General features: G+C 41.3%; 1 protein-coding gene and 1 long non-coding RNA gene across 5 annotated transcripts; one reads left to right on the plus strand and one right to left on the minus strand.

The window, feature by feature from the left end:
* The first annotated feature begins 5,102 nt into the window (after positions 1 to 5,102).
* On the plus strand, positions 5,103 to 112,002 carry LOC125460607 (uncharacterized). Of its 4 annotated transcripts, XR_009446977.1 has the most exons (9): positions 5,103 to 5,559; positions 6,405 to 6,539; positions 22,133 to 22,253; positions 32,188 to 32,412; positions 66,207 to 66,287; positions 67,061 to 67,158; positions 71,767 to 71,870; positions 77,688 to 77,803; positions 107,333 to 112,002. It is a non-coding gene; the product is annotated as an uncharacterized LOC125460607 (long non-coding RNA). The 4 variants fall into 4 exon arrangements; XR_009446976.1 differs by lacking the exon at positions 5,103 to 5,559 and having other exon boundaries at positions 6,076 to 6,530; XR_009446973.1 differs by lacking the exon at positions 5,103 to 5,559 and having other exon boundaries at positions 6,077 to 6,539; positions 107,333 to 112,001.
* On the minus strand, positions 6,717 to 10,418 carry LOC125460598 (transcription factor SOX-4-like). The gene has a single exon (XM_048548237.2). It carries the CDS (start codon positions 10,093 to 10,095, stop codon positions 8,962 to 8,964), a length of 1,134 nt encoding a protein of 377 aa, XP_048404194.1. The 5' UTR covers positions 10,096 to 10,418; the 3' UTR covers positions 6,717 to 8,961.
* Positions 112,003 to 144,179: the final 32,177 nt, after the last annotated feature.

Genomic DNA, 144,179 nt, shown 5'->3' on the forward strand with positions numbered 1-144,179 from the left:
GGAATGGGCAGATGGCAGATGAAATGTAATGTAGTGATGTGAGAAATTGAACATTTTGCTAGGAAGAATGTTGAAAGCAATGTAAAACAAAGGGTGCAGTTCCAAAGTATTTACAGGAGCAGATGGATCTAAGGGTATATGTATTGAAGGGGGCAGGGCAAGTTAGGAAAGTGGTTAACAAAATACACAGGGTCGTGAGCTTAATAAATGGAGGCATGGAATACAAAGGCATGAAGCTTATGATAAACTGTTATAGAATATTGGTTCAACCTCAACTGAAGTATTGTGTCCAGACTGGACATGACACTTTTGGAAGGATATGAAGGCATTGAAGAGGTTGCAGGAAAATTTCATGGTTCCCTGTGATGACAGACCTCAAGAATGTGGATAGATTGATGAAGCTCAAGATTTTTCCATTTCTATTACCTCCACTTTATCAATTTTTAACTGCTTCTGTATTTCCTCTTTCACTATGACTTTGACAGCATTTTGTTTTCCTTTGTAAAGAGAGATGTGAAGTAATAATTTAATACTTCAGCCGTGCTCTCTGCCTCTGTGTATATAACCGGTTTGGTGTCTAATCTGTTTTCTCCTCCTTTGCCACTAAAACTCACTTCACCTATCAAACTTGTACTCATTGACACATATTTGCTCCCGTTTCTTTTTTTAAACACCCTTCCATGGCCTCATCCTCTTCCCCATCTTTCAATGGGATTTTCAAAAGGAAATTAATATATATCTGAAGAGACAAGATTTGCAGATATAAACAAAAACAGGGGAACTAACTCAGCAGCTCTTATAAACAGCCAGCATAGAAATGGCAAATTGAATGGCCTCATGAGTTACAATCATCCTATCATGCTAAAGTACAAACTAAGATACAGGTAGCAGTGATTGTATGAACATATACTTGCTGGGGATGCCAGGTGGGAGGTCAACTCAAAAAGTATTGAAATAGTCAATATGATTGTAACAAAAACATTGATGAGGCTTCACAGCACATGATAATGGATAGGACCTGAAATGGGTAATGTTATAGAGATGTTATAGCTAGTCTTGATGATGGACAAGATATTGTTTTCACATTCAGCTCAGCGTTAAATAAGAAAGTGGGCAGAGGTTTAAGATGAGAAGGGAAAGATATAAAAGGAACGTCAGGGGCAACTTTTCCATGCCGAGGGTAGTGCATGTATGGAATGAGCTGCCAGAGAAAGCGATGGGACCCGATAAATTAAACTTTTAAAATGTATCTGGACGGGTACATGAACAGGAAAAGGTTGGAGGGATATGTGTCAAATGCTGGAAAATGGGACTAGCTTAATTTAGGATATCTGGTCAGCATGGATGAGTTGGACCGAAGGGCCTGTTTCTATGCAGTGCAATTCTATGACTCTATAATTATCCTTGTGGTCAGCGGCAATAACAGAACCAGTGGCTACAGAACAGAATTATATGGAGCAAAGCCAGTTGTTTCATTTTCCCCATATTTAGTTGGAAAAAATATGTCTGTTTACCCAAGACCTAAGGTCAGAAGAGCAGTGCCGTAAAACAAAAGTGTTGATGGGATGCGTGAGTTGGCTTAGCGTGTTTTTGGATGGTACTGCAGAATGGCAGAATGAATAAGAAATTTGAGGAGCAAGGAAAGGTTTTTGGGGAAACCAAATGCTATACATCAAACAACTGCAATTGTAAGTGATTTTCTGGCAACTTTAAAGGAGATAGCAATGAAATCAGGCAAAGGCAATACCATAAATCCAGACAAAGGAGGAGACCAGTTGGAGGATAATGACATGGTCAGTAATGTCAAAATGTACAGGTAGGTCAAGAAGGGTGAAAAATGACCATTTATTACATCACACTTACACAAACATACATACATACAAACAAATGAATTGGGAGCAATGCATCACTTGGTCACTCAAGCCTGCTTTGCCATTCAATTAGATAATGGTTGAGCTTACCTGCATATCTGGATAACTCTTTACTCTCTTGTTTATCAAGAATCTATCCACCTCTGCCTTAAATGCATTTTAAAACTCCGCATCCATTGCCTTTTGAGAATCCACTGAGAACAAAACAATTCCTCATCTCTGTCCTAAATGGGTAAGCCCTTACTTTTAAATTGCAACCCTTCATTTTAGAGTATCCCTCAAGAAGAGATTTTGTTTTCCTGCATCCATCATCTCAGGTTCCATCAGGATCTTATGCATTTCAATCAACTCATCTTTTACTCTTCTAAACTCTCAAGGATAAAGTCAAACATTTCTATATAAAACCCAACCATTCCAATTATATGTTTAGTTCACCTTCCATGAACTGCTTCCAATTTATATTCTTCCTTAAACAAGGTGACCAATACTGTATGCAGTACTCAAGAGGTAGTTTCACTAGTGCCCTGTATAATAGAAACTCATAGAAATGCCACTTCAATACCAAGACATCAAATAATTAAAACTAATTGAAATAAAATAACCAGAGGATACATGATGAAAATCTTTTTAGCCGCAGCTTGAGGAGGAGGCGCATTCAATGTTGGCCTACAAAGGAACCTTAAGAGAAAAAAAAAGTTCTGCAGGAGCAAAGCAGAGAGTGACTAAATGAGTTGCTCTTGCACAGAGCTATTATCACCTCAATGGGACAAATGACCTCTTTCTGTGCTGTAACGATTCTGATTTTAGGAGTACTATGTCCTGCACGAATGATGCGATTGAAGGCGATTAATTTTTCAAAAAAATGTCTTTAATTGTCTGAGCAATAAATTCATCAAGTTTTCCTGCTTGTCGACATATAAGTACTTTAAAAACTGTCCATCAATATTCCTAAAGAGGAGTCTCTTTTTTGTGCATGAATGAATGGATAGTTTTCCATCTTAAATACACCATTCGGATTCAGAATCTTCTCACTTCTACCGTAAATAGCCCGTTTCCGTCGCCACGCGCGGCGGAGACATGGCTGGGAAAGAACGAAGTGTTTAAGGGTTGCTCAGGAGTGGGGTTGGGAAGACAGATTACATTGTTATCCGCCATGGTCTAGGAGACGAACAAAGCAGTTGAAATAAGACAAATTTACCCATTTGCTATCCCTATGCGAAAATTGTGCATGAAAAAACATTCCTTTAAAAGTCTACTTCAATTGATTCATTCCCTGGTACAATTAGAGACAAACCGAAACATAATTGATTTCTAAAAGCAGTATCCAAGACACTCAGAGGTTATGATATTATGAACACATAGAAGCTGCGACAAGAAGCATTCGGTTTTAAATGGAATACTAAAGTCACATGCGTGTTGGAGACACGTTTCAGAATGGTTCAAATGTGCTTATCTGCTTCCTTCAGTTCTGTGCTGGATGTTTGTCGACTGCAATAACAATAGAGACAGTGTTACAAAACTTCACACGGCATCAATTACTGCAGCATTTGAAAGTACTGTTGCTTTTATGTAAGGATTGATAACTTTTAACTTATTATGCTTTCACAAATGGGATACTACCTACAAAGTCGAACTGTCTTATCATGAAACTCGAATCGATAGTCAGTATTTTACTGCAATTGCACACTGCAAACAATATTCATTAATTCAAGAACTCCCACTTGCATGATAAGACATCATTTCAATCTGCTTTTTTTGTCAGCCTAGCTTGAGACAGCGATTTTACATCCGTCAACCTTAACTTGGAAAAAAGATTGCAACTTCTTTGTATCCTAAAACTAAATAAGAATTACTCCGAGAACTAAAACCCGCAGCTTTCTTTACCTCTAACAGGAACCTAACCATAGCCCTAAACAACAGTGGATTTCTAACAAGAAACAAAATGTAACACTAAACCTCGAGACTTCGGCCTCTCCTAAGCCTAAACCTAAATAAGAACTAATCATAAATCTGAACAAGACCTAATCATAAACATAACCAACCCTAACCCCAAACTTTAGGATGGCAACGTCTCCAAACCGAAATCTAAACATAACCTAAAGGTAAACGTTCATTGTTGTAAACCAAAACAACCCTTAACCATAAACCGAAACCCACACCTCCTCCCAACACAAGGCCTAAAGAATAAATAAGAAAAAACTATGCAAGAACTTAAACAAAATTGTGTCTAATTCCATACCTAAACAAATTTGAGTTCTAAATGTAGAGATGACAGTTTGATCTAATCGTAAATTTCAACAAACCTGTAGATATCTCAACCCTAACTTTACACCAACCCCAAACAAGCCACAACTTCAACTAACATGAACGAGTAATAACCTGGACCTAGACAAGCCGGAATCATCAACTAACCTGAAGGAGCTATGACCATCATCTAAACAAACCACAACTTCACCTAATCCGAACAAGAAATATTCCTAACTTAAATAAGCCACAACTTCAACTAACCTGAACAAGGAATAACCCTAACCTAAACAAGCCGGTAGCTTCAACTGTCCTGAACAACGAATAACCTGGAACTATTATTTTAAAAAAACCTGGACCTAAACAAGATCACAGCTTCCTCTAGCACTCGACATGTGCTAATTCTAATAGTCAACAGCGTGTTCTTCGACAATCTATGGAAAAAGATGCAAAAACCAAATTAGCTACTGCCAGTTCCAAAATAATTCGAGTTTACCCTAACGCTTGCTTTAAATAATGCTGCAGGAAAGCCTCGCTATTTTGCTTGCGGTGCTAACTTTACTTAATTCTATATTTTTTTTAAACACGAGACTATTTTTTAGCTGCAGGTTTTGTACTGCTGAAACCTGTATTATTTTGCTAGGTCGTGGTCATAAAAATGTATTAATGCAGACATTGTGCCTCTCAAGATTCCAGATGAAACATGCGAAGGGCGATTTTGGTGCCTGAAATTTAGAATTATTTTTTGTTAGAAGACATTGGCCTCAGACTACGCACTTCGAAATTTGCCAACGTTATTAGGCTCGCTACTCCACTGCAACAAAGTCGGCCTACTCTTTCTGTTACCTTTAACAGTCCTCACATAAGGTTAACGTTTTTGCATCTCTTACCCCTAAATAAGCAGTTTTGGCCATTTTTTTAAAGTGGGAAGGGCAACTGCAAATCAGCAGTCGTAACAATATCTCCACATATACCATTAAAATGTAATTGTTTTGCTCAATCTCTGGCGTGGACGGCATCACTGATTTTCAGGCCTTTTTTGAGACATGAAGTCACGCACTCCTTAAAATTCGATTCCTTTATTCCACAGAATTCACTCGAGTGCAACCAAGGACACAGCCCGAGCGTTGGATAGTGGTCGCCATCTTTTACTTGTGGACTGTTAGAATGACTGAAAAGCTATTCACATGTGCTTCTCCTGTTATTTTGGTGAAAACGTTTCTCCAAAAATTTCTTCCGTCCCTTTGGAATCTCGCAAGTCCCGTAAAAAAAATGAGCAGGGATCCCGTCTACTCAAAAAGCCTATTTCACATATTCAGACAAGAGTTTACGCCACCCTTTTCCCACTGATCCGTGTGTAAAGTCTGCCTCACAGCCTGGCCGATGCCACTCAAGTTCTGACCTGTAACTTTGACCCTCAGGTCAAAGAAATCTTTCTCAAGAGGTACCGCAATGCTCATTTGACAACATATCTTTCCAGGATAGTTGTAGTTTATGTCTTGTTAAAACTTTTATTGCAATCATCTTGGACTGGGAGGCGTGTTTCCTAATTATATTTTAAATATTCTGTTGTTGGAAAATGGATCCCGCTCGTCTTTTGCGTGCCGAAAGCGGGAATGCCGTGTCCGCTTTGCCGTGATGTTACCCACTCCCCTCCCCTCCTCCCCTGCCCGACTCTCCCCAGAGCATTCACTGTTTGCTAGGGTTAGGACCGTTTCGCTCAAAGGGTTTTAATGTTCGTGTGAAAGACCCTCGCCCCCACCCCCACACTGGGTTGCGAGGGGAACGTACTGAATCTTTTGTTGTGGTTTGTGTTGGGGGTTGGGAGCTTTCGGCGAGGAGAGGAGTTTGGTTATGCCTGTTAGAGGTGGGGGTTGGGCTCATAATACTGATTGAAACAAATGCATCCTTATAAATCGAAGACAGCAACTACTGGTACGAGTGTAGTGTCTTAAAAATACGAAGGATGTTTCTTTCCCTTGGCTGGCCTGCAAAAGACGACTGTAAAAATGAGCTGCTGTTTCAATTCCTAAAGCAGTTGCGTCGCATTCACTTGCTACAGTCCACTGAAATCCTTGCGGCCTCCGTAGCGTTAACTTTATTGTGAAGCTTTGTGAATAGCCCCATATCCAGTTGCAGTGCACAGACCACACGTTGTTGAGACGGCATTACCTCTCTCTGGTCCAGACTATACAACCTCCCCGCCCCCACCTCCTCCGCCCGTCTAATCACGGACTTCCTGGGAAAATCAGGCAGCCGTTCATACTGAAGTGAGTGTTTAAATTACAGGATTTGAAGAGCTCCGGATGGGAAAGTAACCCCCGAATGCCTCTAACTAAACTCACGTCTCGGATCTTAACCTCGCGGCCTCACATCTGTTTCGAGGGAAAAAGGGCGTTCGGACTCAAACGGAAGGTAGATTATGTGAGTGAGACATGGCGGGCATTTCTTTTCTGGGGGCGAAAAGCTTTTCCTGAAATATTGTTTGTAAGCTCACATTTTGTATCTTCTGGTTAAGAATCCCAGCTCTGATTTTGAAAATGTTCCTATTTCAAACAATTGTCTATGCCACAAGAGTTAAAGACCACCACTCAGACAATATAGAGAGATGCGTGGCATGTTTATTTCGAAATTGACAAGAATAAAGTGAAAATTAACATTTTTACTGACTTTTTTGCCCCCCACTTCACATACATAAACACATAGACAGTGCTTTCTTGTTGGGATTTTGGAACTCTTTTTTGCTAGCTCGTAATTCTCAGTGTTTGGAATAATGTTTTGGATGTTTTAGTCACGTTTGGTGCGTGGACACGTCTAGTGTACGTAAACTAGTTTTTAGTAGATTGGCGCTTTTTCTCCTTCCCTCGTTCTCCTTTGCAGTAAAACAGGGACTCGGTGATTAGGGTTCAGTTCCAGCTGATTTTATTTCCTTCTCTCTCAGCAAAAAAAAGACTATTTACAAGAGTATATCAACAATCTGACAGGCAGTGACTTGACACGATTAGCTGGCATGACCTTTTAAAAAAATTGTTGAGGCATGATCATCTGACAGACTATACACAGTATATTGCACAGGATGGATGAAAAATTAAAAATAATTAAAATAAAAGATTTTTTAAGAACCCCTAACAATCGGGCAGCTACCAAGATTTTTGTTTTCGCGGTTGCTACCTTAGTGCCTGTCACGGTAGTTTGGACACATAGAAGAAACACACAGTCCTTGTGTTTTATATAATACAGATTTAAATGTACAAAGGTGTTCTCACTTCTCTTGCAAACCCCTCCCCCATCAAAAAGACACAACAGCTAAACCTGATTTCGGAATTATATATGCTAGCTTCATGCCAAAACAATATATTCAGCCGACAAGTTAATAATAATCATCATTATTACAGCATGAGAAACGCAGCATAGTGTCGCGGACTCAAATCAATATCTTGTATCCAGTAGTTGAGCGCAATTTAAGGAGCGCCACATAATTGGTGTGAAGTTGCAGCATCCTTTTTGTTTGTGTTGGTGCTGAATTTCAGAAGCATCGTAACAATTACAAAATCACGGTTCACCTACTCCCCTTAACATTTTACTAATATTTATATATACGTGGAAGATGACTGCAGCCATTAGAAATTTTAAAAGGAATGGTCATCAGTTTCTGGGTAAAAGTGTTCAAATGGGTTTCCATTTTTAAATACTATCAAGTTGGCATTTTTTTTAAAAAGGCTACAGTGGGCGGGAAGGGACAGTGTAGGTTTTAACATCAAATACAGTCCCAACATGAAGGTAACCGCAGCCTACAAAACCTGCACATTGAAGTGTAAACATGTGGAATTAAAAAAAAGAGGCTTCGCTGTGGCATCGACCTCTTTGTTCATAATCAGGAAATCCAAACAGCAATAAACACCGATTAACACCCCCTTTATATTTTTTACAAAAATACACTGAGAAAATAATCAAACGTCTCATCTTTCTCTGTCTTTTGTTTTAAAAGTGTCAAAGTCTACATTTAAATATAAAATTAAAAGTTTAACTCTAGCCCTTCAGTGAAGGAGATAAAACGGTGCAGGTAATTAACAGGCCTACGAAAAAAAGTCAAAATGTTTGGCCAGTATAAATACATCCATATAAAATGGTTTTCTGGTTGCATTTACAAGGGAAACAAAACAATACGAGGATGAAACATCGGTGACAAGAAGTTCATGTTTGTTGTAAATTGTTGTGGAACATGGAACTTTTAAGGAATTTTGGTCCAGAAAATACAGTCCAGCGCAGACTGGAGTAGGGTTAAGTGATAAGGGGTAAAAGAGCTGGTGACTTGGTTGGAATCATACAGAGCGCCATCTATCTGATTTGATTCGCCCTAACGCTAGTAAGTGTTCAAGTCTGTACAGAATCTGAACGATACAGCACGACATGGTATGAACCCAGCGAAATGCAGTAATCCAACGCCACCATTCTTCTCATGAAACACTCTCTTCGCATGTAGATCTCCCGACTTTGCGTGTTTGACAGTACCAATATAATTTGATTTTGGCGATTTCATTTCACCGCCACAGCTTTAAACCTGCTGCCTTAATGCGAAGCCTGCGTTCCCTCCCGTACGTGCAAATCAATTTCAGGTTTTCCTTTTCAGTCCAGAGTCGAGACTGGGCATTTTATTTTCAATGGAATCTCAATCGCTCCTAAAACACGTCGGCACATTTTCTTACATTTTGCTGAAGACATGCGATCAAACGTTAGAATCACGCAGTTTTACAGCACTTGGATCACAATTATTTTATTTCACGATCCCTTTTTCTCCCCCTCCAAGATAAAACAGCAACAGTCCGCTTCTTTCACTTGTCGCTTTCTAATACGTGAACACTAGGTTTGAAATACTCGACTCCAGCCAGTCGCCTGAAATCATTTCGCTCACCTCTGGCGTGCAGTAGTCTGGGAACTCAAAGTGAGACGCGGACTCCTGCTCAAAATTAAACTCCAAATCTCGATCCAGGGACGAACTCAAGTTGCCCAGCGTCATGCTCTCGAAAGTGGGGCTGGAACTAAGGTCCATGAGATCGTCCTCAAATTCTTCGTCGGAAGACGAGGCCATAGACGACGAAGAGCTGGAGTGGGAGGTGGAGGGGGTCGGCGAGATGGATCGCAAATTGCCAGGGTGCTTGCGTTGGTCTTTGGGTGAATCTGGGACCCGCACCCTGCTCCCATTTACCAGATCTTCATAGAAACTGACCGGGTCGCTGGGCTCGGCTGAAGAACTGAGGGTCGGGCTGGCTGGCACGGCGGCTGGAGAGGTAGTGCCCTGGCCCCTGAACGACCGCCTCTCTTTCAGTTTCTTATCTACAAGGTGCTTGGAAGCGGGGCTCGTCCGCGCTTTGTAAACCGAATGTTGGTTGGTAGTGTTTATGCTAGTAGTGCCTGACTGCGGATGCTGGTGAATGATCGGAGACTTGCTGAGCGCACCCAGGATGATCTTGTGCGTTTTGCTGGGTTTGCTAATGCTACTATTGCTGCAACTGCTCTTTTTAGCTGAGGGTTTAGTGTTGATCTTTTCGCCTTTCTCTCCGGGTTTGCTGCTGGCACTTTTTGCCTTCTTTCTCGGTCTGTATTTATAATCTGGATAGTCCGCCATGTGCTTGAGTCGCAATCTTTCGGCTTCACGGATGAAAGGGATCTTATCACTGTCTTTCAGTAACTTCCAACGCTTCCCCAAGCGCTTCGAGATCTCAGCGTTGTGCATGTCCGGCGACTGCTCCATGATTTTTCTCCTCTCGATCTGCGACCAGACCATAAACGCGTTCATGGGTCTTTTGATGTGCCCACTGGCGGTCTTACACCAGCTCGGCTCGTCCGTCTTCTCCCCATCCGATGCCACCGACTCCGCCGCGGGTGAACAAGCAATGCCCAGATCTGAAGAACCGGAGTCGGTCGACTCTCCGGCAAGCACTGCTTCCGTGTTCTCTGCGTTGTTCGTTTGCTGCACCATGCTTTCTCTCTTTTTTGTTTATATATATTGAGGGCACTGAGGGGTAAAGAAAAAGGCTTTTTATACTGTAGCAGTTTGGTTGGCTTGTACTTTTTTTCCCCCTGTTATCACAGAGGCTGCTGTGCTTTGAAAAGAAGCTGCTCCTCGCGTTCGCAGAGAAGAACCTAGTTTCTTGTATAAAATGTATATATACTTTGGCACAACCTTCCTCCCCCTCTGACCATGCGGGAAGACTGTGTTATATAAAAAACTTGTGTCTGCTGCTTAAACCAGACTCGAACTCGCTTCCCCTTCTTATCCAGTCCTAGGCATTGTGACGTCTAGTTAAAGGTGTCCCGGTCCCAGCCAATCAGAGGCCGTCACTCACTCGGATCGCGTCTGTTTCCAACGCTTCCAGCGGCCTACCCCGCCCCCGCGCCCCCTCATTGGCTGCTGCCTCCTCGGCGCGTGCAATGAGAAGCGCCGTGGCTGACCTCATTCGAGTTTACACTAACAACTTAAAGGGGGCATGGCTGCAAAATGCTCTACACCCCCACACCCCCCCACTCCTCCTTCAGTCTTCCCTCCCTCTCTCCTTCCCCGCTGGCATTACATTAAAGCTGCATTATGCCTTTTTCCTCTCCCCTAGACTGGCATTTGTCCGTCCCACCGACTCAGGCACGAATCAACCACAAACTGGATTCCTTTCTTTGTGAGTGTTATATTTTAACACGCACGCACAGAGTTTTCTATCTGGATGTCTCTCTCTCTCTCTCTTTCTCGCACACTTAATACACACCCTAGTCGGCTGATGTTAAGTTTCAGGCAATTGAGACGGGACCGTGTGTCTGAATCGCTACGCTGCAATTTCGCGTGAGCAAATGCCAGACACTGAAACCGATTTACAGAACACTGGGGAGACTTGCCATGATCTCTCTATTGCCTGCGTGTATTTCTCCCACTTTGATTATGAACGACTGTGAGCCCGTTCATTCACTCTTTTACAAGACTCATTTCTGCAATCCAGTGTTATGTGGTGTGAAACATCCTGAATGCGTTGGCTCAGACATCGGTGGATTGATCCATCTCCGCCGTTCCGGAGAAGTGGAGTAACGCTGGCAGTAACATAAGAAGCACATCATGTGGGTTGGGCATGGTAGAAGGGGCTGGTCAAATAGATTTGGTGTCGACCACCTTTTACCGTATTGACAGTTTTAAGACTAACACGAAGGTACTCACGGCCTAAATACATATTCGGTTGAAACGAAAGATGGAAAGACACGAGACTGACACTTCTTTTTATCGCAAATAATAAACATGCCAATGTTTTTCTTTTAAAAATATGTTTCTGTCACCCGATAAACGAAACAATTTATATGCAGATTCTGATCCACACAGAAGTCTTTGTGGTATCCACAGACGTAACTTACTATAGAAGTTGCATTATGCCTAGCTGAATTAACTTAAGATTTCAACTTGTTTGTATATAAGCACAGACACGTAAAAATAGAACCGAGAATGTGATATATTGAGATTCAACATGTCTTTTAACACTTAAGTTGCGTTGACTCCAATATGCAACGCTGGGTGGCGGCACTGTGCCTATATAGTCGTCTGGCGGCCGTGGTGATTTCGATCCTGTTTCGGTTGGGGGAGGGAAAACAAGATGAGCGAACGATCCTTTTTGTGTTGTCTTGTGAAACCTAAAAGACGAAAAGATTCTGGATTTTCTCAATTTACTTTTGCTTGCCAGCGACTCCTCCTATCATAGTCACTACGGCTTATAATTTATGTGGCATTCTGTGTTAACCAGGTTTGATTTGAGCTGCGTTGTTGACTCTATAGCCTTGTTTTAAAAAAGATGTGATGGGCACGTGCACGTGTAACGCAATGGGTTTTCTAAAATTATTTCGACACTCGCGATTGATTATACTTAACAGAAGAAGGCTACGTTATCTAAACATCGCCCCTCAAACAAGAGCCTGGTTCCTGCTATGTCAGTCTTGACTGTAAAACAAGTTCCAGACTGGCCAAAGCTACAAGGGAGAGATGTAGGAACTTGCCGATGAATCCCTTTCTCCTCCCCATTTCTGAAGAAGGGTTAGGACCCGAAATGTCAGCTTTCCTGCTCCTCTGATGCTGCTTGTCCTGCTGTGTTCATCCAGCTCTACACCTTGTTACCTCATTAGCAAAGTTATAAGGCTATATTGCTAATATTATCATCAAAATGATCTAATGCAGCCAAATACAGCACTTTTGAAAGATAACAGGTGCACTTGGTTTGGGGTTCAATCTGAACGGGTAGGGGTGTGTGAAAAATCCATGCTCTGATTTGAACGGACTCATCTTCAAACACTTTGTATTAGTTACACCGTAAACATGTTTCACAGCTATTTGGTTAGTGACTATTAGAAAGTGTTGAATGATGTCTTCAGTGGATCGGCACTCAGCAGTTAAAACAGCATGGGAAGGGTTAACATCTCGTCCGAGACCCACAGGTTGAAAAAAACGAGCAGAACCTCTTCAACGCTTTTTGTTGAATGGGATCTAATCGCAGCAAATGTAGTCGAAAATATTAATCAGAGACGTGTAGATCAAACAGGGAGGTGAAGATTGTGACCGGTAAAGGAAGCAGATGTTGACTCCGAAAATATCGGCACGGTTGTCGGAGATTGGAAGGGATATTTGTTAAAATAGAAGTGCATTCCGCTTGTGATCAGGCGTGTTCGTTTCAACGCTAACACTTTAATAATTAACCTTAAAGGTTATGGCAGAGAATATCGGAGGGGAGGAGTAGTAGAATGTGATTACTCTGCCATCACAACTGAGATTAAAAAGAGCTGGGTAGGAAAGACTGACATTTGTAGAAGACTGTTATGGAAATGTCCCAAAGCCTTTTTTGAGTGGTACACACTGTTTCAACATTGGAAACGTGATAGCCAATTTGCGCACAGTAAGACTCCACTAATCCACAATGTGACGACGGCTTGACAACTGTGTTTGTTTTTAAAACCGCCTTAGATTTACGCAGTACAGTTCACAATCTGGGGATATCCGAAAGAGTTTTACCACCAAAGAAGCAATTTTTGAAGTGTTGTGGGATGGACGGTCAGGTCACACCAACATCAGACGATAATGACCAGGTAATCTGAAGAATGAAGATGGCCCAGGCCATTATATGAGAAACTCCTGTCTTTTCTTCAAATATATCCTCAGCACCTTTGATGTAGACAGCTTGAATTAAGATTCATCTAAAACACTGCTCCTCTGACAGTACAGCACTCTTTTGGTATTCGAGAGAGAGAGATAACAAAGTGTGCAGCTGGATGCACACAGCAGGCCAAGCAGCATTCTAGGAGCACAAAAGCTGATATTTCAGACCTAGACCCTTCCTAAGATGCTGCTTGGCCTGCTGTGTTCATCCAGCTCCACACTTTGTTATCTCCTTTAGTATTACACTGGAGAATCAGCCTAGGTGGATTCTGCAATGGGATTTTTCTTATTCTTTCATGGAACATGGCCATCATAGGCAAGGTCAACATTCGCATCCTGCTCCTACTTGCCTTTAAGCTGAATGGCTTGCTAGGCCATAGCAGAGAACAGCTAAGAGTAAACCACATTACTGTGGGTCTGCAGTCACATGTAAGTCGGGCTAAGTAAAGATGACAGATTTCAGCTCAGAAAGAGCATTGGTGAATCAGATTGGGTTAAGGGTCTGTGTCCGTACCTTATGACTCTATAATCGTTGTCACTGGTATCCAGTACAGAAATGGCTTTATATTCCAAAATTATTAATTGTATTTAAATTCCAATGGTTACTGAGTCAGATTTGAATCAATGGCCCCAAACTATTGGATTACTAGTTCATATTAGCATTGTGTCACCATCCCCCCGGTATGATAGTGATCTTGAGAGGTATTGCTCTAAAAACCCATCGGGGTCACTAATGTCCTGTAAGGAAGAAGTTTGCTGTCCTTGCCTGCTTTGGCCTCCATGTGATTCCACACCCATACATATAGATTTTAGTAAGACTTTTGACAAGGTCCCTCATGATAGGCTCATCCAGAAGATTAAGATGCGTGGGATCTACGGTGACTTGGCCACATGGATTCAGAATTGACGTGGCCATGGAAAGCAGAGTGTAGTGGTAGAGGGGTGTTTTTCAGGCTGGAGGTTCGTAACTATTGGTTTTCCACAGGGATCTGTACTAGGACCTCTGCTGTTTGTGAGAGATATAATTGACTTGAATGAAAATGTAGTTTTGTATGTTAGTAAGTTTGCAGATGACGTAAAGATTGGTGAAGTTGTGTATACGGTAGAAGGTTATCAAAGGATACAGCGGGACACAGATCCGTTGCAGATATGGGTAGAGAAATGGCAGATGGAGTTTAATCCAGGTAATTGTGAGGTGCTGCACTTTGGGAGATCAAATGTTAATGAAAATTATACAAATAATGGCAAGACCAAACAACATCAATGTACAGAGGGATCTTGGGTTTCAAGTCCCTAGCTCCCTGAAAGTGGCCACACAAGTTAATAGGGTGGAGGAAAAAAAGGTATATGGCATGCTTGCCTTTATTCGTCAAGTTGAGTATGACAGAACATCATATTGCAACTTTGTTTTGTAAGACTTTGGTTAGGCCACACTTAGAATATATGTTCAATTCTGGTTGGCACATTGTGGGAAGGATGTGGAGGCTTTGGAGAGAGTGCAGGAGGCTTACCAGAATGCTGCCTGGATTAGAGGTTATGAGCTATAGGGAGAGGCAAGAAAAACTCAGGTTGTTTTCTATGGAGCGGCAGAGGTTGAGGGGAAACTTGATAGAAATCAGTAAAATTATGAGATACATAGATAGAGTTGACAATCAGAATCTTTTTCCCAGAGTTGAAATATCTAAAACTAGGGGTCATTCATTTAAGGTGAGAGGGTGAACATTCAAAGAAGATGTGAGAGGCAAGTTTTTTTTACATAGAGTTGTAGGAGTCTGGAACATGCTGCCAGGAATGGTGGTGAAGGCAGATACAATAGGGGCATTTAAGAGACTTTTAGATCAGCATATGATTACTTAATGAATGGAGGGCTATGGACCAAGAGCAGGCAGAAGGGATTAGTTTAATTTGGTGTCATGTTTGACACAACATGTTGAGCCAAAAGGCCCATTGCTATGCCGCATTGTTCTATGCTGTAAATGAGATTGACATTTAAATGCCCTCTGAAAAGTCCTAGTGAGCCATTCAGATTAAGGTGAATTATACACCCACAGTAAATGCTGGCATTACTGGTAATGTCCATATCCCATGAAAGAATAAAAAAGGTACAGCATGTCACCAGGATCACAATCAATAGCATGTTTGAAAACTATTAAAAGCCTCTATCCAAATGTGAATGACTGTCCTGGTGATTAGAAACTTGCAGCATAAGTTATATTGAGTTGTATAGAAATGAATGAGGCACTTTAAATAGGATCAACATAGAGAGAGTTATTGTAAGTTAAATTTAAATATTTTGAGGGAGGATGAAAGAGCACAATCACACTGAGATGCACGCTGACAGTATTGGCACAGTTATGAAAGCTCATCCAGAACATATATGTAATACTTGTCTTTGTCAATTGGGACATTGAATACAAAAGCAAAGATATCATGCTAAAACTTTCCAAATCACGGGTTAGGCCCACATCAGCGGTTTCTGAGGAATTCTGGGCACTACAATTTACGATGAATGTCCAAACCTAACAGAAGATACAGAGGAGGTTTGCTCAGATGGTACCGCGAGAGATGTTGGTTATCTGAAGAGATTGAACAAGTTGGGATCATCCTCCTCAGAACAAGAGGCCCCCTAACAGAAATTTTCTAAATCGTGAGAGGTTCTTGAGAGCAAAGCATGAATAAGGATATATTGTTTTCACTCGTAAATGGGTTTGCGACCAAAGATACACATTTAATGGAAATGGTACAAAAACTAGAAATAAATTTAAGAGGATGTTTTCAATACAAGAATTGTTAAAATCTAGAATGTACTATCTGAAACAGTTGTGGAAGTAGATTCCTTGGGAATGTTCAACTAACAATTGGAAACAACTTTGAAGAGAACCAAATTCGTAAAGTTATGGGCCCAAAGCTGTGGTGTAGGAACCAGGCACAGCTCTCTCAAAGAGCCAGAGCAAGCATGATGGGTCAAATGACCTCCTTCTGTACTGCAAGATTCTGTGAATCTATTCCACAGACTCCGTCATTTTGGTCAGCTGAAAATTGACTCAAACCTATTTCCTGCACACTCTATTCATTTAAACAATGTGCCACTGACAACAAATTATGGCAAAAATCCACATCATAGGCTGTCAGTGAAGACTTTTAAACATTCCTTTCAATCAAAGAATGGTTGTTATTCTATATGACTGAAACCTTGAGTTACAAAATGAATCTTGCATTATCCACTCAACTTGCCGATTCATCCTTGTCACTGAATCCATTCTCACTAGCTGTAGCTAACCAAATTCAAGCAGATGGTAACTGTAAAATCCAGAGGAACAACATTACAATGGACCACATACATTTGTAACCGTATAGCCAGTTTTTCCTCAGAAAAAAAGATCAGAAACTTTTTAAGGGATTTCTGACTGCAAGCAAACAACAATGACGGAATCATACCAATTGTACATGGAACCGTGTTGCTATTAAGACTCAATACTTCATGAAAGTATAAGAGTGCATTGCTGCTTCTGCAAATTAAACCCCAGAAATGCCAGCAGAATTTGCCTCAGGCAGCACATGATATCCACAAAGGATGGACAGACTCCTGGTAAATGCGATAAAGAAAGCAATTTGTGAGCTCCAAATGAGCGCACAACCTCAGAATTGGCTCATTCTGAAGCCTTTTCTTGAAATCTCAATCAGCGCCGCCTTCCTCTCCAGAGAATGCTGATCAGCAACAGTGACTTACCCACTGACAGACAGAGCAATGACCTCCATCCGAAATGACAATTAGAAGGCAAGGAATACACTCCCCACCCAACCATCCACCGACCCCAGCCGAACCCCAGAGACCACGAACAAATTGATTCAACCCTTAAATTCACATCGTGCCCTGCAAAGGGACAGTCATGCCATGAAGCCTAATGTTACTCCGGCAAGCGAGGGTAATGAAACTAGCGTGGACTCAGATTGCATGCATAAATGTAAATTCCGGAAAATTGAACTTAAAAAAAGACAAAACAAAAATGGCAGATGCAGAAAAATGAATTACAGCTCGGGGCTAACTTTCAAAGGGAATGGTTTACAAACACCTGCTTTTTCCATTATTATATGGCAGGATATTAAACAAATGTCGAACAGTCATAAGCTCCAGTTATTGCCGCTAACGTGGATCAGAAGGGTTTGCACTGAAACAGTTTAGAGTGGAAGACAGAGAGCTGGAGGCAGTTAGCAGATTTATACTGGCAAGGTGGGAGGGTGAATTAGAATCCGCTTCGCGAGATGTATCCTTCAGTAATTTGTAGGTAACAGTTTTTTTTTGTTGATTTCTGGTTGTGAAGGATGCTTCTGGCGAAGCCAGTAAGTTGGATTACCTCGAAATAAAAATGTCACACTGCATCTGCGAGAATTGATGTTTTGTCCATGGTGCATTAGGAGGGGCAAATCCTAAGCGATGCCAAAAGAGTGGTTTAATAAATCAACGTTGAATTCCTATTCAAGGAAACAAGTAACTCCTGGGTTTAAGATGCACGCAGAAGTTTTTGTTTTAAGTGTTCTTTGAATTCAACCCCTCAATCAACTTAGTGACTCTTACAAATTGCAGCGCGACAAAAGGATGGTGGGGAAGCGAGCGCTTGGCAGACAATGGCAACCTTTGCTCGCGGTTGCCGAGCGCCCTTGTCTTCAGCTGTTGCTGTGTGTGTGTGTGTGTGAGTGAGAGAGAGGAGCAACAAGAGGCTGGGCGGCAGCTGACACGCGAGGTCTGTCAATCAAAGGGGCACGTGCGGTGCGAGCAGCGACAGGTGCGGAGCGCGTGGGGCGGAGCGCGGCCAGCAGGTGAGGCGCTGCACGTGCCAGCGCGCGCCGCTCGCCACACCTGGGGACCCGCCAGCTCAGGTAAGGTGGTGACCATCTGCTCGGAGCTTGTTTACTCCAGTCAGAGGCGCTCAATTGTTTTTGGTATTTACTCGCCTGTGTTTTTTTCTCTCGAAACTGCAGCGATACCGAACAATTGTTCTGTCTCCAGGGGATGAAGAAGTCCTTCTTCAAGGTCCCGCCAGACTGAATGCGGCACATAAACTAAAATAAACGCAAATAGGCGGTTGTCACGGAGCATGCATTAAGTCATTTTTCTCGGCTTCAGGTCGTAAAAGTACTTCCATCATGAGAAAGTAAAATGTACTTCTGTCACCACCCCACTCCATCGCAGCTGGTACAGTAATATTTAAATACCCTAATCTCCCTGAAGCTGAGATTTAGAGTTACAGGCTCACAAAGTAACATTTTGGTCATTTAATCATAATTTACCCTTCTGGTGGATTCCCTATCCCGGACAGAAACAATGTTATAGCATTTCCTTTTTAGTGCTTTTCACTCTGTCATGTACTGATGTCTGCAAGTTGCAGGTATAACGACGTTTTTCCAACCTCTGTAGTGTTGGCCATCTTTGTCTCCTCCCCTGCCTGAATCCGACTGTTGCAGACACCCATGCTTCTGTGACTTCTGGACTTTCTAATACTCTCCTCTGCTGTATTTATGGCATCCGTTCTCCCAGCCTTCACTGGTCTTTAGCTTTGTGACCTCTTTCTAAAGCCCTCAACCCCGAGGGCTATAAACCTCCAGGATCTCCGCACTCTGACAAGTTTAGTTTTTATGCTCCTCCCCAATGGATTTGTGTACCTTCCAAGGATTGTGATCTTGAACTGGTGGAGAGGCTTGTGCACTCAAGCGGCCCCTTGAGCGATGCTATCAGGAACTCTTCGATTCCAGTAGGGCTGCAATGGAGGCAAAGTGGGGTGAGCAAATAGATAAAGAGTGGTCCAAAAGATCCTCAATAACCAAACAGATAAAGGAAGACTCTGCATTTCAGACACTGTAGCTTGAAATGGTACCAAAGTCCGATCACCAACCAGTGAAGATAGTGTTAACAATGATCAAGATCTAAACATTAAACAAAGTTTAAACAAACATGCAAGCATCTACCAAGGCCCATTTGCCAAGTTCTTTGCTAGTAGAGAATTGATGAAAGGGATGTGAACCTGGGAGTTTCTTGTCAAGAACGTGCATATAGACAACAGATGCTTGAAAGTCATTGAACCTGTGTTGGCACAAAAGGTGTTTTGAGCAGCAACATCCATAATTAAATTCTCTTCGCGATACCCTCTGCACTATACTCTAGGTCACTAGACTTCTTGAGACATCATGACCCATGATCTGGAAATGAAAAAGTATCACATTCAGTTAAGTGCCTCTTCCCATGGCAGAAATTTGCAACTCCAAGGAACATTATTCTCGAAATCAAGCAACAGCCCATAATGATATTTGCCTGGACTGTAGGATCAGAATTCCATGCCCAAATTTCTCAGCTTCTCTCCATCTTTAAAGAAACTCATTTAAAAAACAGACTTCAACAAGCTTTTGATCAATTGTTCTCCTATCTGTTGATGTTACTTCTGTTCTTCTGAACAGTGTGCTTTTTTAAAAGATCTTATTTTTAAAATATTCAACTGTTCCTCCTGTTTCAGTTACCAATCATAATCTGCCATCTTGATTACATGGCAGATTTCCTGTTAGTTTGTGGCCTTTTAAGTGATAAGTACTAACAATATAGGATAGAGGACAAAAAAAAAACATGGTTCACAATGTACAACCCTACTACTGAGATCTGAAATAGGTAATTAAAGTGGAAGATTTACATTACTTCCAGTGAGTCATTTCAGGGCATTGTCAATATCACAATATTAGAAGACCATAAGATGTAGAAACAGAAGTCAGCTGAGAGAGTTCAACCATTCAATAATACAATGGCTGATCTGATAATCCTCCATTCCACTTTCCTGCCTTCCCCATTATCTTTGATTCATTTGTTGATTAAAAATCTGTCTTTCTGCATCTTAGACCTAGCCTCTACAGCCCAACAGTGATTTAAAAAATTCACAGGCTGCCTGCCATCCGAGATACGAAATTTGTCCTCTCCTCTATCATAACTTGGTGACCCTTTTTCTGAGATCCTGTTCGCATTCTAAATCTAATTGAGTACAGGCCAAAATTATTCAATCTCTCCTCATAAGACAATAACCCACACCCACGATCAACCTAATGAACCTTCTTTGGACTGCATCCAATGCCAGTATATCTTTCCTTAGATAAGGCGATCAAAACTATTCACAGCATTCCACTGTAGTCAAACTAGTGTCTTGTATAGTTTTAGCAAGCCCTCCACAGTTATACTCCATTCAATTTGAAATAAAGGCCAATGATTTGGATGAATTGGGTGACTTGGCAAGATTGATTTGCATATTGTTTGTCATAATTAGATATGTCCCATGTTAGGTGATTACATTTTAAAAGTGTTGTAGCTAGGAGCACATAATTTATTTTCTATTTGATGATTGATAGAAATCACATTCCATGCCTGTGGGTTATAGCATACACCGCCACGTTACATACACACACATAGCCTAGTGTGTCAATAATCTCAAATTGTTTTGGACAATCCCCTGTATTTTAGTCTCTGGGAAATTTAATAAGGTACATGTAATCCCATTCATACTGCAGAATAGTTTTTGATTCTGCATCTGCACTACTAAACACAATACAAATGCGTTACAGTGAGTCCTCATGTAAAGTTATAGTTGTATTCCAGAAAAGTGCAATATTAAGTGAAATTGTTTTGAACAAATCACATAACCTGCCTGAAACTGATGAAAAAGCTATAGTTAGGTCCTCCATGACCTTCCTGATTAGAACACAAAGACATTAAAACGATATACACTGAATGTCAAAACGCTTTTGATCACTAAATTACATATTGGAAAATCAAATACTCCTGTAATTTGTAAAATAAAATAAATTTTTAAAAATTAAGACAAACACTCTGGTAGCTTGCTACTTACCACAAATCTACTTTTGATTTTGATTCCAGAATCTCTCGCTCACCACATATCCTGCTTTTGATGCCCTGTCAATGTAGAACATTCCTCTCACTTACTCATGGTTCTCAACTTCTCTCAATCCATAATCCACTCTCTTAATGCTGGGCCTCCACAACACTCACTGCTCTCCTGCAATGTAACCCATCAAACCACCTACCTGCTGCTAACCCTCCAACCAATGGCCTCTGCCAGCCCGACTCACTCTCTTCCTGATTCTTTCTGTCATTGAACCTCCTGATGCCAGAATCGTATGCTCACAGTTTTGTTCTCTTAAACCATTGCTGTAAATGAAGGCTCTGGGGATGAGTGGTGAGAAGCAGGAGGGGCATCTTTGAAGCTCACAATGAGAGTTTGGGAAACTGAAGCATCAAATGTGAAAGTCGGGGAGCAGGAGGTTCAATGAGAGCAAAGATCAGCAAGATGTGAATTAGGGAGCAGCAAAGGCTACAAGTCAACGGCTCAACAGCAAGAAGGTGGGTTGGGGAGTGGAAGAGATGACAAGCTGGAGGTTTAGCAGCAAGAGAAAGGATCTTTACCAGGGAAGACCACAAATCATAGTCTTGGCAGCAAGAAAGTGGACAAATAAGTGGGAGAGGCCACTAGTTGGCAGATCAGAAGGAGGAGAAAGATAATTGACCAGGAATGGCCACAAGTCAATGTTGGCAGCAAGAGGATGGGTTAATGATTGGGGGAAGGCCATAAAATGGAAGGTCAGCAACAAGAGGAAGAGTTAAAAAGCAACCAAAATTGTGAAACTTCCAATATTAAATGGGAATATAGGCCCCATTAAGTGATAGATGCTAAAGCAAAACAGTGTGAAGCAGGACAACCAAATCTACCTATATCAATGGAAACAAATTTCAAACAAATGTTAATTTGTTCTGCATTTAGCCATCACTATTAATTGTGTTAATGTTTTTCTTTGCTAGAAACTTCTGGTGTGCATCAAAAGATTGACCAGCAAAGCCTGAAGATGTTTCCATGTTCAATGGCATCAAAGTGACAGCAGCCTTGATCACATCCTGCACCTGATGCCAAGAACATATGAATGTAGGCATTCTGAAATTAAGACAGAAACTGTGAATGTTGAAAAAAACACTGGAGTCAGTTAAATCTGAAAGTTTGGGTATAATCTTTCATTAATCTTGTAAAATAAACTTGGATATTTCATTTATCACCACACTGTTAATGACTTGATTAATAAATACCATCAGCAGTTTCAGGTACCTTGCATTATATCTGCTGATAGAAGTGGTGACATCTAATACAGTGCGGGTAGTAGGTTAGAACATAGAACATTACAGCACAGTACAGGCCCTTCGGCCCTCGATGTTTTGCCGACCTGTCTTACCGATCTCAAGCCCATCTAACCTACACTATTCCATGTACGTCCATATGCTTGTCCAATGACGACTTAAATGTACCTAAAGTTGGTGAATCTACTACCGTTGCAGGCAAAGCGTTCCATTCCCTTACTACTCTCTGAGTAAAGAAACTACCTCTGACATCTGTCCTATATCTTTCATCCCTCAATTTAAAGCTATGTCCCCTCGTGGTCGCCGTCACCATCCTAGGAAAAAGGCTCTCCCTATCCAACCCTCTGATTATTTTATATGTCTCAATTAAGTCACCTCTCAACCTTCTTCTCTCTAATGAAAACAGCCTCAAGTCCCTCAGCCTTTCCTCGTAAGACCTTCCCTCCATACCAGGCACCATCCTAGTAAATCTCCTCTGCACCCTTTCCAAAGCTTCCACATCCTTCTTACAATGCGGTGACCAGAACTGTACACAATACTCCAAGTGCGGCCGCACCAGAGTTTTGTACAGCTTCACCATAACCTCTTGGTTCCGGAACTCGATCCCTGTATTAATAAAAGCTAAAACACTGTATGCCTTCTTAACAGCCCTGTCAACCTGGGTGGCAACTTTCAAGGATCTGTGCACATGGACACCGAGATCTCTCTGCTCATCTACACTGCTAAGAATCTTACCATTAGCCCTGTACTTTGCCTTCTGGTTACTCCTACCAAAGTGCATCACCTCACACTTGTCTGCATTAAACTCCATTTGCCACCTCTCAGCCCAGCTCTGCAGCTTATTTATGTCTCTCTGCAACCTACAGCATCCTTCGTCACTCTCCACAACTCCACCGACCTTAGTATTGTCTGCAAATTTACTAACCCATCCTTCTACGCCCTCATCTAGGTCATTTATAAAAATGACAAACAGCTGTGGACCCAACACCGACCCTTGCGGTACACCACTAGTAACTGGTCTCCAGGATGAACATTTCCCATCAACCACCACCCTCTGTCTCCTTTCAGCAAGCCAATTTCCGATCCAAACTGCTACATCTCCCACAATTCCATTCCTCCACATTTTGTACAATAGCCTATTATGGGGAACCTTATCGAACACCTTGCTGAAATCCATATACACCACATCAACCGGTTTACTCTCATCTACCTGTTTGGTCACCTTCTCAAAGAACTCAATAAGGTTTGTGAGGCACGACCTTCCCTTCACAAAACCGTGCTGACTATCCCTAATCAATTTATTCTTTTATAGATGATTATAAATCCTATCCCTTATAACCTTTTCCAACACTTTACCAACAACTGAGGTAAGGCTTACTGGTCTATAATTACCAGGGTTGTCTCTACTCCCCTTCTTGAACAGGGGAACCACATTTGCTATCCTCCAGTCATCTGGCACTATTCCTGTAGACAATGACGAGTTAAAGATCAATGCCAGAGGTTCGGCAATCTCCTCCCTGGCTTCCCAGAGGATCCGAGGATAAATCCCATCCGGCCCAGGGGACTTATCTATCTTCACCTTCTGAAGGATTTCTAATACCTCTTCCATGTGAACCTCAATCCCATCTAGTCTAGTAGCCATGTATCTTAGTATTCTCCTCGACAACATTGTCGTTTTCTAGAGTGAATACTGTTGAAAAATATTCATTTAGCACTTCCCCTATCTCATCTGACTCCACACACAACTTCCCGCTACTATCCTTGATTGGCCCTAATCTTACTCTCGTCATTCTTTTATTCCTTAAATACCTATAGAAAGCCGAAGGGTTTGCCCTGATCCTATCCGCCAACAACTTCTCATGTCTCCTCCTGGCTCTTCTGAGCTCTCTCTTTAGGTCTTTTCGGGCTACCTCGTAGCCCTCAAGTGCCCGAACTGAGCCTTCACATCTCATCCTAACATAAGCCGCCTTCTTCCTGTTGACCAGAGATTCCACTTCCTTTGTAAACCACGGTTCCCACACTCTACAGCTTCCTCCCTGCCTGACAGGTACATATTTATCTAGGACACACAGGAGCTTTTCCTTGAATAAGCTCCACATTTCTAATGTGCCCATCCCTCCAGTTTCCGTCCCCATTCTACGCTCCCTAAATCTTGCCTAATCTCATCATAATTACCTTTCCCCCAGCTATAACTCTTGCCCAGTGGTACACACCTATCCCTTTCCATCACTAAAGTAAACATAACAGAATTGTGATTGCTATCACCAAAGTGCTCACCTACTTCCAAATCTAACACTTGGCCGGGCTCGTTACCCATTACCAAATCTAATGTGGCTTTGCCCCTCGTTGGCCTATCCACATACTGTGTCAGGAAGCCCTCCTGCACACTCTGGACAAAAACTGACCCATCTATAGTACTCGAGCTATCGTGTTCCCAGTCAATATCTGGAAAGTGGAAGTCCCCCACGACAACTACCCTGTCCCTCTCACTCCTATTGAGAATCATTTTTGCTATCCTTTCCTCTACATCTCTGGAACTATGCGGAGGCCTATAGAAAACTCCGAACAGGGTGACCTCTCCTTTCCTGTTTCTAACCTCAGCCCATACTACCTCATTTGACGAGTCCCCTAACATCCTTTCTGCAACTGTAATACTGTCCTTGACCAACAATGCCACACCTCCACTCCTTTTACCATCTTCTCTGTTCTTACTGAAACATCTAAATCCCAGAACCTGCAACAACCATTCCTGTCCCTGCTCTATCCATGTCTCCGAAATGGCGACAACATCGAAGTCCCAGGTACTAACCCATGCTGCAAGTTCACCCACCTTATTCCAGACGCTCCTGGCATTGAGGTAGACACACTTCAATCCAACTTCTTGCTTGCTGGTGCCATCTTGCTTCCCTGAAACTTTATTTCAGACCACCCTACTCTCAACCTTTTCTATAGTCGAACTACAGTTTTGGTGCCCATCAGGTTCTGTCAGTGTTGAAGATAAACAAATTTCATCATTATGAATATAGACATACAATTGGCAAAATGGTTCTGCACACTTGTTGGAGAGCTGAGGGAATCCTGTGTAGCTTCTTTCTGGGAGTTGCGGTGCAGTTATACTTGATCAGTCTTGCCACTATGCCTGGCAGATCTCCAGTGCTGCCAGCATCACGAGGAGTAGTGCTACTGCCTGTATTGAACTCACTGGATCATCGCTGGATCCCGAGATAGACATGGGTATGGGTAGGATAAGGGGTAGCAGTGTCTCCAGCAAGGAGGGGGGACAAGAAACCAGAAGCCAGAGCAAGAATTAGCTTTCAGAGTGTCACTTCCCTCACATGTAATGGATCTCTCAATTAACACAGTGCCTGTGAATGAAGCCACCAACTTCCTTCTCCTAAAATCCCAGGCAAAAGGGTTTACTAGCTTGGCTTTCCATTGAAGGAAGTTCCCTGCTTGCTGCTAATTGAATACTGAATGGGAGGAATGCCCTCTGCCCTTCCTGCCTGAGCTTCAGTGTACAGAGGTGGGAAGATGGCAAAGTCCCCATTCCCCACATCCTCCCACCCAATCATACACACACCTTGGCTCTAAACCTGGCCATAATTGCAAATTTAATTTGAGATATTTTTAGCCAAATTCTGTACTTTGTTCAGATAAGACTCACTCCTAATGAGGTTTCTTATTCTCAAGTTTTCAGATTCCGCCTCCTTCCATGTTTCAGTAATGTTAGAGGATCATTGTATTTGTGGTGGATGACAAACCGGAAGAAGATGCCATTAGATTTCTAGAGAAAGTTTATACCCCAAATTTTCAGATGTAAATTTGCTTACCATCTGTATGTCTATTTTTATTTCAGATTTCTGGGCCTCACAGTTTTCTTCTTATTTGAAGCCATTTACTGGTCAGTTCAGGGTTGAGAAAAGGCAAAAATAAATTATTATCCATGTAGCAAAATTGTATTTTTATACAACTGGGCTATCAACAATTAAATGTTAAGAGTGCCTGCAGTTATTCAGCTTACTCACGGATCACTAACTCAGGCATTCAAAATAAGTTGACAAGCCAAATCTAAAAGTGCATAGAAGTTCTGTCCATTTCACTGCAGTAGCTCCTTAACAGTGGAATAAAAACATTTGACAGTGAGCATAATTACAATGAGCTAATATGTTAATTATTTTTCATCTGGGAGACAGAAAGGGTGTTTATGTTTAAATTTCTGTTTTGCAGAGGGTGAAGGCGGGCTTGATGCAACTGAATAGGAACAAAACGTCTTATTGTGTTAGGGAAGTCAGGCTGGAATCATACTGAAAAGAACTCATTGTCACGAAAAGTACTCCATCTGCAATCAGATGAATAGGCTGCATGCGTGTGTGTCTCAGCCTCAGGTCTAATAGACTGGCAATCTGATTTTAACTTGTAATTTGTGTTTTCTTCTGTTGCCAGAACTGGCAGATGCAAGAGGGTGTCCGTTAATGTTCAAGTTCATTACTCTCTTCCAAAAGAGGCCTGAGCTGATCATAATTGCTGAAGGAGTTTGATCTTGAACTCTTTATATGTACATTACAGCTTGCCTTCATATCTTGGTCCAATTGTATCCTTCTTTTTCTGCTTTTTTAGAACAAAAACTGCTGCTTCAAAACAAAATGTTGACCATCACTTGCTACATCCGGAATATGACAGTAATGCCATATATTGTTATAAATCATGTTTGTAAATTGTTTTTTGGGTGACTTTATCTGAGCTTTTAATTGCATAAAAGCATATTTTGAAATCAACTGCCTAAAATGAGTAATTTAGGCATGCAGGTGTTTGAAGAATTGGTTTCCTATTTAAATACCATTGATAACTAGCCCCTGCACTTAATTGTTACTAGAATCATTATAATCAAGATCAATTGAACCTGAGTAGTAGAAAGTCAAATGCACCAAGATGTAGAAGCAATATTTTTATAATTGTGGAGGTAAAGGAAACATCAAGTGCTAGAAATCTGAAATAAAAATTGAATATCAAATAAGGCAAAGATAATCCCATCAACATTAAAGTTACACATTCAGTTAGCTTTTCTTTCAGATTGAACTCCTGTGCATTTGTTTCATATTTATTTTTATTCAAGGCCGCTTTTTAAATGCTCAATTGTCTTGTTTTCCAGTATGCTGCAATTTTCTACTATTAAATTTTAGTACCTTGGCTTTTATTATAACAAAAATGTTATATAATATTTTTCATTTCGTAGAAATAGTCAAGATGCTTCACAAAAGAAACACTTTTGAGTTGCAGTCATCATTTTGGTAAATCTGGCAGAAAATCTGCATGCAGCCAGATCAGACAGCTAGCACAAAGGAAACAAAAAAGTTGTTTTGATGTTACTGACCAAGGTACAGAAGAATTCTCTTCTTTGACTAATGCCATAGCGTCTTTAACATTCATCTAAACAGGTAGACAGGGCCTCAATTTTTAATGTTTCATCCAAGTGTCAGAAGCTGTAACAATTCAGTATTTCCTCTGTATACCTCGAAATGAAAATCTTGTAAAACCGCAGAAGTTGATAATTGCAAAGTGATACTGAGAACCTGGTAATTTATACTCATGTATTTACAAAGAAATAACAGGCAACAGTGACAGGGCTAGATTTGGCTAATGTTGTAGAAAAAGTACCAAGCTGGGAGTGGAAAGATGCCAATTTACTAAGCCTGAAGACTGTCAGGAGCTGCATTGACCCAGATGCAAAGATGATGAGAGTCGGGGTTAGGTCATATAACAGAGATTCCATGAAATGTAATAGAAATGGTCTTCCAAATGCATTTTGACTGATCTCAAAATGATCAGAGGCAGGGCTGGGAAAGGGGAGGAGGGGTAGGGCCTTGACCCCCTCCCATCCCCACCATTTCCACTTGCTCAACAACTGACAGTTTTATATTCTTTTGAGGACTTAGTAGGTGGTGGTAAGCCAGTTCCTGGGACTGTTGAAGTTTATGTGGTGTACAAGTAAAAAAGCTTATAACATTTCAATGATATGACAACTGTTTCGTTCCTTTAATCAGATGGTATTATTATTTTCATGTACATTCTGATCAAGGTACACAACAAACAGAAGAGCAGTCTGGTGTAAAAATACTGATTTTGAGAGTGGCTAATTTCAATGAAGTAAGACCATACCTCTGCCAGGTCAATCAGATTCAAAGATTAACAAGCAAAATTGTAAAAGAACAATGGGCCGTCTTTTAAAAAGGCTAAAAATTCAGATTCAGTTAAGTGACAGATTAGACAACCAAACCCAGAATTCTCTACATAACAAGAAAGGTAGAGAGTAAGATGAAGTAGGAAGAGAATGCATATGACAGATGTCAATTTGGTAATGAAAGTGAGAACCAGTGTGATTACAAGAATCGGAAGGGAAGTGCAAAAGTGAAATAGGAGAGGCAGATATGAGAAGAAAATTGGCAGCAGCATAAAGAATCAAATATTTTCTATAGACATTTAAATAGTTAAAAAAAGAAGACAGTAAGAAGAGAGATGGTAGTGATTGGTAACTCTAAAGGTGATCTACACATTGTAGCAGTGAGTGTGGCTAAGGTACTAAGTGAATACATTGTCTTTACCATGGAAAAACTACCCTTAACTTTGTTTTTAAAACTAAAAGTAGTGCACAGAGACCTCCCAACTCAAATAACATCCAAATACCAAAGAAAAACAAGTTAATGTTACAATTGGAGTGAAAACACAAGCACAACATGAAATCTTATTGTCCTGCAAATACTACTGAATCAAAATGAACTGTGAATATAAACTCTTAAGTATAATAATTATTGAGAATTGTCTTCTTTGTAGTGCTTTTCAAGACAATGGTGACTAATTATACAAATCAAAGAATGTTTGTATTTATTGTATTTTAAATGCTAAAATTATACCTTCAGATAAAATACACATATGAGCTTGAATTCTGTTTAATTTTGGTGACCTGACTGTTTGTTTGATATATTGATTAAAGTGGAAACCAAGTTTCAGAGTTTGCAGGATTAAAAACCCACAGCCAAGAACCTATAACTAATTTGATCTAACTGTACACATACTCTATAAGGTCATTTGCTGGCAGCAACTTTGCAAATACCTGTGATTTGCTTGAGTATTTTAGATGTCAGAACTTAAGTGTTAATACAAAACTTATTTTTGATTGGATATTTTAAAATTAATAAATTCAGTGGTTTCTTTGAACAATTAGAGATCAGATTTATTGTGAACTATTTAATGTCACTTATATTACATTCCAAATTTACCCCAACATTATCAGTTCCTGGAATAGATTGCATCAGTTTATTTTTACCCACAGCACCTTACTATTCTGTCATATGTTTTATCCACCACATAAAAAACATGATCACACTCAAAGTAAGTTGCACAAATGCATGTACTTATATAGCACCCTAGACTGCAGCATGAAGGAAGGGTTGGGCCTTTGAATTTTAGAACAATGAGGTGATCTTATTAAAACATAAGATTCTGAGGGAACACCTCAGGTCAAAATGATGAAAGGATGTTTCCCCTTGTAGGAGAGAACCAGGGAACTCAGTTTTAAAATAGATTGGTTTCTCATTATAGATGGAGAGGTGAAGATTTTTTTTCTCTGTGTCATTAGTGTCTGGATTTCAATTCCGCAAAGACCAGTGGAAGCAGATTCATTGAATGCCTTTAAGGCTGAGTTGTTTAGGTTCTTGGTTGAAAAAGGAGTCAAGAGGTACAAACAAGCAGAGGCCTCAATCAGACCAACCATAATCCAACTGAATGGCAGAGGAAGCATGGATATGCCAAATGTCCTCCTCTTGCTCTCAGTTTGTATGTTTTAATGTGCACAAAAACACAACATTGACAGAAATAGTCCAGAATGGGTTATATAGATATAGATGATCTGCAGGCATGGATTCCAGTACTATATACCCACCTTATCATACCATATTTCAGCATAAAATAGGATTATAAAAATGTCAACTGCAGCCAAGCCTGAAAGACAATACAGCCATTGTATGAAAACATTGAACTGCTATCAATATGTGACAATGTTATGTCTAAATCAACCCCAATAAAAGCAATCAAAACTATACAGGCCAAGTCCTTGTATGTAATAACCTCTTTATGTATCACTTGTTCTAAATACCTATTTTTCAAGGAACAAATAATTAATAAAATTTGAGTCACATTCAGCAGCATTTACTATGTCAACTTAACAAATGTATTATGATGACTACTTTCATATTGATTTGGCCTGAAAACTTACTTGAATTTGTAAAACTGTCTTACAACAAAGTTGTGCTCTCAAATTACCCTTCCCTTCCCCTCTTTTCTTCAGCTCAGATACTAGCAGTTGGTCTTGAATGAATAAATATAACAATTTGCAAAGAAGTGACATATTATAATCCAACCATCACTATGGGTTATAGCAAATTTCTAGTAAACAGGAGATCCCAAGTTCAAATCACAGTGGTGCCTCTCTCACTCTTCTTTGAAAAAAGGCTTAAAAAGGGCATCTTATGATGCAGTGATAACATTACTAATTCAAGTATTACCTGTCCCAGAGATATGTCTAAATAGATTAACTTTAAAAATATTTTTAATAATATACCTGTCAGGATTGGTATAGCAGGAATCTTCTGGTCAAGTATACAGGTTACACAAACTAGATGCACATGGTGGAATTTAAGGCCCTCCACTGTGGTGAATTTAGTGTTGAAGGTTTTAATTAGGTGGGAGGATGACCAGTATGGCTCCCATCACCTTTGTGCCTCCAACAAGAAAAATGTGGATGGCAATTAATGACACTTAAGGGCAATAACCTGTAGCTGGTGATATTAACACAGCAGAGGGCTAGGGGGCTGATCATGTGGACAGCATGACAAGAAAACCAATGCAGTGTTGTATGTGGGCTACTGGGTGGAGAGAGGGGTGTGGCTTTAATCAAAGGCACTCAATGCATTAACAAGGGATACTGCATGAGGAGGTGGGTGCACTTAGCGAGAATCTCCCCAACTCCCTGTAAGCATTCTTCTGTCATCACTCATTTGGCCTGGGATCCAGAAACAGTGTTTGGCCTTAGGTCACTGTCATATTGGCAACAGCCACTGCTTCCCCAGTAGCAATGCTGAGTAATGAAGCTGGCTGCTTCTGATTTGCTTGTTGCAGGAGACACCACATATTCATAAATTATAATTGCTCAGTCGGGTCAAATCTATGTAGAAAAGTTATGACTCTGAAATTCTATGTCCTCTAATCACACCAGCATAAAATCTACAGAAATGGAAAATAAGTTTTCCATTTAAATGTATCAGTGATAATGGGAACTGCAGATGCTAGAGAATCCAAGATTATAAAGTGTGAAGCTGGATGAACACAGCAGGCCAAGCAGCATCTCAGGAGCACAAAACCTGATGTTTCGGGCCTAGACCCTTCATCAGAGGGGTCTAGGCCCGAAACGTCAGCTTTTGTGCTCCTGAGATGCTGCTTGGCCTGCTGTGTTCATCCAGCTTCACACTTTATTGTCTTCCATTTAAACAGTACCTTCCAGGCCCTGAGGATCTGCTGAAATTCTTTACAGCTAATTAGCTATGATTTTTGAAGTATAATAATTGTTGTAATATAGGACATACGACAGACCGTTTCCAGATCATCTGTTTTACGAATGTTGCTATTTCCAGATCATCTGTTTTATTAATGTTGCTTGAAATATATATATTGTCTAGGAAAATGGAAGAACTACTCCGCACTTCTTCAAAATAGTGCCATTACATCTTTTATGTCTACCTGGGAGGACCGACAGGACCTTGATGTGGCAGATATGGTGCTCAAGTGGATGTTAATCACAGAACCAGTTGCCTCAGCAGCAGGAGGGCCGCCAACGTGTAACATCGCCTTCTCATTGCTATTGTACCGAGGTCTTCTGATCTTGCTGGAGTGATGACAGACTGGTAAGCTATGAATTTACCTTGATACAACAAATAACTTTGGGGAACTTGTGTTCGTTCAAATGATGATAAACTAAATAAAGTACATTTTTGAATTTCACCATTAGGGCAGCAATCTGATGGAGTCCACCTAATTTTCAATCAATGATTTTGATGGCATATTATGTTGGTTCTATAAAAGGACACATAAGTCACTTCAATATATTTCCACTCTGGGAGTGAAGACATAGATTTACTGACAACTAATTCTGAGCCCATATGGACAAACAGAGACTGAGCCACATAGAAAGTGAACTGACTGTGATGAGGGAGAGTTACCCAACTACAAATCACTGGGAAATGATGGCAAAGGGCAATTAATCTCTAGGTCAATGGACATAGAGTTGATGCTCTATGTGTCTTGTTGGGGACAGAGTGACAAGCCTTGTTTTTAGAATTGCATCTTATTCTTTTTTTCATGACATCTCCGTTATATCTTGACAAACTATTGACAAATAATCAGTTACATTATTGCATCTGAAACTAATAGGACACGGTTCCACACAATGAATTTCAGGTAAGTATTTATTGATCAACTTGCCTTATCAGTGCTAGTTACACACGGTAATTCATTTTCAGTTTAAGTGGGACCTATAGAGTTATTAAATATACCAAACGCAGTTATTGTGAAGCTGCTTAAAATTCTCTTCCAAGGAAAATTACTTTAAAGTATTAGAGATTTAATAAAATTTCAATATTTAATATGACAACGTATTCTGGTGTCAAGTTAAGAAATTTTGTTCTCCATTAAACTAATGGAAGTCTGCATGTGAGGAATAAATTAAAACATTCAATTTTCTCCCAAAATATAGTTCTGCTGAAATGTTTTGTGATTGGCCATTAGAAAGACCACTGCAGCCCCGTAAAAAGTAAATCTTCACTTTACTTTTCTTCATTTTTCACATTTGTTTTTTCGTTTTATTTTATACACAAACAAATATACCACTCAAAATATTCTGCTCCTATTTAGTTCTCTATTCAAAGGCAGGTCTGACCCAGAGACCTGCGACTTCCACTATAGATAGGGCAAGAAGGGAATATCTCAAATTCACTCCAGCCGGAACAAAGATTGAACAATGCAATGTTGGCAAAAATCTGAAGCATATCGACCAAAGTACTCAACTAGACTAAGAATCACTCTTTCCCCAGAAATGAGCTTGAGTTGTTGTGGTAACATATGCTTTATTATGCATCCTGCAGCTAAAAATGGTGATGACAGAGGCTCCAATTTTGTTGCCATTACATGACTAACAAGGATTCTCTCCCATACTTATTGCCTGCCATTTTTAGGTGTTTTTAGGTTTTTAGGTGATACTACACCTTTTTGGCTGCATTATGAACACACCTTCCTTGGCCATCAAGATATGGAAAGGGACCTGAACTGACAACTTCTTGATGAGAGGCAATGGGCACCACTAATGCGCCACAAGGCCTCCATCACTCATATTTTCACATGATATATTCATTTCTTGCCATGATGTTTAGGAAATTCCTTAATCAGGAATTAATATTTCTTCAGAAGGCCAGGCCAGGCAGCATCACAGGAGAACTGGGATGATTAGGCAATTTTACTTCTCACTGACAAGATGTAACTACTTTTGTATTCCCATCATGTTCAGTTTGGCACATAATCACCTCATGGATCCAATAAGGCTCCTAGAGGGAATCAAGTAATAACATATTGTTTAAGCAGAGTCCTTTTTATGGTCAACAAAAAAATCATGACCACAACCTAAGGAAAATTTACTGTGATATGTACTTTATTTGATTTCTATGGCCATTCCATAAAGTAGAAAATGGAGTAATATCCAAACAATTTGGAAAGACAAAATACTTGGAGAAGGATTATCCATAGTAGTATACACAAAGTAATGATTAATCTAAATAATCAACCATGAATTAAATATTTGTTAATATCCTTTGAGGTCAAAGGATGAGCATGGCCACATTTTAAGCGATGAATGCATGCATCAATTGTCACTGTGCATTTTATAATTCAAAACGAGAATACTAGCTAACAATCAAATTAAACATAACATTAAAAAATTATCTGTGTTGGGGTTGCAGTGTAACCTTGGAATTCAGAATGGCATGTTAGAAATTGTGTGGGCTTCACCTGTACACTTGTATTAAATAGCACCCATCCAAGTCAGTCTGTACATTTATGGTCAGAAATAAGGGTAAGGACGACAATTAGTGTATTCTGATCGTACTTTTGAATGAGTAGAAATATTTATTGAAGCTAATTTGCATTGTCCTTTCACCTCTAAAATACTTCATAACTTAACAAATAAATTAGTTTGCGTTGTAGTAGGACTAATATGATAACTTCCATTTACGTACGACATTTGACCTAATAATTAAGCCACTTCACAGGATAGTGATCAAATAAAAATTAATAAGACATGAAAGGAGAAATTAGAACATGGAAACAAAAGTTTGATCAAAGATGTACATATAAAGGAGCATCCTAAAGGAGGAGAGGCAGAGAAGTTTAGGGAAAGAATCATAGATTAGACGTCCTAGGGAGCTGCAGTCACAGCTGCTGGTATTGGACTGAAGAAAGGTTGGGGTCTGAAGTGGAGAAGCGTAGAGATTTTGGAGGATTATAGGGCTAAAGGAGCTTTGATTGATTGATTTATTGTCACATGTACCAAAATACAGTGAAAAGCTTTGTTTATGAACAGTACAGGCACATTATAGTAAGCAAAGGATGTACATATTGAAAAGACTTAGACAGAGGATGCAGGCTAAATTTGAAAAGGGTATGCACCAGGCAAGATCAATGTTAGCAAGATCAGTGTTATTTGAAGCTAGTGAGTCCATTCATCAGTCTGATGACGACTGGGAAGAAGCTGTTCCTGAGTCTGCTTATGCAAGTGTTGAGGTTTCTGTATCTTCTGCCTGACAGATGAGGTTTTAGAGGTCAGTACCAGGGTGCAATGGGTCTTTGATGATGTTAACAGCCTTTCTCCAGCAGCGAGCTATATGAACAGAGTCTATGAATGGAAGGTTGGGTTCTGTGATGGTGTAAGCTGTGCATATCATCTTCAGTCGTTTCTTACTGTCCTGGGCAAAGCAGTTGCTATTCCAGTCCGTTATGCACCCGGACAGTATGCTTTCAAATGGTGTACCTGTAGAAGTTGGTAAGGGGTCTTATGGACATGCCAAATTTCCTGAGCCACCTGAGGAAGATGAGGCATAGTTATGCCTTCTTGACTGTTGCATTTACATGGGAGGCCTGTAATTGTCACTCAGAGGAACTTGATGCTTTTCACACTATCAACCTCGGTTCCATTGATATAGATGGGACATGTTCTCCTCCTTTCTTTCTGAAGTCAATGATCAGTTCTTTAGTTTTGCTGACGTTGGGAGACAGATTGTTTTCATTGCACTACATTACCAAGACCTCTATCTCTCTTCTGAAGTTTAACTCGTCATTGTTAGATATCCAGCCCACTACAGTAGTGTCATCAGTGAACTTGTAGATGGTATTCATTCAGAATTTGGAAATATAGTTGTAGGTTAAAGGGAGTACAGTAGGCAGCTGAGTTCGCATCCTTGGGGTCTCCAGTGTTGAATGTTATTATGGAGGAGATGCAGTTACTTATCTTCACTGCCTGTGGGTGAGAAAGCTGAGGATCCAACTGCCGAAGGCCAAGCCAAGACCAAAGTCATGGAGTTTTGAGATCAGTCTGGAAATAGAGAATGGTAAAATCATGGGGGGATTTTCAAACAAGGATAAAAAGCTTAAAGTCAAGGCAGTGCCAGATCTGAAACTAAAGTAGGTCAGTGAACATGGGAGGGTGTTGGTGGAGGTTGGGGGGCTGCTGGTGATGAGTTGCAAATTGGACTACAGGCAGCAGAGTTTTCAATGAGCTCACATTTAACAGAGGATGCAAGGCGGCAGGCTGACCAACTTCACTCATTTCAGCATTAATTGATGGGATGGGAGTGATGAAAGGTTAATCTTTATTATGTTTGCCTCAGCGGAAGCTCTCTTGTTTCTCATTTGGAAATGTTTGCCTTCAGTCCACATTCCACAATTTAAGCACATGATCTTTAATTAATATTTCAGTGCAACAGTTGAGGGAGTGTTGCATTGTTGAACATGCAGTCTTTAATGTGAGACTCCTTTCTCTTCTTTGGATTAATCCAAAAAAGATATATATGGCACCTACTAAATATATATGGCACATACCAATAAAAAAAGCAAGTTGTCCAGTATTCACCTCTCAACCATGACAACCAAAGAGGTTATCTGATTATTTATCCCAATTGCTATTTGTGGAATATTATTGAGCCTTTTCAAATAAAGTAAGTTACTATACTTCAATAATAATTAAAGGGTTGTGAGGTGCTTCAAGATGTCATGACGAGTGAAAAGGCATAAAATAAAATTTTGTGTAACTTATTTATAAATGATTGGAAGTTATTTTCTGATCCAGTATTGTAAGCATTATACAGACTTGCTCCATCATGAATTGGTGGGATAACCTTTAAAGTCAAAGAACTGTGGAACTTATACAAAAATAGGAAAAGCTAACCAAATAACCAGAATTTTATTGCAGTGCCATGAAATCCTCATTCAATTGAAATGTTTCAGGGTTATAAAAATAAGTCACTTAACAGAAAAGAAGGAGACACTTACATTTAGGTTGTGCATTATCACATTGCTCAGAAACAAAAATCTCTCAAAGCACTTTATGTGATCTGACTTATGTATACAAATAATGCACTCAATTTCTGTACAGCAAGATCCCACAAATAGCAATTAAATGAATGACCAGTAAGTTTGATGTTGGTAATAATAGTTGAGAAAGGGAGACTAGCCAAGATTAGCCATAAAATCATTTACTGCACAGGAAGAGATCATTTGGGGATCAAGTCCATGTCAGCTTCTCAAACAGCAATACAGATCAGTCCCACTCCTCTGCTCGATCCCCATAGCCTTTCAAATCAATTTCCTGTAAGTGCCCATTTAATTTTTTTTGTGGGTATAGGTTTCCAGGTAAGTACGGCTCACTGTATAAAACGCTTCTTCTTCACATTCTCCTTGGATTTTGTGTCAAAATCTTAAATCTGTGCTCCCCATCCTTATACCTTCAGCTCATGAAAGAATTTTTCCTGCACCGTCCATGAAATATTTCCTCAATTTCCTCGAATTCAAGGGGAACAATGTCAGTTTTTCAGCACAATATTGTAAGAGAAGTATGACCCATTGGATCCTTTCTAATAAATTTCCTCTGCATCCTGTCAAAGGCTTACACATCTTTGCTAAAGTGTGGTGACGAGAACTGGGTGCAATACTCTAGTTGGGGCCTAAACAGACCTTTATAAAGGTTCAACACCACTTCACTGTTATTATGCTGAAATATCAGCAATTTCACATTTGAATTTAAAGCATAGCAGCTAATGAGTTTCATGGTATCATTTCCACCATGGCATGGAGGGACTATCCTGTGCTCATTCTCAGCTTATTATTTACGCCGTTGAGATATTCAGCATGTTACTTGCTGAACTGCATGTCAAAGGACATAGAAATGATCACTACAGTCGGGATCTTTCAGCTTCTAAACCTCAGGTGCTATATTTAAAGCTTAGTTGGATTATCTTCCAGTCCTTTTGAGCACAAATCCTCATCCAGCAAATAGCATAGCTCTGAGGTGATGAATCAAGACAGTGTTAAACTTCTATGGCATTGCCACTTAGAATTTAAAAATAACTGCAACAAAGCCCATGAACATGTATTCTAATAATTAATCTGGACCTCTCTGATGAATCTTCATCTTCTACTTTTCCCTTTGGGGCAGTGTGGCAGCTGCTGGAGATTGTTGCCCATGTTGGGCTTGCTGAAGCTATTTTAGCCATTTTCTCCTCCTGTTTTTTTTTTCGTTAAAGGCAAGGCCACAAGAAAAACAGGCATAGAATTGGACATTTCAGCTCCATGAGCAGATAACCTGCAAGGAAAGTCAGAGGGATGAAACAGTGTTTTTGAAGAGATGTCTAAGCCTTCTCATCCTAAAGAATTAAACTGAATGTTATAGTCTCACATAGTGTGACATAGAAGCTTTCCAAGGAGGTCACTGTCATGATTCAACAAGGAGCTCTGAAGTATGTGAGCTTTCCAAATGCACAGTAAAGAACCAAAGTGTCTATACTCCATTGCAAGTAGACATTTGCCAGTAAGTGACCGTGAAACCCCCACCTCACCTTTCAACCTTCCCCTACACATCACAGTTCATGTCCTTGCAGATTTACTTTTCTTTGTAAGGATATGGCAGCTGTGATGCATTGTGTGCTAGTATTTGCCATTGTTTGTCATTGCCAGATATCAACAAATGATTCAGCTTTGAAACTCCTTATTACAATAAAGTATGTTGAGCTTACATAACAAGGACTGTAAAGAGTAGACGCAATGTTATGTTCATGATTACTTGAGACTATAATTGTTCTCTGCATTCTACAACAATTACTGATGTCCAGATGAAGTAAGAATTGGGCAGATGAGTAACATTGCTTAATCAGTGAAGGCATGATTGCTCCTTGCAGGCCCTCAAAATGAATGCTGCAAACTCTGCACCCATTGGAAGAAAAATCAGTAACTTACTCATCCCACTTTGTATGTGGTCCAAGCCATTTTGTGAATTTATTGTACAGTTGGCTTTCAAGCCACTTTCTTTACATTCCCTTGAGTGTTGCTGTTTCTGTGGTCCCAATAACCCTTCAACCTCCCCATGCTTCTGGTGAGATCCTTCACGTTGCTATTAATTTTCCCACTTGACCACCAGATCCCCATGGCTGTAGAAGTTCCTATGTCCTTGCTGGCCCTACATTGTCCTGCTCTGGACACTAAAATAACCATGACCTAATTGAACTCAATCTCCCACCGTCTTTCAGAACTCACCGTCTTCTCCCATTAACTGAGGCCCTACCCCACTATTTGCAATTATCCCTTTCCATAGACACCATTCCCTCAGCAACCCATTACAATGAATCCAATCCTGAGACTTGATCTTCCCACTTTCCCCAGGATGCTATGAACTGTCCCCAGTAAGTCCCCGGTCTATTATAGACCAAACATTCAATACAGACCACGGTCCATTCCCATGGCCCATCTCCCGGACTAATTTCTCATCAATAATCCGACTGACCTACATATAATCCCTGGACTGATAGTACTTGGTTTGAAAACTACTATGACCAACCCCCAGTTTGCAAGGAGAAGGATTCCTGGACTGATGTAGGACCAGGCACCTGACTGGCCATGGCCAATCCCCTGGACTGGAATTGAACTAGCTCCTTGACTGACTATGGCAGTACCTCCTGACTGATTCATGTCCACTCTCACTCCACTACACACCCTTCCACTTTGACTTTCAACCTTCACCATTTTCTTCAAACAGTGCATTGTTTCCTGTAAGCTGTTGACACATGCTGCAGCTCTGACATTGACATTGCTCAGTTCAGTAGTGATAAGTCATCCCCTACTCTTGTGCTCACGGTGATCACAAGCTGCCTGCCTTTTCTTCTGCACTAAAAAGCAGAAGCTGCCTGTCTCTAAAGTATTCTAAAGATCTTGTGCACCAAAAAACTAGCTAAGACCCAGAATACGCCTTCCTTCTATGCAAGTGCTAAAGGCTTAATGCACTAAAAGACAGGTTGAGACACAGAAGATGCCTGGCTCCATGTCAACCCTAAATGCCTGGCTGTGCCTCAGAACAAAATGATTTGCCAGATCGATGCAAGGCCTGACTGTTCCTTACTTACAAAGTATATCATTAAAGTCTGGAATGATGGCTGATTTGGGCTGAGACCAAGCATGATGTTGTTGTAAGTCTAGTGCTTTGCCAATGCTGAGTTGCATGGATGAAGAATACAAGAAGAGTGTGCCAAATGATCATTGTACAGAAGATATGGTTCTATATAAAGGGAAGCTCGATGACCTGCAAAGCCATTGCATGAGCTGCAATGGATTCTGACGAGACAAATTGTTAGGTACCCACACTGATTTACCAATAGAAATTTGGTGCTGTCAAGTGTCTCGCTTATGGAGACAAAAATTACCAGTGTAATGTTAATACAGCGAGTTGGATTAATAATGACAAGCAAATACATGGAAGTAAGCTTTTTGCCACCAGCCATTTAGGCGAGTTTTTCTCAGCATTGAGAATTTGATTTTTGGATTCTTACCTGATGAAGTCATCTTGCTCACAGTTACTTTAACCACCTCAGCACCTACTGTGTCAGTTTTGTATGTTTCAATGACATCATCACCAATTCTTCCATCATCTAAGAACATAAAACCATGGCTAATTTTGCAGTGCAGTACTGATGGAGCACTGTGCTGTCAGAGATATTGTATTTTCAATGAGATATTAAATTGAGTTGGCACCTACCTACACAAGTGGATGTAAAATCATTTTGCAGGCTCTAATGGAAATAGTGCTGGAGTCACAGAGCATATTCCTTGAGACTGTGCCTCTCTGAACCATAGCAAGAGAAATATTCATGCCTGCAGGAATAAAGACAATTCACAGCCAATCTCAGGGCACTGAGTCTCCACTGCACAATCAGCACTGTTGCTTTGGAAGAGGAGAAATTCACAATGTGAATTATGAGCAATAGATTTGGGAACCACAGGCTGAGGGAGTCAATTCACCCTTACCATATAGTTTAAAGAAGCAGCCCAGGTGGACATAATAAGATAGCCCGTGGGAAAGACATGTGCATAGGCCAGGAAATAAATGCCAATGATATACATATGTTCTATCAAATATCAGATATCAAGTAGTGACTTCAAGACTGTAACCTAATCCCAAGTTTTAATAAATGCTTGCAAGCTGCTGTGATATTTTGTGTCACTCTGAGCCATTCTGTTCCAGTATTAGAAATCTTCATAGGGTGTTCCCCATCTGTTTCGCATATTGCAGCTGTAATAACTTCTAATATTTTCTAACTCACATTTAAAACTCATAGTGTTTTTATAATCAAATATATGTACACAATGAAGACATATCACGAGATATCTGTTGATACAAAGCAGAGTTGAATTGATTATCGAGACATCCAATCTGAAATAGGACATTTTGACGTGAAATTATAGTAATGTGTAAATGAGGGTTTAAAAGTGTGTTTGTGACTGTCTAGCCACACAAACAACCAATTACAACAGCTTTGTAGGGTAACCAGTTAACCATTAACAGTTGAGAGGAGGGACAGTGTGGTTTCTATCTGAGTAGGCTGATTATCTATTCATTGCTTTCCATTGTGTAGAAGCAAATTAGGAACTAAATTAAATCAACTACCCTGCAAAATACTTTCATATTTATGTGCACACCTGCACACTTTTGTCTTCTACACTTTTGTGTACTTCTGTGAAGAAATAACAAAAAGAACAGTGAAACCAGTCCAACCACTCATCATCTCAATCTAAAAAAACCTATTCATAAAACACTATCCAAGTTATAATCTTAATCACAATACAACCCCCAAAATGAGAAAGTACAGAAGTTAGTATCCAATAAAAAATGCCTTTAGGAAAAGTATTTTTAAAACAGAATCTTTATTATGTAGTAGAAAGCAAAGCTAATTACAAACAATCATCTCACTTTGTGTGTTCAGCTGTTGCTGACTTTGAAGCAGATGTAAGTATTGTATAACAAATACTTTATACAGAATGCCCACATTAAAGTTTTTCCAGATTAATCTTAGTTCGTTAAAAATGTAACACCTTTATTGAGAAGTATGACTTCAAGTGCTCTGGAGTAGATAGCCTGATTTGTTTACACATAGCAGGTGTACTCCGCTTATCTTATCTGTAATATAATACATAACAGCTGTGGACATCTGTTTCAATTAATAATTTACCAGTATTACAAGATACTTATTCAAATATTTTGTTCTGTGTTCACTGAATAATGGAGTGGTTTCTTTTCAAACAGCCTTATCAGCCCTATGACCTGAGCAAGGCTGTGTTAACTGGATAATAACAGACAGGGACAATATTAAAAGGAAAATGCCATTTAGGTACTAAATAACTGTAATACAGAAACTCAAAGAAAATACATATTTTTACATATATTATATATATATAATTTTTACTGATGTTCAAAAGGTCTAAAGTAGAAACTGGGAGATTCACAGCTGGCACTCACAGCTGGTTACCAATAGATGGCCACCTGTCAGCTTTGTCCAGCGTGGTGCTGAGCAAAATCAATTCAAACTGCCAGGACAAATAGACCTGAAAATGACCTGAGTGCAAGGTGAGATTGTATGGAAGATGTGACTATTTCATTTAGAAGGAAGTGTATTTAAAAATAAACCTTCATAAAAGAAAGAAAAAAGATTTCCATTTATATAGTACTTCTCACAACCTTAGGATGTCTCAATATTTGCATACAGTGCTGAAGGTATTAGCTTTACATCACTTCTAATAAAATGTTTTGTAAAGGTTTTTTTTTAGAACAGATATGCACTTTGTTTCCTGGCACAGAGTTCAGCATGATAATAACAAATAAATACATGTATCCCCTAATCATTTTTAATCCTTCTTGATAGCACACACTAGCTATTTTGTACACATCCTAAAAAAAATACAGAGTGGAATCTTATCAGCTCCCGAGCAATGTTAACCATGGTGAGAAAGTTCGGAAAATCGAGTGAGGCTAAAATTGTATCAGAGATAATGGGAACTGCAGGTGCTGGAGAATCCGAGATAACAAAGTGTGGACCTGGATGAATACAGCAGGCCAAGCAGCATCCTAGGAGCACAAAAGCTGACGTTTCGGGCCTAGGATGCTGCTTGGCCTGCTGTGTTCATCCAGCTCCACACTTCGTTATCTTGGAAAATTGAGTGACTTTGTTTACATCAAGAGTGAAAAAAAAGGCCAGTTTTCCAACCAAGTGTTGGCGACAGGACAAGATTCTCACTAGTGGACAGTAAAGGCCTTTGCCTCCTTATTGCCTAGACTGACCTCACTACCATGCAGTTTCTCATTCTCCCAACCACTACAAAGGAACTAACCACTGAAAATTCTGAACATGAAAGTATGAGCAGGTGTCTGGAGACTCGGGAGCCTTTCATGTTACCTGCACACCCCATGTTTATGTACATCTTTTTGCATTATCATGACACATCTCTGATCCATTTACAGTATGCTTCTGCACTTTAATGCTACATTTTGGAGCGCACTGTCACCTTTCATTGGAATGCTGTAGTGAGGCCACATTACATGCAGGGAGAGGCACCTACCTCATGTACTGGACCAAGTTGCGCCTCAAGACTGTCCAGTTGCTCTCTTAGCAGCTATTCACTTTGTACCTACTTCGATGTATGCAGCATACCAGCCTTGCTTTTTTGCATTTTGCCCCCTCAGCCAAACCTTAAAGGTGTGATATGGAGGTGCCGCTGTTGGACTGCGGTGGATAAGGTCAGATATCACATGGCACGAGATTACAGTCCAACAGGTTTTTTGAAAACATAAGCTTTTGGAGCCTTACTCCATCTAACACCTGAAGAAGATGTAAGACTCCGAAAGCTTGTGTTTTCAAAAAATCTGTGATCAGAGATAATGGGAACTGCAGATGCTGGAGAATCCGAGATAACAAAGTCTAGAACCGGAAGAACACAGCAGGCCAAGCAGCATCTTAGGAGCACAAAAGCTGACACCTCAGGCCTAGACCCTTCACCCAGCTCCACACTTTGTTATCTCGTTTTCTAAAAAACCTGTTGGACTGTAATCTCGTGTTGTGTGATTTCTGACCTTGTCAAAGCTTAAAGGCTCACTGTACATTTATCTTGCCTTGTCTTTCAACACAGACACAAAGCAGATAGCTTGCCATAATTGTCAATAGTCATCTGTGAAAGGGGTGGACATGTTACTGTAAAGTACCATGCTACAGCAATCTCACACCAGCACCATACACCAGCCATGTATGAGTCATGCACAGTGCATGTGTATCAATCAAGGAGCTATGTGTCAAAGTCTAAAGGGCATAGTCCTCTCAGTCAGGTCAAAGGTGACAGCCTTCGGTCAATGATCCCCGCACAGGAGGACAAAGATTCTAAAATCTGTCCAGGAGCTTGGGCATGGTTGGTAGGCTGCTCTGGATGGTCACTGTCAAGGGTTTGTACCTCTACAGTTCGGGGAGTTGGTCATAGTCAGCTCTGTGTGTCCAATCCAACTAGTCTCCCCAAAGCCTGTCAAGCATCCACATGACAGAAGGCAGGATTGTGATGGAATACTCCCACTAGCTTGGATGAGTGCAGCACTGAAGAAGCCTGACACCATCAAAGACAAACCAACCACGTGATCAGCACCACACCCACAAAAATCCACTCACTCCACCACCGAAGCTCATTAGCAGCACTGTGTACTATTACAAGATGCACTACAGAAATTCACTAAGTGTCCTGAGACAGCACCTCCAAAAGTCATGACTACTACCATCTACAAGGTTAAGGGCAGAATATAAAGGGGAAGACAACCACCTGCAAGTTCCCCTCCAAGCCACTTACTATCCTGACTTGGAAATTTATCATTGTTCATTCAATTACATTGGGTTGAAATCCTGGAATTATTCCTTTTTGGCATTGTGGGATTACCTACAAAATATGGACTGAAGCGGTTGAAGAAGGCCTCTTACCACCACCTTCCATATTTCCCTCCATCATGGTGTTACTGACAAGTGTCACTGCACTAGAATGAGCAGGGTAAGCATCTCATTCTATGATGGGAGGGGGCTTTGTGTTAAAATATGTGAGGACCTTCAAAGGGGAATAGCATTACATGGACACACACTGAAGTGGAAACATACCTGTGAGTACTAAATGCTTTGTGAACCTTCGACATTAACCTGCCGTATGCAGTGTAAATGCATGCCCAGACACTCTTGATCATTTCACACAGTATTAGGAATAAATTCCAGTAATGGCTGAAATATAGAAAATAAAAGCAGGAATAGGCTTGGTCCTCCATTCAATATGATCGTCACTGATCATCCAACTCAGTATCCTGTTCCCGCCTTCTCCCCTTGCATTTTGATCCCCTTAGCCCAAACTCCTTCTTGAAAATATTCAATGTTTTAGGCTGAAATAACAAAGTGTGGAGCTGGATGAACACAGCAGGCCAAACAGCATCTTAGGAGCACGAAAGCTGACGTTTCGGGCCGAGACCATTCATCAGAAAAGGGGGATGGCGACAGAGTTCTGAAATAAATAGGGAGAGAGGGGGAGGGGGATTGAAGGTGGATAGAGGAGAAGATAGGCGGAGAGGAGACAGACAAGTTAAGGGAGCGGGGATGGAGCCTGTAGAGGTGAGTATAGGTGGGGAGGTAGGGAGGGGATAGGTCAGTCCGGGGAGGACAGACAGGTCAAGAGGGCGGGATGAGATTAGCAGGTAGGGAATGGAGGTGCGGCTTGAGGTTGGAGGAGGGGATAGGTGAGAGGCCCGAAACGTCAGCTTTTGTGCTCCTGAGATGCTGCTTGGCCTGCTGTGTTCATCTAGCTTCACACTTTGTTACCTTAGAGAGGTGGGCTGAACTCTTTTCTGTGGCAAAGAATTCCACAGGCTCACTATTTTTCTGGTTGAAAAAATTTGTCTTTATCTCAATCCTACTCCATATCATTAAACTGTGACTCCTGGTTCTGGATTCCCTCACCAGTTGGAACATCCTGCATTTATCCCAACTATTCCTGTTGGAATTTAATAGGTTTCTATGAGATGCCACCTTATCCTATCTAAACTCCAGTGAATATAATGCTAACCGATCCAGTCTCCCTTCATGTATCAGTCTTGCCATCCCAAGAATCAGTCTGCTAAACTATTATTCCATTCCTTCCATAGCCAGAACATGTTTCCTCAGGTAAGGAGCCCAAAACTGCGCTGTTGCTCTCACCAAGGCCCTGTGTAATTGTAACAAAACATCCCCGCTCCTGTACTCAAATCCTCTCACAATGAAAGCCAACACATTAAATTGCCTTTTAAATCACCTGCTGTACCTGCATGCTTACTTTCAGGAACTGGTGTACAAGGATTCCCAAGTCTTGTTGCACCACCCCCTTTCCCATTCTATCACCATTCAGATAATCATCTGCCTTCCTATGTTTTCTATCAAATGGATAACCTCATATTTTTCCACATTATACTTCATCTGCCACGCATTTGTCCAATCACTCAAACTATTCAAATTTACATGAGATCAGTGCACTCAGTCGTGGCAACAGCATCGGTGGTGGGAGCAAAGTTGACTCTGCCACCACCATGAGTCCACATCGGGCCCACTTCACCAATGCAGCTATTGTCAATGCCACCAGGTCTCATCCTGGGCTCAAATTTGCCTCCACGCACGGACTTGGGTGGGACTGGCGTGGACTTCAGTGGCCCAGTGCAGACTCTTGGAGGTGGCTTTGGAGGCGTGTTTGGGTTCTCAGTGGCTTCTGCATCAATGAGGTGGTCCTAGTGCTGGCTCAGCAATGAAGGGGAGTTTGGGCCCAGTACAAGACCCATTGGCAGTGAATGCTTTGGTGAGCTAGGCCTGAAGTGTACTCATGGGGGTGGCAAAATTGACTTTGGACCAGTGCAGTATCTGGTAGCATCAGTGGTATCTGCATTGGAAAGGTCCAATGAGGACTCATAGTGGTGAGGGCATCAGTAGAGGCAAGATGGTGCTGAAGGGGGAAGTGTGTGGTGCCATTTCAATGCTTCCTCCATGGTTTCTTGTGCTCTGTTCCTGAATGATGGATGAGGGGATATCTTGGCATGTTTCTTGATCACAGAGACCACAATGTGTGATAATGCCACTGATACCTACAGGAGACAAAAGAGAGAATGTGTCATGGACAATGGTAGAAGTTATGGCCTATTAAGAATACATGCACAGTGCTGGTAATGGGAGAGCAGCACAATAATCGAGAGCAATATTGCTCACTTGGTTGCTGAGACATGGATGTTTTTGTGTCCCACAGGATCAGTCCTAGTCCTTGGTGGCATGGACCCTGATCCTCTCTTCATGGAAAGTGAGAAGCTGAATTTCGAGCCTTAGTGAGATGTGAGTGCAATGATTGAGAGAAGATGGTGGCACTTAATCAACCAGAGAGGGTCATTGAGCTTTTAGTACCATTGCTGCACATTTTTCCAGACCTTGGAGACTGCACTGGCCTAAGTGGCATTCACACACTAGCTGGCAGAGTCTGGCATTGTGCCACCCTTTATCTCTCCTGGACACTCTCCTCTGTATCACCCAATGAGAAGAACCTCCAGGTCTCTAAGTGCAAAACAGGGTGGAAATTTCCCTTATTTATCATGTCTGGGTAAAATGTCACGGATATGCAGGGTAGCCCCAGACTGCCAGCACCTGACCTTGTGCAAAATGGCCTTTTAAATATAGCGCTGGTCATTGGGATCCTGATAATGGCAAGTATGTCCGCCTATGCTGAATGGGAGATTTGGGTTACTGTAGACAAATAGGGCATCTGAGGGACCTGTTATGTTAATTAGGCAAGTTGGGGACAATAGCGGAAGAAAACTCATCAGGCCTTCTGGAGAGAAATTTTCACGAAACCTGCCATAAATGACACTTAACCGATTTCTGGTCAGTTTCAATCCAAAGTATTTCGTAATATTTCATGATATCGAAGCACCACAAGGGACATTTTCCAATCACTTCACTTTTTGCTCCTAAATGAGGACAGCAGCCTTTGAATTCAGATTCCATTCTGAAACTGACTTTCACTCTATAAGCAATGAGACTCTGAATTAGGAGAACACCACTGACACCTGGCTTACTTGTGCATAACAGCTGTCTTCTTCCTGATGTCAAACTCAAAACTGCTTTATCAATGTTCCTTGCAGTCTTTTCTTTATTGAGAATTGCAAAGAAAAGAGGGAGGTGTACGTGTGTAGTGAGTTAGATTCACGCAAGGTAAAATGTATATTCAGAGTACACACTGAATCATCCAAACCAGGAGTGTCTTCATCTATAACATCAGTGGGTTGTTATTATTTGCCTTAGGCAAAAAGGTGGTGTGCGAGGAGAAGTTACGGAAATCTGAGAGGATCCACATTTGCTATTGTTCTGGATGTGATATTGCTCACTGAGCTGGAAGGTTAGTTTTCAGATGTTTTGTTGCTTTTTTTTATTTGAAAAAAATATACATTATTCTAAGATGTACAAAAAAAAACATATTCATACACCTACCCAGTCATGCAAGCCGCTCTGGGTTACCCAGGCGGTATGTACACCAACTAAAAGGAAAAAAAAACAAAGAAGAAAAAAACAAAGCAAAGAAAATACCCCAGCAGTCGTCACTCCGCACAGCCCCCGTTGGCCCCCTGACCAGTTGGGGAAGGCGCCAGCTGCACCCAGTTACCAGATAGGGCCCTTTTTTCCATTCTGGACGAGGGGTTTCATACCGTGGTCTTTCCCCACCGCGCCTTGGTGGCAGCTGCCCCAAGCTTTAGCGCGTCCCTCAGCACGTAGTCCTGGACCTTGGAGTGCGCCAGTCTGCAACACTTGGTCGGGGGTCAGTTCTTTCAACTGGCAGACCAGCAAGTTGCGGGCAGACCAAAGAGCGTCTTTCACCGCATTGATAGTCCTCCAGGCGCAGTTGATGTTGGTCTCGGTGTGCGTCCCGGGAAGCAGCCCATCAAGCGCGGAGTCCCGCGTCACAGAGCTGCTCGGGACGAACCTCGACAAATACCACTGCATCCCCCTCCAGACCTCCTGCGCATAGGCACACTCCAGAAGGAGGTGATCGACAGTCTCGTCCCCCCCACAGCCGCCTCGAGGGCAGGTACGGTGGCGCAGAGATTCCGGGCATGCATAAAGGATCTCACTGGCAGAGCCCCTCTCACCGCCAGCCAAGCAATGTCCTTGTGCTTGTTTGAAAGTTCTGGCGATGAGGCATTCTGCCAAACGACTTTGGCAGTTTGCGTGGGAAACCACACGACAGGATCCACCCTCTCCTTTTCCCGAAGGGTCCAGAGGATACTACGTGCTGACCACTGCCTGACGGCCTTGTGGTCAGAGGTGTTTCCTTGCAAAAATTTCTCAATGAAGGACAGGTGGTACGGGACGGTCCAACTACTCGGAGCGATCCACGGCAACGAGGCCAGGCCGATCCTTCGCAACACCAGGGACAGGTAGAACCTCAGTAAGTAGTGACACTTGGTGTTTGCGTACTGAGGATCTACGCACAGCTTGATCCAGCCGCACACAAAAGGGAGCCGTCAGAGCGAGGGTGGCGTTCGGTACGCCCTTTCCCCCATTTTCCAGGTCTTTGTACATGGTGTCCCTGCGGATCCGGTCCATCCTTGACCCCCAAATGAAGTGGAAGATGGCCCAGGTGACCGCAGCGGCGCAGGTCCAGGGAATAGGCCAGGCCTGCGCCACATACAACAGTACCGAAAGCCCCTCACACTTGACAACCAGGTTCTTACCCGCAGTGGAGAGGGACCGCAGCGTTCACCTGCCCAGCTTCTGCTTCAGTTTGGTGATACGCTCCTCCCAAGTCTTAGTGCACGCCCCAGCTCCACCGAACCAAACAACTAGCACCTTCAGGTAGTCTGCCCTGATGGTGAAGGGGATGAAGGAGCAGTCATCCCAGTTCCTGAAGAACATGACCTCGCTCTTACCCCTATTGACTTTGGCACCCGAGGCCAGTTCAAACTGGCTGCATATGTCCAATAGTCTACTCACCGACCGACGATCGGTGCAGAAGACGGCGACGTCGTCCATGTACAGGGAGGTCTTGACCTGAAGGCCTCCGTTGCCTGAGATAGTCACGCCCTTCAGGCTCATGTCCTTCCTGATGGATGCGGCGAAGGGCTCCACACAGCACACGATCAAGGCAGGAGAGAGCGGGCAGCCCTGCCTGACTCCAGATCTAACAGGAAAACTGTCTGATTCCCACCCGTTGATCGAGACTGCGCTAACGATGTTGGTGTAGAGCAGCCGGATCCAATTGCGGATGCCCTCCCTGAACCCCAATTTGGAGAGGACGTCCCTCATGTAAGCATGAGAGACCCTGTCGAAGGTCTTCTCCTGGTCCAGGCTGATGAGGCAGGTGTCCACCCGCCTGTCCTGTACGTAGGCGATCGTATCCCTGATGAGACTCTCAGCGATCTTCCTGCCCGGCACAGCACAGGTTTGGTCAGGGTGAATCACCGACTCCAGGACAGACCTGACCCAGTTGGCTATGACCTTGGCCAGGATTTTGTAGTCCACGTTCAATAGTGAAATGGGACGCCAATTCTTAATTTCTTTCCTCTCCCCCTTCCTCTCGTAAGTGAGGGTGATGATGCCCTTCCTCATGGACTTGCACATTTCCCCTGCCCGAAGCACACTATCGTACACCTCCAGCAGGTCCTGGCCGACCAGGTCCCACAGAGTGGAATACAGCTCGACCGGTAAGCCGTCGCTTCTGGGAGTCCTATTCCTCTCCAAGGACTTGAGGGCTCTGGTCAGCTCGTCCAGGGATAATCGGCCAGTCCAGCCACTCCCTCGTGCCGTCGTCTAAGACCTCCGTGATAGACGACAGGAACGACTCGGAGGCCGTGCTGTCCGTGGGCTTCGTGTCGTACAGTCCGGCATAGAAGGATCTGCTGATCCTCAAAATGTCGGGCCGAGATGATGTCACCGAGCCATCGTCCTCCTTCAGCCAGCTAAGCACAGAGCTCTCTTTGTGCACCTTCTGAAAGAAGAAACGCGAGCATATCTCATCCTGCACCACAGAGCGGACCCTGGACTGGAAGATTATCCTGGAGGCCTCCGCGGCAAAGAGCGAGGCTTGCTGGCCCCTCACCTCGCGGAGGTCCTCCGTGACATCGACCCCCATCAACTGCAGAAGGAGCAGGTTCCGCACCCTTTTCTGGAGTAGCGACAGCTTTCCCAGCCTCTCTCTCACCTTCCGAACACCCTTGAGGACAAAGAACCTCTTGATGTTCTCCTTCACCGTCTCCCACCAGTCGCCCGGAGACTCAAAGAGGGGTTTCACAGTTCTCCAACCGGCGTACTCCCTCTTAAGCTCCTCGACGTTCTCTGGGGTCAACAGAGTCGTGTTGAGCTTCCACGTCCCCTTGCCGGAGTGCTGGTCATCCTGTAAGTGACAGTCGGCCAGCAGGAGGCAGTGGTCAGAGAAGAACACCGGCTCGACGCCGGTGGACCTGACCGAGAACGCCCTTGACACAAACAGGAAGTCTATCCTTGAGCGAATAGACCCGTCTGGCCGCGACCAGGTGTACCTCCGCTGCGCTCCGTCTGCAGGGGTGCTGAAGACGTCGAGCAGCTTGGCGTCCTTCACCATGCCCATCAGGAATCTGGACGTGACGTCCAGTTGACTCCCCGCACCCGCTGTCCCCACGCCGGATCTTCCATCTGCATCGATGATGCAGTTGACGTCTCCGCCTAGGATGACCGGCCTGGACGTAGCCAGCAGGGGTGGAAGCCGCTGCAGGACGGCCAACCGCTCATTCCATACCGCTGGGGCGTACACGTTGATCAGCCTCAGGGAAGCGTTCCTGTAGGTGATGTCAGCCACTAGGAGGCGCCCCCCCACCACCTCCTGAACTGGAGAGATGGTGAAGTCGCGCCCCCACAGCAGAATAGCCAGGCCCGAGGAGCGACAGTCACTACCCCCCAACCAGATCGAAGTCCCACAGGTCCAGGCGCTGGACCATTTCCCATACCTGCCGAGGTGCGGTATCCCGCACTCCTGCAGAAACAGGAGGTCCGCCTTGATGGTGGTCAGGTAGGCCAACGTGGATACACATCTTGTGGTGGACTTGACACTGCGCACATTAATGCTCGCAACCCGTACCCCCATTGTGGGCAGTGACCGCAGTACCCTCCCCAAGTCCAAGGTCCAGCCCCTCCATCTGTCCCTTCATGCCCATTGCCCGGGCTAACCGCTGGACGCTCTCCGGGCTCAGGAAACCGTCCGTGCTGCCTTCCGGGTGGCATTCCCCCGTCAGGGGTGCAGAGGCAGGAGGGTCCGGCTCTGGGTCAGGCTGGGGACGCGCTGTTTCCTCCTTCCCGCCTGGAAGTTCCGGGGAGCCCTCCAGTGCCCCAACGGCGCTTGACTGGGTGTCGGAGGGAGCTTCAGGACACCTCCCGTCACCTGCAAGTGGGGTGCTGCTTTCCTTCTCCCTCGAGATCTTTAACTTCTGCTTCGGGCGGGCCATCTCGGAATCCCCCTCGTCAGAGGAGCTCTTATAGCTCCCCCTGTAGCTGCCTCTTCCCGCCTGATGGTTGCGGTTCCTGGGCCTGTCGACGCACCTTCCTCCTCGCTTTCCGGACCATCATCCACGCCCCTGGGTCACCTGTCGCCGCCTCCATCGACTCCGGGTTGTCGGGGGAGGGCGGGGGGGGGAGCAGAGCCTGCAGGGGCGCTTTGCTGGCCTCGGGCCCATCCTGTGGGGTTGGGCGCTCCTGCACGACCTGGCCCTCAGTGTGGTCCTTGCTGGGCCCTGGTGCCTTCCTCCCCTCCGGGGGGGGGGGCTGGCCCCGCATTGCCCCTGCCAGCAACCTGGGCGTAAGTGGTCCCCCACTGCGGGCATGCCCTATAGAGGTGGCCCGCTTCCCCACAAAGGTTGCAGCGTTTCTCTCGTGGGCAATCCTTTGCAAGGTGTCCCTCCTCCCTGCAGTTCCTGCAGATGGTGGCTTTGCAGTTGGCCGCCATGTGACCTGACCTACCACAGGCACGGCAGACTTTAGGTTGCCCTGCATAGGTCAGGTAGCCCTTGCTCCCGCCGATCGCGAAGCTGGATGGTGGGTGTACGACATTCCCGTCCGCGCCGATCCTCAGCGTCACCTTGACCTGCCTCTTACTGGTCCAGATGCCAAGGGGGTCCATGATGTCAGTTAGGTCCCCTTCCACCTTCACGTATCTTCCAAGGAAGGTCAGGACATCAACTGCTGGCACATGCGGCTTGTACATGTGTACAGTCACCATACGGCTCCTCTGCGCTGGCATCACAAACAGCGGGACAGCGGTCAATACAGAGAGGGGGCCCTCACCTCCTTTCTCCTTGAAAACCTCCAAGAAGCGCTCGCAAAGCTCGGCACTCCTGAAGGTCACGTCATAAAAACCTCCTCCGGGGAAATCCTGCAGGCAGTAAATGTCTGCAGCAGCGAACCCACAACAGTCTCACAGGACCCTCTTCACGAAGTAGGTGCGATCCACAGGTGCACCTTCATCCACCTTCTTTACGGAAACACGGACGGTGTTCCGGACCCCCTGACCTGGGGCACGAGCACTTGCCGCAGCCATCGCTGCAGGTTGGCTGCTCCCCTGAACCAGTGTTAGGCCGAAGCCAGCATTAAGATCCACCGGTCGCAAGGGTGCACAGCCAACCCGACATCCTCCTTTCACCTCCAAGACAGCACTCTCCTCCTCTCGGTCCACAAGAGAGTGGGTCTTTATTTTGTTCCAGGTGTAAGCTGGTTCACTGAGCTTGAAGGTTTGTTTCCAGATGTTTTGTCACCTTTCCAGGTAACATCAACAGTGAGCCTCTGGTGAAGTGCTGGTGTTATGTCCCGCTTTCTAGTTATCTGGTTAGGTTTCCTTGGGTTGGTGATGTTATTTCCTGTGTTGGTGATGTCATTTCCTGTTCTTTTTCTCAGGGGATGGTAGATTGGCTCCAAGTCAATGTGTTTGTTGATGGAGTTCCGGTTGGAATGCCATGCTCCTAGGAATTCTCGTGCGTGTCTCTGTTTGGCTTGTCCTAGGATGGATGTGTTGTCCCAATCAAAGTGGTGTCCTTCCTTATCTGTATGTAAGGATACGAGTGATAGTGGGTCATGTCGTTTTGTGGCTAGTTGATGTTCATGTACCCTGGTGGCTAACTTTCTGCCAGTTTGTCCAATGTAGTGTTTGTCACAGTTCTTGCAAGGTATTTTGTAGATGACGTTCGTTTTGTTTGTTGTCTGTATGGGGTCTTTTAGGTTCATTAGCTGCTGTTTTAGCGTGTTGGTGGGTTTGTTGGCTACCCTGATGCCAAGAGGTCCGAGTAGTCTGGCAGTCATTTCGGAAATGTCTTTGATGTAGGGGAGAGTGGTTATGGTTTCTGGGCCCGTTTTGTCTGTTTGTTTGGGTTTGTTGCTGAAGAATCAGCGGCCAGTCTTCATAAGGTACCCATTCGTTTTGAATACGCTGTATAGGTGATTTTCCACTGCTCTGTGTAGTTCCTCTGTGCTGCAGTGTGTGGTGGCTCATTGGAATAATGTTCTAATGCAGCTTCGTTTGTGGGTGTTGGGATGGTTGCTCCTGTAGTTCATAACTTTCATAACTTTTATAAGAAAATTAGACATAAATTTGAAAAGGGAAAAAATAATGCAGGGATAAAGGAAAGGGCAAGGAGTGGGACTATTTGGAAAGCGCTTTCAGAGAGCCAACACAGGCATAGTGGCTCTGAAAAGCAGAATTAACTGAATAAAAATATTTAAGTTGCTTCTTTGTTAGTTTACACACCTCTGAAAAATTATTTATTGAGCAAAATCTGTACCATGAGTACAATTTTGCTTTGTTTTCCACAGGACATGTACTAGGAATGTTAAAAAGTCTCAGAAAAGAGAGCCTGTCAGTTCAGTACAGAGCAGATGTGTAGTCCTCATTTCACAAAACAGATTGCAAACCAGATGCCCTTTCGTTTAACATGTGTAATAACTTGAGCTGTTGAGTTACTGCTGTCTCGTCACTTTACTGTAGATTAAGTCATGGGATTAAACTTGGCTTTTTTTAAACATTGAAAATAAATCAAACACAGCTTTAAAAAAATTCGCTACCCAAATACATATTAGATTGTTAGATTGGAAAGATTCCGTGGGAAATGTCAATTTTCTTAGGCAAATTAATCAGTTACCAAAATAGTTCTTAGTTTGTATACAGTGCAATCTACCGTAAGCTACTTTCTTGTAGGAATGAACTCATTTAATTTTATTTATTACCAATAACCCCACAGTTCTTGTTGCAAATCTAAGCCTTGCAATCTATTTAGATTAAAATATTATACATCAGGCTCTCTGCTTACAGTAAACATCCTGGATGTTGCCGTGGACAAGAAATTGAACTGGACTAATTATATAAATACTGTGGCTACAAGAGCAACCCAAACGCTTGGGAATTATGGGATGAGTAATTCACCTCCTCACTCTTCAAATTATATACAAAGCGCAAGTAAAGGATGTGATGGAATACATTGCGTTTGCCTGGATGAATCCAACTCCAGCAACACTCCAGATGCTTGATACCATTCAGGACAAAGCAGCCTGCTTGACTGGCACACTGCTCACCAATAACAACATTATTTATCTTGATCCTCAGTACACAGAGCCAGCAGTATGTACCATCTACAAGATGCAATGCAGCAACTCATAAAGAACCCTTAGACATCATTTGCTAAAGTTGCAAAGGACAGATGAAGGTAGCAGATATTTGCGAATGCCTCCACTTGCAAGATTCCCTCTGAACGACAGATCATCCTGACTTGGAAATATATCGCTGCTGTTCCTTCACTGTCACTGAGTCAAAATCCTGGAACTCCTTTCCTAATAGTGCTGTGGGTGTACCTACACTGTATGGACTGCAGTGATTCAAGAAGGCAACTCATCACCTTAGTCTCAGCAGCAGTTATGGTTGGGCAATAAATGCTGGACTAACAAGCAATGTTCACACCTTATAAATGAACTTAAGGACTTAAGCCAATGGCCATCATTTCACAAGACATAAATTTTACAATGTCAAATAAAGGTATGTGTGGGTTCCTGTAAAGCTAAATGATATTTCACATTGGAATCTTGAAATAAAGACTCCATCACTTACAGATCAGATCTTGGTTTCTTGATTGTTGTGAAACCAGTGTATTCTTGGAAAGTCAGAACTGATCAAAAAGGACATGTGGTAAAGAGAACAGAATGCAGGAGGCTGAAAGTGGAAATAATTGTTTGGAGTTTAAACTTTCTTCCAGCTATATGTAATTGTCATGCTCAGGTTTGTATCCAATAACTGCTTTCTCTTTCAGTTTATCTGTTCTACTTCAACACCGTCCATTCCATTAAATGCTCTATTTCTCTGACTCCCGCTTTTTGTTCCAGTCTTCCTTTTGCTCTGCAATTCGTGATCAGGCTTTCAATCATCCAGTTCCCAAGCTACAACATTTGTCTTCTTTACAAGTGATGAATAAATCCAAATTATGGTTACAATATTTAAAGGGAATTGTCTGGGATCTGTTGCAGTTCTGGAGGAATCAAACTGACAATGAATCTTGTGAGAAGATTGGCCAATTAAATGTTGCAGAATAAATTTAACCATTATTAAGAAGCATACATTTAAAGAAAATGTGTGATAGCATATGGCATTCATAAGAGTTTTAACATGTAGTGGGTCTTCAGTCTAATTGCTCACAATAAGATGTGGGATGGTTTCTATTATCTGCGCCTGTCATTTGTGTGTTGCTGTTTCTGTGTCTTCAGATTCTGTCTCTGTTTTAATTCTTTGAACTTTGTATCTCTATTTGCTTATTTCGTCTGACTTTTTTCCTCAACTGCATTGTTTTTCACCCTTATTTATTTTCCTCCTCTCTTTCCTTTTGTCAATTGGCAGGCATTTGTTGAAGGAAATAATCCATTCAGGATTATACATGAGTTCTGGTGAAAGAGTACTCTGAATTGTAGAGCAACTGGATGGTAGTGTAAAGCAATATCAAATGGCTGGTCTATATTACACTTTCTGTTCACAAAACCATATTTAATCTCCTCCTATGTTTTCCTATCTCAATGTGTGACTCCAAGCGCCCTCTTCCATTTGTCTCCCCATCATTCATCATTCTCCACGCCACCTCAAACACTTCATCCATCATCCCACCCTCCTTTTTAAATTCTTGTTAGAATTCTCAAGCAATACCAGTTCAAAGCCTCCTGCTAACTCAATTTATCAACCTCCCATACCTTCTGTCTACCAGTTTTCTGACTTTATGCTCATGTGTCAATTTCCTCTTATGTACCATCATTAATGGAATGAAACCATGCTAAACATGTAGACTGAGCTCCCGACTGTAATATTATGAGTGATGGGCTAGAATGTACAAAGAATATTGATTCTCATCAAAATCATTTTGTGGATGAAAATTGTTCATATTAGCACTTCTTTTTAAACTAGTGAATTTGATAATTGGTAATGATACAAAAAATACACTGAATTATATAAGCATGGCAATAATAATCTAATCCAAGCAATCTATCAAATAAAATACAAATTTAAACCAGAACCAGGGATCACAATTTAAGGATAGGGTTAGGATTTAGGACTGAGATAAGAAATTTTTCATCCAGAGAATGATGAGCCAGCGGAATTCTCTACCACCAAAAGCAATTACGTTTAATACTTTCAAGAAGGTTTTAGATATAATTTTTACCGCAAAAGGGATCAAAGTGTACTGGGGAGTAAACAGGCACAGGGGTGCTGAGTTGGATGATTAGCCATGATCATACTAAATGGCAGAGCAGACTTCAAGAGTCTACTCCTGCTCTGGTTTTCTATGTTTCAATGAAATTGAAAATGAATGGAAACAAAAGAGTGGTTCTTCTTGCTTCTGAAGAGGTTTCCTAAGGTGGGACATTATTGTGAATCAGCTACCTTGGATTTCAGCTCATTACCGATGTGTCATCATATGACGCAGATAGTTTATAACAGCAGATGGTCTTTCTTGTATAATTAGAGTTGATTTTATCCTTTTCACCAACGTACGAACATGAAGTTATTGGCCTATACATGTTTAAAAAAGGATAGATTACACCATTTCTACTTATTTGTTTTTACAGGTCTAAAAAGGGCAATATTACATAACCATAATGTTTGTTTTAATTATACAGTATTTTAAATATTATTTTCTTTCTAGCTTATTATTCTCGGTGGCATTGAAACAGGGTACAGCTGGAAGCAACAGTTGTAAGGACAGATGTTCATAGGATTGGTCCTGCTAAAGCTGAAATCTGTCTAGACTCTCTTCCACCTTCTCTGCTCCTCCCCATGGCCCATATTATACCAAAGAAAAACAGGAAATCATTTGACTCCTAGGTAACAAAGTGTGGAGCTGGATGAACACTGCAGGCCAAGCAGCATCTCAGGATCACAAAAGCTGACATTTCGGGCCTGGACCCTGATGAAGGGTCCAGGCCGGAAACGTCAGCTTTTGTGCTCCTGAGATGCTGCTTGGCCTGCTGTGTTCATCCAGTTGCACACTTTGTTATCTTGGATTCTCCAGCATCTGCAGTTCTCATTATCTCTAATCATTTGACTCCTAGGTAGGAACCAATTTATTTATTTATATATTATTTATTTATGTATAGGAACCAATATCACAATGAAAATTAACAACTGGATATGCAAAGGAAGAGAACACATCTATGTGGGAGTGAGGACAGAAAGAGAATGAAGTGATGAACAGGTTAAATCATGAGTATGAAGAGAGTAAGAAGAGATTCAGCAATTTTTTTCAAGTTCTAGTTCCTCTTCAGCTATATCCAGGAAAGCATACTTCTCCTCCTACTCCAACCTCCCTGTTTACATCGGTCCAGGTGTCATATGTCACCTGCCAGTACCCTTCCTGAGAGCCCATTCTGAATTCACTTGTATGGTGGATATCTATCAGTTGCCCATTCAACCACAAGGCATTGAAAAATGATGATTCTTGTGCTTACAACCATGCACATGCATTTTGCAACAGTGAATAGATTACAGCCAAACATTGTGGCGGATCTTTCCACTCTGTAGGTTTGGGGGGGCTATTTCATTGTATCATCTGTAGAATTGCCCTGCTGAGATTAACTAACTACTCAAACAGATTTCTAATCATATATGATATTACTTTTAATACTGCTTTAGTCATAGAATAAATTCCAGGAATTTTAAATAAATATTTCAAACTGTTACTTGTTTCGGTCAGAACATTAGAAGAATCAAGTTTGAGAAAAGGCTATTTGACTTCCTCAGGGACCGGTGGAAAACCATTAATGAAATATTGCCTTTCACACATAACTGCACTGTTCAGTGTGGGATATACTCAGCAATATATTTGATCTTGTTTTCTTGGGCTTTTTCTCTCTTGAACACCTTATATTTTAACATTTCTATTTTTTATATCTTTTTTATTCATAGTCCAATTCACTGCTGGTCCAAGTTTCCATTGACTGATTTACTTTCTCAGGTTGGAAACTACGAGAAAGAAAAATAACAGTGTGGTACATTAGTAGTTTGTAGACTTATATTCTTAGACTTCAAAGGGGAATTTCGTAAGATGTTACATCAAAGTTTATTGTGAAAAAATAAAAACTCAACGTGTAGGGGGTAACTTCAAAACATGGTCAGAAGATTGGCTGGATGGCAGTAAATACACCATGCATAAATGGATCACTGTCTGGTAGGCAGGATATGAGGAGTGGTGTCCCACAGAAGTATGTGCTATGGAGTCAACTTTTTACAATTTACATTAATGACTTGGATGAAGGGAGAGAAGGCACGGTGGTTCAGTGGTTAGCACTGCTGCCTCACAGCACCAGGGACTCAGGCGGGTGGAGTTGCACATTCTCCCCATGTCTGCATGAGTTTCCTCCAGATGCTCTAGTTTCCTGCCACAGGTGCAGATTAGGTGGATTGGCCATGCTAAATTGCCCATTGTGTTCAGGGATGTGTTGTTTAGGTGGATTAGCCATGGGAAATGTCAGGTTACTGGGATAGGGTAAGGGGGTGGGACAAGGTGGGATGCTCTTCAGAGTGTCACCATGGACTTGATGATCCGTAACGCCTGCTTCCACATTGTAGGGATTCTATGATAGCTAAGTTCACAGGTGACACTGGGATAGGTAGGAAAGTATGTTGTGAAGAGAACTTAGGAAGTTAAAGACAGATATTGTTAGGTTGAGTGAGTGGTGATGGAGTATAATGCAGAAAAATGTGAAGTTGTTCACTTTGGCAGGAAGATAAAAAAAATGCAGAATAACTGCAGAAGTCTGAGATGCAGGAAGGAATTAGGTGTTCTGGTAAATGAGTCCCAAAAGGTTAGAGCGCAGGCACAACACATACTGAAGAAGGCTGAAAGATGTTATTCTTTATTAACAGAGGAATTGAAGATGAAAATAAGGATGTTACGTTCCAGTTATATAAGGCAGCTTACCAGATTTATACATGGAATTAGCAGGTCACCTTATGAGAATGGGTTGAATAGTCTGGACTTGCTTTCGCTGGAGTTTCAAAGAATGAGGCATGACTTTATTGAAGTGTATATGATCCTGAATGGTCTTGACAATGCAGAATTAGAAGAACATTTCCACTTGTGGGTCAATCCAGAATTATGGGGCACTGTTTAAAATTAGGAGAAATTTTACTGTCGGAGGGTTATGCAACTTTGGAACTCTCTGCCTCAAAATGCAGTACAAAGAGAATCATTGAATTTTATTGCATATTTTCATTGAATATTTATCTTTGAATCATTAAGACTGAAGTAGATAAATAGATTATTGTTAAGCCAGGGAATCAAGGGTCATTGGGGGCTAAGTGGCAATGTGGAATTGGAAACACAAACAGGTTGGTCATGAGCTTGTTGCATGGTGCTTGCCAAATGAATTACGTGGCCCAAGAAGGCAGCTCGCCACCAACTTCTCAAGGTCAAGTATGGATGGGCAATAAATACTGGCTCAGCTACTGACACCTGCATTCAATGAATGAATATTTAAAAAATATCAGCCAAGTGCCAATTGTTCTACCTCTGCTTCTATTTCATATGTTTGTAGGAGTTATGTTACTGGATTAATGATCCAGATTCAGGAATTCAAATCCCTGCAACCCAGCTGGGCTAATTCAATTCAATTATTTGCGTAAAATTTTGGAATGAAAAGAAAACTCATAAAAATAAGGGTGATAGTGCAACAACCAGATTGGAGTCAAAACCCACCTGCTTCACTAATTTCCTTTATGTCTGGCCTATATGTGACTCCAAACAACAGCAATATGTTTGACTGTGAACTGCCCCTGAAATGATGTAACAAGCTACTCAGTTATGTTTGACAGGGTCGCGTACCCCATTATTCTCAACAGCAATTAGGAATAATCAGCAGCCTTACCCGTGCCACCTATTGTAAATTAATAAATACAAGGCTCAAGTAACTAAAAAAACTAAGATGCCCTGTTAAACCACCTAGTCTTTCCAGATGTAGTAAGCCTTATTATCTCTGGCATAGTTAGAACTGCTGATGCTGGAGTCTGAGATAACAGAGTGTGGAACTGGAGGAATTCAGCGGCCAGGCAGCATCAGAGCAGCAGGAAAGCTGACATTTTGGGTGAGGACCCTTCTTCAGAAATGGGGGTGGGGGGAAATGGGCTCTGAAATAAACATAGAGAGGGGTGTTGGGGCCCCACCCCTGGCCTCATCCCATGACCAACCTTCCCTCTCATCCCCGCCTCCTTGATCTGTCCATCTTCTCTCCCACCTATCTGCTCCTCCCACCTCACTGACCAAACCCACCACTGCCTACCTGCACTCACCTATTACCATCTCACCTACCTTCCCCAGCCCCACCTTCCCTCTATTTATTTCAGACCCCCATTCCCCCTCCCCCATTTCTGTAGAAGGATCCTGACCCAAAACGTCAGCTTTCCTGCTCCTCTGAGGCTGCTTGGCCTGCGGTGTTTCTCCAGCTCCACACTGTTATCTCATTATCTCTGGTGTTCTTTAGATGGAAAGCAGGAGAAAGCAAATGGAAACAAACAACTCACAATTGGCTGGCTGTGGAATCAGGAGAGTTGATAAGCCTCTCTTGTGGGCCAGATTCTCCTGAGGCCCATATAATTAGTACACTAGTCTACTGGTTTATTTAGAGTTTTTTTTTGTGATAACAGTTATTGCTTGGAGCCAAAAGCAGTTTTTAAAAAGTGCTATGACTTCATGCCAACATATCCAAGATTTTGTTTCCCACAATTGTCTCTCAAGTAGTTCTTTTTTTAAATTTGTTGTACTTTTCCTACTATTTGGTTTGAAGGAATGCAAAAGATCTGGATACAGCAGGATAAAATAGGATTTTTTTTTCAGTTCAAATGTTCTAGTTCTTAAACTTGTGACCTTTTTACAATTTCCAAGGAAATTTCACAAGCCTCAATGGTGTTTATATTGTTTCTATTGATTATTTTTTATATTGCATTCTGGAGAATCTATGAAGAGATTGTGAAAGACTTGAGGCTCAAAGTCTCCTATTACAACAATCTGGAAGGTAGAAAATAGGTTAGTGTCCTGACAATTTGGAATAAGTCCATTTTGCTTTGCACATCTTTTGCCTTTCAAGTTGATGTATTTGGGCTGTGAAATGTAAGAACAGAATTAGGCCATTCAACCCATTGAGTCTGCTGCACTATTTGATCATGGCTGATATATTTCTCAACACCATTTTCCTGCCCTCTTCCTGTAACCCTTGGTCCCCTTACTGATCATGAACCTCTCTATCTCTGTATTAATTACACTCAATGACTTGACCTCCATAACTCTCTGCAGCAATGAGTTCCACAAAGTCACCACCCTCCAGGTGGAGAAATTCCTCCTCATCTCTGTTCTAAAGGGTCATCCCTGCACCCTGAGGCTGTGCCTCCGAATTCTAGTCTCCCCCTACTAGTGGAAACATCTTCGCCGCATCCATTCTTTCCAGGTCTCTCAGTATCCTGTAATTTAAAATCAGGTTCCCCTTATCTATTTAAATTCCATTGGGTACAGATTCAGAGCCCGCATATGACAAGCCCTTCATCCCTGGGATCATTCTTGTAAACCTGCTCTAAACCCCATCCAATGCCAGCACATCTATCCTCAGGTATGGGGCCCAAAACTGCTCACAACTTTTGTAATTGCTTTGGGATTCCTGGTGCTCTGCAAATGAGAAGCAACAATTAGAGTAAACAAAAACAGATAATTGAACATCTTGTTTTTCATTTCTGCATCCTAGATCTTCCCTGCAGTGCATAAACAAAAATCACTCACTCCACCACTATCATACAGTTGCAGCAGTGTGTTCCATCTATATGATCCATTGCAGCAACTCACTAAAGCTTTTTTCAACAGCATGTTTCAAACCCATGTTTCCACCACTTAGAAACACAGGGGCAGCAGATGCATAGAAACACCACCACCTTTATGTTATCTTTAAAAGCCACATACGACCCCAACTTGGAACTGTATCACCATTCTTTCACGGTTACTAGGTCAAAACACTGGAACTGCCTTCCTAAAGAGCACAGTGAATATACTTACGACTCATGAACTGCATGGTTCAAGAAGGCAACTTATCAGTATCCTCGGTAATCTGGGATGGACAATGAAGGCTTGCCTTGCCTGTGACACACACATTCCAAGAATGAATGAAAAAAAAATTGCAGCTCGCTCATCCTTACAAATGAATATGATCAAAGTCTATCTAATTGACTTTACCAGCACAACTAGAAATTCCCTTTCTTATGAGACTCTGATCATTCTTTATCTTCTCTATAGTTTAAATGTTTGCTCATTTTGGACATTTTACTAATGCTTCAGTACTTTATTCCAGGATTGATGTTACAGCAGGCTCCATTTTGGTTGAAAATTATTTAAGAAGATTTGGGAAGCTCTCAACAATCCAAAGATCACAGAATTGAAGCATAGATTTCACAGTTGGTTTTAATAAAGCAGTAAAAGCTTTTTCAATTGCTAACTGGTAGCAGAGAATTTGTTTGAAAAGAAGTCAACCCAAATTTCATGAGCTTTTTCATCAAAACATATTTTGTTCCATCAAATGGTAGAAAATAATCAAACAAAGTTGCATAACTTTTACAAACTAATATCTCCCAGTTCAATATGCAGCCATACTTTTCACTTATTAAAGCTAGTTTGAATAATTTCAGATTGATTATGTTTTAAAATAAAACAAGTATATTTGAAGAAGTGAAGAATTAATAGTAACTATATGATAAAGTATAAAAACTTTAAATGTCCTGATTGATTCTAATCAAGTTGTAAACAAGATTAATTTCTTTAAAGCAATCCTCTCAGTTAAAAAATGTAAATCAATTTAAGTAAAGGACCATTTGATCAGACCCAGTAAAGGGCCATCATATCAGATGGTAATCAAACAGAAGAGCAAAATAAGTTACTATCATCGTGTTACCTTGTTGTTAATTAGATTGGGTTTCTGTCTGGTGCATAAAATCAAAGGTTATTTCAGCATCCAGTGAGATATGGGACATGATCCAGTTCCAATCCCATCCATATACCACTACTGTCTAAATGAGTCTCATGATGCTTTAATCTCAGAATATACAGTGAGTTGCTTCTTTAAAGTTTTTATTGTTCTTAATGGTCAAAACAGAGTAATAACTCAAGGAAATTATATATTTTAATTTCAGTTGAAATACCAGACATCATAATATTTATGTAATGTTATCTGCATGTATCAATGTTTTGTAAAAGTGAAGCAGTTGCTCATTAATTTATAACAAAAGTGTGGGCAGGAAAGACAGTCCAGGAATTAAAGCTGTAGAGAGAAAGCAAGCAAGAGCGAGCTGAGGCAGATTAATTCCAGAGAGTGGCAGCCAAGTATCATCACAAAGGAGAGAAATAAGAAGTGGCTATAAGAAGAAAGAGCAGGACTAGCCTGGAAATCAAAATCAAGAATGGTACTGGCCTGAAAAATTAAAACAGGGAGCAGTAGCAACCTGGAAAGCCAAAACCACACCTGGAAAAGTCTGAAATAATAAAACAAATGAATTTATAACAAAGTGAGAGCTGCAAAAAATAATACCCACAGGGAGACGGAGTGCACAATAGTAGATGGGTGGCTAGCAAGAAAGGAAATGGCTGAAGAATAAGGGGTGGGATGGAACAAAGCAGTGGCAATATGTTTGCTGAACTGAAAAGTCCTTAAAATAATGTACCAAAAGCAAAGAGATCTGACTGCAGTCCCAGCTTCAGCATTCCAGCATTGTTTTCAAATCTATGACATTATTTCCAAATCTCAAGGTTTTTAAGGCACTAATTTACAGTCTTTTAATGCTTAAATTGGTTTGCCTAACCATGGCTAGAAACAACCAGAAAAAAATCTGGATTAGTAGACATTTTTACTGTTGAAAAGATGTGCAGAACAGCAACTACCACATTTATATATATATATAATTTACATACATCTGTTTTGCAGTCACAGTAGAAAAAATATTTCGAGGTTCAAATTTAATTAAAATGAACTTAAGCCGTGCATTTATGCCAGAAGAGAGTAAATTAGACCCTTTCCTTTCTAAGCCATCATGCTTGCATCTTCAACCTACAAAACAATTTGCTAAATGTCTTTCTAAGCATAGAGCACAGTTTGTCAGCTTACGTTTTGTAAGCATTTCATGTCATCTCTCTCCTCCAGCTTTGTTTATGTGGGCAAATTACCAATTCCATCAGGAGGAGATTCTGCAGAGCTGAAGCCTAGACAAACATTCTGTGACTGGTGCTATTTATACTTTCCCATGTCTGTTCAGAGCAAGTCTCTTCATACAACTGCTGTGTTTTTTTTAAGTTGCATTTTTGGCAATGTGCTTCCATGACCGTAGTAGACCTTGTGGCATTTTCCTTGTGGTATTTCATCATGTAGTCAGTATGTGCTGCATCCACAGAGTGTTGATAGTGTAAGAGTGTATATTAAATCAACGCCAGTGTTCAAATTAAATGCTTGTTGCAAGATAATTTTCAGATTTTTGATTGTTTTTGCAGTTACTTCTACTCAGGCAAGTTCCGAGTCATCGGCTATTATTTTGACGAGGCACACTGATTACAGAGTTGAAAGGTTAAAAGGTAAGCCACTCATCACATATTATCCAGTCTTTGCCTTGATCATGTGTCCATGGTGGTGATGTGACTGGCCTGGATATTGTTCTTGTCAGTGATGGCCCCACAACATCAACAGCGACAGATGCAATAATGGTGGTGCCACTAAAGGTTGAGGGGTGTGGTGGTTTAATGACAGAATAGTAAGTGAACCTATCTTAGAATAGGAGGACACTTGTTGATGAAGCAAATAATGGTTGTTAAGCCAAGAACATTTCATTGAGGAGTGTCTAAAGTAACATCATAGAGCTGCAAAGATGGAGTTCTGACAATCACAACTATCTTCCTTTGTCTCAGCCACTAAAGTCTTTCCCTTTAATCACCATTGACCAGGTTGCTAGGAATCGTTGATCCTGTATTTGGTTGATATGTTTCGAATCATAAAATTTTAATACACAGAAGTAACACGAGGACCAACATACTCTTTAGAAAAGCTATTCAATTAATTTTAAATGGAGGTCAAACTCTCTGAAGAAAGTAAAATTGGAGAGCTTTTTATTCCTGAGCCATTCTTGCACCTTTTGATAGCTAGCTCAAAATTGAATGGATAGGAGATCTGGGAGTCAGTGACCACTATGCTGTTTGTGACAGAAATGCCAGGGTAAAATGAACACAGGAAACTCAAATCCTGATTTTCAATGTCAGCAAACTGTGATTTCAATAGATTGTTGCATACTTCGGTTTTCCTTTGTGGTATTTCATTACCCTTATAAATTCTTCATTTTTTAATTTATTCATAGGCTAGGCCAGCATTTATTGCCCATCCTTAAATAACCCGAGGGCAGCTAAGAATCACCTACATTGCTGTGGGTCTGGAGTCATATGTAGACCAGAGCAGGTAAGGATGGCAGCTCCTTCTCTAAAGGACGTCAGTGAACCAGATGGGTTTTTCTCAACAATCGACATTGTTTCATGGTCATCGTTAGGCCCTTAATTCCAGATTTTTACTGAATTCATATTACATCAGCTACCATGGCAGGATTCAAATCCTGGTCACTTGAACATTCTCTAGGTCTCTGGATTAACAGTCTAGCAATAACACCACTAAGCCATCACCTCCCCAGTAATAAACATACAAGTATAAACATTCTGGAAAGAAACAGGAATGCCTAAAGTAGTTTTTTTTTTTAAAAATGGCACAGATAGAATAATCTTACATTTTATATATTTATACTACTTCAGTTGTCCATTTGCCTTGTACCTTTCAATAGAGCCACTGTATACTTATTGCACAAATATTTAACTGAGCTGTCTTTCTCTATTTTGCATTTGTGTGAATGAAAATGGAAACTTGCAATCAGTGAAAGGCATCTTCACAAAGTCTATTCTCTCAAGTATAAAATGAGGTGAATGATAAACAGAGCATTTCCCTAAAAAGAACCAAGTCCTGAGCACTTGAATCATTTATTTTATACATAGTGTAAACATCCTACTGTAAACCTTTGAGAATTAGCCATCATTGGGAATTGCTATTTTAAACTGAACCAATTATAAGCAGCCAGCTGGAATGGAAATTTATACTATGATGCCTGCTAAAGGGTTACTATAGCTATGGAAAGATGCAGACAGGGACTGCACTGTGGCAAATGAGAGGATAAATATTTTCTTCACAGATGCAATTAAAACTGCAATTAATGTAGACATTTCACTGATGGAAGGGGGAAACTGTAATGCGGTTTTCATCCACACATTGTATCAACAGGAAGTAGAATCCACTTCCTCTGCTCTCCTGCCAAAAGTTATTTAAACTGATGATGTTGAGGCAAGTCGCAGCAGAAGCAAGCCAGTCGTTTTTCCGTGAGTACCCAGCGGAGTCCATGTCTTCACCAGGGGTCACTCCTCTTGCACCAACTCGCGAACCAGTTTAAGTCTGCGCAGAACCACTGAAATGATAGCACTGCAAAGTCAGCTGACTGCAGTGTCACAGTGCTGCTGGTTTCTTCACGATCGCAACTGCCAGAAAGCTAGCTCTTACTGCTGCAGATTTCCAGTCGCAGTGCGGCAAAGCAGACGCTGCAGCAGGCTCAAAGCAGCAATGGGATTCTTTCACTTGGGCCGTCGGTCTTATGGGAGAAAAAGCTTATCCGAAGTGAAATAGCAAAAGAAATTGCCAACTAGATTTACAGGTTAATTTTCTTGGCATGCAGTGCTTTCAGTTAAGTAAAGGAACCACACAAAAGGTCTGTGCCCACAATGCTAGGAAGAGAGCCTTTGATGAAGGATGGCTTGCGCTCCCTGGCTCTTTATTAATAGTTTTTTATGCCATGCTAACGTACCTGCAAGATCGGGACAAAGGATACAGTACTTTTCATCGACCATTTCATCAAGGCCTTTTTTTTTGCAGCCATGCAGCTTGATGTTCCAGTCTTAGCTCAAATCAGGAATGAATGCAATAACATGGATTGACAACAGTGCCTGTCTCTGGCTTAGCACAGATCTCAAATTAGAGGCCAGACCTGCTGACCTACTTCACTTCAAATCATTCCTGGATTCAGGGCAGCAGCTGTCTAGTACCAACATCACTAGCCATCATGTGGAGAATCCCGGGGATTGCAGTGCATGTCATGCTGGAGACTAAGGAAAATGGAGTTGTACACATTTGTATTTCCAGTTGCGGTTTTAAGCAGCTATAAAATCCAGACCTTCCAACTGCTTCATTGTTCTTTATTTGTCGCTGTGTGTGGATTAAATTGTCTTTTAATATCAGCCTTTATCTGAGCTTCAACCTCTGGAATTAATGCATCAACGGTGCTTGTTCTATCTAATGGATTTCACTGAATACATGCAATGCGGCTGAGGGCAAAAAAAAAGCATCCAGATAAAAGTATGTTGTGAAAACAAAGGAAGTACTGTACCATCACCTGGATTACAATATTTGTATCAGCCCTTTATCCTTGATATAGCTTTACATTTTTCTACATCAGGTTCAGGATCTGCAGACGTTGCCAGTAAATGTTATCTAATGAGGCAAAATAAAACGACAGCCGGTGAAGACTGCGGTAGGAGACAGAAGCACATTTAGGATTTTGCCAATTTTATGCATGTAGTATGTGAGCCAGTGCCCCGAGGGACAGGCTCTTAAACGGGGGAACAGATCACAGTTGGAGGAATGAATAAAATGACAGGAGTAATGGAGAGTCTGCAGTGCAGAATGCCACAGAATCACTTCGCAGTTAGCAATTCCATCAGCCGCTTAAAACTGAATAATTCATGGATTAAATCATCCCGGACTCACCTTTTGGATAGGCTGGTATGATTGGAATTTTGAATATATATTATATATACATAAAAGATTTTGCATGTAAAATGTCAATTTGGATCTGAAGGGCTATCAAAAGCTGGGTGCTTCAAATTAAAAAAAATCTTATAATCCTGTGACAATAAGGCTGGTAGGAATGTATTACTATCACAAGGGACAATTGGGTGAAATTATATTAGCATGGGTAATCCCTGTGGCATTTTTTTTGTTTGTTTGCTTCCCTGTGCTGAGTTCAGATGCTGTAGAGTTCAGAAACCATTTCTATCTCTCAAATACGTTACTGCTGTAAGATTAACTCTTTTATTTTTAATGTCAGATGAATGCATTTTCTGAAATAGCAGCTGTGTCTTCAAATGCGCAGTCACACAGTTTTAATGGGACCATATTAGATCAAAAACTGATAACTGTAAAACAAAATATCCTTTAAAGATTGTGACGCATTAGTGTTGCACAGCAGTCACTTAAACACACAATGCAGACTAATACTGCTGATTTCTATTGTTCTCATGAAATCCCACCTATAAGACGATAGCAACAGCAACTCTTCATCTGTACAATATTTCCCATATTCTGACCTTCTAGAATCTGTCAGAACCATAGCACTGGTCATTTTCATACAGTCGTTCGTTACTTAAAATACTCATTTGTAAGATTACAAAATAGCTGAACCTACTGTGCATCTGCTTGGAAAGCTGCTCGGGTGAAATTTATCTTCATAAAAACCCTAAAAGCCATTAAATCAAAATGTAAAACTTACTAACAAGAGAGTAGGATTGATTCTTTACCTACAAACGGTAAATAAATATCCCTAATGTAAAGTTGTTTTAATTCTCCTGATTCTTCTGTTTAATTTAATTAAAGTTGATTGAGTTATTAAATTCAAAAAGGTCTCAACTTTCATTAAAGATAGTTAAAGAACTTAGCATTTATCATTAATGTACTAAAATCAGACTCCAACTTATTATATTGCTGCTGTAAAACTGAACAGATTTCTCTCAAGGCTGTAATATATATCAAAGAAATGTGTTTCTAGATTCTTGTATAATTTGATATTCAATATTAAGCAAAGCAAATTCACTATGGTACCAAATGGTATTTACACATAATTACATTTTACATTTAAATGATGTGGTTTCCCCACAAGGGCAATTTATTCTTTACAACATCACAAATATCAGTCCAATTCTGTATTATCTGTGCAGTTTAAAGTTTTTAATTAATTCTTGACACACCAGCAAGAAAGTCATTCAGTGGTTCTTTCATATCAATCAAAGTTACAACAGACATTGAAATAACAATGTAGATTGACGAATGTATCAAAATTGACTTTTAATTAGTATGTGTAGTTAGTACACAGAACAAAAAGGAAACTAAATGACGCTGTCTAAATGCACTTTTAGTTTTGGTTTTGCAATACATTTCCCCTGATTAACTAAAAAAAATCTAAACTGATTATATTTTCATGGGATGTGGGCTGTCACCCATTGTTGTGTGTCTGGAGTTGCATGTATGCCAGACCGGGTAAATATTTCTTTTCCTAGAGGACATTAGTGAACCATTTTTTTTTTTAGTGACAGTCAACAATGGCTACATGGTTTTTGCTATACCACCTTTATTAATTCCAGATTTCTCATTGAATTCAAATTACACAATCCACCATGATGGGTTTCAAACTCATGTTCCCCAGAACATTAGTCTGGCATTACATCCCAGTGACATTAACACTAGACCACTACTTTCCATGAACCATTTTATAAAACTTCAGTGAAATTGGATAAGATGGAAACCTTTTTATGTATAGTTTATATTTTCAGGTCTGGAATTCCAAATACCAAATGGTATCCATAAATCTTAGTAGGCCAAATGTTTGCAGACATGTCTGAAAGAGTGAAAACATTGATTTTTGATTCATGCACCCTTTCCATTCTTTGACCTAGGTTCAAGATTCAACTGCTCAAGGTTGGATTTTGTGGTTCTATCATGTTTATATTTGCCTTTGTGCTTCAATTAGGTATTGTAGGAGTGAGTAACATAGCATAATACAACTTGCAAGGTGGTCATTTAGTGCATTACACTGCGTCAGGTATTGGAAGACTCAATTGTTTATTCCCATGCCTTTTACCTTTCTTAATTATTTCTTTCCTTCTTGAGTATTTATCCTTTTCTCTTTTTGTTTATTTGCAACAGTTCTCATTGATATAGCATCTTCAACAAAGAAAATATCCCAAATCACTTCATATGGTTGCAATGATGAAAATGAACACTGGACCAATATGAAGATGTTGAGGAAGGTGACCAAATGTTTAACAGAATCAAAGAATTGTTATGATGCAAAAGAGGCCATTGGTACAGCGTGACTGCCCTGGCTCCCTGAATGTTTAGACTCAGTGCCAAACTCCTGCCTTTCCACCATCATCTTGGACTTGTTTCCGTTTAAATATTTATCCAATTCCCTGTTGAACCTGCCTACACCACAATTCAGGCAGTACATGCCAAACCCAGACTAATTATTTTTTATCCCCCCACCTTACATTTGCTTCTTTTATCAAATACTTTAAAACAGATCTTGATCCATTCATGAACAGGAACAGTTTCTCCCTATATACTCTATCCAGACCCCCCATGATCTTGGAAACTTGTATCAAATCTCTGTTTAGTATCTTAGCTTTCTTTTCTCTAAGGCAAACTGTCCCAATTTCTTCAAAGATCCTCATAACTGAAGTTTTTCATCCTTAAAAGCACCTTATAAAACATTTCTGCAATCTCTGTAATGCATTGTCACTCTTCCTATAGTGTGGTGCCTAGAACGGTACACAAAACTTCAGCTAAAATCTAATAAGTGCCAGATATAAATACAGTATAACCTCCTGCTCCCGTACTCTCTTACTAAAGCCTACAAGACTATGCTTTATTAATAGCTCTCTCCTTATCTGTCCTGCCACCTTTAATGATACATGCACAGGTACATCCAATTCTCTCTCCTCTTGCATATCCTTTAGAATAAGTACCCTTAATTTGATACTGTCTCCTCATGTTCCTTGTAAAAGGGTGAACACCTCACCCCTCTTGACATTGAACTTCATTTGCCATCTATCTGCCTACTCCAGCACCTTGTCAATATTTAAAAGGCATCTAGTGCGTATGTGAATAGGAAAGGTTTAAAGGGATAGGGGCTAAATGCTGGCAAATGGGTCTAGGTCAGATTGGCATGTCTGGTCAGCACAGACAAGTTGGACCAAAGTGTCTATGTCCTTTAAACTTTCTATCCCCTAACTAAAATTATGCTCCCAGTCAATGATCTATCTATCAAGGGGAAAGGTTTCTCCCTGTCTACATTATAAGTGTCCCTCAAAATTTGATACATCTTAATCATGTCCTGAGACAATACCTGCTGCAGTAAGGAAAAGAGCCCCAGTCTGTCCAACTTGCCTTTATAAGTGAAATTCTGTAGCCCAGACAACGTCTTAGTAAACATCTTCTTGCCCCATGCAAGTGCAGTCACATCTCTGTTATTCTTTTCTTCTGTAAAAACTACTTATTGGTGAGCTATTTCTGAGTTTTGAAATTATTTTCTCTAAATGTATCAAATTTGTCTTAATGTTCATTGAACATTGTCTTCAGTATGTGTTACAATTCATTTCTGCTTAGACAGGTGAGCTACCTTTGCCTGCTACCCAAAGATTCAATGTCCATAAATTTGTGTCAAAGCCCTGAAATTTCCTTTGTGCATGATTTAATTTTTTTTCTAAATCTACAATCCTTATAGTGATTGCGTTTCCTCTCCTGTCACCATTGCCTGGGCAGCATCTACGTTGAATGTAAAGACAGATACAAAGTATTAATTTAACATCTCTCCATGCTTCTTGACTTCAGATATAAATTCCCTTTTATGTCCCTAATTGTTCTCTTCTTGACACCGTTTTACTATTAATGCGCTTACAGAAGCCTCCAGTATTTCTCTTTGCTGCCAGTCTTTTTTCAACGCCCCTCTTTGCATCTCTTAATTGCTTTTCACCGACCTTCTGAACATTTTTTATTCAGCTTGGTTCTGTTATAAAGCAGAGGTTGACTCCCCACCCAAAACTAAAACTGAAACACCCAGGGAAGCTCACCTTCCCCTATAATCTGTTAAAGCAAGTGTGAAAAGTCATATAATCTGCCTCTCACTCCCCAAATCTATTATAAAGGAGGTTAAATGAAATGAACTCCTGACAGTCAGCCAAAAATCAATAAGTAACAATTTATCTAACTAATTCTAACAGTGAACAAATTAACAGTACAACTAACAAACTGAACAATTCTCCCTTAACTACTAATTATTCCTGAATGAAACAAAATCCTAACGAAGTGCTGTTCCAATAGATATAAATTCCACTTATATAAACCAAATCAATAAAAAGAAATTTAAAGCTCAATCTCTCAAAATTAAAGCCTGGATAAGTCTCCCAGAATGTTTCTTGCCTTCTATCCTGCACTCAGGAACACTTTCGTCTGTTGAATTCTTGTGCCAGGAATAATAGCTAAGATTGCAGTCATATCTTTATTTGGATGGTGCTTATTCCCGAGATCTTAGAGATTTCTGTGAGAACCTGCGATTTTATCTTTCTTTAGAGCTGATGGCTGTTGAAAGCTGTTCTCTTAACAGTTTGCTCTTACCCCGATTATCAAATACCCTCATAATTTATATGCTTGATGTCCTATTAATTTCTTACAATAGGATTGGTCTGAGGTAGTGAAAACCATCAGATTTAAATTTAATTGGGCTTTAGCATCTAGGGCCTTGTTTAAATTCATTAGCTAAATTCAAAAATCTGTTGCCTTGGTAAAAATGCTGCTTTACTGGCTAACAGTATAGCCTTTGATACAATATTTAAATTTCAAAAACTCTCTATGCATCTGCTACTGCCTGCAGATATATTTATTAAACTCTGAGCCTAAAAGAAAACACACAATGCACTCTTCCCCCTATCATTTTACAAACAAATTCTAACGTCCTGCCTTCCAATCCACAAGTACTATATCAACTTTGCAACAGTGCTTACTTGTATTCACTTCGGTATAGCAATTCATTTTAAGCAAGGTCTCAAAGGAGACGATGAAGTGAAGGAATTCCAAAGTATTTGGTTTTGATGAATGAAGGCACAGCCAGTTATTTGGGTGGCAGGCTGGGCAGGGCTATGGGGGAGGGAGGTGACTGGTTTTTCACTAGTGAGATAACAGTCATTTGAAATGGGTTTGATTATCATTGTCATCAATTTTGAATTTAGTACAAGCCGATGACTTTTCCAAATAGAGTTGGGATTTTAGGAATCACTGATCTCTGCTTGTCTGATATTATTTACAGGAGATACTCCCAAAATTTCCATAATCTATCAGGCTAGAAATGTCTTGAAACTTTAAAATTATTCACTTTCAGTCAAGGTTTATGAAATTTGGGATCACATCTTTCTTCAGCAGATAATCCCCAAACACCTGTCTTCAGAGAGAAAATTAAAGAATTAGTCAGGGCAAGGTCTTGTTGTAGTTGATCTATGATTTACATCATAGGTTGATGATGTAGATAATTCAGTCAATTGAAGTACTCTGGTTTTCACTTAACTATACCTAAACTGGAACAGAAATAGAGCCCTGCATATAGGTACTCCTCATATGTGCACATCTGGTACATATTCTTACAATGTACTGTGTAATATGAACATGCTTTGAGGCTAATTGAGGAAGTGTTCCATACCACAAGCATGTCTATCATTGTTTGTATTAGAGATTTCAGCCATTTAGTGCTTGCTGTTTTACTTAACCAAAATGAGGAACTAATGAATTCTAGCTTTGAAATCATTAATTTATCAAATCCTTACTGCATTTATCAATCATTAAACATGTTGCTAATCTGCATCCTAGTAAAATCCATTGAAGCTTTGAGTTAGGTCAAAGACATATAAGTTTTCATATAAATCTATTCTTTTTGATAGAACCTCACATGTTCTTGACACAGATACAGAAATATTGAAAAACACACACATATTCCTTCTCTGTCCATCTACCTGGGCTGAAACAGGTATTTCTGAATATTGACATTTAAATTCCAGGGCCAATCAAGAGTGTTTACTTCCACTTCCACAATAACATCCACTTCCATCTCACCCTCATTTCTGCTGAGTCACTCATCCGTGCTCAATTTAAGCCTTTGTGAACCAATAAAATAAGCCATGATAGGCACGGTCTAGTCTCATGCCAAAAACATAAGCACAAAGTTGAGCTGAAGCTCCAATACAATATTGAGGTATGGATCCACTGTTGAAAGCACTGCTTCATCAATGAAACATTAAACAATATCTCTGATTGTGTCATCAACTAGATGTAACTTATCCCATACTGTTATATGAAGAACACCAGGGAAGTTCGCCCAGAGCAATATTGTTCATCACACAGTGGCTCAGTGGTCAGGGGGCAGCACAGTGGCTCAGTGGTTTGCACTGCTACCTCATAGTGCCGGGGACCCGGGTTTGATTCCACTCTCAGGTGACTCTCAGTGTGGAGTTTGCACATTCTCCCCGTGTCTGCATGGGTTTCCTCCAGGCACTCTGGTTTCCTCTCACAGTCTAAAAATGTGCAGGCTAGATGGATTGGCCATGGAAAATTGCCCATAGTGTTGAGGGATGTGTAGATTAGGTGCGTTCTAGGGGGAGATGGGTCGTGTAGATTAAGTGGGTTCTGGGGGGATGGGTCTTGGTGGGATGCTCTGAGAGTCAGTGTGGACTTGTTGTGCCAAAGGGCCTGTTACCACACTGTAGGGATTCTATGATTCTATGATCTAGCATCACCAAAACAAATTGCCTGGTAATTATCTCATTGCAGTTTGTGAAACCTCTCAATTTGGCCATCACAGTTCCTATATTACAAAAATAACTGCACATCAAAAGTAAATCACTGGCTGAAGAACATTTTGGGGTGTCTTGAAAATTTGAGAAGTGCCAAATAAATGCAAGACATTTGTTTTAACCTGTAAAAATCTTTGCTGTGAACCATCTGTGAACAACTGACCTGGTGGCTCAGCGGTTAGCATTGCTGCCTCACATGCCAGGGATCCAGGTTTGATTCCAACCTCAAGCAACTCTCTGTGTGGAGGTGGCACATTCTTCTGATGTCTGCTTGGGTTTACTCAGTGTGGTCCAGTTTCCTCACACAGACCAAAAATGTGCAACTTAGAGGGATTGGCCGTGGGAGATGCAGGTTTTACAGGGACAAGGTAGGGAGGGTGTGTCTGGGTGTGATGCTCTTCGGAGAGGCATTGTGGACACAATGGACTGAATGGCCTGCTTCCATGCTGTAGGGATTCTATCTTCTGCTAAGCTCTCAACCACTACTCCTAACTCTCACTTCCACACCTTTCGAAATTCCTTGAACACATGAACGCCACGGGTGTGATTTCCTGATTTTTTTTAAAGTGTGGGGGCAGGTGGAAAATCCCTGCCTTTGTCTCTGATGTGCCTGACATCATTGTCCTTGTGATCCTACCCTATGATAAAAAAAGATTTTTTAAGAAGGCTTACCTTCATGAACTACCGGGATATGAGGAGATGGTGGGAGCAGGGGATAGGGGTAGATGGGAATGAGGCACACAAGTAATGGGTGGAATTAGTGATAAGGAGACGTAGAGATGGTCATGACACACATGTAAATTCCCTGCTTTGAGAAAATTCATTCTATTGTGCACCAATTATGTCATTAAGAGACGACAGGCAGAACACAAGTGAGTCTATCACAGGCCTTGACATTGGTTCCCTGGGTGCCAGATTCTACCACCCGATCAGAGACCAAAAACTTCTGGGTCCTAAGAAACATGGTTAAGGCATAGTCCTAGGGGATCTAGCAGTGAGAAGGCAAGTCTTTTTTTCTTTTACCACAGGATGGGAAGAAGGAAGTCGGGGTGTCAAAATTAAAGGCAGTGAAGGCTTTCAGAGAAAAAACTCTTGCCTCTACCCTTACTCCATCCATACCTTCAATTGTCCACTGATTGGGGCAGTTGGAGGTGTTTCCCCAGCAAACCCAGTAGGAAGATCACCCTGATTTCCTAATGAGGAAACTAACCATTTTTCTTGTCTGTTAAGAGTGCAGGTAATCGGGAAGGTGACCTTTATTGGACCATAATAAGGGTTTGCGTTGGTGGTATATCAAGAATGCTCTCGTGTTGCCCAGAACTTAATAGGTGAAATACCAAAAAATGGTGAGTATCTTTCCAAGTCCAATTCACCTAAGTATTTCTGCTTCTCACCACTTAAAAGGAGGGCAAACTTCTATCCGTTATAAATTCAACTATTCTGCACATAAAACCAAAGTAAAAAGACTGGATAAACAAAAATAGTCACTGTGTATAATCTCAGGTAAATATTGTACAATCAATACATGTTATCATAAAGTAGTACGAGAACTGAATGTTCTCCCATGCCAACTCTATCTTGTTACCATAAATGATCATTTGATGTTTTTTTTAAATGTAATGTGCAAAATATTTCTACTAAACAGACTGGAAAATGCCAGCCATTTCTAAGCTTTATCCTGCAAGGTAATCTTTCTTTTTTTCATGGGCTATTATAGATAGATCCTAAGTAGGAGAAAAGCGGTGGTGTCCAGCTACCCCTTACTGATACACTGCCTTTAGATTTATTGTCACTTCTGCATTCTCTGATCTTGTATAAGAATAAAGCAGTGACAAAGTTCCCCACTTCGTTTCAGTCCATATTTCAGTCCTACACAACAACCTCACTCTCCTCCCTGCATTGATGCAAAACTGCAACTAAATTAAATGTACAACACAGGAACAGGCCAGTTGGCCGAACTACTCCATGTTATACTACTGCTGTCTACAAGTCTCAAATCACACCTTCTTACTGAACCCCATCACAAACCTCTGTTCCTTTCTCCCTCCATGTGCTTAAATGTATCTATGTTATTCATCTCAATCATTCATTCTAATAGCAAGTTGCACATTTGAATTTGAATTAGTGAAGAGCTTCTTCTGAATTTTATATTGTTTTATTCGTGAGACCTTTATCTTTATGGTGCCCAGCTTTAGTTTTCCCAATGAGTGCGAGTGTTGCTTTCACTTCTTGCCACATTAAATAATCCTTGGCTGGAGTTTTGCTAAGAAGTTTTGGCTTCACCCCCAGGTGAAAAGTTGGCTGGGGTACTTCCACAGACTCAGGAACCATGTTATTTCACTAAATTACTGAAACAGATGAGGTAAAAGCAAACTACTGCAGATGCTGGAGATCTGAAATAAAAACAACTCTCCAGTCGTAACAGGGCCACCTAGAAATCTGACCACTGAAGGAACTGTAACCATTTCCCCATGAGGAGCAGCATGGAGGTTGAACGGGAAGATAAATAGAATGGTTTCACTGGAGGTGAGTCAGGCACAGTTGGTGCAGGGATGTGGGAGGGTGGCCACAACCAAAATGCTAATGGGGGAAAAGGCAAGGGCACTGAAAACTGTGGGTGGATTCCACTGAGCACAGGGTGCCTGAACAGGATTTATATATTTCCTTCACCCCAAGACTGCAATCAGATTACCAGGGTTTACCTAAGGTTTCATCACATGGCACAGCAGCTACACCATCTGTAAAATACCAGCAATGACAGGTGGACAATCTCCACAAAGAGACCATTAGTTGACCATGTCATTTGATGCCATCACCTCTGAGCAAGAAGCAAGTATGTTCAAGTCCCACTTGAGGATCTGAAAGGTAGAAATCTAGACTATCTTGGCTAATAATTATCCTTCAATCAGCATCTCAAATGAAAAGATTATCTGGGTTTTATTACTTTGCTGATTTACGGAACTCGCTGTGCACAAATTGGCTGATGCATTTCTCACATTGCAACAGTGACCACTTTGCAAAAATATTACATTTGCTTTAAGGTGCTTAGGAATTCTGTGTTTTCAAAATGGTGCTTTGCAAATGGGAGACATTCTTGCATTATGATTTTAGAATGTTATATTATCTTGCATGCCTTTTCTACTTAATTTACTTGATTTATGATTGAAAGCAAGAAAACTCACAATATAATCCCACAATCTTGAGTCATCATCAAGTACTTTAGTGCCAATTATGCACTTTCAAAGAGTAGTCACTGTTATGATGTAGGAAATGTAACAGCCAGTTTGCACACAAGACCCCACAGAAAAGTGAATAAATGATAATGATATTCACTCAAACAATGAGGGACAGAAAACCCATCAGGGTCAGTGTTGGGGTCATTACGTCACTTATGTTCACTTCCAACATTTCAGCAGAGTGCCTTAACTGGCTCTGACCTGTGGTCTGTCAAATTCAACTTTTGTAACACTGTTGATAGTCACATATACTTACCTTACTTTTGGATTTTAGTGTTTTTCAAAGCAAAATTTTCAATAAATATGTCAGAAAGAACATTAAGCACCCCTAACGATAGTGTAAGACAAAGGAAGCACCATTTATTTTCAATAGGTAATTGAGGTGTTGCAAAACATGACCATAGGTTGTCTGTGAAATGACCAAGTGTGGTGCATTGTGTAGGTATCACCAGCAGATATGATTTAAAGAAGTAAAAAGTCCATTTGTTAAATCCTCTTGTGAAAATGAGCCTTAAAAATTAATGATCAGTAGAAAAACCCTGCTTGGGTCTGTGACTAATTCATTTCATTCACATATAGCAGCTGCTGAGCAGCATAACTGAATCAATCAGCTGAGTGCCAAAGCACTGCAGTAATGCTCACCAATCCTCACCACCCCACAGTACTCACCATACACAACATCTCCCCCCGATCACCTCACTGAACCACACAGTGCTTACCCCACCTCCTGAAGCATAAATGCTACTGAACCTTTTACACACCCACTCCCCTCTCACATTCTAAAATCTTTGGTGTCCAGCAGTCAGATTTTTTTTTATTCACTGTGGAGACATGGGCATCACTGGCTGTCTAGCATTTACAGTCTGTCCTTAGTTGTCTTTGAGAAGGTGGTGCTGAATTGCCTTCTTGAATTGCTGTAGTCCACCTGCTGTAGGTTGACTCACAATGACGTTAGGGAGAAAATTCCAGGATTTTGACCCACCGACAGTCAAAGAACAGCCATATATTTCCAAGTCAGGATGGCGAGGGTCTTGGAGGGGAACTAATAGGTGGTGTTCCCATATAACTGTGGCCCTTGTCCTTCCAGATGGAAGTAGTTGGGGGTTTGGAAGGTGCTGTTAAAGGAGATGTTGTAAATTTCTGCAGTGTGTCTTGTAGATAGTCCATACTACCGCAATTGAGTTTTGGTGGTGGAGGGAGTGAATGTTTGTGGATATGGTGCCACTTAAGCGAGCTGCTTTGTTCTAAATGGTGTCAAGCTTGTGGGTTGTTAGAACTGCACTAATCCAATAAGTGGGGTGTATTCTATCACACTCCTGACTTGTGCCTTGTAGATGGCAGACAAGCTTTGGGGAGTCAGGAGGCGAACTGCAGTATTCCTAGCCTCTGACCTGCTCTGCCACTGTATTTATATGGTATGTCCAGTTGGGTCTGTGGTCAATGGTAGTTCCCAGGATGTTGATAATTGGGCAGTCAGTGATGGTAACAGAATTGAATGCCAAAGGGCGGCGGTTAGGTTGTCTCTTTTTGGAGATGGTCTTTGCCTGGTGTTTGAGTGGCACAAATGTTACTTGACACTTGTCAGCTCAGCCTGGATATTTTCCAGATCCTATTGCATTTGGACATGGACTGCTTCAGCATCTGAGGAGTCACAAATGATGCTGAATATCACGCAATCATCAGTGAACATTCCCACTTCTGACCTTATGATGGAGGGAAGGTCATTGATAAAGTAGATGAAGATGGTAGGATCATCCATCCCACAATGGCCCAAAATGGTAGAGTATCAGCATGAGAACTGCCCAGTAAAGTGCCCTGCAACACCCCTACCCCATCAATACACATACATGCGCATGCCTTCCAACATCCCCAATCGCCACTGTTCAAATTTTGCCCCTCTGCCAGGGCATTTCAAGCCTCAGCACCAAATTCGCCAGAGTAGCCCTTGTCAGAAAAATCGATAAGTGACTATGGGGGCATTGAGCATTTTTTTGGAATGAGCAAAGGAGGACAATGCTGTTGGGGTAAGTGATTATGTTTGATGAAAGGGCATTCATCATTACTGTGATGTTGCGGGGGGATCAGTGTCAGGGGATTGGGGATGTAATCACTGTCAGGGAATTGGAGACTGATCAGTCAGGGGTTTAGGGCATTGATCCACTGTGAGATTTGGGGAGGGTTATTTGAGGTTTTAATGTTGATTACCTGATCATCATGCTTAGCTTCAAACCAAAAACAAATAAGCTCTCAGAAGCTTCTTTCACTGTGACATTTTCTGCGCAAAAGTTTGGATCTGTTGAAATCCAGAGTCCATCTTGTCATATTTTTTCACTGTAACTTGGTGCAAGAACTACCTGGGATAAGTGTCAACTATCCATTTTTTGAAGACCAAATTTATCCATATATGATTGGTCCTAAGGTTTTTGGACAAAGGATATCTAACCTGTTACTCTAAGATTAGAAATTAGTCTGTATAGTAATAATTTATGTGAATAATGTGATTAAATTTTCATATTAAATATTCATAGATTATTGACTTGGAATAATTTCCAATCTTATATTTCGGAAAATGCAAATTGGAGAGAATATTCAGAGGATGTTTTACTGATGTTACGTTGAATATCACACTGACTAGATCGATCTAGTTACATCTTATTTACTTATCTCTCATTAAATACTACTAGATAATGAAGCAGACTATTAGAGTGATTCTAGCATTTGATCATCCGTTGCTATCATGTCATTTCTTTGGTCCACTTCATTTAGGTTATGTTATTTTTCATGTAATTAGTTGTCACTTTTGAGCAGAATGTTTGCCATGTATCTGACCAGCAATTAAACAAACATCTCCAGCTGTCTAAACTATTACCCTGTTCCAAGAATGAATTAATGTCATTTGAAAACTCACTGCTGGAAAAGCCATCATGAATATTATGAACATAATTCATGGAGTAATATATAATGGCAATATCTAAAGACTGCTACATTCAAGTTACAGTGGATTTCCAACAAATCAAAATCAATTAATTCTAATTACTAGATAATGTGAAATATGTGATTATTAGTTTTATTTTCTTTGCATCATATGACTTTAATCTGTTAGGAATAGACTCCGATATTACTTTTTTTCCTACTATCTTATTCATTAATTTCATTTACAATGTCAAATAAATACCACTAGTTTGTACTAAAATCATGTCTCCTCTGATGGCAAATACTTTTACAAAGTCAAAATTGCAGGATCATAAAATCATACAGTACAAAAGGTCATTTGACTCATCATGGTTGTGCTGGCTCTTTGAAGGTGCTATCCAGTAGTCCCAATCCCATGCTGATTACCCACGAGATCTAAATGTATCTCCTTTTCTAGAATATATTTAATATCCTTGTGAAAGTAACTATTGAATCTGTGTCCACCATTGTTTCAGGCAATGTTTTACACATCATGAGAGACTTGCAGCATAAAATAAATTCTCTGTGTCACCCTCTGCAACACTCACAAACAATACTCATTAAATTTATTGGTACTCCTTGCCTTTCATAAACTAACATTTGTGTCTGGTGTGTCGCTGACTACATCCCTTGCTAACTCATTAGCCGAATGCATCATCTGTGATGAACTATGAGTCAAACATGCTGGGTTGAATCCTACATATTTTTGGCAACGTCAGTATTAATGTCCCTTTTCATGGGTTTCTCTCCGTGATGCCTAGTGAGTTCCACTTCATTAACTACCTACCCCCCCGCCATGACACTGTTCTTGTCTCATGCTAGTCCAAGTCTCCCACTCACCATTGCCTGAAGATCTCAGTACTCGCCAGATATCCTGGAATGGTCCGACATCTCTATCACCACAGGCATCTTTAAAAGGCCGTAATGCACCTGGACAAGTGCTGTCAGTTCAGAGCTGCCCTGCATGGTTTGTAATATTTGCCTTGGGCCTGACAGACAAGAGGATTTTGGCACCTCACTTTATGGATGGGGGCCTGAAGATACTGGTAGACAGGGTGGTACAGAGGAGGGTTGTATCTTCCACCAAGATCAGCAGAGTAGACCACGACACTACATTCTATAGACCTGTTTTTGGATTAGCACCTGGGTCAGTGCCTTCTTGCATCTGGAAGAATGTCCAACACTGTAGAAAGCATGTCAACGATCTTCTCTGCTCCACCAGTGTAAGTGTCACCATCTTGTCTCTGATATTTCTTACTTACTTCACCTGTCAGTGTACCCATTTCCAATAAAACTTATTACTGTGAGTAGCATCTTCCCTCACTTACTCTCACCTCTCTTCCCAAGCTCCCGCATTACTAACCCTGCGCTGCCTATTCCCTCATTCACTCGGGACATTACATCACCTTTTCCCACACTCGCAGCAGCACTAAAAGTTGTGCTATTCACTTGCCTATCACTTGATACTATCCTTGCTCTCATTTCAAGAGAAAATAGTTCACAATGGTGCAAGTTGAGCCAAGACAGATGGTGGAGTGCCTGACATTTGGTTCCTCACCTCTTACAAGGCGAGTATCCTGAATGCAAGTATAGGGAGGCTATGCTTAAGTTAAATAGGGCATTGATGAGATTGTGTCTGGTATACTATGCATAGTCCTCACCACCATACCTTCAGAAGGATGTTGATGCATTGGAAGAAGTTCAAAGAAGGTTTGTATTATGAGGAAAAGTCAGACAAGGCTGGGTCTGTATCCTCTGGAATTCAGAGGAGTTAGAGGTGACAGAATTGAAACAATAAGATCCTGAGCAATCTTGTTCAAGCGGATGTGGGAAGGGTGTTTCCTTCTGTGGTAGTGTCTTGGAATGGGGCTCATAGTTTAAAAATAAGGGGTGCCCATTTAAAACAGAGAAAGGAACCTTTTTTCTCTCACATGGCTGTGAATCTTTGGAATTCCCCTCCTGAAAAGGCAGAGAATGAATAATCTATAAATATTTTTAAGGCAGATAGATTCTCAATTACCAAGGAGATGAGAAATAATCAGAGATATGCAGGAATCTAGAGTTGAGGTTAAAATCAAATCTGCCATGATCCCATTGCGCAGTCAAGCAGGTTTGAAGGGCCTAGAGGCCTACTACTGTTCCTTGTTCATACATACTCTGACTACCCTAAGTTGCTCACCGACCTGCCAAAGCCCCCACACTAATTGCAGACACTGTCTTTGACTTTACCAGGACCCCTGACTTAAGGGCATCTCTCTTCTCTTAACTGGGGACTGCTGCCAACCATGCCAAGCTTCCTGGTTTTGTGCCTAGGTTAAACAGCAAGGCAAGATAGAAGTTTTGTAAGCCTGGTAGCTCTGGCTGATGGGGACAGATTGCAAAAAGGCAAAGCAGGGTAAGGAAAGGATGTTGTGAACATCCAGATAGACTCAAGGTAAGTGATCACCAAGAGAACACGTGAGCAGCCCTGAGATGCAACCTGGTCCAATCCATCAGCTGAGTGCCTGTGCCTATACACAAACTATCCTTTTAGCAAATTGCAATGGTAGTTGTCAGTGGATGCTGAGGTGCAACATGGCTGTGAAGCAGCATGTTTCAAGCATGTAGAGATGGGAGACAGGCTGGTAAACGTCTTATGCACACAACTTTATCACACTTTTAGCGCTTCCTTACCCTGGAATGAAAATCACATCTCTAAAACAAAGCCAGGAATTTTCCCAACTTTCACTACTTGCTTGAAGTATAAAAATCAATCCCATTGTATTTCGTATTCTGTTTCACCTCCACTAATAAGGAAATGCTGCAGATTCAGAAGCGCCATTGTCTTAATCAGTTTTTAAACTGAGGTCCTATCTCTCCTGAGATAAAGGTAAAAACATCAATAGTACTTACAGAGCACTCTTCATGCAGAAAAACTGCTCAGTTATAAGTAACAACAGATGATGAGCAAGATAAGGAGGCATTGTGAGAGATGATCAATAACCTTGGACAAAGATGTAGGTTTTAATTAGGCCTTAAAGGATGAAATAGAGGTGGAGGCCTTGATGGAGGGAATTCCAATATGTACGGTTTGGGCTAAAAGCTGTAATGGGTATTTAAAAGCGAGCATAAACAAGAAAATAAAGAAAAGGAATGTCACTTTGAGGGTGGTGCCAGGGGTGCATGTTATTATACTAGACAGAGTCATGGAAATGGAGAAAGGCAAGGACAAAGATGGATGGGATTTCTAAAGTTTAGATCATTGAATCCCAATAGTGTAGCAAATGGGTCCTTTGGTCCAACAAGCCCACACCGGATCCCACCCAGAACCCATCCCCCTAATCTACTCATCCCTGGGTAATTTAACATGGGCAGTCCACCTAACCTGCACATCTTTGGACTTTGGGAGGAAACCAGAGCACCTGGAGGAAACCCACGCAGACATAGGGAGAATGTGCAAACTCCACACAGACAGTTGCCCAAGGATGGAATTGAATCCAGATCCCTGGCACTGTGAGGCAGCAGTGCTAACCACTGAGCTGCCATGCCGATATTGACAAACTAGAAGCCAATGTAAATCAGTGGTGTGATGGACAAGTTTGACTTCATGGAGAATAAGGATACGAGCAGCAAAAGTGAACAAAGGCTCGCATGTAGGAGCAAAAGCAAAGTTGCTGGAAAAGCTCAGCAGGTCTGGCAGCATTTGTGAAGGAGAAAACAGAGTTAATGTTTCGGGTCCAGTGACCCTTCCTCAGAACTAGCATATAGGAGGCCTGCAAACAAGAGAGCACTGGAATTGATAGCCCTGGAGTAATGAAGGCTTGGATGGATGTTTCAGCTGCAGATACACATGCTGTATGACTCTGTAACTGTATGACACTGAGAGAAGTGGAGACAGGTGATATTGTGATTAAATATTACTGATATTACTAAACAAATATCTAACTGTGATCTCATCGGTATCTTGTCGTGCAACCCTATGATTACATGTCTGCATGGATTTACTCTGAGACTTACCTTTTATTTGACTTTCTGACTAGTGCCTTATAATAAAAATGCCTATGATGTTTAATCATCTATCAATGTCAGCCATCACATCATGTCAGTTTTCTGACATGTGAGATTGTGATCACAACTTTCTTGCTAGGGATCATGATTACACAGTCCAAAGTTGTGCAGCTTAGGTGGGTTGCCCATGCTAAATTACCCATTAGCAGCCAGGGATGCGTGGATTAGCTATAGGAAAATGCAGGGTTATAAGGATGGAGTAGCTCAGCAGTGGTACTGGGTGGGATGCTCTACAGAGAGTTGATGTGAACTTGGTGTTCCGAATGGCCTGTTTCAACACTGTAGGGATTCTAATTACAGAGGGAGATGTAAACCAAATGGAAGAAAAGCTGGGGTAATTTTTTAAAAATGGCGTTTAGCTTAACATCAGATTTTGTGGATTGAAAAAGGAGGGAAATAATTCCATTGTTTTTTTTAATTGTACGAAGAGATTAGGGTAAGAGATGGTGCAATGAGTCCGTTTCCACAGAGTACCTAAATATTTTAGTTAGTTCCAACCCAAACAACGATGTTGATTAATGTAATCCACGGCTACCAACGTGGTTACTTCTGGCAACTATTTAGTTTGTAGTATACTAATTTGAGGACCATTTTTGAATCTTTTCCCATTTCTTCACATCCTGGAAATGATATTATCCAATAATAGCAGGGGAAAGTTGTAGGTAAGTTATATACCAGCTCATCAGAGTTGCAGACAAAGAAGTTTCATATGAGTAAGTTCAGCATTCAGAGATTTTTACTGCTCATTAATTTCCAGGTCTCACTATGTCTTGTATGAGAAGTTGGGACTAGGTCTCAAACTGAACAAATATCTAAGTGTGATCCCATCAGTCTCTTGTAGTGCAACCCTACGACTAAATGTTTGCATGGATCTACTTACAGGCTTACCTTTTATTTGCCCTACTAACCACTGCTGATAAAAATGCCTATAATGTTTTATCATCTGTCACTGTTACCATCACACCATGTCAGTTTTCTGTCATATGAGATTGTGATTTCAGTTTTCAAGCTATGGATCATGATTACAAAGCTTTATTGAAAAAGGGAAAAATAAAACTGCTTATTTAAATCTATATGATATATTTCAGTTGTATTGAAAAATTGGCAGTACAACTGCAGCAATGCAAGCACTTTTTTCAGATTTTGAGATATACTGATTTGCACTTAAGTACATAATGCATAATTTCAGGTAGGCGATGATATAAAACATCATTCAATCAAAAGTGAGGAGGATAGTAACAGATTTTGGAACAGTGATCTAGAGCAGATAAAATTTGTCGCAGAGAAGTACAAGCCATTTTGATAAAAAGAATGTGGAGAGGCAATATAAATTAAATATTACGACTTTAAAGAGGGCTGTGAGTCCAGGATCCAGAATACACACAAGCCTTTGGAAATGGTAGGACAGTTGAGAAGGCCGCATAAAAGACAATGGGATCCTTGGCTTTATAAATGGACAATAAAGGCAAGGAAATTTTGCCAATCCTTAATAACATATTAGTTAGAGTTATTGGGCTGAATTATAATTCAAAAAAGGTAAGTTTATGTTGAGGCAGTTTAAATCCTGACCTGTTTATTGACCAAAATCCATTTCTAAATTGCCAATTCTGACTTTAATTAAGCTGAACGTTGTGCAGGTAGCCAGCCTGATCCAGAATGGTGGGTTAGAACTTCAAATATAATAATAAGACATTGAATCTTATCGCCCTGCAGGTTTTTAAATTTAGCTGCTGCTTTGGCAAACCAAGCAATTTTGAGATGGATCCACAAAGTAGTTGTCTTCATGCCTACCTTCTGGGTCAAGGTACTTGTCTGAACAGCCTTCAAGACTTCCCAAGCTCTCTGACAACCAACACAGACCATTGATTCCATCACCCATCATGAGGCCTCTGTGAAGCACCCCCAGGCTGCTAAACTCGCCTCTGAAATTGTCAGCCCACCACGTCCGCCTCTGTCCTATTGGCTCCTTCCCACTCCGATTAACGACCCTCCCAAACAACCACCCCTTCTCACACTCAATAGACACTGAGGTATGGCTGTGGGTATGATCAATGACATTAGTGGCATTGTTACAACCAGGTGAGGAGTGATTAGCTCCTCTCTTCTTCATCTCGATCAGTTCCAACAAAATTTTTATTTTTTTGTAAGTAACTAATAGACTTCTGATTGTCTATGCTTAATTGATCCAAAATAAAGGAAAACCAATTCCAAGGTTTTAAATGAAAGAAAAGGAAGCTTTATTACCTATTAAACTCAAGAAAAATAAGAAAACACATGTACACACATGTACAAAAACACAGGTATTAAAGCTTGCATTTAAGGTCAGTTGTGTCCTTTTGAAAATCCATTCTTAGTTCATAAAAGTTTCATGTAAAAGACAAATGATGAAAGCTAAAGTTTGATAGTTAATTTTCACCACAATTGTAACAACACAGTAAAGTTTAATATTCATAGTTTGCAGTGGAACCTCAAATTGCAGATCTCTCATGACTTTCTGATTGGCCCATTCCCTACAGATTTGATTAGTACAAAGCCTGCTCTTTTTTGTTTGTTTCTGTGCTTGGAACTTTAGGTAGAATGACAAGCATTTGGGAAGGATGTAAAGGAGATTTACTTGTAACAGCAGTGAAAACTTTAAGTTATATGGAAAGGCTAGTGGAACAGGAGCTGTTGCCCTTAGGGCAGAAAAGGTTAATGGGAGATTTTATAGAAGAGTTCAAATACAAGGTTTCTCATAGAATAAAAATGGAAAAACAGATTCCAATGGCAATGGGGTTGGCAGCCAAAGCACAGAGATTTAATTGGCAAAAATATGCAATGACAGCATGAGGGAAAAGCAATTTACAAAAGAAATGTCAACAATTTAGAATGCATAATTTGCAGAGCAGTGGAAGCAGATTTAATGAAAATGTTCTAAACATGATTGCATAAATATGTTAAATGAAAAACATTGTAAGATTAAGAAAAGGGCAGGAAGTGGCAAAAGAGTCAGCACAGGCACTGTGCCCCAAACGGCCTCCTTCTGTGTTGTATGATTCAATGACATGTCAGCAGAATTGGAAAGGAATTCAAACACTGTGCTCCTCACAGGCTACAATTATGTTTAGTTTTAAATGACCAATACAGCTGACAAGATAATCAGTACTTTTCAATTATTAAATATGAAAAAAAATTGAGAAAACTACAGGTTTAACTGTGAAAAAGGAATTTGGCAAATGCTTTGCCCCAGTCTCCTTTTTATTATAACCAATCTGTTTTTTACCCTTCTTGTTATGAGACCATGAGGTTTGTTTAATCCAAGAATGGGTAGGGTTGATCTCTTACCCCCATCCAAATATCTGACTTTACCACTCTCCTTAATCTCTGCCTCCCATTTCCCAGAGTCCCCAATCACTCCTGCCCCAATATAATATCCTAAACCTCCACAACATATAACTCCCCTCAGTTACATGGCATCTGCTTCTTAGCTCCTGTCGCACCCGATAGGCAGCCATACTTTTAATCAAACTGGCCGTCAGTTGGAAACCTACTGAACAATTTAATGCCCTGAGTTTTATTTTGTGGGATGTACAAGAACCTGTGCTTCCAGGTTTTCCAACAAGAAATTTTAATGTAATTTGTCTTCCATGATGGCAGCACAGTGGTTCAGTGGTTGGCATTGCTGCCTCACAGTGCCAGGAACCCATTCGATTCCACCCTCTCAAATTTCACAAGTTAAGAAGTACCTGCTTATTGCACCGATTTCAAATCTGCTTTTGTACATTACTGAGCCGGAAATATTGCATTCATTCACTGAGTTGTACCAAACTCACATGCTTGTTTAGGTCCTAAAATAGTAGTAGTGTAACCACCACTTAAAGCAGCTAACACAATCCTGATCAACATGTAATAGGATTCAGTCTACCACATGATCACTTCCACCTTTTTTTTAGGTTCTGCCTTTTTTGAAGTTCCATATTCTCTGGCAAACTCAGACTCCTATCCACCCCCTACAGCTTCTCCATGTTTCAACCCATGAGAAATTCATTTCCGTTGGAAATAAAATAAAGAAGCTGCATTAATGCCAAAGCAGAAAACGTGAAAAACTGAAGGGAAAAAAACAGCACTAGTGGCATAAATGGAGGCAATTCATGAGAAAAAATAAGAGTGAAAGAGAAATGCCATAAACTTAGCTATAAGACTACTAAAGATGGATATTTGTTTGTTGTATCTCATCAACGTATTTAAGAATACCAAATCAAACATTTTAGTCAAATCTTATGTCAATTTGAATGAAGTCACTTGTATAGCGCATGCATGAAGGCAGATTTATGATGTTCTTACTATTATCTTTTTGTCGGTGTGTGTTTTTGTGATACAAGTCAGAAGAACTGGCATATTACAGATTATATGGTATGATACATTTTGCATCAAGATAGCTTGAGTGGAGAGTTAAGCTTTGAGTATGTTGGTATCATTCATTGATAGAGATTGTAACAGAACCATACATTACTCAGATATAGCGATTGGATAGTTATTTTTAAAAATCTCAACTTATAAATCTGCAGTACACCAAGAAGAATGTGACCCATTATGTTCTTCTAATAATATAGTTCTTCATCACAACTAGGCAAAATGAAGAAGCCTATTTAGGCTTGATAAGCTTGTGATGAATTAGCTTGGAAATGGAACAGCTGTGGGTATGGGTTTAACTGATCCTAAACTGAAGAATGTTTTCATGGCCACTGTCAAGTGAAGGGACTCTTAAGTAAAATTATTTTGGCTCAGCAGCCGAGCTTCAACTGGGTGCAGGTCAATGAACAAAACTGGCATTAACTTGCCAGAAATTGGCACTTGATTATCAACATGATTCAAAAAAGCTATAAAAGGAGGTTAATTTTGAAACTAGAAAACAAAACAAAATGCATACTGTTGTTATGTTGGTGTTTAAACATATTGTTTGTGCTAACATTGAGTGTAGAAAATAAGCCGCAGCTTCCAACATTCATCTTAAGGTGCACCATCTTCTCAAAACCACTTTTGTTCTGAGATGGGAAGAGCTAGATGTACCAAACATTTTTGACACGTAACTTGCAACTGAAGTGTTTCAATGTCATTTACAATATCACTTATATTTTTAGCCAAAACAATATTTTTTCTCAATAGTTTTGCAAAATGGTGCCTCTTTAATGAGCACCTTGCTCAGAATATACAATTTTCACTTAAAATTGCTTTTGAGTATTTTGAATCACTTCGAATGATTTGGATTCATATCCAATTTACAAGCAGAAAGTTTATAAGATTGCTATGACTGTAAGATCATAAGTTGTAGGAGCAGGGGTAGGCCATTCATCCCATTGAGACTGCTACATCATTCATTGAGATCATGGCTGATCTGATAATCCTTAAATCCACTTTCCTGCCTTTTCCTCGTATTCTTAGCCATAAAATGATTTTAAAAAGTCTGTCTCAGACTTGAATTTACTTATTGACCTTGTCTTAACAGCTTCTGCGGTAAAGAATTCTGCAGATTTACTGCTCTCTGGGAGAAGAAATACGTTCTCATCTCTCTCCTTACACAACCCCTTATTCTGAGATGATGTTGTCTAGTCCTACACCTCCCACAAAGATAAACAATCTTTCTGCATCAACCCTGGAAAGTCCCCTAAGAATCCTGTTTCAATAAAGACACCTCATTCATCTATATTCCAACAAATATAGGCTCAATCTACTCAACCTGTCCTCATAAGGCTGTTCCTCCATAGCTGGTATCAGCCAAGTGAACCCTCTCTGGACTGCTTCTTTGCAAGTATATCTTTCCTTAGATAGGAGGCACAAAACTGTACACATTATTATAGCCTCCCTATTTGTATACTCCATTCTCTTTGAAATAAGGGCCATTATGCTATTTGCCTTCCCTATTACCCATTGAACTTGGGTGTGAGCATTTTGTGATTCATCAACAATGACTCCCAAATCCCTCTATTCTGTAACTTTCTGCAATTTTTCTCTGTTTAAATAATATTCAGCTCCTCTATTCTTTCTGACAAAGGACATGATCTCACAATTTTCCATATTATATGCTTTAGAACTTAGAAAGTTTTCTTGTTTTGAAGGGCTCAAGTCAAAAGGCATGCTGAAAAGGCGTAAGGTATTCCTACCTGTGGACAATGGCAAGAACATCTGTGTTGGCATAGGAAGATCGTTTGTCCCCAACTGAGGGAAATTGTTACGAATAGCATGTTTTATGTACAGTTATACCTTTTGTTTAATTCCAATATAGATCATGGTTAGGACTGTGGACAATAGCAAATTAGCTTTTATAACTGGATATAAGGCCAGTGGGATTCACATTGCCATGGATATAGTTATTGGGAAGGGAAACGTCTATTGAAAGCCATTATAGCATCTGGTTGCAGGTTTACTATGATATCCCTGAAACTTATAGATACATTTGAGTCTGTGAGAATCTAGCAGAAAGACATCTGAATGTAGAGATAGCTAATCCTGCATCCAAAATAGAGAAATGCTGATCCTCTTGTTCATGATGCAGAATGCAAGTGGGAATTCATGTTCGGATTGGTGAAACTGACTTAGTAGACTGATTTCGTTTTAACAGAGGCTGGAAGATCCACCTAGCTTGTGCTAAAGGGAAAGAATTTCCATGTAACTCTCACTGTAAAAGTCAGGCCTGGGATTAGACATTACTGAGCTAGAAAGTGAGAAAGCAGCAGGCTAACAAGGGCAGAGAAAACCTCTCAATGAATGCTTTGTCTATTTAAGGGACAATGTAAAGTACAAATGTAGTGGGAGATCTTTGAATGTGCTAAAAGCTTCAGTACACCAAGAAGAATGTGACTCATTATATGCTTCTAATAAAGCAGTTCTTCATCACAACTAGGCAAAATGAAGAAGCCCTTTTAGGCTTGATAAGCTGTTAATGAATTAACCTGGAGATGAATTAACCTGGAGATGGGATTAACCCGCAGGTATGGGTTTAACTGATCCTAAACTAAAGAATATTTTCATGGCCACTCCTAAGTGAAAGGACTCTTAAGTAAAATTATTTTGGCACATTAACCGAGTTTCTATTCTATAATCTAGAACACATATTGCTGACAAAATATTTGGTTGATGCTGCTTATAGTTTTTTTTCAAATGGCAAAAGTATTAATACATGAAATCTTGTCGTGTCATGTTTTCAGCCAGTCCCTGGCATTGGAATTCCAATATGTTTTTAAAAGTTATTGGTCTGTAGGGACCGGTAACACCATCAATGATATTTCACATGACACAACTCTTGTTGGAACTGACTATGTTTCCACATAATTGCATTTAAAGAAAAATCTCACCAGAAAAGAGTTGATCCAGTCCATTAAAATGCAATCCCTCCATTTGATATGTAACATTTAGTGAGAATTTTTTTGCTCATTTTCACTTCATTTCTCTCCACCATCACACTTTCCAAGTGGCCGGGCCTTCAATAACTAACTGAAGAAAACAAGAAATTTTATTTATACACAGCCACCTATGGTAACAGAATGTCCCAAAGTTGCTCGACAATCAATGAAATACTTCTGCAGTGAAGCCAATAACGTAATGTAGGAAAAGTGAAAGCTAATTTGTAAACAGCAAGGTCCTACAAACACCAATTATTGAAATATATCAGTATTTGTCAAGAAAGAGATAGAGTTAACATTTTGAGTCCAATATGACACTTCCTCAGTCAGACTTGAAAATGTTGACTGTTTTCCAAAAATATAAGAAATATTTTGATTTTCTTTGCTGCCTCGGTATTTTGGATTATGATTTTAGAAGAAGGTTTCAAATATACTGATCCCATGATCTGTTTGAATCATTATTCCAGGATGAGAGGGGAATAGAATTTTAGAATAAGTAGTGAAGACATCTCTAGGTATAATACTTGTTCTCGAAGTAATAATGACAAGGTACTTATGAGTGAGCGCACTTAATCCACACATACTCATATCAAATCCAACAGTACAACTAAGATAATAAAATGTGAGGCTGGATGAACACAGCAGGCCAAGCAGCATCTCAGGAGCACAAAAGCTGACGTTTCGGGCCTAGACCCTTCATCAGAGAGGGGGATGGGGAGAGGGAACTGGAATAAATAGGGAGAGAGGGGGAGGCGGACCGAAGATGGAGAGTAAAGAAGATAGGTGGAGAGAGTGTAGGTGGGGAGGTAGGGAGGGGATAGGTCAGTCCAGGGAAGACGGACAGGTCAAGGAGGTGGGATGAGGTTAGTAGGTAGCTGGGGGTGCGGCTTGGGGTGGGAGGAAGGGATGGGTGAGAGGAAGAACCGGTTAGGGAGGCAGAGACAGGTTGGACTGGTTTTGGGATGCAGTGGGTGGAGTGGCGGAGCTGGGCTGGTTGTGTGGTGCAGTGGGGGGAGGGGACGAACTGGGCTGGTTTAGGGATGCAGTAGGAGAAGGGGAAATTTTGAAACTGGTGAAGTCCACATTGATACCATATGGCTGCAGGGTTCCCAGGCGGAATATGAGTTGCTGTTCCTGCAACCTTCGGGTGGCATCATTGTGGCACTGCAGGAGGCCCATGATGGACATGTCATCTAGAGAATGGGAGGGGGAGTGGAAATGGTTTGCGACTGGGAGGTGCAGTTGTTTGTTGCGGACTGAGCGGAGGTGTTCTGCAAAGCGGTCCCCAAGCCTCCGCTTGGTTTCCCCAATGTAGAGGAAGCCGCACCGGGTACAGTGGATGCAGTATACCTCATTGGCAGATGTGCAGGTGAACCTCTGCTTAATGTGGAATGTCATCTTGGGGCCTGGGATGCGGGTGAGGGAGGAGGTGTGGGGACAAGTGTAGCATTTCCTGCGGTTGCAGGGGAAGGTGCCGGGTGTGGTGGGGTTGGAGGGCAGTGTGGAGCGAACAAGGGAGTCACGGAGAGAGTGGTCTCTCCGGAAAGCTGACAGGGGAGGGGATGGAAAAATGTCTTGGGTGGTGGGGTCGGATTGTAAATGGCGGAAGTGTCGGAGGATAATGCGTTGTATCCGGAGGTTGGTAGGGTGGTGTGTGAGAACGAGGGGGATGCTCACATTGTTCATCATTCATTGTTATTTCTGGAATCAACTTTAAAAATACTTTCAGTAATATGGGGACGTGTTGTTTGTGCTGTTGGATTTGTGTGTGCTGGTGAGGCAAAATGACTTGGATGATCTATTAAAATCAATCAGATTATTTCATTCACTCTTGCATTCCTTTGTCTACTAGGGATGAATAATGGCAGCAAAATCATAAACTGTATAGTCAAAAAGCTATGAAGATCCAAAATATAACTAAAATTATATTATAATTTGATCTATTATCCTGTGTTTGAAAAAAAATCATTGCAGATGAATAGATTTAGCAATTGCCGTATGTCTGAAGAATCTACATCTCACTGATGAACAGATATTTAAATTCATGGATTTATAAACTTATGTCACCAATTTCAGAATTTTTATAGAATTCAATCTAACAGCATTTAGTTTGTAATCTAACCAAATGCAATATACAATACAATACAGCAAAGGAATACACCCTCCAGCCCAACAAGACTGCGCCAATTCCTGATCTGTATTTATACCTGTTACTTATTGTCCATGTGCAGTTTCTCTCGCTCTGTTCACCTCCCATTCATGTGTCTATCAAGATATGCCTTAAACGTTGCCAACATGCCTGCTTCCACCACCTCCACTGGCAGTGCATTCCACGCACAAAATATCTCGAGATAATGCTACACTAGTACATCATTAATCTATTAATCTGGAATCTCTGGATCACTACCTGAACCACAAGCAAATTGGCACAGGGTCAACAAGACTGAAGAGGTAAAAATGGCATCAGAGAAACAGGTTAGAATTCATAGGATATCGGCACCAATGCTAGGGAAGAAAGGAGCCGTTCCGATGGATTGGGATCCGCCTGATTAATGCCGGAACCAGTGTCCTGGCAAATCGCTGAACTAGGCATATATGTGTGCATGTGTGGTTGCATGGACCAAACTAAAGGGGATGGACTCAGTAGAGATTCTAGAACATATAATAGGATAGAGAGCATGGAAGTAGTCAGGAGTCTAAATTCAGGCACATCAGATAAGTGGGCAACTATGAGAAGGGGAGGGTAGTCAATGCAGGCCTGAGGGTGTTGTACTTAAATGCACACAGGGTACAAGATAAAGTAAGTGAGCTTGAAGCGCAGATTGAAATTGATTATGATCTTGTGCATATCACAGAAACATGGCTACACGGGATCAAAGCTGGGAACGAAATATCCAAGGATACACATCCTATCAAAAGAACAGGAAGATAGGCAGAGCACATAAGGTTGCCTTATTAGTAAGAAATGAAATTACATCAAAAGCAAGAAGTGATGCAGAGTCAAAGACATAGAATCTGTGTGGTAGAGTTGAAGGACTACAGAGGAGAAATGACCCTGAAAGGAGTTGTGAGTTGTAAACAGGCCTCCTAGGCAGTAGTCAGAATGTGGAGAACATAAATCGGGAGATAGAAAAGGCAAGTAAGAAAGGCATTATTACTATAATCAAGGGGGACTTAAATATGCAGGTGAACTGGGAAAATCAAATTGGAAGTGGATCTCAAGGAAAGTAATTTGTGCAATGTCTATAAGATGGGTTTATTTTGCAGAAGTCCAATTTTGGATAGAGCCTAACAGGGAACGAGCAATTCTGGATTTGGTGATGCGTAATGGGGTTGACTTGATTACGGAGTTTAGGTTATGAGACTGCTAGGGGACAATGATCATAATATGATAGAACCCTGCAGTTTGAGAGGGAGCAGCTGGAATCAGATGTAATGACATTACAATTGAGTAAAGGAAACTACAAAGACATGAGGAAGGAGCTGGCCAGTGTTGAATGGTAGGGAAGCCTAACAGATAAGATGGTGCAGCAGCAGCAAGAGTTTCTGGTGTAATTTGGGAGGCACAGCAGAAATTCATCCCAAAGAAGAAGAAATATATAACGGGAGGACGAGACAACAATTAGGACGAAGATTAGTGGGATGCCAGAGAATTAGGAGCGTTTAAAAACTAGCAGAATATAAAAGCAATAAGGGGAGAGAAAATGAAATATGAAAGTAAGCTAGCTAGGAAAGTAAAGGAAGATAGCAAGAATTTTACTTTTAGATATCTAGAAGGTAAGAAAGGCAAAAGTGGACAATGGACCACTGGAAAATGAGGCTGGATTAGTACTAATGGGGAACAAGGAATGGCAGCAGAACTGAATAGGTACTTTGCATCAGTTTTCACAGTGGAAGACACCAGCACCAGAACTTCAAGAGGGTCAGACGGCAGAGGTGAGTGTAATGATCATCACTAAGAAGAAGTTTCTGAGGAAGCTGAAAGGTCTGAAACTGGATAAATCACCCAGATGGACTACACCTCAAAGTTCTGAAGGAGATAGCTGAGGAGATTGTGGAGTCATTGGTGGTGATCTTTCAGAAATCAGTGGAATCAGATAGAGTCCCTGAGGACTGGAAAATGGCTAATGTAACATCCCTTTTAAAGAGAGGGAGGTAGAGGACAGGAAACTATTGGCTATTTAGTCTGACTTCAATAAGGTTTTAGAGTCCAATAGTAAGAATCAGATTGCAGAGTACTTGGAATAGTAAAATGGGGTTCAGTCAGCATGGCTTTGTCAAGGGGAGGTCAGGCCTGACAAATCTGTTAGAGTTCTTTAAGAAGATAACAAGCATGTTAGACAAAGGAGAGCCAGTGGCCATGATCTATTTGGATTTCCAGAAGGCCTTTAACAAGGTGCCACACAGGAGGATACTCAATAAGAGAAGACCCCATGTTGTTAAGAGCAAGGAACTGTGAATGGATAGAGGATTGGCTGACTGGCAGAAGACAGACAGTAGGGATAAACAAGTCTTTTTCAGAATGGAAATCCGGTGAGTAGTGGAGTTCCATAGGGGTCAGTGTTGGGACCACAACAATTGGCATCATACATTGACAATCTGGATGAAGGAACTGAGGGCATTGTTGCTAAGTTTGCAAATGATTCAAAGATAGATGAAGAGACAGGTAGCATTGAGGAAGTGGAGAGGCTGCAGAAGGAGAGGAGAGGAGACTGGGCAAAAAAGTGAAAGGTAGAATACAATGTTGAAAAGCATGAGGTTATGCTCTTTGGTAGGAAGAATCGAGGAATAGATTACTTCCAAAGGAGAAGGGCTTTCAAAATCTGAAGCACAAAGGGGATTTGGGATTCCTAGTCTAGGATTATCTTCACGTTAGCTTGCAGGTTCAACTGGCAGTTAAGGTAAATACAATTTCAACATATCAAGTGTACTGCTGAAGCTGTTTAAGGTTCTGACCAGACTACATTTGAAATATTATGAGCAGCTTTGAGTCCCTCATCTAACGGAGAATGTGCTGACACTGGTGGAGGTTCAGAGGAGGTTTACAAGAATGATCCTGGACTGGACTGAATCTGGTTCCCACAGATTGGAACGCCACTGTTTAAAAAAGGAAGTAGACATAAAGCAGGTAACTATAGGCCGGTTAGCTTAACTTCGGTAGTGGGGAAAATGCATGAATCTATCATTAAGGAAGAAATAGCAAGATATCTGGATATAAACTGTCCCACTGGGAACACCCAGCATGGGTTCATGAAGGGTAGGTCATGTTTAACTAATTTGGTGGAATCCTTTGAGGACAGTACTTGCATGGTGGACAATAGGGAACCTGTGGATGTGGTGTATCTGGATTTCCAGAAGGCATGTGACAAGGTGGCACACCAAAGGCTGCTACATAAGATAAAGTTGCATGGTATTACAGGTAATGTATTGGCATGGATAGAGGATTAGTTGACCAGTAGAAAGCAAAGAGTGAGTGGGCAACAGTCTGGCAGATGGAGTACAGTATTGATAAGTGTGGGGTCATCCATTTTGGTAGGAATAATAACAAAATGGACTATGTTTTAAATAGTGAAAAATTGCAGCACACTGCTGTGCAGAGGGACTTGGGTGTCCTCTTGCATGAATTGCTAAAAGTAGGATTGCAGGTGCAGCTGGTAATTAAAAAGGTAAATGGAATTTTGCCTGCCATTGCTAGAGGGATGGAGTTTAAAAACAGGGAGGCTGTGCTGCAGCTGTATAGGGTCCTGGTGAGGCCACACCTGGAGTACTGTGTGCAGTTTTGGTCTCCTTGAGAAGGAATATACTAGCACTGGAGGGGGTGCAGAGGAGATTCACTCCGTTGATTCCAGAGTTGAGAGGGTTGGATTATGAGGAGAGACTGAGTAGACTGGGATATACTCATTGGAATTCAGAAGAATGAGGGGAAATCTTACAGAAACATGTAAGATTATGAAGGGAACAGATAAGGTAGAGGCAGGGAGGTTGTCTCCACTAGCAGGTAAAAAGAGGACTAGAGGGCATTCGCCTCAAAATAAAGGGAAACAGATGTAGGACTGAGGTCAGGAGGAACTTCTTCACCCAAAGGGTTGTGAATCTGTGGAATTCCCTGCCCAGTGAAGTGGTTGAAGCTACCTCACTGAATGTTTTTAATGCTGGGATCTAACAGGTCCATATCTTACAATGCAGTTTTAACAGCAGCAAGGCTAGATAAATTTTTGAACAGTAAAGGAATTAAGGGTTATGGTGAGTGGACGGGTAAGTGGAGCTGAGTCTCAAAAAGATCAGCCATGATCTTGTTAAATGGCGGGGCAGGCTCAGGGTCCAGATGGCCTGCTCCTGCTCCTAGTTTTTAAGTTCTTATGAAGGGCTTCTCACATGAGAAGCAGTTGAGGTTATTGGGTCTCTACCCAATGGAGTTTAGAAGGATGAGGTTGGATCTGATTGTAACTTACATAATATTGAGAGGGCCGGATGGAGTGGAAGTGGAGAAAATGTTTCCACTAGTAGGAAAGACTACAATCCAAGAGCACAGCCTCACGGTGAAGGGATGACCCTTTAGGACTGAGATGAGGAGGAATACCTTCAGCCAAAAGGTGGTTAATCTGTAGAACTGACTGCTGCAGAGGGTTGTAGAGGCCAAGTCATTGAGTGTTTTTAAGACAGAGATATATAGATTCTTGATTGGTTTTGGGAGAACACAGAAGAATGAGTTCAAGAAACATAGCAACTATGATCGAATGTTGGAAAAGACTCAATGGGCTGAATGGCCTAATTCAGCTCTTATATCATATGGTTTTATAGGTTTTAACTCAGTTCACTATCAAGCCCAATTTACTGAGTTACTGTCAAGCCTATTGAAAAGTAACTCTATTAATTCTTTTGTCCTTTCTTTTTCTCTCTCTCTCTCACTGTCTGTAGTTTGTGTAATTATGAGATGAATATGAATTACTGCCTTTTAATTAAATATATGATTGAAAATATTTTGCTGTGTTTTTCTGAAGGTGAAAAATTAACATTGTAAATCATACACTGACAGGACGCCAATGCTGGCTGAAATCCTACAGGGCCATAATTCCTTCCTGAGTCATAACAATTGCCTCCAACACTTAAACTATGGGGCCATGGTAAGTGGCTTATACTCAGATGCTGGCAGTTAATGACAAGCTTCCAATGACTCAGAAATCTGGTGTTTGGTTATAGATAATAAAGTGTGAAGCTGGACGAACACAGCAGGCCAAGCAGCATCTCAGGAGCCCTAAAGCTGACGTTTCAGGCCTAGACCCTTCATCAGAGAGGATGAAGAGTCTAGGCCCGAAACGTCAGCTTTTGTGCTCCTGAGATGCTGCTTGGCCTGCTGTGTTCATCCAGCTCCACACTTTATTATCTTGGATCCTCCAGCATCTGCAGTTCCCATTATCTCAGGTGTTTGGTTATTTTTGGTCAGCACAGTTTACCAAATGAAATTATAATCCCTGCTTCACAGAGAAAACAGATCACCACTGTGCTGGTTATGAACGCAACCCAGGATGACAGATACATTCAAATTGAATGATTTTGTTAGTTTACCAACCTAATTGCTAATGGGACAAGTTATTGCCCCCAATCATATCATCTAATATCTTACACTTGATTAATACTGAAACAGTTCTGTTAATCGAGGATAATAAAATGTGAGGCTGGATGAACACAGCAGGCCAAGCAGCATCTCAGGAGCACAAAAGCTGACGTTTCGGGCCTAGACCCTTCATCAGAGATGATGAAGGGTCTAGGCCCGAAACGTCAGCTTTTGTGCTCCTGAGATGCTGCTTGGCCTGCTGTGTTCATCCAGCCTCACATTTTATTATCTTGGAATTCTCCAGCATCTGCAGTTCCCATTATCTCTGTTAATCGAGGATCTTATTTTGCTGCTGTTAAAACTGCATTGTAAGATATGGACCTGTTAGATCCCAGCAATCAAATTCTTAACAAGTATTATAAGACGAATACTTGCCACTCATCATGTAGTGTGAGATATCTGGTAGATTTGCTATCACTATCTTCTTTTTGGGAAGGGAACTATAGAATCTGCTTGACTTTGTGTGAAAAATCAGTTTAATCTAATGCCATTAAACAGGATGTAGCTTATTGCATGATAGCAGCTATTTACAAGTTACACTAATGTGATAAACATTGTAGCAGAGATTATGAAAAGACCCAAACAGTACATTTTCCTCCTTCAAGATCCTAAGCTTTTCTCTCAATAAGTCTGTATAATATTATCATAGTGAGGGTGCTTAAGGTACTCTTAAGCATCAAGGTTTTAAGACCCTTACAGAACTACAAACTTAAAATTCTTCACTTGTTTATTTTGTTAAATTAGAATGAATGCATACGCCTTTGGTCTGCTAGTATCTAAATTACTAGTTGACAAGTGAACTCTCATTTTTCTTCTGCTTTGATTATGGGACTAAGATGCAGTCTCACAGGTATTGTGACTATTCCACGCGGGGCACTTCAAGAAAAATCCAATGTTGTTCTTGGCAAACTTAAACACATGAAAACTTCCCAGCAGATAACAAAGGATCTCAAACATGAATTAAACTGTTTCCTTGGTTGAAATCAGCTAACTCAGCATAGACAAGAATTACATTTGGAACTTTCTAATTTGTATAGTTTGGTTATATGAATACTGAAATGTAACAGCTAATTGAAAGTAAGTTATCATGTAGCGCCACTCCAAGCAATCCAAGATAAGAGAATATTCTCAAGGAGCAAGTTATGCTCTGAAAGTTGCTAATATTGTCTTGTCAGATATCTGTGCTATGTATAACTCACATGCTTTCAATTTCAATCTGGATGAATCCTTTATGCTAGATCATCTTAAACCTAAAGAGATGTCCATTGTCATATTCATATTCCTTGGTATCCTAGGTGGTATAGTACAACACAAATTTCTTTATATTAAGTCTTGGAGGTCTTTAAATTATTGCATAATAATAGTATGAAAAGTTTTTTACAACTTGTCATTATTAGCTCCATTATCCTAACACACCAATTTGAACAAAGCTGCCAAACTGTTCTCAATGGAACAGGACTGTCTGTCCTTATTCATAGATTATGAAAAAATATCCTACTGATTCACAAGTAGCATGAAAAAAATTGAAAGAATTCTGTCTAATGACAAATACCCACGAAGTCGAGTTGGCAAAAACTGGAAGACAATTTCACAATATGTTGCAGTCCCACCCATTTGCGCAGACAGAGCTCTTAGGTCCTCAGAAAAATCCAGCAAGACTGTGAAAAAGTAAAATGCCTTCTACATGCATAACCAACCATTCACTCTTGCTAGCAAAGTGCCTTCAAGTGAACGACAGAAATTGCCCAATCACCACTCAGCATGATGATTCCTTGACTTCTCTTGATAAAAAAATTCTAACAGAATAAACAATTGGTACTTTTTTGGCACTGAAATCCATGTGTATGGCCTTCATCGTAGAAGGCAGACTTTCAATTCCACTCCCCTCCACCAACTAACCCAACAAATGTGACTTCAGGCGCCGTGGCAATGATCCAGTCCTAATGAACTGCACTGTTACTGAAACAGTATGTCAGTAATTCTTGGCTTAATGCCAACAATGGGATATGACACCATCATTAAAGTTCATATAAGCACAAGCAGTAAGATACAGAGGCTCTTAGAATGACATCTTCTTTAAATTAAGTCATGAGGACATAACGAAAGGGACTAAGCAGTCCAGATTAGGATCTTTTCTTCATTTGAACCCAACTCCAACTCAAACGGCTCAACCCAGAAGAAACAGTGAATTCTCATACTAGTGATTTGCCAGCCAGAAAATCGTGTATGCTCAATATTACCCCAAAATAAACTGTACCCCTGTATAACTTCATCAACAGTGTATGTTGTGGCTTCCCATAATGGTCTGATCAATAAAGATATCAGTACTTCTAAAGCCAAGTCAGGATGTAGCTCCCTTTTAACAAAACGGCACAGTGGCTCAGTGTTTAGCAGGGCCAGGGACCTGGGTTTGATTCTGCACCTGCCTGTTGTCTGTGTGGAGTTTGCATATTCTCCCTGTGTCTGCATGGGTTTCCTCCTATACCCGAAAGATGTGCAGTTAGGTGGATTAGCCATGAGGATTGCAGAGTTACAGGGACAGGATAGAGGGTGTAATCACAGGTGCTAGGTTTTCTTCCTGCGCTGTTAGCCAATCTCACTCAGCCTCAATATTTTTGGGCTACAGCATATAATAAAGTAATTACATGTTTCATTCTGGTCAGAAAATTACAATTATAGATGCTGTATGGGGACATGATCCAACCTATCAGTTGTTCTCTTTCTGAGAAAAGTATCAAGTCAGCAGTGTGATGGACTGTTCTCCATTCGAGTGCAACTCCAAGCATTCAAGAAAATTGATAGCATTTGGTACAAAATAGCACACATTATTGCCTCCACTTTCAACATTTGCTTCGACCACCAATTTTAACGGCATCTAAGAGATGGTACGGCACCAACTCACCAAGGCCATTTGACTGCACCTTCTAACCCTGCAACCTATCTAGGATAAGTACAGCAGATGCACTGGATCACCTCAACATGCAGATTTGCCTCCAAACCTCACACCATCCTGACTTGGAACTATGTCACCATTCCTTCACTGCCTGGAAATGTCCTAGAACTCACTAACAGAACTGTGGGTGTACTTACACCATGTGGACTACAGCCATTCAAGAAGGCAGTCTACAACCACATTCTCAAGGGCAGTTAGGAATGGGCAGTAAATGCTAGCCTGGATAACAATGCCCATATCCCATGAATGATTAAAAAAAGACTGACTCAATTTAACATTTTGTCTAACAAAGAAAGAATTTCTACTGGGAAATTGCATTAAAAGACTGTCTATGGAATCAAATAACCGAATTAGAACTGGTAATATCAGGAAAGGGAAATAACAGATTCATGAACATGCCATAGATAAAACCAATGTAAGTTATATATTATTGGTGATAAACCAAGACAGAGGTACATGCTGCTGCTGAAAACCTATCATAGATCATAACTAAAGTTACTACCTCCATATCAGTGAGCAGGCAGTTCGGAACAAATTAGTTAATTTTGAATATTTCTGTTTTTCTGTTTTTATTTCACATAAACAGCATCTGCAGTAGTTTAATGTAAATTCACCTCAACCGATCTTTCTTCTAATTAAGATGGGGTTATAATTGATTGCCACAAGGGATTTACAAAGTATCCATGTTCAAACTCTCCCCAGCCATTCAGTTCTGCTGAAAGAATATCAGTTTCTGGTGCTGTAAATGTCCTTATAGAATAAATATGACTGGCCGAACTTAACTGGAAATACATTGCCAAACAAGATTTTATATTTTCCAGACGTTGTTAAGGAATCCATTGCTATGTTTTTCATACAATCCCTATAATAGGGAAGTAGGCCATTCAGCCCCATCAAATCCACACCAATCCTCCAAAGAACATCCCGTTCAGACACACCCTCTATCCTGTCCCTGTAACTCTGCAATCCTCATGGCTAATCCACCTAACTGCACATCTTTGGGGTATAGGATGAAACCCATGCAGACACAGGGAGAATATGCAAACTCCACACAGACAACAGGCAGGTGCAGAATCAAACCCAGGTCCCTGGCCCTGCTAAACACTGAGCCACTATGCCGTTTTGTTAAAAGGGAGCTAATTACTCTTGCACATTACCTGACAGCAGCCTGTTATGAGAGACTTGTACTAATCTATTCCTATTGAATTAGTAGAAAGCCTTTCTTTCAACTTTGTTCTTTAGTTCATCAACTTTGTTGCAGGCAAGTTCAAACAGGGTCATCACAGCAAAATGCTGCAACGGGAATTGATGTGGTAATTTACATTTCTTGACTCCTTCAGCTTATCGGTCTAACATCATTTTCCCTAAGGTATATTAAAAAAAACTTTCTTTTGCTTCATAATTACACCTGATTACCTTGTATATCTGTCAAGCCCAGCACTGAGCTCAAAGACACTCTAAGTAGAAAGGGGACAATGCAGAATGTTTCTGTTGTGGCTTTTCACAAAATACCTGGAGGGGAGTTGTGTACCAAGAGAGACAGCTTGAAAGCGTGTGGCTGGTGAATGACCAAAATGTGAGACCAACAGATGGTGGGAGTATGGTAATCTAATCCATTATAGGATTACTTGCAGAATTCTTTTCTTCCCTGCTAAGAACTTTGTCAAGGCTGGAATTTAAAAATTTGTTCAGGTTTTCCTCCTTGCCATTTTGTAGTTTCATTCCATTTTGTCATATAAATTCTACTAGCGGGGTTCCCAAATAATTGCAGTGCTTCCCTAGAAATGATGTGAGGGTCAAACAGTTACAGTACAGTATCAATTTTCACCTGTCTATCTAGCGATATCAGTTTAAATGCCCATACAGTTATAATCCACTAACCAATCACTGATCTTTCTGTCTACCAGTACAGGTTGGTTATTTTAGAGCCAGAGGTGTATGTAAATCATATATGAGGGCTCAACATAGGATAAACAAACAGTTCAGTGGTAACACTCTCATTTTCAAGGTTCTAGGTTGATGTCCCACTGAAAGCACTTGAACCCAAAGTATAGGATAGGGCTTTCCAAACTGGGGCATAATTCCAACTAAAATCTTGGGATCAAGAGTTCTGAGGGCAGGCATGGATCTCCAGCTGAGCTGGAAGAGCCATACTGTTGCTATAATGGGTTCTCATTCTCACAGATCCTGCCATCCCCACTGCTTTCAGTTCTCACTAACTGAGGAGGTCACAACAATTTTCAGGACTTGAAATAGGGCCACAGCAGGATAATATTTGGCTAACCCGATATTCTTATGCAGTGTGGGAGGTGCTGTCATTTAGATGAATTAGCACTACAGAAAGAAGAGGTATAGAATTTTCTAAACATTTATACTGCAACCAAAATCAGTAAAATAAAAACAAATAATCTGTCACCTTTTTTGTGGGGTTGTGCTGTATCTATGCATTTAATACATAAGTGACTGGAGTTTAATATTAATTGGTTATAAAATGCTTTTATGATATGAAAGGTGCTATGCACGTGCAATTTCACCTGTTTTTCCCTGTGGGTAAGTAATGTTGGTCTTTGATTACACCAGGCAAGCTAAAATTAGATCTTCAGCTCATCATGTTAGTCATCCAATTCACAGTATAAGAATGAACATCAAGTTGTAAGTATGACACAAACTGACTTACCATTTTCTCTTTCCAGATTGCCACTGAGGATGGTTCAAAAAGATCCTAGCATTAAGGAAATCACCGCAGAAAGTGACTACAAATTAAATACTTCAATAATTGTTTATAAACCCTTCCATAACTTGGTAACCTCCTCCAGCAGGTCAATACTTACAAGCATTCCATATTCCACCAGTTTGTGTCTCTTATTCATCCTCTTTCTTTTTACATCAATCCATCATTGGCTGCTATGCCTTGAACTTCCTATGCTCTTAGCTCTCGACTTCCCTCTCTAAACCTTTCTGTCACTCTCTCCTCATTTAAGATGCTCCTGAAAAACTATTTGACTAAGCTTTCACTTACCTGTCCTTATATTTCCTCATGTGGCTTCGGTCAAATTTTGCTTGATACTCACACCAATACAGCAGACAGTTTAATATGTTAAAGGTGCTATGTAAATGCAAATTCTTGTTGCTCTTTTTCCAGTTTGTGTGCATGGCCCAGAAATTGTATCTTGCTATCATCACATCCACCACACTGCACATCCCAATTTGCAGCCACAAATAGTTGCAAGGAGAATCAGCCACTAGGAATCTCACGGCTGTGTGAATGAATCATGCTGGAAATATGTTACAACGTTATTTACACAGTTTAGATTCTACCTTGTGTGACTGGATTTTGTTTTGAACCGTCACTGGATGACATCTGGAGACAACTTTTTAATTCCAACAGACAAGAGGTGACATGAAGTTTTCAAGTCCCTAAACTGTTTTTTTTAAGCTTCACAGCTTGAATACTGTAAAAGCCTTAAGAAAAGGGGGTAAAACTGCAACTTCATCAGTTTTATTGCTTAATTGCCAACGACCAGCATATTACGTGTGACCTCTGACAATTTAAGAAGGGAGCTCAGATTACACCAGATTACCTGCAGCAAACAGAAAGCTCGGACTCATTTTAAAACCATACGGGAACAGATGATAACTTCAAACCATAACAGAAAATCTTCAGGGTCAATAAGTAAGATGCTTTAAGTCCACATTTAATCACACAATCTCCTTAAGAAAATCTCTTCAAGTCAAATTTGCACTTTTAAAGCAATCCCGATGACTCATTAAATTTAAAGTCAAAACAGATAGAGGCATATTGACGGTACAAAAGGCCCGAGGATTCATGCACAAGTCTGCACTGAACCAACTGATCAAAGTTGGGTTTGCAGGCAGGTCAAGTGGCACAATCGGCAACCTTGATGGAATCTTCCAGCCCAAAGGGCAGCAAGCCTGAAGACTGGAAGGTAGTGTAGGCAGTGTGGTGGTATCCCAGGCAACACCAATCTACCACCGTCCACCTAAATTAAGTTCTGTGTGGGAAAATCCAAGCTCAAAATAACTGCTCCATTGTCACCCGAGGCCTCCATGTAGTCAATTAATGACCACATGAAGACCACTTAATCCATTTCCACCTGTGTGGTAATTAATTCATCCAGAGGGGTGTGTCAAAAGAAAAGTCTACCCATCTGAATTGTAAACCAGTGCAGGGAAGGGTATCGACTGAGTAGAGAGGTCCTTCAAAACACACTGATTTGTGCGCAAATGAGGCTCTAAATTTAGGGCAGAGGATGGCTACTGAGAGACATCTTCCAGTCCTTGCTTCCAGCACCGCTGACCCCAACCTCAGAAATCCATCCCATCCTAAAAAAGCAATTAGCTGACACCTTGGCCGTTTAATGTTGGTTGTCTGCCTTCTGTAGCCTTCCCAAATGCATTTACGAAAATGACAGCTGAGTCTCTGATCAGCTGGCCACATTTTCTGATCAGAACATTTGGTCCTCCACCTCCAGGGAATTATTTGGAGGAAGATATGCTAAGTATTATTTTCAAGGTTCAGCTTGGGTGATATGCCAGCCCTTCGGCAAGTGACTGAGCCATCCAATAAAACTTAAAATTTTCACCTCCAAGCTAGAAAGAGGGAATGATAAGACAGTGTTTTTGTTCATTTTCTTGATCACTATCCATAACTTGTGCTGGATGAGTGCATGTTAGCCTAGAGCGAGTCACAGAATCAGAGAATGGAATCATAGAATTCCAGACATGACTGCAAGGCCCTAGTACTTGTATAGCCTGCACGAACATTAATAATGATTATTTGCATTATGACGGAGCAGGCAACTGATGCCCATGTAAATAGGCCAGAAAAAGACATTTGTACTTTGGTAGAAATTGAGCCTGTGATCCATTTTACAGTTTTAAAAACAGTGCAACAAGGGTCAGTTCAGCAGTCATTAATCCTGAAACATGAGTGCCAGAAACAAAAGTTGAAATTGCCAGAAAAACACATCAGGTCTGATGGCATCTGTGGAGACAAAGCAGAGTTAACATTTCAGGTTCTGTGACCATTCTTCAGAATTGTTAGAAACTTGTCCTGACATTGGGTTGGCTATTGTTTGGGTGTATGGGAACAACTCCCTGAAATTGGTATCAGTCCTTTACACAGAACACTGAGGGGGCTACAGCCCATTTTAGAATTCTTCTGGATCGGCTATGAACAGACCAGACACTGCATTTGTTCTCCTCAGATCCAGCTTGGAAGAAGAAGCAGCTGCTACCAAAAACATAAATTTGTTTTTTACACAGGTTTGGTATGGAGGCAGAAAGAACAGGACTGCTACTGCTGGTCTCCAAATGTCCTCCGCCCCATTCCCTCCCACCGCATATTTCCTGCATTCACCTGTGGGTTTCTGCTTGCAAAACACAGCCAAAAATTGATCTATGGTAATAGCATGAGATGGCTTGAAATATCAACAGACACCAAAAGCTTAACCAGTTTTTGAAATGAGGCCTGAGGATTAATTTCACGTGAGATTTGTGCCTTCTAGTCAGGATCTGTGCGCCATTGGTTACGTGCTTATTTGAACTAATTTGTAATCCAATGTTTTAAGGAGAGGATAGAAGAAAATAAGGCTTGTAGTTACTTCACATCTATGTTTATAGGCCAGTGATTGTGCACGGCAAGTAATTCTCATGATCTAAATCAAGAAAATTCAGAATACTAATGAGGTATTACCATTTGCAAGAGTTGGTGCTGGACAGGTGGCTTGCTTAGCAGTGTGATGCCAATAGTGTGGGTTCAGTCCCCTCACTTGCTGAGTTACCATGAAGGACTCTCCTCAACCTGTCTCCCCTCATCTGAGGTATGCTGGCCACAGGTTAAATCACCACCAGTTGTCCCTCTCTAATGAGGGAGCAGCCGTGTGGTCTGGTCAGACTAATATTTGCATTTTCTTTGAAGTTTTGCTTTTCTTAATTATTTAAAGAGTTAATCTTCAATTGAACTGAGATAATACAGTGCTAATTGTGGTAAATCTATCCCACTTGGCACTTTTTATGCATCATTAAAGAAATAAAATCAAGCCACCAGGTCAGACTCTTTATATATGAATCTAACTCTACTTCCTTTTAACAAAATCATGCAGCTACTAATCTAGGACAATTTTGACCACTATTCTAAATGTTTGAATAGTCATTATCACCATCTTTTTTCTGTTCCCACAATTTGAGTATATTGCATGTAATAGTCCAAAGAACTCCTTTGATGCTTCAGAAAGTTATCCTGTTGAACCATATAGACCTCAGTAAATCCCAGATTCAACATCTGGATCCTTGCCGAATTCCTGGTCAGCTACATCATTGGTTTGAGGTTCCTTGGGTTAGGAGGAGAAATATTAGCAAAGATCCCCATTCCTCTTGGCAATCCATGTACATTCTATGAAGAATGTACTTATGTATAGAATTTGGTAATAACTGGATCAGGATAACCTCAAGTAGGTCACTGATGCTCACATTATACATGCATGATTCAAAGGTTTCACTGTTTTTTGTTGGGGAGGAACAGCTGGTCTGATCACTGGGTTTGCAGGCTCAAGCCAGTACAGTTGAGTCACATCTGACTTCTGAAGTAACTTTGTCAGGTGTTTAGCTGCTTCATAGTAGTGATAGAAGAAGCAAGCCCATCATAACTTGTTCAGGGCAAGAAGGGATGGATAATAAATGCCAGCAAGGTATCTCAAAATGAATTAAAGAAAGATCCTGTTTGGCATGCTCTTCAGAGAGTCGATTTGGACTTGATGGGCCTAATGGCCTGCTTCCACACTGTAACAATTATATGATTCTATGAACAGAACAGTTACTCTTAACAGGAGTTAATATCTTGGCTAAAACAGGGAAAATTGAGACAGGAAAAGAATACACAAACATATATTATGTTCATATGCAGGTTAAATTTCAGGAATAGATTCTTTCTTTTCACTTTAAACATCTTTCATCAAAAAAAAAGACAATTTGGCATAAAACGTTTACACTGAGAGTGCAAAAAGGTTGTGGTAGTAGCTCTGAAGTACACAGAATCTGACTGAAGTCCAGCATGCCCATTTATGCTGCACATCTGGTAAGTACTCCAACTTTTAGCCCAAGACTAGGCTTGTATATGGGCCATTTTAGAACTTGCAACTTGAAAAGGGTTTACAAAAAATGTTCTGAAGTTGCAAATTAGCCGAACAATTTTTTTGTTGGAGATAGCAAGAATTGTAGATGCTGAAGTCAGAGATAACACAGTGTGGAGCCGGAGGAACACGGCTGGTCAGGCACCATCAAAGGAGCAGGAAAGTTGACGTTTCGAATCGGGACCCTTCTTCAGAAATGGGGAAGGAGAAGGAAGCTCAGAAATAAATAGAGTCAGGGTTTGGGGTTCGGGTTGGGCAAGGTAGGTGGGATGGTAATAGGTGACTGCAGGTAGGGAGTGGTGGGGATTGATCAGTGGGATGGGTGGGGTGGATAGGTGGGAGAGAAGATGGACAGGTTGTGTCAAGTCAAGGAGGCAGGAATGAGAGGGAGGTATGGTCTTGGGATGAGGTTGAGAGTGAGGAGACTTTAAAACTGGTGAATTTCATGTTTAGGCCATTGGGCTCTAGGCTCTCAAGGCATCATGTAAGGTGTTGCTCCTCCAGTTTCATTGCGGCACTGAAAGAGGCCCAGGATGGAGATGTCACCCAGGGAGTGGGAGGGAGAGTTAAAATGGTTGGCCACCAGAAGGTGTTGTCGTTTGTCACATACAGAGTGCAGATGCTGTACGAAGCGGTCTACAAGTCTACGCTTGGTCTCACTGATATAGAGGAGGCCACATTGGGAGCAGCATGTACAACTGACCAAGTTGGGAAAGGTGCCTTTCGTAGATATTTCCCTCCCCAACCCTATCAGCCTTTCATGGGGACCATTTACTCTGCAACTCCCTTGTCCACTCCACACTCCCCACTAACCCCAGCAACTTTCCCTCAACCGCAGGAGGTGCTAGACCTGCCCTACACCTCCACCCTCACCTCCATTCAAGGCCCAAAGCAAACCTTTCATATCAGAGAGGGGTTCACCCATACATCTGTCAACTTGGTCTACTGTATCTGCTGCTCCTGATGTGGCCACCTCTACATCGGTGAGATCAAGCATAGACTTGGAGACTGTTTCGCAGACCATCTGCGCTCTGCACAGAACAAATGACAACACCTTCCAGTCGCCAACCATTTTAACTCCCCCTCCACCTCCTTGGGTGACATGTCCATCCTGAGCCTTCTCCAGTGTCACAATGACACCACATGCAAACTGGAGGAGCAATACCTCATATTCCACCCTGGAAACCTGCAACCCGATGCCCTAAACATGGAATTCACCAGTTTTAAGATCTCCCCACACCCAGCCACATCCCATGTCCGACCCTCTCTCCTTGACCTGACACAACCTGTCCATCTTCTCTCCCACCTGTCCACCCCACCCAATTCCCACCACTCCCTACCTGTCCTCACCTTTCACCACCCCACCTGCCTTCCCCAGCCCCACCCGTCCTCTTTGTATAATTTCTGAGCTCCCTTCACCCTCCCCATTTCTGAAGAAGGGTCCTGACCCAAAACATCAACTTTCCTGCTCCTCGGATGCTGCTTGGCCTGCTCTGTTCCTCTAGCCCAGCATGTTTTTGTTCACATAAAACATGACGTGATCATTTCCTAATGGTAGTGATATAGGACAGAAAAGGAGCTGGGCTATTCCTTCATGGTTTGTCATTTGTATCAAGCCTGATTAAAAATGTTAATAAATGCATTTTCAAAGTAGTCTACCTAGTACTTAACATTTCAAGTAATTAGTCCTAAATTAAGGTAATTCAATGGACACCCTGAATTGCTCGTAAAAGTAAACCAGGAGCTCTACACAGCTAACATTCAGTGTGTCAATAAGCCCTTCTAAATACTCTTATGCAGTTAACAAACTGTCCAGTAATATTAGAAAAGAGTATGTGCTCAAAAATTATCTTGAAGCAGATAATTATGAAGAAGTCACATGGTTGCCTTTATTCTGCACAGCTACTGTTTTATCCTGTTGACAAAGAGATTCCAGCTTTTAACGAGGTGCACAAAACAAAAAAGCAAACAAACAGAAAAATTTTGCTGGAGCAATATTATCAGCAGTTTTGACTTGTCCTTAACACCACCTCTCTTTAAGAAAGTCAGAAACATGCAATAAGTTAACTTTTGAAATTGTTTGCAAAGTACCTAAATAAGGTACAGGTCTGAAAAGTCTAAACCACATCAATGACTTCATGCAGTCCTCCAAAAGGAATGAGTATTGGATATTGGGTACCTCCCTCTCTCTTCCACCATCTTTCCTACTTCGACATCATCCTGAAATTTGGAACTTGTACTTCACATAAATAATTTGATCTTCGCAATCTAAACTGTTTGGCCATGTTCCTGTGAAGCACTTTGGAACAAGTTTAGTATTTTAAAAGATGATACACAACGGCATAACTGTTATTGTGGACATCCATTATAGAATCATAGAATCTTATACAGTGTGGAAACAAGACATCTGGCCCAAAAATTCCACACCAAATCACCCCTCTGCAACCTTGCATTTCCCATGGTTAAACCATCTAATGTACACATCTTTGGACACTATGGGCAAATTAGCATGACCAATCCACCTAACCTGCACATCTTTGGCTGGTGGGAGGAAACAAGAGCACCCAATGGAAACCCATGCAGACACAGGGAGAATATGCAAACTCCAAACAGACAGTCGCTTGAGGCTGGAATTGAACCCGCAGCTCTGGAGCTGTGAGGCAGCAGTGTTAACCACTGAGCCACCATGCCACCCCAAATGACATTGTGGCAGATAAGAAACAATGGTAGTTCTACTGATAGCCTGTGGAGCTGCAGCTTTTACTGTCATTATGAGCCTAACTTTCCCTGAGACACCAAATATTAAAACTAAAATTTAAATTGAAGAATTGACCGACATAGTTCAGTAATATCACAACCTCAAGCCTCCTGTAATTCTGAGACATTATCACTTTTACTCAGTAATTCATGGGGGCAATCCACACTGGGTTTATGACTAGGTCACGATGATGTCAGTAGCCTCTTAATTTGGTTCGCCCACTAACAAAATGTTTGACAACTATCTGGTTAGTGGGATTAATGATGTAACTGTACAAAAACGCCTGCTAGCTGAAGCTCAGCTGCATGTCAAAGAGGCGATACAACAGGCTTTCTCGCTAGAAAATGAGGCCAGTGGAGCATGTGAGTTGCAAGGAATTCTAACAGAAGTGTAAACGCTGGCCAATCCAATTGAGCTTGGGGAACACGGCTTGAGTGAGACAACCTCACTCAGGACATACCCCAATCAGTGTGATTCTAGGATGGCCTACAGCAAAACCCCAAAATAAAACTAAGCCTTGGCCAAACAGTTAAAATTTTCTTCAATTAAATTGTACATTCCATAAATGCAAACAACCAGAGTGCCATGGTAGAATGTACCTAGTACTATCCCTATGACAGCACGTACAAAATCATGATGAGTCTGAATATAGTAGAGAGAAAACAGAGAACACCAATTTAAGGTGAGTAGCAAAAGAACCAAGGGCAACTTGAGGAAAAACTTGTGTATGCTATGAATCTGAGAGTAGAGTGGAGGCAGATTCAGTCATGACTTTCAAAAGGTTACAATTATTTGAATAGAAAAGATTAGAGGATAAAGAGGAAAAGGCTGGCAAGTGCAACCAGTTTCTATTCAAGGTTGAATAGGATAGATTTTTTGATTGATAAGAGAGTCAAGGGTATGTGCGACAAGCAAGAAAGTGGAAGTCAGGCCACATTGATTGATTTTATTGTCACGTGTACCAAAATACAGTGAAAAGCTTTGTTTGAGTGATACAAGCAGATCACAGCAAGCAAAGAACATACAGATCAAAAAGACTTAAAGGCATACAGGTTATATTGCAGATTACATTATTTGAGGTTAAAGTCCATTCAACAGTCTGCCAACGGCTGGGAAGAAGCTGTTCCTGAACCTGCTTGTGCAGGTGTTCAGGCCTCTGTATCTTCTCCCTGACCAAAGAGGTTGTAGGAGGGCATCACCAGGGTACGATGGGTCTTTGGTGATCTTGGCAGCCTTTCCACAGCAGTGAGCCATATAAATGGAGTCCATGGTTGGAAGGTTGGCTTCCATGATGGTGTGGACTGTGCACACCACCTTCTGTAGTTTCTTACAGTCCTGGGCAGGGCAGTTGCCATACCATGCCTTGTGTACCTGGACAGTATGGTTTCTATGGTGCATCTGTAGAAGGCAGTGAGGGACCCTATGGACATGCCAAATTTCCTGAGCTACCTGAGGAAGAATCGGCATTGTTGTGCCTTCTTGACTGTCACGCTTACATAGGAAGTCCAGGATAGGTTGTCAGTTATCATCTTCACTCTGTCAAACTCAGTTCCATTGACGTCGATAGGGGCATGTTCTCCTCCTTTCTTTCTGATGTTGATGATCAGTTCTTTCATTTTGCCGATGTTGACAGACAGATTGTTTTCCTTGCACCACATCACCAAGCCCTCTATCTCCCTTATGTATTTTGACTCATTGTTGTTAGATATCCATCCCACTGCAGTGGTGTCGCTAGTGAACTTGTAGATGACGTTGGTTCAGAACTTAGCAACACAATTGTAGGTACACAGGGAGTACATTAGGGGGCTGAGGGCACATCCTTGATGGGGGGGGGGGGGGTTGGCTCCAGTGTTGAATGTTATTGTAGAGGGGTTGCAGTTACCTAACCTCACTGTTACCTATCATAAAATCATCCATGGTGGGGGGGGTTTAAATGGCAAATGGCCTTATACTGTTCCTATTTCTTATGAGGAGCTCGCACAGGTACAAAAGGATTCCTTTGGTGTTTTTGTCACTCTGCGTAAGAAACAGCATAAGGACATGGATCTTTCTGTTATCCACCTCCTACCAAGGTTCATTCTCCACTACTTTCACTGTCACATGCAACATCTTTGCTCAATTACTGTCACCCAACCCATCCCCTGACACCACTAACCCTTAGTGCACCCATAGTGCTCACTCAGGATACTTCGAACCTGCACTAAACTGTAACGGCTACTCCACCCACTTTCATCACCCATAAGTCCTGCCTCTCTCTTATTCCAGGAGGAAACAGCCCACAGTCAGGTGGGAACAGTCAGGATGGGTACTGGGCTGCCCAATATTCAGCTCTCACCCCTCATAAGGAGGCAACTTTGGTTTTGACATGCAAACAGCCTTGAATTGGAGGCTGCCCTGGACTTTTTGTGCCAGACACCCCCAAGCGTAGGCTATCCACCTTGATTGGATTGAAGCCTAATGACAACCATGTCAAGCTTCCAGGCTTTGTGTCTATGTTGAACTGCAAGGCAAAACAGCAGTAATGTGTGCTGAAGGGGAAAAGTGCAAAGGCAAAGCAATGCAAGGCAGAGATACTGTGAGCACCTAGGTAACATCAGAGCAACAGTGCAACATGACAGCAAATGAAGAGCTTAGAGATGGCCACCTTTGCACGACTCTACGAGCTGGGTGTGTGTTCCTAATTGCCAGCATCCTTGTTGTAACAATACTGTCACAGTGCAGCCTCAGGTGCAGCACCAAAGTGCAGAAACCTCCTGTAAGTGAATTGGAGATGTGCCATGTTAGTTCATAGTGGGTGGCACGTATCAGATGCCAAAGTATGTTGCCGCTGGTGCACATGGCTGGTTCATATGGAGCATGCCTGAAAAGTTAGTGTCCAGTTTCCAACATGAAGATTGTTCTGAGCAAGTGGTAAGCTGAATCAGTCAAGTACTTACTCTGATTTCTTACTGAGCTTTCTGACATGGAGCTCATTTGGTGGGATTAGCAAAATGGGAGGCTGAATATTAATGAAGCATGATGGCCATGAACAAAGCATTTAATGACCAAAAATCACTGTCAATTGGAAACTTTCCACTGCCCAGTGAGAAATATACCATACACTTGTGAACAGCATTAAGGATGGCATGAATTGTTCCTGGTGTCAAAATAGATTTCACTGAATTGTCACCCAATTCTGCCAAACAATTTTGCATAGCCCACATCACTCAGACCCTAATAGAATTCTGCCAATTTGTGTTACACTTTATTGGAACAACTGTACATGCTATTGACAGAGAGCTCAATGATGGAAAGGGAGAAGGATACAAAGCGCTGAGGGACAGGAAGCTTCTGTCACTTTCATTTCCTGTTATTTTCCAGCCATGCACATCAGTTTGGTTCAGCAGTCTCAATCTCACATTTGAGTCAGAACATTGTGGTTTCAATCTTTACTATGGACTTATGGACTGCACGTAATCCAAGTTGGTCTTTCATTGTTGTTGACATTGGGTTTTCTGGATTCATCACTAACCTTTTTTTCAGGTCTGATGCACGCAAGTCTCCCATGGAATTATCTGAAGAACAACAAAAAAGTTTTCTTTAGTTTCTAAGTTATTTTCAGAATAGTGAAGAGTCATATCAGACTGGAAATGTTACCTTTGTTTCTGTCTCTACATAGGCTGCCAGACCTGCTGAGTTTCTCCAGCACTTTGTTTTTATGATCATACATTAAAGGGTCTGATTGTGCTGTTACCTTCAATTGTAAATCATTGTTTTTTTTTCCAAAACTTAAATAATGCTTTCCATTATTGTTGTGCTGTCTGAAAATCCAGTCTCGCTTGTATCACCTTAAATGTCTTTTGAAAACTGAATCCTTTAATTTAAAATCTGCTTTTTTAAACAGCAACAATAGATAATTTTCCTATGTTTCTAAATTCATCCACGAGGGTTTCTATTTACAACATTGATTCTTCAGCACATTGAAGTAAATGATGGACAGAGTTAACTGAGATTATGCTCCATAGTGTCTCCATCTCTCTATCGTTTCATTGACCCAGGCTTCTAAGATTGTCTTGGACTCTCTCGGCATTAAAATTGATTTTGCAAACACTTTTGCAAGTAACCTCAGAGAAAAATCATTGGGGTATTAAAATGCTGCTTTTCACACTTTAGCTTAATGGTTTCATTTATTTAGTACAAACATTTTGCAGACAAAGGGATTTTTTTCATTCATTTGTGGGATGTGGACATCTCTGGCTGAGCCAGCAATTATTGACCATCCCTAATAGCTTATGAGCTGAGTGGTTTGCTAGGGCCGTTCTGAAGGGCAGTTAAGAGTTGATGACATTGCTGTGATTCTGGAGTCACTTGTAGGCCTGATGAGGTAAGGCTTTTTAAAATTCTCCCATGAGACATGGGTGTCACTGGTGGCCTGAATTTATTGCCCGTTCCCGGCTGTCCTTCAGACAGTGGTGATGAGCTGTTTTCTTGAACTACTGCAGCTCACATGCTGTAGATTGACCAACAATGCTGTTGGGGACGGAATTCTAAGATTTTGACCCCGTGACAGTGAAGTGATATGTAATTTCCGAGGCAACATGGCAAGTGGCTTGCAGGGGAACTTGCAGGTGGTGGTGTTCCCATGTATCTGTTGCCCATGTCCTTCTAGATGTAAGTGGTCATCAATTTCAAAGGTGATCGCTAAGGATTTTTGGAGAATTTCTGCACTGCATCTAGTAGATAGTACAAAGCTGCTGCCACTGAATGTCTGTAGTTGAGGGAGTGAATCCTTGTGGATGTGGTGCCAATCAAGTCGGCTGTTTTGTCTTGGATGGTGTCAAGCTTCTTGAGTGTTGTTGGAGTCATCCAGGCAAGTGGGGACTATACCATTACACTCCTGACTTGTGCCTTGTAAGTGGTGAACAGGCTTGAGGAGTTAGGAGGTGAGATACTCTCAGTATTCCTAGCTTCTGACCTTCTCTTGCAGCCAATGTATTTATGTGGTGAGTCCAGCTGAGTTTCTGATCAATTGTAATTTCCAGGATGGAGATTTCCTTCCCTAAAGACTATTAGTAAACCACATGTGTTTTTACAAACGTCGACAATGGGTGCTATTAAGCTGCTTTTAATTCCAGTTTACATAATGAAATTTGAATCAATCTGCCATGGTGCTGCTAGAACCTATGTCCCCAGAGCATTAGTCTGAGTCACTGGCTTACCATATTGGATGTCAATACTATCATGTCACCACCTCCATGTATGACTGACCAGAGCAGTTAAGGGAAAGTGGTAATGTAATGAAACCGTCAAGACTAATCCAACTAGAATTCGCGCTGCTGCCACAATACCAGGAATAGATTTGTTAAATACAGAATACTCACATTTTTAAAATATTCTATTCACGATCCCAGAACTTGATGCTGTTAGGAAAAGGAACCAATTCACATACTTTGTACACTTCTGTGCAGAGATTCCAATATCAAACAGAGAAGCTTGATGAGTAAGAGACCCACCACAGTGCAGCAAGAGTCTGACTGGCATAATTCCAAAAGCAGGGTTGCCAACTCCCACTGGGCAGATAGCCGGGGTTGTATCACCTGACTTCCTGCTTCTAAGCCCACAGTCGTGTGGTTGGTAATCCAACATGTTCAAACTCACACAGCACTCCTTATACCTCACTCTCAGTCAACCAGCCTTTTCATGTATTTCCAAAGGTTCTTGCAACTGGCAAAGAAAAGTATTCAAAAGATGTTTTCTAAAAAAGAAAACTTTTTTGTCCCAATGCTTTGTTCTCTGTGTTACTCATAGCAATTTCTGTGGATTGATCTTCAGTTGCTGCAGAATCTGAGGCAATCTTGGTGAAGGAAGCTGTCTTTTACATGTAATTATACTCAGCACTGAATTCAGTATCGAGGCAACGGAGACAGAGAGAGAGAGAGTGCAGAGACAGACAGAAACTCTGTCTCACCCTGCTTTTCCAGATCCCAATTACGGAGGGGTTGAGATGAAGGGGTGTAAACTTAGGTCAGAATATTTCACATCAAAAAGGAATTGCAAATTGTTAAGAGCTGATAAAGCACGTCAAAGTCAGTTTTAAAGGCAAGTTTTGATAATACTTATAAACATCAGCCTCATGCCTTTTGGAATTTTAAGAGGTGGACTTTTTGAACTCTTTTAAATAGAGATAATGATCAAAGTAACTCCAGCGATTTGTAGAGTGGGAGGAGAAAAAGTAGAAAGTTGCATGCAGGCAAAACAGAAAGATGATAGAAGGGAAGATATAGTTCAAGAAAATCTTGCAGATGACATTTGTGATGACAAGTTGGAGAAACAATTCAGACAAACATTAATATTACAACCATTCTGGGTGTTAAATGAGGCCTGGTCTTTCAGAGACGCGCATACAATACCTATCCCCTCTCTTTCACATGAGAATGAAAATGTTATGTGAAAATTCAAGTAACGGGTTCTCAAGTAACTCTCTCAATACTTAAATAACCCGTTTGAAGATCTAAAGTTTATGACTGCTATGTAATTTGTAAGCACCAGCTCAAAAGTATGAGATACTGTGACATTTCTATTGTCCATACCTGATCTTGCTACACATGTGACTCCAAACCCACAGCAATGTGATTGCGTACTTACTGCCCTCTGGGCAATTAGAGATAAGCAATTAATGATGGCTTAACTTGTGATGCCCAGAGCTTGTGAAAGAATAAAAACTCTCAAAAAGCGGACAATAACTGAGGAAGAAGAAATATTGAATTAGCTCCACGGCATTATTTATCTTGTGTGTGCATGGTCTGAAATCAAGCTCAAAACTCACAGCATTTGCGTCGATCCTTGTGTCAAGCTTTTCTGCTGTATTAATTGTCCATTGCTTGTCCATTTTGTTGTTATGTCTTTTGTGCTTTGACCAACATCATTCCAATCATTAAAAGTGCCAACCTGGACCAACACTGAAGTGTTTACTTCTGTGTGGAGCTTTCACATTCTCCCCATGTCTGCGTGGGTTTCCTCCATGTGCTCTGGTTTCCTCCCACAGTTCAAAGATGTGCAGGTTAGGTGGATTGGCTGTGCTAAGTTACCCATCATGTCTAGGATGGGAAATGCAAGGATAGGGTAGAGGGGGGAAATGGGTGAGATGCTCTTCGGAGGGACGGCATGGACCTGATGGGCCGAATGGCCTGTTTCTACACTGTGGGATTCTATGATTTTAAGACATAAAGGTCAAGTAATTCTGAGAGGAGGGGGTTTTGAGATTTTGTTTAAATTGGCCGATAGCCCTTTCTTCCTAACAAGGTGTGGAGCTGGATGAACACAGCAGACGGGTCAGCTGGGTGATGAGATCAGATGATGAAGGGTCTAGGCCTGAAACGTGAGCTTTTGTGCTCCTGAAATGCTGCTTGGCCTGCTGTGTTCATCCAGCTTCACACTTTGTTATCTTGGATTCTCCAGCATCTGCAGTTTCCATTGTCTCTGAGCCCTTTCTTCCTGTTGTAGTTCACAGTCACACCAGCAGTTTCTTTTCAAAAAAACCAAAGGCAAAAACAATCTATTACTGGTAGCATGAAATTAGGAAAGCTTGTTCACAAGGATTTATAGATAATAGCTGCCAGCCAAATTAGGTATATGAAAAAAATTGAGTTAAGTGCAGATGCTGGAAATCTGAAACAAAACAAACTGCTGGAAAACCTCGATAATAAAATGTGAGGCTGGATGAACACAGCAGGCCAAGCAGCATCTCAGGAGCACAAAAGCTGACGTTTCGGGCCTAGACCCTTCATCAGAGAGGGGGATGGGGGGAGGGAACTGGAATAAATAGGGAGAGAGGGGGAGGCGGACCGAAGATGGAGAGTAAAGAAGATAGGTGGAGAGAGTGTAGGTGGGGAGGTAGGGAGGGGATAGGTCAGTCCAGGGAAGACGGACAGGTCAAGGAGGTGGGATGAGGTTAGTAGGTAGCGGGGGGTGCGGCTTGGGGTGGGAGGAAGGGATGGGTGAGAGGAAGAACCGGTTAGGGAGGCAGAGACAGGGTGGACTGGTTTTGGGATGCAGTGGGTGGGGGGGAAGAGCTGGGCTGGTTGTGTGGTGCAGTAGGGGGAGGGGACGAACTGGGCTGGTTGAGGGATGCAGTAGGGGAAGGGGAGATTTTGAAACTGGTGAAGTCCACATTGATGCCATATGGCTGCAGGGTTCCCAGGCGGAATATGAGTTGCTGTTCCTGCAACCTTCGGGTGGCATCATTGTGGCAGTGCAGGAGGCCCATGATGGACATGTCATCAAGAGAATGGGAGGGGGAGTGGAAATGGTTTGCGACTGGGAGGTGCAGTTGTTTTTTGCGAACTGAGCGGAGGTGTTCTGCAAAGCGGTCCCCAAGCCTCCGCTTGGTTTCCCCAATGTAGAGGAAGCCGCACCGGGTACAGTGGATGCAGTATACCACATTGGCAGATGTGCAGGTGAACCTCTGCTTGATGTGGAATGTCATCTTGGGGCCTGGGATGGGGGTGAGGGAGGAGGTGTACCTCCTTGACCTGTCCGTCTTCCCTGGACCACCTCCTTGACCTGTCCGTCTTCCCTGGACTGACCTATCCCCTCCCTACCTCCCCACCTATACTCTCTCCACCTATCTTCTTTACTCTCCATCTTTGGTCCGCCTCCCCCTCTCTCCCTATTTATTCCAGTTCCCTCCCCCCATCCCCCTCTCTGATGAAGGGTCTAGGCCCGAAACGTCAGCTTTTGTGCTCCTGAGATGCTGCTTGGCCTGCTGTGTTCATCCAGCCTCACACTTTATTATCTTGGAATCTCCAGCATCTGCAGTTCCCATTATCTCTGCTGGAAAACCTCAGCAGTTCTGGCAGCATCTGTGGAGAGAAATCAGAGTTAAGATCTAGGGTCCAGTGACTCCTCTTCAGGACAAGATTATGTATATATTTAGGCACATGTAAAAAGCAAAACAAAATGCTAAGATTGCTAACAATGGTTTTAGTTTTCAAATCTCCTGCAGTAACTGAGGTAGATCAGTACATGTACAAAACTGATTTGCTGTTTGGTCATTCAACTTGAGTGGTCCGAAACATGGTGATCAACATCTTTTCCAACAGCACTTCTTTTAGTACAGCTCTTTGGGGTCATTCTCCATGTTTAAAGGTTGTGGTTCAAGACTTGTTCTATGGACAGAATGTAACACAGGCTCCAGTTCAGCACTGAAAATATCTCTTGGAAAAACTTTAAGCTTAAAAACCATTTGTCCTCCCAGGGACAGTGACACTTTTCACAGAAATCCAGCACAGTACTTTACAGTCTTCTCACTGTTCTAACCAGACCTCAGGGAAGCTTCCTCAAGTCTTTTTATTGTGGCAGCTGGGATACCTCAAAATATTAAAGCTCCCAGGTAAGGAGGGTTGAACTCACTCTCCTTGATTATTCATCCACCCATTTGGTTAGTTGCAGAAAAGGTTAATTTAAGAAGAATCCTTCCCTTGTGCATACTCTTCTCTTTAAAACTTACATTTTAAAGAAAGCTATTAAAATCAGGCTTACCTGAATTAACAAAGGACTAAGAGAGTTCATTAATTACTAAATGTGAGGAGAAAGAGTAACATAACACACATATGCACAATAGTAGAAATGAGAGGTGAATACAAAGTGATAAAAGATAAAAGAGGGACAGTATTTGAATTGTTAGTGAACAGCAGATGCAAAGACATTGCAGCTGTTCTTGCATACCACAGTAGCATTGACATTGGCTATTGGGCAATCGAGTGAGAGATTCATGGTTTTGTAAGCTGAAATTACTCTGTCTTGCTTTCAATTGTACTGGCTGTAATATTCAGAGTTTTACTCCTTTGTTTTATTTACTTTGCATGGGTGTTTAACTGACTGTTCTCAAAGCTGTGGCCCTCAGAGCACTCTAGAACGTCTCGACAACACACAGCCTAGTGTTGCAATCAGTTTTCAATGCTTTTTTTGTATGTTCCTGGAGAGAAAAAAAAACAAACACGTCTGCAAGAACTGACTTTCTACTGAGAGTAGGGATATGCTCAGCCCATCATTAACTTTCCTTGTTAAATCACTCCCTGTTTAAGTTTCCCCAACTCTGTACAGCTGTGACATTCCATGGGCCTCACACTGGACTTTGCCAGTGACTGAATTTACATCAGCAATTTTTCTTTTTCTGTAGCACTTATCTTTACAAAAGACATATTTTGATATTAATGGTTAAAAAATGTATGTGAAAACTTCCTGGTTCTGATTCATCATCATAACATGGTGACTATTTATCCCTCAACTAACAAACAGTTTACATGGCTATCATTTATTTGTGAGATCTTGCAGTGACTTTCCGCATTACAGTGAGTGAAACAGCTTCTTGGCTATAAAGGGAACAACCTGAAATCATAAGTATTAAATAAATGTAAGACTTCCTTTTTCACTACATGTTACTAGTGTCTGTGCATGTTTGACACACTTCATGTGCTGATTTATTCATTTCATTACTTGACAACCAACATTACAGCTGTCCCAAATACAATATGATAAATATTATAATTGAATTAGTTTCAACCTTACAGAAAGGTGCTCTTACTTAACTGCCTGAAGGCATTGCTGTCACCAGTCTCAATAGGGGAAAGGCCCTCCAGCAGCACTTTACACATAGTTCGGTCAACTATAACCAAGCCAAACAGTATAAGGCCATTTGCCATTTAAACCCCCCCCCCCACCATGGATGATTTTATGATAGGTAACAGTGAGGTTAGGTAACTGCAACCGCTCTACAATAACATTCAACACTGGAGCCAACCCCCCCCCCCCCTCAAGGATGTGCCCTCAGCCCCCTAATGTACTCCCTGTGTACCTATAATTGTATTGCTAAGTTCTGAACCAACGTCATCTACAAGTTCACTAGCGACACCACTGCAGTGGGATGGATATCTAACAACAATGAGTCAAAATACATAACAGAGATAGAGGGCTTGGTGATGTGGTGCAAGGAAAACAATCTGTCTGTCAACATCGGCAAAATGAAAGAACTGATCATCAACATCAGAAAGAAAGGAGGAGAACATGCCCCTATCGACGTCAATGGAACTGAGTTTGACAGAGTGAAGATGATAACTGACAACCTATCCTGGACTTCCTATGTAAATGTGACAGTCAAGAAGGCACAGCAATGCCGATTCTTCCTCAGGTGACCTCCACCGCTTAAAGGCAGCAGGTGATTGGGAAAACCACTACTTGTAATTTTGCCTGAGATAACACAACATTCAATTTGGGGAATTATACTGTCATTCCTTCACTGTTACTTGGTCAAAATCATGGCACTCACTCTCTAAAAAGCACTGTGGGTTGCCCATCACCTGGATTGCAATAGTTCATCAAGGTGGCTCGTCACCACATTCTCACAGGCATTTAGGTTGATAAATGCTGGCCTTGCCAGTGATACTTCCATTCATGAAGAGAAAGTCCACTGAGTTATGATTGTATGACCCTTGTATCCAATGAACAATGTGATTTGTGCTGATCATACACAACAATCATTCAAATAATATCACAAAGCTTTTGCCCTTTCTGCATTATATTGAACGGACATAGGTTAATCATGTATTGTGACTGGTGGACCTGTTTCAGGGTCTATTTGAATTTCTTCATTGGAGCTTGTCCTTTCTACTAGCACCTCAAAAAATATATTTCATTTCCCATTTGTAAATTATTGCATGGACATTAACTTGGTAAAGGGGTGGAGGACCAAATAATAACCCTTCAATTTATAAAAAAAACATCAATGACACCAAATTTCGTCAACTTCACAAGGCAAGCAACAAATAACATTTTTAATGTTGTACCAGCACCACTTAGAATTGGTCAGTGGGATGATGAATTGCCCAATGAATGCAGGTCAGTTATCCTAACACAAGAAGAAAGTACTGTACTTACTGGAATCCGAAATAAAAACATAAAATACCTGAACACTGCACACCAGAAAGCAGAGTTAATGTTTCAATTCAATGAAAACCCGTCATCCTGTTCTTGGTGAAGAATCATCAACCTGAAACATTGACTGTTTCTTTTCACAGATGTTGTCTGATATGCAAAGGGTTTTGACCATTTTCTGTTGTTACTTTTGAGATCCTGAGTTGGATTCTAGTTGTGTCCTGATTTACATACCTTGGGTAAGAAAAGGGCAACAAATCAGCCCAGCACTTCGCCAAAAGGCAGCAAAGATCATGATTCTTACCACCCAAAGATTAAAAAATGTACACATGCTTCTTAGGTTTTGTTATTTATATAATACCGTCCTTTCACTAACCCAGGAAGTGTCTCGAAGCTAATGAAGTACTTGCTGAAGCGTGCTCACTGCGGTGAAGTAGGAAATGTGGCTAGCCATCATTTGAACAGAGCAAACTTCCCCAAGCAGCAACAAGAGGGTACGAGGGAGAACTCAACTGCCGGAAATGGTACCATGGGCTCTTGCACAATGACCGGCGAGCAGACGGGGCCGCAGTGTAGTACTTTGTTGCACAGTGATACACTGCTGCAGGATTGTCCTGAAATGGTCAGCCTAAGTTTACACTCTGATCTCGGAGGGATTGGGGCTTAAACAAATCATGTCCTGACTCGAAGGCTACCCATCAGGGCAAGGCTGACAATGGACAAAGCAGTCCAGATCTGAGGATGAGTTGCAATCCTTTTCTCTAGTTTTAGCCTATTCCCAGCAGCATCAACAACCAACAGTCAGCTAGTATTGACATTAATGAGGAGGCAGTATGGTGTCACATATCTCCCTCTCAATCTATTCTTTTAAACCAAAGTGAACATTAGATGACAGGTTGATCTTTTGACTAAACCACTCATCAATTGCAAGAAGTTTGTACAATGGATCACCACGTAGCTGGATCTATTAGCTACCAGACATTATGTCAGTATCACTCGTGTACTACTCTACTACCATTCACATAAGGCAACATCCTTTCCAGGTCACTACACGATCAAACTGCTTCTCCAAGAGCATTCCTGAACATTTTGCCTTTCCCACAACTCTCCAGCTCCAGGCCTGACAAAAGGATCAGTTCATTCTCCTTTTACAGATCAAAAATGGGTTCAACTCATTATCCTATCCAGAGAGATCTACTTGCTATGAATGATTTTGACAGTTGTATGTTCTGACCAGGTGGGTGAATACTTTATATAATATAGAAGAAGGCTACTGGAAATGCTGTCATATTAGAATTGTTGCATTGTCTCAAAACATTAAGAGTAAAAATGAATATTTAATCTTAGTGTTGGCTTACAGATAAAAGGAACTAGATTTATGGCCCCCTGGCACTACAATTGCAGGCAGCAGTACTCTGCTGGGGCAATAGTGACCTGACAAGAGGACAGATTGCACTGGAGGGGACCAATATCATGGCAAGGAGATTTGCTAGAGCTATGCAGCAAGGTTTAAACTAGTCTGAGCGGGAGGGGTGTCCTAACAAGTAGTGAGACAAGAGAGAAGCTTGAGGTACAGGAGTTAAAAAGAGCAAGTTAAATAGGCAAGGCAGGCAAGAGCATGGCAGAGAACGAGGGAAGGCTGATGAATGAAACAGCATTTACTTCAGTGCAAGAAGCCTGACAGGTAAGGCACATGAACTCGGGGCATGGTTGGAAATATTGGCCTGGGATATCATAGCTATTACAGAAATGTGGCTATTGCAGGGACAGAACTGGCAGCTTAATATTAGGGGTGCAGAAACTATAAGGAAGGAAAGGAGGGGAGGCAAGAGAGGAGGGGTTTTTGATTAGGGAAATCATCATGGCAGTACTTAGAGGATATTCCTGAGGGATTATCCAGTGAAGCTGTATGAGTGGAACTGAGAAATAAGAAGGGGGTAATCATTTTGATAGGATTGTACTAAAGGCACCCTAACTGCGAGCAGGAAATTGAGGAGAAAATATGTAGCAAGATCGCAGATAGCTGTAAGAATAATAGGGTTGTAGAGGAATTTGTTAAGTGTATTCAGGAAAACTCTCTCAATCAATATGTAAGATAATAAAATGTGAGGCTGGATGAACACAGCAGGCCCAGCAGCATCTCAGGAGCACAAAAGCTGACGTTTCGGGCCTAGACCCTTCATCAGAGAGGGGGATGGGGAGAGGGTTCTGGAATAAATAGGGAGAGAGGGGGAGGCGGACCGAAGATAGAGAGAAAAGAAGATAGGTGGAGAGAGTGTAGGTGGGGAGGTAGGGAGGGGATAGGTCAGTCCAGGGAAGACGGACAGGTCAAGGAGGTGGGATGAGGTTAGTAGGTAGCTGGGGGTGCGGCTTGGGGTGGGAGGAAGGGATGGGTGAGAGGAAGAACCGGTTAGGGAGGCAGAGACAGGTTGGACTGGTTTTGGGATGCAGTGGGTGGAGGGGAAGAGCTGGGCTGGTTGTGTGGTGCAGTGGGGGGAGGGGACGAACTGGGCTGGTTGAGGGATGCAGTAGGGGAAGGGGAGATTTTGAAACTGGTGAAGTCCACATTGATGCCATATGGCTGCAGGGTTCCCATGCGGAATATGAGTTGCTGTTCCTGCAACCTTCGGGTGGCATCATTGTGGCACTGCAGGAGGCCCATGACGGACATGTCATCTAAAGAATGGGAGGGGGAGTGGAAATGGTTTGCGACTGAGAGGTGCAGTTGTTTGTTGCGAACTGAGCAGAGGTGTTCTGCAAAGCGATCTCCAAGCCTCCGCTTGGTTTCCCCAATGTAGAGGAAGCCACACCGGGTACAGTGGATGCAGTATACCACATTGGCAGATGTGCAGGTGAACCTCTGCTTAATGTGGAATGTCATCTTGGGGCCTGGGATGTCCATTTCAAGCCCACCAACTCCCACAGCTACCCAGTTCACCTGGGCCATCTCCAGCACATCCCTCACCTTCCTGGACCTCTCAGTCTCCATCTCAGGCAACCAGCTTGTAACTGATGTCCATTTCAAGCCTACCGACTCCCACAGCTACCTAGAATACACCTCCTCCCACCCAACATCCTGCAAAAATTCCATCCCCTATTCCCAATTCCTCCGCCTCCGCTGCATCTGCTCCCACGATAAGACATTCCACTCCCGCACATCCCAGATGTCCAAGTTCTTCAAGGACCGCAACTTTCCCCCCACAGTGATCGAGAACGCCCTTGACCGCGTCTCCTGTATTTCCCGCAACACATCCCTCACACCCCGCACCGCCCCCCCCAACAGCCGCCCAAAGAGGATCCCCCTCGTTCTCACACACCACCCTACCAACCTCCGGATACAACGCATCATCCTCCGACAATTCCGCCATTTACAATCCGACCCCACCACCCAAGACATTTTTCCATCCCCACCCCTGTCTGCTTTCTGGAGAGACCACTCTCTCCGTGACTCCCTTGTTCGCTCCACACTGCCCTCCAACCCCACCACACCCGACACCTTCCCCTGCAACCGCAGGAAATGCTACACTTGCCCCCACACCTCCTCCCTCACCCCTATCCCAGGCCCCAAGATGACATTCCACATTAAGCAGAGGTTCACCTGCACATCTGCCAATGTGGTATACTGCATCCACTGTACCCGGTGTGGCTTCCTCTACATTGGGGAAACCAAGCGGAGGCTTGGAGACTGCTTTGCAGAACACCTCTGCTCAGTTCGCAACAAACAACTGCACCTCCCAGTCGCAAACCATTTCCACTCCCCCTCCCATTCTCTAGATGACATGTCCATCATGGGCCACCTGCAGTGCCACAATGATGCCACCCGAAGGTTGCAGGAACAGCAACTCATATTCCGCCTGGGAACCCTGCAGCCTAATGGTATCAATGTGGACTTCACCAGTTTCAAAATCTCCCCTTCCCCTACTGCATCCCTCAACCAGCCCAGTTCGTCCCCTCCCCCCACTGCACCACACAACCAGCCCAGCTCTTCACCCCCACCCACTGCATCCCAAAACCAGTCCAACCTGTCTCTGCCTCCCTAACCGGCTCTTCCTCTCACCCATCCCTTCCTCCCACCCCAAGCCGCACCCCCATCTACCTACTAACCTCATCCCACCTCCTTGACCTGTCCGTCTTCCCTGGACTGACCTATCCTCTGCCTACCTATACTCTCTCACCTATCTTCTTTTCTCTCCATCTTCGGTCCGCCTCCCCCTCTCTCCCTATTTATTCCAGTTCCCTCTCCCCATCCCCCTCTTTGATGAAGGGTCTAGGCCCGAAACATCAGCTTTTGTGCTCCTGAGATGCTGCTTGGCCTGCTGTGTTCATCCACCCTCACATTTTATTATCTTGGAATTCTCCAGCATCTGCAGTTCCCATTATCTCTCAATCAATATGTAGATGGCCCTACTAGAGGCAAAACTCAATGTCCACTTGGGAAATAAGACAAGACAAGTTTGGAACCAGTGATCATAATCTTACAAGTTTTAAAATAGTTATAGAAAAGCATAGACCTGGTTCACAAATTAAATTCTAAAGTGGGGCCAGGCCAATTTTGACAGTATTAAACAGGATCTTGCAAAAGTTGACTGGGAGAAGTTGCTCACAGTTAAAGGGATGCCGGGCAAGTGGGAGGCTTTCAAACGCGAAATAACAAGAGTTCAGGGACAGCATGTTCCTGCTAGTGTGGCAAGAGTGGGGAACACTGGATGACTAGAGATAGAGGTCCTGGTCAAGAAAATGAAGGAAACATATCACATATAGACAACTGGAATCAAGTAAATCTCTTTGAGGAGTATAGGGGTGTAGGAGTCCACTTAAGAAGGAAATCAGGAGGGCAAAAAGGGAACACAGGATAGCTTGGCAGATTAGGTAAAGGAGAATGTTGTGCCATTATTTAACAAAGGCTGCTGGGAAAAAAAAGGGAACAGAAGACCAGTGAGCCTAATGTCAGTGGTGGAAGGGATTCTGAGAGGAAGGATTTACATGCATTTGGAAAGGCAAGGACTGATTAGTGATAGTCAGCATGGCTTTGTGCATGGGAAATCATGTCTCATTAATTTGATTGGGTTTCTTTGAAAAGGTGACTATGCAGACAGATGAAGGCAGAGTAGTGGATGTTTTCTATGTGGACTTTAGCAAGGCCGTCGACAAGGTTCCAAATGTAAGGTTTGTAAGGTTAAATCACATGGGATCCAAGGTAAGTTAGCCAACTGGGTCAAAATTAGCCTGGTGGTAGGAGATAGCAGGTGGTGGTAGAGAGTTCTTATTCACAATAGAGAGGCCTGTGACAAGGGATGTGCCACAAGAATTGGTGCTGGATCCACTATTGTTTGTCATTTATATAAATGAACAGGATGAGAATAGGAGGCACGTTTAATACATTTGTGGATAACAACAAAATTTGTGGCACAATAGACGTGAAGAAGGTTATCTAAGAGTACACTGGCATCTTGATCACTGAACGAGTGGACCAAGGAATGGCAGATAAAGTTTAATTTAGATAAATACAAGGTGTTGCAGTTTGGTAAGACAAACCAAGGAAGTGCTTATACAGTTAATGGTAGTGCCCCAGGGAGTTTTGTCAAACAGAGACCTAGGGCTGCAGGGACACAGTTCCTTGAAAGTGGTGTCACAGGTAGACAGGGTGATAAAGAAGGCATTTGGCATGCTTGCCTTCAATCGGTCAGAGCACTGAGTTTAGGAGTTGGGATGTCATGTTACAGCTGTACAAGACACTGATAAGGCCACATTTGAAATACTGTATACAATTCTGGTTGCCCTGCTATAGCAGGGATGTTTTTAAACTGGAAAGGGTGCAAAAAAGATTTATTAAAATGGCACCGAAACAGGAAGGTTTGAGTTATAAAAGGAAAGGCCGGGACTTTTTTCTATGGAATATAGAAGGCTGAGGGGTGACCATACAGAGGCTTATAAAATCATGAGTGGTATAGATTAGGTGAATAGTAAAGATTTTTCCCCAGGGTAAGGCGAAAGGGGAAAGATTTAAAAGGGACCTGAGGGCAACGTTTTCCACACAGGGTGTATATGGAAGGGCTGCCGAAGGAAGTTGTAGAGGCAGATACAATTACCAGTATAAAAGACATTTGGACAGCTACCTGGATAGGAAATGTTTAGAGGGATATGGGCCAAATGCAGGAAAATGGGATTAGTTAAGTTTAGGAAACCTGGCCACCAAGGACAAGTTGGACTGAATAGAATGTTTCCGTGCTGTATGATGCTATGACTCTACATTTTAAAAAAGATTGGCCTAAATATTTTTCCAGGAAGACCATGTTCCTTTAAGGAAGTTAAATCCCTTTGCGTGCTGTACTCCAAAGAGTTCTTTGTAGTCTGTGTCCCCTAGGCCTTTGGCACAGGTCATACACGTGGAGGGCATGTGCAATATGATTTTATTTCCTCAAGTGATATTTACCACATAATTCCAAAGCTATTGAGCCATGAGTGTGTTACATCCTGGGCCAGAAATATTGAAAATAAAAAATACTACTGGGATTCAGAGTAACTGAACAGAGAATATACAGTTCCTTTTGAGGCAGGAAGCTGAAAGGCAAAGAGATGCCAACTCTGTAGACAATAAGCTTTGCATCCAACACATTTAACACTTTTTAGACATCACACATTGTTACAGTTCAATAACTATCATGAAAGTAAAGGGATCGACCAGCATTCCTCTGATGAAGGATCTAGGCCCGAAACGTCAGCTTTTATGCTCCTAAAATGCTGCTCAGCCTGCGGTGTTCATCCAGCTTCGCACCTTGTTATCTCAGATTCTCCAGCATCTGCAGTTCCCGTTATCTCCGACCAGCATTTCTTCCTGGCTTCTTACAAACTGGAGACTCCCATTCATCGCAATGGCCTTAAGGGGCAGCTCAAGGTATCAACTAAAATTTACAACTGTGCTTCAATCCGAGACTATCCATATAGGACAGAAGTGCTAGCACTATCCAATTTCGCCACGTAAGTGGGCAGACCTAACACAAGTTCTAATAAAAAGTGATAGATGTATTTAAATCCACAATTATTTTCAAATTACAGAACTACAATAACAATTTAGCACAACACATTCAACAAGAATGACTGTTTAATCTCTTCTTGAGCCACAGACACAAGGGCTGATTTTCACACCTCTGTCCCTATTGGAATAGCATTAAAAATGGCTGTTGGAACCTAACTCCAGGATTCTGTTACATATTCCTGTTTCTGGCAATGTTTGCCAGCAGCAACTCCACATGTAGTACTCCTATTCCTTGCCAGCTCCATTACAGGGGTGGACTGTGGGTATTTTAAAATCCCTTAAATTGATGAAGTCTAACAAGCTTTGCTGGAGATATGGTTTTTGGCCCCTGGGATGAGTCAGTGAGCTATAGTTGGACCCTAATAAAGGCAAAATATTGCAGAAGCTGGAAATCTGAAACAAACACAGAACACTAGAGAAACTCAGAAAGTCCAGCAGTATCTGTGGTGAGAGAAACATTTCAAGTCTGGTATGACTCTCTGTCAGAACTGAAAAGTGTTGGAACATAGGTTTCTTTTTAATACTTTTGGCAGAAGGAGAGGAGAATCAAGAGAGCAGCTGGTATAGAGGCCCAATGCAAAAGACAAAAAAGGGATTGTTAATGGTGGAGAAAGACAGCAAAGAACATAAAATGGGTGTATATGAAGGTGTGAAAGGGAGAAAATGAGTCCTTGCTACTAAATGCAAAGTAAACAAAATACAATATGACTTTGCTCTGGGAAAAGATGGAAGAAGTGAATGTAAGAAAAAATGATGGACAGACAAAAGCAGTTGGTGTCTGAAGTTATTGAATTCAATGCTGAGACCTCAAGATTGTATAATGCCTGAGGAGAAAATAAGGTGTTGTTCCTTGATCTTGTATAATATTTCATTGGAACATTGCAGCAAGCCCAGGTCTGAAATGTTTGCATCTCAGCAGTGTGGTTTACTGAAATGGCAAACACCTGGGAGGTCAGGTTCTATAAGAATGTCACCCAGGCTGTGTTTGTTCTTGTCAATGAAAAGGAGGTCACATTGTGGGGAGCAAGCGCAGCAGACTAGATTGAAAGACACACGAGTAAAATGCTGCTTCATCTGCAAGGTGTGTTTGGAACCTTAGATAGTGAAGAGGAAGGTGTGAATAAGCAAGGGCTACACCTTCTGCAAATGCATGGGAAGATACTATTGAGAGCGAGAAAACAAGTGATGGACGTGTGAAGACTGTCACACAGAGAATGACTCCTGCAGAATGCTGACAGTGGACAGGAAAGATGGATGTATTTGGTGGCAGCATCTGCTGGAGGTCGCAGAGGCTGGTCCTTTCTTATGGAGACTAATGGAGTGGATGTAAAGTAAAGAGAAGTGGAACCTATCAGTGGAATTCTCTGCCATGGAATGCTGAGGGAGCTAAGTCACTGAATATATTTATTTTAAAAATAGACCGATTTTTAGACTGAAGGAGGCAGGAGAAAGGGTGAGGGTAGAAGTGCCAGAGATGGGTCGGACATGGCTGAAGACCCTGTCAATCACAATGGGGGGAATCCTTGGTCAGGAAAAAAATCATCCTGCCAGAGTGGCATCAGAACAGATGCAATAGAGAAGAAACTGAGAGCATGGAATGGAATCCTTGAAGGAAGCAGGGTGGGAGGAAGTGAAGTCATGGTAACCATGTGAGTTGATGGGTTTGTAATAGATCTTGGTGAACAGTCTACCCTCAGAAATGGAAATGGTGAAGTTAGGAAGGAAAAGAGTCAGAGATGGACCGGGTGAAGGTGAGAGAAGGTAAGAGAGAGGAAAAGAGGTGGGACTCTAGTCTGGAATAAGGAACCAAAAAAAAAGACATTTAGTGTACACTTTGAAAAATCTTGTCATTATTATTTTATTGTTATTAAGCTGTCAATATAACATAGGCAATGAAAGCCTAACTAACAAAACCTTTAATCTAATTAAGACCTCACTGCTTTTCAAAATAAACACACAGACATTGGAGAGCCACTTCAAACACATATCAAGCTATTATAAAGGTTACGAAGCTGTCAGGCAGATAAAGATAGTAATTCCTTTTGCAACAGTGTAAAACAGGATCTTGCTGGGCTGGGTCCATCAGTTATTTGTGCAGGTTTTCCAAGTATTCATAAAAAGACTTCTGAAGAAGGGTCACTGGGCCTGAAATTTTAACTGATTTCCCTCTATAGATGCTGCCAGACCTGCTGAGATTTTCCATCAATTATTGTCTTGGTTTCATAAAAAGGCTACCTGGCAAAATAGATTTCTACCCATCTAATCAGGCTCCTACTGTGATAAAAATGCAAAATTTTACTATAGAGCTTTATAGTGGATACATAGTGAGTGGATTGGGGAAGTATGAAGATGACAGGAATTTGGAGGTAATAGGGAAATGAGGGAGGTATGGAATAACGTGTTCATGGGGCTACGAGGGATGATTTTGGTAAGGGGGTACGGTGTTTAATGAAGAGTAGGGATGATGATTAGGAATACCTCACACATCTCCAGAACCAATCCAATGACTTAGCGAAAGGAGGCAGGTCTTATCTGGACAACCTCAGTGTAAGCCCATGTTAGTTTCTGTCCCTAGATTACTTCTGGAGTTGGCAGGACTGACACCATGCAGCCGCTGCCTCTGCTGGATGCATATAGATTCTGCAGGCCCTGCTAAGTAGGAGACACCACAGTGTGGAGCTGGAGGAGCACAGCAGGCCAGGCAGCATCAGAGGAGCTGAAAAGTTGACGTTTCGGGTCGGAGTCCTGCTGTGTTGTTCCAGCTCCACACTATTATCTCTGACTCCAGCATCTGCAGTTCCTTCTATCCCAGCTAAGTAGGAGGCACGATTGAGAGTTTGAGAAAGCTCATAGTTATCGAATCCTACTCAAGAATGAAAATCCAGCCCTATGTCTCAATTTAAACTACATCCTAAAGCTGACTATATATAGCCTTTTACAGAAACATGACGCATTACATCTTCTGAGGTAAAGGAGAAACAGGCATCAAGTTAACATAAGCAACGTTTCTTTTCTTATGGAAGCCTTATAGTGAATATTTCTGATCATTGAACTGTGTGATATAGATAACTTTAAAATGCTGACCTAACTAAACAAGTTATATTACTCACCATTGCTTCCTATCTACTGCAGCACGGTAGATCAAGGTTGAAATTGATAAATGACAAGAAATCAGATTTAAGGGGATTTGAATACAGGAACAAAGGTGCCCTTGTTGTAGCTGTATAGGGCCTTGGTGAATATTCCTTACACAAGAGGCCATTGAGACTTTAGCAGAGGTTCACCAGACCAATCCTTGAACCGCAGATTTGTTGTACGAGGAGAGATTTGGTCGACTAGGCCCAAGTTCACTGGAATTCAGAAAATTAAGGGGGGAGCTCATTAAAACTTATAAAATTCTGATAGGGGTCAACAACCAGGATGCAGGGCTGATGTTCTTCTTAGTTATGATGGCTCAGAACAAAGGCTCAAAGTCTCAGAAGACAGAACATTTAGCATTAAATTAAGGAGATATTTCTTCACTCAGCGGGTGGTAACCCAGTGGAATTCTCTGCCATGGAATGCTGAGGGAGCTAAGTCACTGAATATATTTATTAAAGAAATAGACTGATTTTTAGACTGAAGTTTCTAAAGGTATCAAAGAGTGTTAGGAGAACACAGGAGGGTGGCTCTAAGATAAATGAGCCATGATCGTACTAAGAAGTAGTGCAGGCATGGGAATACTCTTGCTGCTACTTTCTGTTTCAATGCTTCATATTTTAAATACATTTTGGCTTTGTGCAACTCTTGATCTTGAGGGAGAAAGAAGTGTTTTGCAGGAAAGAAAAAAAACTGAAAGTTTTGGAAGTACCTAATGACAATAGATTTGATATTAAAATTCAATTCAGATTGGAGGAAATGGTAAGATCCAAAATCTTGATAAATGAGAAAGTAAGGATTGAATCAGGAAAGATAGACTGATATAATTTTTAAAAACTTGTTATTAATCAGGCTTTTGTGCCACATACTTTCAAACATCACATATCACTTTCATAAACAAGCATTCTTGCTTCCAAACCCAAATGCTTCTTTATTTACCCAATATCTAGATAAATGTTGTAGAGTTCAAGAGACAAACAGAAAATAGCTGTCACTGAATATATCATGTGCTCCAACATGGGGTTTCTTTGACTTTGGAAAGGAATAGAATAAACATTCTACAAACTGTAGCTTGGATTATAAATTTACAGAAAGATTTATTAACAGTAAACAGAGAACAGAACTGTAACAGAAGACAAACTATAATTATAGCTTTAACTATTGCTACTCCTGGTGTTAAAAAGAGTTCACTGTAAAACAACGCCCCTTATGATTTTATGAAACATTTCACTGCTATCCTACCACAGAATCTTTGACCTTCATCTATTACTGTTGGCTTCAGAATGATGGTAAAATCAACACAGCGGAAATTCAGCAAACGATTACTTAGAGTTTTGGTTGTGTTGCTGAATGTCAAAACTTCAAGTAAAATTATTTTCAGTGAACCATACAGTCATAAAGGTTCCCATAGCAATCAATGGGAAAGCCACACTCAGGTTCCTTTGGACATTTCTCACTCGGAAAAAAAATGGTACGGAAGTGGAAATACTGTACCAAATACATGCAGCACAATGCATTCTTAACTGAAAAAACTTGCAAACAAAAAGGAATTAGATTATGATAAATCAAATTTGCATATTCCAGAGCTCTGGTTTTGATAAAGCTGTCAGCCACTTCTCTTGACAGAGCAGAAAATCCATTGGAAGGATGCCTCAGACAGGCTGAAGTGCCTGAATGGGGAGTTCAGATTAGCCACCTGCATGTACATTCTTGCACAACAGTGCCAACCAATTAGAGCAGAGAGTTAGGTCACGTTAGAACGTGAGATCACCGGCAAACCTGTAAAATGGTGTGCCCTTGTCCTGAACAAGTATGCACTTGTATTTAGAAGTCTTTTTTAAAAGACACTTTTTTTTAGAACACACATGAATCTGGGCTGTTACACATTCTTTCACCAGATCACTCTTTTTGTGCATTAAGAAGAAATGTTTACTGATGGAAAGCAAAGTAAGGAACATATCACTGCTACAGTCTGTGCCGGGGATAGCACCTAAAAGCTGCCACTTCTTAAGGAAATCTAAGAAGCCATACTGTTTTGACAGTGTCACTTCACTGCACATGCAGTATGAGGCTAATAAGACTCCCTGAAAAACAGCCAACATTTGAGGTGTGGATCAGCTAAGTGGACAATATGTTTCAATGAAAGGAAAGAAGGGTTATCACCCTGATGACCCAGGAAGGTCCAGCAAATACCCACCCGATTACCAACCCATTACCCTAGGAAAAGAAAAACCAAAAGAACAGCAGATGCAGTAAATCAGGAACAAAAGCAGCACTTGCTGGAAAAGCTCAGTAGGTCTGACAGCATCTGTGGAAAAAATAAATCAGAGTTAACATTTCTGATCTGGTGATCCTTCCACAGAACCCTAGTTCTGAGTAAGGGTCACCAGGCCCGAAGTGTTGACTCTGATTTTCTCTTCTCCACAGATGCTGTCAGACCTACTGAGCTTTTCCAGCAACTTCTGTTTTTGACCGTAGAAAAACATGTTGGCTCCAGTGATGATATATCAACTAACTCATCCAAAGATTGTACACTAAACAGAAATTAAAGATTTTCCAGAGATAATTCCTAATGTTTTCAATGTTTTACTGTACATAGTCAGATCATTGTCAGTTGTGAACAGTTCAAAAAGTAATAAATATTTTTCACGTATTTATTATGTCACTGCAGTTTCATTTTTCTCTTACGTAGATTACATTTGTAGCCAAATCAGGTTAAATAGGTGTCTTTACAACTATCTCAACAATTGCTTAACACAAATTTGTGGGTCAGCCTCCTCATGATCTGACTTACTGTAATATTAATCGAAGGAAAAACATTGTAAACTGGTTTTTGCTTTATAAAATGAGCATCTCAGTGGGCAGCATTTCTATCAAGGCAAGACAACTGAAATACAAAATGGGTGGCATTTATTGCAGCATAATTGGAAATCGCAGCCCAACAAACACTATAACACCAACAAATACTGTGACAGCTCTCCTTCAACGGTAAAATGGAAGACTATATGTGAAAGAAGGTGTAGGTTTTGGGTGAATTGACGATGCTGTGCAATTTATTTTTTCTGAGGTGGGGGGGAATAATCTTCTCTGCATCACTTTGTGTTTGTAGTTTACTAGAAACCCAGGAATGGGAAAACAAGGATTGTCCGAATTTCTCCAGTGACAGTCTCTGACCTCCGCAGATTGCAACTCGCAAACAGAACATAGAAGAGTACAGCACAGAACAGGCCCTTCGGCCGACGATGTTGTGCCAAACTTTTATCCTAAACCTAAGGTCTATCTAACCTCCACTGCTACCTTACACTACCATCCATATGCCTATCTAACAGCCGCTTCAATGTCCCTAATGAGGCCGACTCCACTACCCTCTCTGGCAATGCATTCCACGCCCCTACCACTCTCTGAGTAAAGAACCTACCTCTGATGTCTCCCCGATACCTACCTCCTTTCATTTTAAAACTATGTCCCCTCGTAAAAGCTACTCCGCCCTAGGAAAAAGTCTCTGGCTGTCTACTCTATCTATACCTCTGATCATTTTGTACTCCTCTATCAAATCTTTCCAGCAAATGCACAATGGTAGCGTATAAGCCTAGATTGATTGGAGCTTCTACCTTCACTATCCATAGCTCCAGACAGACAACAACAATGTGAACTGCATCATAAAACAGCAACTTTGACTGTAACACACCAGTAAAAGTAAGCAAATCGAATGACTCAAAGCATTTTTGTCAGTCATTAAATGATATAAATATAACCTCTTCAGGCCACATTAGTGTTTGTCAATTAAAGGAAACACCTGCCTAATAAGAATTAGACATGAACATTTAGTAATAATGAGACTTTGAAAGCTAAGTAGAGAAGCAACAGATGAAACCAACCAGCAACAGAAGATATTAGTCTGGAAACTTCCTTATAATTACCAGACAACCAATCTGTATTCTCTTTTACGGTAGAGCAAACAAACAGGCTGGGCCATTTTAAAACTATCCTTCTAACCTGAGAATCATTCAATCCACATAGTGTGGAAGTAGGTCATTCAGCCTATCGAGCCCACACTGCTCTGAAGAGCATCCCACCCAAACCACGTAGCCTGCAGATCCGTGGACACTATGGACAACTTAGCATGGCTTTTCCACCCAACCTGTGCACACCTCTGGACTGTTGCAGGGAAACACACACAGACACAAGGAGAATGTGCAAACTCCACACAGACAATTACCCAAGTGTGCAATCCAATCTGCATTCCTTGTCCAGGAATGCAGTAGTGCTAACCGCTGAGCCAACATGCTGCCTACATGTAACTATGAAAAAAGAAAAAGGTAACAACATCATATGCTAATGTCCTTTTTTTAAGGCATGATGCTTGATTTTGATGAGTTTACTTTCAATAGGATATGTTTCTGCGCTTCATTTTTGTCATAAATGCACCTTTATAAAATTGAAAGGACCAAGATTTTCACTTTACCATAGGGCTTGTCCAATGAAATTATTTAATTGCAAAATCAGATGAATGATAAAATTTACTTGCAATAATAAGTGGCACTCATTGCCCAGATGACTACTGAGTTAGTAGAACAGTAACTTATACAGAATCCCTACTGGACAGTATAAAATTGCAAAAATGTGTTGAGTATGTAACCGTGAAAAATTTTCCATGCAGGATTTGGAATAGGAGCATTGTGTTCTCATGCCTTTGGCATACTGACAAAATATTAACTGCCTTTTTCAGGTGAGTTGTGACCACAACTGCACATCATGATCTTTCCTATCAGCAAAGTAAACATTCACATTCCTATCCTACTGAAGGCACTTCTTTTCTCAACATAACAGGATTTTCAGAATTTACTGCATGAGTGATTTGCATTTCCCAAAACTAAATGTGATCATTATTTATAACTAACATCTAAACAATAATTACACAGATTTAAAATATACTTGTTATACTCTGGGTATTATACCTTTGCCACAGACTATTATAAACACAGAACAGTACAACACAGTACAGGCCCTTCGGCCCACAATGTTGTGTCAACCTATTATCCTATTAAGATCAATCTACCCTGCATACCTTACATTTTACTATTCTCCATGTGCCTATCCAAGAGTTGCTTAAATGCACCTAATGTATCTGACTCCACTACCACTGCCAGCAACACATTCCACACGCCCATCAGTCTCTGAGTAAAGAACCTACCTCTGACATCTCCCCGAATACCTTCCTCCAATCATTTAAAAATTATGCCCCCTCGTAATAGTCATTTCTGCCCTGGGAAAAGTCTCTGTCTATCCACTCTATCTATGCCTCTCATCAACTTGTACACCTCTATCAAATCACCTCTCATCCTTCTTTGCTCCAATGAAAAAAGCCCTAGCTCCCTCAAACCTTCCTCATAAGACCTGCCCTCCAGTCCAGGCAGCATCCTGGTAAATCTCCTCTGCATCTTTCCTATAATGAGGTGATCAGAACGGAACATAATATTCCAATTATGGTCTAACCAGGGTTTTATAGAGCTGCAGCATAACCTCGTGGCTCTTAAACTCAATTCCCCTGCCAATGAAAGCCATCACATTATACACCTTCTTTCCAACCCTATCAATTTGGGTAGGAACTTTGAGGGACCGATGGACGTGGGCCCCAACAGCCTTCTGTTCCTCCACACTGCCGAGAATCCTACCGTTAACCCTGTATTCTGCATTCGAATTCAACCTTCCAAAATGAATCACTTCACACTTTTCTGGGTTGAATTCCATCTGCCATTTCTTTGTCCAGCTCCGCATCTGTAAAGATGAGTTTTTGGAAAATGTGGGCTTTTGGAGCCATCATATTTCAGGGAGCTCTGAAAAATGGACCATTTCCATCATGCTAAACAAAGCACCAGCAAACTGATATATAAAAAAAATTGCTTTAACAATAACTGTGAAACATTCCAGCCTCCAAGAGCAAGAAAGGAGAAAAAGATAAAGCAACTGGAATGAATATTAGAAGAAAAATAAAATGAGGAAAATAAGCCTAAATGATCCTTCTGGGACTACAACAGGATAATAAACAAGCATCAATGAATTAAAGGTAGCGTTAACAGGCTTTGAATAGTGAAAGCTGGGATCAAGCACTTTACGATACTTAAAATACAACTTTTACTCTGAATTTTAGAGATGAACACGTGTTCAAGTTTTTAAGTTAAATAGAAATATTGGGATGTTTACATTGTGATCTCATTAACTGCACCCACACATTCTTCTATCTTGAAAAAGAGAAAAGTGTTTTTAAGCATTTGCATGCTGTATCCAAATTATCTAAAGTTATTTGTTAATCCATAAAAGTGAGCAGCATAGGTAGCCCATGCACAATTGCAAATCATTTAAGACAAAGCTGGAAATGATGTCAAGATTTTAGCAGACTTATTAAATGCATCTAACCATTACAGAACAAGCACCATCAAAGGTTGACCCAACCCAGCTGTGGTACAAAGAGGCAGTGGTGTTCAAGTGTGGGGGTGTTGATGGGATACATAAAAGGCTGGAATTGAAGGAACAAATAAGATTATCAGATGGAATAGGGCAAAGGGGAGGATAAGGGTAAGCCATGGAGAAATCTGAAAATGAACAAGAGGATTTTTCTTTCATTGTAGGACAAAAGCAAATTCAGATCTGGAATGACTATTTCAAAAACATAATTAGCAACATCACTTTTAATAACTGATGACAATATGTCAAGGCAACACAAGTTCAAATCAGTAAATCAAATCCAAAATTGAGGAACTAAAGTCTGCTGAGAGCGGTGAGGGTGAAAATTTGTGAATCCTTGTTTTGGTTATGCTTTGCTCAAAATCACAATGAACTGGCCAAGCCCTCCAGATAACTTTGAAGTGAGGTCAACTCAATAAGAGAAGGTACAAAGTTGTACCTAGTACTGCACTACACCTGCCCTGACTGTAGGTTTGCTGTGCATAAGTGAACTAAAATTGTTAAAATCACTCATGTGTACCTTGTGATCAAACCAACTCTGTCCACGTCAATTGCTCTCAAGCAGAGTGCTAATAATGATGACTTTCAGTACTATAAATAAATATAGAAAGCCATATTGCCGTGCAATTAGCTTATGTCACGTCTGGAGCCCTGCAAAGCACAGCACAAAGTTCCAAATTCTTGCATGAATGTGGTCTTATGTTAAAGAACACATGCAGTGCATCAGCCTGGAGGGAAATATTAAATCAGGTGCGTATTAAATCAGTATGCCGTACATGTTCCACATTTTAATGCAAAATGAATGAGTGGGCTGTAATCTAAGCCTTTTTTTTCCTGGTTTTGATAAAAATTCTAACTGTGATCCCCACTTGTGACCACTACATATCAAATAGGCTTGTTTATACCCTCTTGGTACATGAATATCACCCTTTTGTGATGTTGCTCATAAAATGATAATCACGTGAAAACATGCGCTTTTAGCATTATGAACACCTTTTTTCTTTTCAGGCTTTAAATGACTCAATTATTTGTATTGCTAAATTATTTCTTAAGGTAGGTGAAGCATTTTGCACAAAAACAGA

The sequence above is a fragment of the Stegostoma tigrinum genome, chromosome 2 (genome assembly GCF_030684315.1).
Source record: "Stegostoma tigrinum isolate sSteTig4 chromosome 2, sSteTig4.hap1, whole genome shotgun sequence".
Classification (NCBI taxonomy): Eukaryota; Metazoa; Chordata; class Chondrichthyes; order Orectolobiformes; family Stegostomatidae; genus Stegostoma; species Stegostoma tigrinum.

Bases quoted from the DNA above. Each gene is read 5' to 3' on its own strand.
- LOC125460598 (XM_048548237.2), bottom strand. From the start codon at position 10,095: ATGGTGCAGCAAACGAACAACGCAGAGAACACGGAAGCAGTGCTTGCC.